Raw genomic sequence first — 116,660 nt, forward strand, 5'->3', positions numbered from 1 at the left:
TTAAATAAAATAAATATATGTTTGTATTTTCGAATACATTTTAAACTACTTACTTTAAATATTCGATCATTTTGAAGTGTTTTTTTTTCAGTTTTGCAAATGCGTACACGGTTTTTTGTCTGTCGCTTTTGTCCATTTATATCTTACTTTATTTTACTTTCTTATTTATTTATTTTATATATTTTTAAAAATTAAAAGAAAAAAAAAAATTTAATTTTTTATTCTTTCTTATCTACTTTTCTTTCGTATTTATTTTTCTTTCTTATTTATTTATTTTTTTCTTATTTATTTTCCTTTCCTATTTATTTTTTCCTAATTTTTTTCTTTCTTTTTTTATTTTTCTTCCTTATTTATTTTTCTTTTTTACTTATTTTTTTCTTATCTATTTTTCTTTCCTATTTATTTTTTTTCTTAATTTTTTTCTTTCTTACTTTATTTTTTCATTTATTTTTCTTTTCTCTACTTTTCTTTCATATTTATTTTTATTTTATTTTTTTCTTCCTTATTTATTTCATTTTCTTACTCTATTTTGCTTTCTTATTTATTTTTTTTCCTATTTATTTTTATTTCATATTTATTTTTCTTAATTTTTTTTCTTTCCTACTTTATTTTCTTAATTTATTTTTCTTTTCTATCTACTTTTCTTTCCTATTTATTTTTCTTACTTATCTACAATACTTTTCTTTCTTATTTATTTACTTCCTGTTTCACAAGTCTGCTTTTACTTCTATTCCTTCTTGTTTATTCGCTTGTACGCAGTTAAAATAGAGGCCTTGATTTTTTGTGCCACTAAATTAGTGTCCTGCCACTCACTTGTTTCCTTCCATTCAAGCACCCATCATCTCACACTAATTCACAAGTTCAATAGTCAGTCGATAACTACTTGAAGAAATGCTATTTGCACACCCACATACACATTTACAATAATCGCACACAAACACAGCCACTTACAACATTTACACGTAAGGAGTAAAAAATGTTTGCTTTGCAATTAAAAGAGAAAAGTATAAAAAATAGAGGTTTTGTGTTGAAACCAATAAACGACAAGTGAATAACAAAATTAAAAACAATAAATAAATAAATGAATAAATAAAATAAGTTGATCGGCAACAAGTATGTGAAGTTGTTGTTGCAGTGCATCAGAAACACAGACGAAAGTTATGTTAGTTATTCTTAATCATTAAAAATATGGATGAATGGATGAAAATATAGTTTTTATTACTTACTATAATTAAACTACTATTACAATTATAAAAATTATCATTATCGATATTACGATTAATTATGCAGTTAAATTTATTTAATTATGTGTGTTTTATATATATACAGATGTATGTATTTACAAGTGCATAGTCGCGCCTAAATCACTTCCCCACTCTCAGATCAGAACCAAAACTCTCTGTCTCTCTCTTACTTGGAGAAAAGTTGCTTTGTTAAAAAGTTGTAAAAATGCGATATTCTTGTTTTCCACCCTCTCTCTTATCATTAATGAATTATGTGTTTTATTTCTCAATTTCACAATTTCACAATTTCTTGTTTCTTAAAATTTCTTAATTAAACTGAATTTTGCTGAATGCAATTACTTCCACATATGTACGTATGATTATCCAACTTCCAAGAGAATCTTAAAAGCAAAAAGGAAACAAAAAAAAATAAATAAAAAAAAAACAAGAAACGCAGTTCCGCTTCCGTTTCGTTTGTACGCTCTTTGTTTGTTCTATTTCTCTAAATATTGTAATTTCTCGTATCGCAAATGTTTCACAGCCAGGAGTAATAACGAAATAAATGAAACGAAATCAGCAAAAGCAAACATAATAAAATCAACAGATCAAATGCAAGATGAAAACTTTGTATTTTAAAGTTTTATTTACGTCTCCATATATAAATATATATATATAAAACTAAATTTATAAAATGGAAAGAAGAAAAAGTAATAAATTAAATAATAGTTTTTAATAGTTTTTAAACAAAAGCAAGTGTTTTGTGTTTTAACAAATTATGTGGATATGGCTCGTTTTCTAAAAGAACGCCATAACTTAGGTTGGGTTAGCCAGGTTGTTTGTCCAAGTCAAGACACTCGGTGGCCCTAAGGCCCATTGCTTTGCCTGCATTTGTTTAACCCTTTGGGGACGGAGCCGCTCGACGGGCGAGCGTCGCCAAGGACGAGTGGTATTGGAGTGCGCAGTAAAAAAAATAAATACGTTGAACGCTATAAAAACGAAGGCTTTATTTAACACAAGAAAATTTTTTCATAAAATCAAAAACGAATTTCATTTCTACTTGACGAAGTAATGCCGTCATCTTCCGTCTTATCAGATTCAAAGCAATGTTCGTCAGAACTGTCACTATCTAACGTATCATCTCTAGATCGCTTAGCAGCCATCGTGCGTTGGATAAAATAGAAAATATATAAAAAACCTGCTGCTTCCTTTGGTAGTGAAATTCGTTCTGACTCTACCGTCGTCTCACATCGTAAGTTTACATTAGGGGTGTGCGAATATTCGAAATTTCGAACTATTCGAAGCGAATCGAAACGAATTATTCGATCCGAGATTCGACTCAAATATTCGAATGGTTCGAACTATTCGAATGGTTCGAACTATTCGAATGGTTTTAACTATTCGAATAGTTCGAACTATTCGAATTATTCGAATGGTTAAAATAGTTCGAACTATTCGAATTATTCGAATGGTTAAAATAGTTCGAACTATTCGAATAATTCGAATAGTTTAAATAATTCAGATAATTCGAATATTTAACTGAATGCATGCTTTTTTTATTTTTTTAAACGATTTTTCTGAAGATTTCAGGTCTAATAAAAGCAAAATTAACATGGCTTAAAGATCATTGTTTAATCTTCGGTTAGGATATCATTATTTTTATAGAATTAGTAGTTTTAAATAACTTGATATAGGTTTTTAAATGATATCGATTTTTCTAATCGTACGTATCGATCGACACATGAAATGATTTCTATCTTAGATGAATGGTTAATCACTAATCTCTTATGCATATTACAATTCTCCACTACAGTATAGTTCTTAAACCTGTTTTCTAATTTTAATGAGTGTACATTCAAGTTTATACTTGGAAGCTACATATATCTGCTTAGGAAAGGAAAAAATAATACTAAAGTTCATGAATAAAATACCATTAATTTCATATCAAAAAAATGCCGAATGCAATTAGCTTTTCCAAACATATAGTATTATTTTACATGACAAGTGTATCTACAGCCACTATCAACGAACTATTTGGTGGTTGATGGCAACTATACTTGGAGTCCTAACTTTGTCCCGGACTCCAAGGACTAGAATTAATTAACCGATGATAAGGTGAAAGATGACATAAAGAAAGATATCAAAGAAGAGATTATTGCCTATAAATATTCGAACAATGTTTTTGAAAACGAACATGTAACTGTTGCTGAACCTCCTGTAATCAAACCCAACAAGTTTTGGGACTTCATGAAACAGCGAGAAGAAACAGTAACCTTGCGCCTTGAGAAAGACATTGATCAAGAACTTATTCAATATTTGTATTCAGCAGATATTGATCCTTGGGATGATCCTATTCATTGGTGGAAAAAAAAATCAGTTAAATATCCTCTCTTATCAATGCCGGCTCGACGTTATTTGCCAATTCCATCTACGTCTGTTGAGAGTGAGAGGCTGTTTTCTACTGCTGGAGACATTGTGACTGAAAAGCGCAATTCATTATCACCTGATAATGTTGCTCGGTTGTTATTTTTAAATAAAAATATAACTCGTTATGTTTGATTGAATATTATATCGAAATTTTAAATAAAATAACGCTATTCTATTTAGACACGCGAGCAAAATGATAGAAAATTTATTTTATTTTTATTATGTAGAATTACTATAATAGAATAACCTGTTTAGGATTTTATTTCTTCGGATAATTCAAATCGCTCGAATTATTCTAATATTTCGAATTATTCGAATATTTCGAATTATTCGAATATTTCGAATTATTCGAATATTTCGAATTATTCGAATATTTCGAACTATTCGAATATTTCGAATTATTCGAATATTTCGAACTATTCGATATTCGACTCGAATCCTAGGATTCGATTCGATTCGAATCGAATGGGATTCGCACACCCCTAGTTTACATTATAAGGAAGATAAGACTTCATCGCTAATGGCCCCTAAGTCATGAAAACATGACTCTGCTATACTATGCGTATCTTATCGGTTAGAACGACAGACGTCGCGAGCCGTGCAGCTACGAACTAATTTGAGCGGCTATATGCCGACACTCGTCCCCAAAGCGTTGAACCAATTAAATCTCTCCAAGAAGGTAATTAGTAACTGTAGAACTCTAGTTGGTTTACTAACAGGGCATTGCCTAGTTACAGCCCATGATTACAAGCTAAATCTAACTTCTAACGATGCTTGCAGGAAATGTAATGAGCCGGGCACAAGAGAAACACTGGAGCATCTTCTATGCTAGTGTCCGGCTCTCTCGAAATCTGGACTATGCTACCTGGGTGCTCCTCAGTTTTGAAAGACTAGCATCTATGCCTAAACTGGGGCTGGAGCGATTCGTAAAATTCGCGCATCTTGAGTGATACATATTTCCGCTAAAGAAAAAAAGCACTCTGATTTGGTATCGCTATGGACCAAAAAGGTCTCTATGTGGCTTCGGCCAGTCAGCAAATAATCGCCAAGATATTTGGCACGGATTCTTTGAAGTGCAGGACATTCACAGTGGAGGTGTTATACGGACTCAAATTCTTCTTCATCTTCACTACTGCAGAAGTCATTGTGAGGTACACACACTCTACTGGCTAGAGTGCCAATAGCGCAGTGACCCGTAATAAGCCTGTGAGGACGCTGATAGTGGATCTGTTTAGTTCAAGTAGACATTTTGTCCTTTTGAGATAGAGTTTTGGCCAGAGCGCCAGAGGGTCAGTCAGGGACCACCTTCTATTGGTTTCCGCGATAAAGAACACCATAACTCAAAACCAAAAAAAAACATATTAAGTTGGAGAAAAGAGTATTTTTATTGAGCGATATGTGCATACATACGAGGGTCGTTTGAAAATTCCGTGCAAAGTCAGAGAGATGACAGTACTGAATTATGCTGCGCCCGTCTAGTCGCCTGGCACTAGTGATACGCAGGGGACAAAGCTCCAAACCTGTCAATTTACTACTATCAACTACACCGACGAGTCCAGGGTAAAACACAACTGCAACTGGACCGTACCGACGCTAAACGATATTCATCGGGAGGCTCTCACCAACTTTTTAAACTTCCGCCTCGCGAAAGCCCTCTCCCTCTGAAGCCAACCTGTCGAAACAGCACGTTTCCTGGGCCTACCGTTAGCTGATGGCGATCGGTGACTACACTGCACTGGCAGGGTGTGTCTATTACTGCCTTTACAAACTCTCGTCTCTGAATGCTGCAATACCACCTCTTACAGATGAAGAGTTTCAGATGATTCGTGGGATCCGTGTCACTGGGACACAATTACGTTTTGTATTATATAATATATTGAAGCTGATTATTTAGAGTTGACCCCAACAAAAACCTTGATAAAAAAAGCTCCCGGGACAATCACCAAGTGACGATCTAAATCAACTGATTGGGGTTTTGCTTTTTTGTTAGGTCGCCACATCTGTGATTAATATTCCTACCAGAATTTTATTTTTGAGTTAATCTACCTCCGCACTTGTTTTCGATTTTCAGGGTATTATAGTCATTGATTTGGGTTTGCGCCGTGTTTCTCCCAAGTTGGTGCCAAAGGACCTGAAAAATGAGCGCGTTAATGTAACCAAAGACATGATTTCCAAGGCTGATTCCTATAAAACATTCATGAATGAACCAAGACCAAAACAACCACGTCGTTTCCAATCAAAGAAGTAAGTATTGTACACCACGAGTTTTCGCCGGATGGTCAAAATTGTAATAAGGATTATTAACTGGGCGCTATGAGTCGTTTACGTAAAGCAATTCGCTAAAAAAGAAAGGATTTGTGGGAAAACAACTCGTGGATTTTGCACCATAATAACGCACCGCCGCACAGTGCCATCATTATCTGTGAATTTTTGACCAATAACGAAACAACTAGCATTCAACAGCCACCGAATTCACCTGCTATGGCTCCCTGTAATTTTTTCTGTTTTATCGAGTCAAAAAACCACTACGGGGAACGCGTTTCAACAGCCGAAAGGCAGTAATGGAAAAGTCGAAATGTTTCGAGAGTTGTGCGTTGCAATGGATGGGGAGTATTTAGAAGGCGATAATATCACTTTTGAGGAATAAACTCGTACTTTGGATTTTCTGAATATATTCCGGTAATTTTTTGGTATTCCGCATGCCCCTAATCACTTCATAAAATGCTCGCGCATACTCCCTCAATTTAGAATTTGAAGGATACTCGACTCCACTTGGGACTCACACCTTCGCTGTGATTTCACTGCCGCCGCCATTGAAGTGCAGTGTTCTGAACGTAGGTCGATCATTCATCGCTCTTATTCTTATATGAACTCATCGCCGTGTTATCGGACAGGTAATATTTCTTAGCTCTTTTTTGATTGTAACACAATTCGGAAGGTGTGGCCAGTATCAGATAGTTAATCGGCTCTCAGCGAATTTGAAAGAATTAGCTGATTGGCTTACTGCAGTAACTGCCCAAACTTCCCACACTGGCTTTGAAATCACTAATCTCGATTTTAATAGAAGTGCTAATAGAATCAACTTTTGGTCGCACCCTCCTTGTTTCCGAAGGCCAATTGAGGCTATTGGTTAGGATGTTGGATAATCTCGATTTGATGCGGATGGTGGTAATATGCAAACGCATTGGGTTATGCGACAATATTTGGCGAGAGGTAGAGGTTCATGGCCAAGCAGGAGGGTTGTGTGACAGAGAGGGAATCTTGCTACATCGGTGCGCTCCTAAGCATTAAGATTTGATTAGTGGCGGCAGTTTGAAGTTTGAGAAGTATTTGGAGCAGACATGCTGCGTAGGATTACTCCTGTGACGATAGATTGAGGGTGGGGTACGGTACACTAGACAGGGCTAGTTTACTGGGGCGGCAGCCCTTGGTCGGGAAAAACCCGAGTCATTCCGGTAACGTAAAACCGGCTGCCATGGGAATGAATGTCCCCGACATACTAAACATATGTCCGGCATGTGAAGGCACCCCGCACGACACTAACCACCTTTTCACATGCCCAATCAAACCTACTCACATAACACCACTCTCCTTTTGGACCCAACCTGTCGAAACAACAAGTTTCCTGGGCCTACTGTTAGATGAACTAGACGAAGACGGCCGGTGATTTACACTACAATGACAGGGTAAAGTTACTGCTACAGCAACAACAGCAACAGTAACAAGGAATTTCATTGGAATTTTTTTAATCGTGGTTCCCAAGCTCAGAACATAACCAGATTCTTGGCAAACAATTGCTTATTAACTTGAAAGGAAAAGAGAAAAGCATGCGTAGGCATAGTGAAAGCTGTAAAGTGTACAATTCAAGAAGAGCTGAAGGACGAATAAGTTTCTATATATAACTACCGATGTATGTACATTTCTAAAAATTTTTCCACTCCTAAATGCTTGTAAAAAATACCAAAAAAAGGTGTTAATTTTCCGCCTGAGAACATACACATATGCAACTTGTAACTTTTAGCAAGTAGCAGTAGCGTAGATAGGAGGGGAGGCACATGCCATTAGTCCACGAAATAATAAAAAAGAGAAAAAATAAATAAATAATAAATAAATTAGAAACAATTTTTTTTCATTTTGGTGTTTCACAGAGATTCGAACCTACGTACTCCGGATGGTACTCATACATCAACCCACTCGGTTATGACGGCCGTTTATTGTTACTACACTCATAAAATAAAATTTCACTACAAATGCGCCCATCCCTTATCTCAAAATCCTGTCGACGCCTTTGTTAGTAAGTATGGTTGTCCTGACAACACCTTTCGCAAAAGCATATGACCACAACAAACGTATCTGCCTTGAACACCACTTCCTATGGCGCTTCAGTGCGAAATCACAGTCATTCGATTTAAGTTGTCGTTCAAGTCAAGTGGAAGAAGACACTAACAAAAAAAAATTTGTATAAATTCCAACATGGCCTCTGAAGATTCATGGGTATTGGACTCGTTGGTGTGTTTTTTGCATGGACCTGTTTGGAATGCGCCACTGCAGACATTTATAGAAGAAAAGTCCTTAGGTATTTGTAGTGGAATATTTAAATTTTTGTAATTTTTTTTCTGTTTTTTTGAAAATTTTATTCATGTACAATTCCCATTTGCAGTTTTCGATCCCAATATGCAAATCGCTGAAGATAGTCCCGATATTGTTGTCATACATAATGAGTACAAAAATCTGGTTGACTACATGTTGGGCAGTTTTATGGAGGAAATGCAAATTACGCCCGAACAATTTGAGACGGCTTGCTTGGAGGGTCGAAATCCGGATAATCATTTACATTTTCATCAGGGGCTCTTTCAGCAGGTGAATACGTAATTGTTGGACTTAGTGTAGCAACTATTCATTTTCTTATTCTTGCATTTTTTTATTGCGTCTTTTTTCCATCGCTTTGTAGATCTGGGCGGCCAATGATATAAAAATGTTCATACGCATGATGACCCAACGGAATGTCGAGTTGCAATTGCAGGCATTGGATCTCATAGAGAAAAATCAATTGGCATTGCTGCAGGAAAGCGACCTGGTTGATAACGCCAGTCCTACGGAGAGTAGTTGCTCACATTGGTTGGTTGTGTTTGTTTTTGTTTTTGTGTTTTCCAAATGCTTTTACTCGTATTGATGTCACGTAATTTGCGTAAAATTGCAAATTTTCAGCGAAAAATATGACGAAGCCGTCGAGGATTTTATAGCGAAGTCCATTGAGAAAGAACTCGAGAGCCCCGAAGCAGCAGTAACTCCGGAGCCGGAAAGCATAGACGCAGCTGTGAATGATAAATTTGAGCGGCTTAATTTGTTCTTTGAGAATCAGAAGGTACTTTCTAAAACGCATTTGTATTTTTGAAGTGAAACTTCTTAGGCATCGAGAAGTGGCGGATCGAAGGCGCTTAACACGTTGAGCGCGACTCCGGTGCCTGGGGACTCCCGTCTTTTTGTGGGACCGACAGTATTAAAGTTAAAAGATAAATGTAACCTTCGGCCGGTGTAGGCGAATGGGCTGGTGCGTGACTACCATGCGGAATTTAGAGAGAACATAGGTTCGAATCTCGGTGAAACACCAAAATTAAGAAGAAGTTTTTTCTAATAGCGGTCGCCCCTAGGCAGGCAATGACAAACCTCCGAGTGTACTTCTGCCATGAAAAAGCTCCTCATAAAAAATATCTGCCATTCGGAATCGGCTTGAAACTGTAGGACCGTCCGTTTGTGGAACAACATGAAGACGCACGCCACAAATAGGAGGAGGAGCTCGGCCAAACACCCAAAACGGGTGTACGCGCCAATTATAACCTGAATGAATGTAGTCAAATATACTTTTAATGAACTTTATTGAAGCATTCTAAGCAAAAGTGTGGCTGGAATTTACACCTGTAAGAAAATGTAACTACTTTTTTTGTTGAATTTTTGCTTTCTTAGTCCCAAATAATCTTGAATTTGCATCATAACAACCAGAATAATATTTCCGAACTTAATGGATGTCTCCTTACTTTTTCTGTAATTTATGAACAATTTTTTCTTGCAGATAAGGAATTCATTCATCTACTCGCCGGGTGGGTCCATTTACCAATTGTTTCCCAAAATTCCTAAAGTTCCTGATATTTATTTTTCGGTTACTTTTTGAAAGAGGAGCAGGGAATTGATCGCTGATATTCTATTATTACATACTACAGAGCGACAGCTTTCTGCCGGCCGAGGGAAAAGGTCAGAAATATCGACGCCGCCCTCAACGTGTTAATATTAATTTGATGCAAAAGTGCAAATCCAAAGCAGGAACTAGTTTTATTAATAACCCGAGATTACAGTATTAACCTAAGTTTTAGTCTCGGAACATCGCCCAAAATGTTAAATTTTCCCAAAAAAATTTCCTCTTAAAGCTTTTAGCTAATTTTTGGTTAGTCAAAAATTCGAGAATTTTAAAATGTGGTGGAAGAGACGATCCCGCACTTTCTGTGTGACTGTCCTGCTCTATCCAGACGTAGACTCGCTATTTTGGGTAGATAATCCTTTAATGAATTGGAAGATCTCGGCTCTGTCGGAATTCAGGATCTTACAAAGTTTTTGAAAAGTACACACTGGTTTTAGGAGGGATAAGGACAAGTTCCCCAGGCGGCATAAAAAGAGGCCATGAGCCTGAGTGTGTCCCACAGTGGACAACCGCTTCCACCTAACCTAACCTAAAATGTGGTTGTAGAAAAAGGCAAAATACTGAACGTTGAGTCTTCTAAAATCTTTTACTCGTAAAACCAGTCAAAGAAAAAAACAATTTTGCAAGAATTTTTCGAAAATTTTTTATAACTGGAAATATTGTGCAGTCGTGTGACAAAAAGGGAAAACTTTGCAATACGATTGAATTTCAAAGAACAAGTGAATGTATTACCCCGATTTTATTTAAAAAACCCGTATTTTTTCGGTACCTAAAAATTCTTAGTCCTGAAATCTCGGGACTAACATCTCTAAAGCAATTGCTTAGCAAAATGTTTAAAATGCCAAGTGGAGCCGATTTAGCCATGACTTACTGTTTGTGTGTTCCATTTTTCGGGATGATTCAGACCAAAAATTTAGATATTTAAAGAAGCTTGGTGCCTATGCGGGTCTTGGCTCAATGTATGTTGATACGAGTATTGAAAATAAGAAAAATAGTGAGCCAAGTACGCCTAACATTCATATAACGCATGTAACGGTAATTTTCAAAGTAGTCAAGAAAGTAATATTTCTTACATGGAAATAAATACAATTAGAACCAATTTTTTTAAAATGGGCGAGTCACTAATTTCGCGAAAATAAAGAAATGCGTCTTGTTAGAAATAAAAACATGCGCTGGGTCTTTAAAGTTAGGCTCTTACGGAACCTATTCTCTTTTAAGTGGCCGCCGTAGCCGAATGGGTTGGTGCGTGACTACCATTCAGGAGTGCGTGGGTTCGAATCTCCGTTCATGATTTTTTTCCTAATAGCGGTAATGGCAAACCCATAAAAAACCATTTGCCGTTCAGAGTCTGCTTAAAACTGTAGGTTCCTCCATTCGTGGACCGTGAAGACGCACGCCATATGAGGAAGAGCTCGGCCAAACACCTAACAGAAGTTTATGCACCAATTATTTATTTTCTTTCTCTTCTTATTCCCTTTCTCTGCTTTTCACAGGTCGATCCCGAAGATGTTGTGTCGAGACAGGAGTATCTTCGTCAGCAACGTGATAAAATCATTGAAATCAAGAAAAAGACACGCGTCAAACAGCTGCTCGATACGGTGGCACGTAAAAGTGCTACTGATTTGGTATCCACTGGTCGTCCATCTTCGGCCCAAGCGGCCCAGAAATTACTGGAAAATGGTGGAAAAACAACTGAGCTGCTAGAGAAGGAGAAAGATGCTGAAGGCCAAGGTGGAGATGAGACGCAAAGTTCAGCATTGCAGTTGCGTAAGACTTTGGCTAAACGTTTGCGCGCCGAAGTGGTGGAACATCAGTAGACAAGTCACCCGAAAGTTGCAATGTAGCAGAGCTTTTACTATTACTTACACTTGAATGCAATAAATACATATATTATATAAATAAGCCTAATTTAAAAATAATAAATAAATTATATAAAACTAATATTTTTTTGGGAGACAAAATACTTATACAGGGTTTTTTAATAGGGGTGTCTTATCTTTGAAATGTCATTTTCGCATATTTAGTATTTCCGGTAATCCGATATCCGGTAATGAAGCAAGTGAACTTGCGAAATGTGAGGGTGGAGAGATCGAAAGAGAAAACAAATGTGAAATACTTCACATGATTAGAATGAATCGATTCGAAGCCATTATCTGGAATAAGATCTTTCTTATACGACAACAAAGATATGCGTGTAGACGTATAACTTACTTACAAGAGCCCATTGGTCATTGAAGCCTCGTTCTTGCGCTACACCCTTACAATATTACATTAACTCATGCCAAGAAGCCTCCTGACCGTTTGAAGAGCTGAATCTGTGTTAGAAGAGTTTAGGAATAATAGCAGAGGGATCGAAATGATCAGAAGGTTCGTTTCTGCGCATGCCAAATCTTTACCGTTTCAAAGTTAAGGAGACTTGTTTAGTAGTGAAAACTCAAACTTTAAATCATCTTTCGTCATTTAGAGTGAAATGTCTAATTAAGTACCAGGAGCGAATCAAATCCCCTATAGCATGCTTTATGAGTTTTAAAAGAGTAGTAATGCAACAGTTGCTACCAAAAACATTCGCGATGTTTATCCAAGTACTTTAGATGTTTGTAAATGCCAAATGTGGTTTTCTAAATTCAGAGCCGATAATTTCGATCTTTCCGACTCACACCGATCAGGAAGGCCAACAACTTTAGGCGATGACGTATTAAGGGCGGAAGTAGAAGCAAATACGTGTCAGATAATCGAGGAACTGTAAAATACTCTTTTAACTAACCTTGGTCGACCATCCAAAAATTGCAAACAAAATGCTGAAACAAAGAGAGCAGGTGTTTGTGTTTCGCGAGGCAGGTCACTCGCAAATACCTTTACGAGAAATTAAAATTGATGACGTGTAATAGGCATCAAAGTATGATTATTCCCAAATATGCCTACTTGTTTTCATCAAGGCTGTTCATTGATGCTGTGAGGCTCTGGAACTCAATTCCTGAATCTTTCAAAGTTGTGATCAGTAAGAGCAACGACAAAAAGGTAATACACGATTACTTTAATTATATTTAATGAGTGTAATTAAACTTTTATAAGCCTATGTAAATCATTCTCTGAATAAACTGGAAACAATGGGCTTGTTGCTGGCATAAGTCGAGCTGTTTCGTCGGCTCGCTCGTTGCCTCGTGGCCTGGTACCCATATAATGTTGATCTTTTTTAAGTTCCGAATACAAAGGTATCTTATTTTTTCAACCAATTTGCTACTACTATAAATGTTTTGTATGGCTTTAATAGACGACATGCTATCCGTACAAATGGGGAATTTTCCTTCATTACACTGCGCGAAATCCGTTGCTTTGTATATGACCATTGCTTCCGCTGTGAACACCGAGAAATGTTCAGGTAACTGGCCTCCAGAAATGAGCAATCCTTGTTGATTAACTACAGTTAACGTGGTGTTATTGCTTGTTTTTGATCCGTCCGTATATAAAAAATTCCAATTGTTGTTCCGGTAGTTTCTTTCCTGTTCTGCGAAGAGTTGTTGATAGGTCGAACTACTTGTCGTAGATTTATTAAGTGCGTGAAGAACGGTGTTGAAATTTCGTTTATATATAAACCACGATGGTTGGTAGTTTAATTTAGTGCAGCTCCTAGCTGGAGTCAAATCAATCTCTAAGCCATATGAAATACAGCGGCAAATTGTGGACTTGAGCCTATATCTACGTTTGTGTCGGAACGCCGATATGTAATGCTTGTGCAAAATATGATTCGGAATAAGTAGCCATGTCGCTTCGATTACACGTTCCTTTATAGTAGGGAGACCAGCTTCTGCCAAAACGCATTTTACGGGGGATGTTGGGAACGCGTTTATACTACGTCGAACAGCAGTATGGTATGGAGCATCAAGTAACTTAATAATATTAGTATTAGCGGTCCATTCGTACACAGGTAGGCCGTAGTCTTTCTTAGAAAGTATCATTGCTCTAGTGATATTGACTAAGGTGTTTCCTAAATTTATCTCTAAGTTTATTTATATATACATAGCTTTAAGTTTGCTTTGTAAAAAAGTGAGGCTGGATCTGTAGCCTCCTTTTTTAATAATAAATTGACAGCCTGCAGACGTGCTCATGGTGGACATTCAAATGATGTAATTTTCCACACGCAATTCTTAAGAATCATATTTCGAATAAAAATAGTGAAACCTGGAATCTAAAGAATACAAATTTTGACATGTTTTACTTTAAAACAACATCTAGGCGCGTCTTTAGAAATACTCTATACTTTGATTAATCCATTTTAACAAGTTGACGAACACTTACGTCTATAGCCATCAAATCGAAGTTCTCTAACATATGTGGCCTGACGGTAATAATCATCCAAACCGAAACGGTTGTTTGTAGACACTACGGCTATAGCGTCACAAATGTGCATATACCGGCTTACAAGTAGAAGAGTAAATAGGAAGGGTCCGCGGCAAGAAATAACACGTCGTAAGCTTAGAAGAGGAGAACATATATGGCGACGTCAAAATCGTGCCCAAATGACAATAGGAAAAGAAGAAACTAATTGAAATGGAGAATTATAATCAGTATATGTGAAGTGTTGAGAGAACAGCTCAGAGGATGCCCTATTACTCCTGTCCACAAAAAACAATTAGATGGTATTAAAGAGGCAATCTTTCATCTTTTATGGATGTAGCAGTGTGGAATTCTTACTACATCTTTAAAGAAAATTCAGGTTCTCAAATGAAGTTTATACAACAGAATACAGGGAAGCAATCATACGATCTCTAACTGGTATAGATTATAAGTAGAATGGAAGGTCTCTGATTCAATTTAAATGTGCACGAATCCAAACTAATGAAATCAACTACAATGGAACACAACATTTTCCTGAGAAAATTTCTCCTCCTGAAAATTTGCAGCGAAAAACTTATTTCAGCGTTGTAAAAAATGTTATAAACAGGGAATATGCAGGGAAGCATATTGAATGCCAAAACCTGCACTGTGTCCAGCACCATATTTTGAAACATGACAAACCGAAAATAATGTGTAATACTTATAAAACTATTGTATAACACATATTTTTGTCATTTATTTATTTTTATTTGATTTTCAAGGCGAATCTATTGAAGGTGGTGTTGGTAAATCAGCTGATTTGTTTTTTCTGTCGCTGTGTCCATATGGCTGCCAGCACAGAATAAAGCAAGGTGAATCGATTTTTTCCTTTCTACTTTTCCAATACTTTGCCGTGACAATAAAACGTACAAACCATTGCTGTTGGTCTAGTGTCAGCACCATTAATAAATGCGCCTTGATTATTTTGAGCAAAATTCACAAAAATACTTCGTGGCACACAAAAAATTGCTTATTCGAGTTGTAAGCCTTCAGCCTAAGGTGCTGAATTAATCAAAATTAAGTTTATTTAAGCTTCTTGTCTTCGTCTTCTTCTTCTTGATTGGCGCGATAACCGCTTACACGATTTTGGCCGAGTTTAACAAAGCCAAACCACCAGTCGTTTCTTTGTCGTGCTAACCGGCGCCATTTAGAAACACCAAATGAGACCAAGTCCTTCTCCACCTGATCTTGCCTTCCTCTTCCTCTGCTACCAACAGCTGGTACCTATCGAATACTTTCAAAGCCGGACTATATGCATCCATTCGGACGACATGACCACCCCAACGTAACCCCTGGATTTTTATTCACTACGTCTATGTCGTCGTAAAGCTCATACAGTTCATTGTTCCAAAGCCTGTGATACTCGCCATGTGCAGAGGTCCAAAAATCTTCCCCAGAATCTTTCTTTAAAACACTTCAAAGGTGTTATCGGTGTTAATGCTGGTTCCTAAATAAATTAAGTCCCTTACTATTTCAAAATCATAACTGTCAACAGTAACGTGGGTGCCAAAGAAGGTAGAGTACAACTATATTTCTAATATTCTAAATATTACAAGAACAAATAGTGTTAATTTTCGAAATTCACTTGTCCCTACTTTCCGTCAACGTGTTAAGATATTAGGGTATCTTTTAAGCACGAAAAAAAAAAACAATAATAATTTGAAGAAATTTAAGAAATTTGTACAACCGCCTATCCCCTTAAATACTCCTACTGGAAAACCATATTGTGTTTATTTTTTTTAAATTGTATTTATCCAAAACACTTTTTAGTCATAAATGTCCTCGTCTTTTACCAAAATAAACAAATATTTAGAAGCTTTATATGAACGCTTTGGTTTTTATTTGTGTGTTTGGCATTACAGCTTTTCGATTTTCTTTTAACAAGTAGAAGTACTACGGAATATTTATTTGTTGTTTTTGTTTCTTTTTTAATTTAAAGGCTAGGCCTTGAAAAATAATTTTATTTTTCTAATACATAAAGTGAGCGACAAATACTTATTTCTTATTTCTCTCTTAATTATCAAAGTTGTCCTGCGAGTTAAAAATTTATATTGAATTATTTATTATGGCTTCTTTAGTTTTAAGTTGTGTTTTTAATAAAAATTTTAGTAAGTTACATTTGTATGTATGTATGTACGTTACGCATGTTGCACATGATGACTAGTTTAATGGATTAGTATTTATTAAAAAATATATCTCTTAACATAGATCGCATTAACATGAATAGGGAGAGGGAAAGATGAAGCAAAATTTTATTGCGAAAAATATATATATTTTCTTTTTGGTTAAGCGTACATTATCTGGTAAGTATTTATGCATGTATATATTGCGTATCCTCTGGTCACAAATAAAATTCCAAAAGCTAAATCAACTCAGCCGCTTTGCGCCAAAGCTCGCATGTGCCATCAGCGGCTAAGTTAATTTTATATAAAATAAGCAAAAATTGAAAATTTCGCGCGACTATCAAAATTAACATTCTCCATTTCGTTTCTAAAAATTATCATGTTGCTCTATCAACTCTACACTGAAAGAGGAGGCGCAGCTCCGCATTTCAGCACTAAGCCGGTATGCGATCACGCAAATACGACATAATAGCGTCTGTGCCCTTAGCAAGCACTTGATGGCGCGGCTGCCGGAAGGGATTGCCAATCAATTCCAGTGTACTGAGCGTAATAAGCAAAGGAGGAAAGAGGAGACAAAAACAATTAATAAAGTTTCTACAAAAGTTGCGTAGCCAATTTTACTTACACAATGTGTTTGAGGTTTCCAAGTACGGGTGGCACTTGCTCAATGTTGTTGTTGCGCAAATCCAAAATTGCAAGCCGCTTCAAAGCACCCAATCCTGTTGGTGAGGCATCGATATGCTTGATACGATTGTCGCTGGCCAGGAGAATTTCTAGATTTTGCGTTTGATAAAGGCAGCTGGGTAAATGTTCGAAACTGTAATGGAGGAAAAATATGAAATTTTACGTTTAGCAACTTTATTATATTGGAAGCTGCATCTCTAGCTGACTTCCAGTGAAAACTTGGTGACGATCGGTTTAGTGGAAGTGAAATTATTGCGTCTAAAGTGTCAGTATGTTTGTGTCACCGGTACAAAAATGAGTTTCGTTTAAAGAGCTAATATTAAATTTTGTTTTAAAATCGGTAAACCGTTTACCGAAACATTTGAATTGATGAAAAAAGTTTATGGCGATGATTGTCTATCTGTGCCAGAGCTCAGCACCTTCCAGAGAGGACGTAAATGACAATGAATATACGGGCCGCCCAAAATCATTAATCACCGAAAACTCCATCGAAATTGTTCGTAAATTGATCAAAAATGAACCGAAAACATCGTTCATGGAATCGGAGTTGAATATCTACAAACATCGATTTATCCGATTTATCGCATTTTAACTGATCATTTGGGCCCTGTCCACGTTTCATTTCGCACAAGTTAACTGAGGACCAAAAATTGCTCAGAATTCAACATTCGAAAGACCTCATTAAAGAGGCCAGAAAAGACGAGAACTTCCTTTAAAACATTGTAACTGGTGATGAAACGTGGTGTTTCCAACATGAACCTGAAACAAAGCGTCAAAGTGCCGTATGGAAGAGCGTAGACGAGCCACCACCCAAAAAATCGCGTTTGGAGAAGTCAAAAATCCAGTCGATGCTCATTTGTTTTTACGATTCTAAGGGAATTGTGCAAGTTAAGACCACCCGCACAAATTCGCTAACTATGTACAATTAGCTGATGTTATATTTTTTGTTAAAGCTCAGCTTACGCTTTACAACACTACTTTTGCCTACGTGACCAAGATCGAGTGATTTTTTGATGGGGTACGCGCAGTAACAACCATTGCTCTCACACTTTACTCAAAACCAGTTTTGAGGAAAAACTAATGAATTATGAGTTGCATGGCCTAGCGGAAAACGTTGGTGAAATTCCATCGAGCTGGGGTTTGATTGAGCGAAGCATTTTAGTTAAAGAACAGAATAAAGATTGACATTGAAACCGAAGGTCCAACTCGAATTTTTATAAAGATATTAAGTGGCGCCCAACGTGGGGCCTGTCAAATAAATATTTCGGATGCAAGAATACTTCCTATAAGGAAGGCCGGACAAAACGACAGGTCTCAAAAGAACCAGGACCATTATCTACCGGAGCAGTGAATCATACATTGGACACACTTGGACAGTTGGGATACTGTGAAGCCCTTATCTTATCTTTATCTTTTCGTAATTACATACATATGTAAGTAATAATTAGATCTGATAATTATTTCATGTGAGAAATAAAATATAAAATTTGAGACTAAAGTGTTAATAGTCCCGTTTCGTGTCGTATTGAGGTGAAATTTTTTCCCAATTGCGTAACATACACGTGTTCAAAACTAAAAAAGGTTCAATATACTTGCGTAAGAAACAATAAAAAGTTATTTTTTCATCAATTGGGTTTTCCATCTTAAAAACGGCAAACTTGAAAAATTAAAAATCGCTATATCAGGCGATAACAAGATTTCACTGCATTTGTGCAAAGTTATTGAAACTTAGTTCCCAACTTACGTAACATACACGTGTTCTATAGTAACATTTGCTAAATATTTTCTTTCTGGAAAATTTCGCATAGAATTTTTCATTTCAATTAAAAACAAAAACTACAAAGTTTTCCATATTAAAAAATTGCTGTATCAGGCGAAAAGAAACATAGATTTCCGTGAATTATTTTGAAACATAGTAATATAATTTGTCAGATTACATAACATAATCTCGTTTAAAACAGTTAAAACAAATGTACACCCAGTCTTTTAACTTTTACGGCTGTAAAAATACACATTTTCCATAGTGCGGAAAACGAACCATAGATTGTTCAGTTTACACATAGTTGTTTACAGCCACCAGAAATCATCGTGATATCTGTAGTTTCTGCAGAATGGAAATCACAAGAGAGCTAGTTTTAGATATCGTAAGAGTCTCAACCGAGCGTGCTAGGGCAGAGTTCACGGCCCAAATTCAAGAACTTACTCTAGCCTTAAATCGCCTTAAACCACCATGTGTTGAGCCCTACCAACCCGTTGCAATTAACCCTTTAACAGAGTCAGGAAATGCTAGTTTGGACTTAGTAAAGTCTTTACCCGAATTTAGTGGCGATGCCTCGTGTTACCCAGCCTGGCGCTCCGCTGCCGCCTTTGCCATTAATTACTACCCTGAAGGTTCCGAAAAATATTACGTGGCAATGGGCATTTTCCGGAATAAAATTACTGGTGCGGCGAATTCAACACTGTCGTCTTTCAATACGGTGCTAAATTTTAAGGCAATAATCGCCAGGTTAGACCAAACCTATGCAGATAAAAGACCAGTTCATGTTCTGGAAACTGAACTAAGTATTCTTAGGCAAGGTAATTTGTCAATTGCAGACTACTATGACTCGGTGGACAAACATTTGACGCTTATCATAAATAAGCAAATAATGACGAATAGTGGCAACGACGAAGTTATAAAGGCTCTAAACGATCGTGCAAGAGCAAACGCTCTACGAGTACTCATTTCAGGTCTTCGCCGTCCACTATGTGACATATTATTTTCCTCGTCACCAAAGGATCTGCCCACTGCCTTGGTCGTTGCACAGGAGCTTGAGATGAATCACAAGCGCTATGATTTCGCCCAAACCTTTGCAATGGGTAGTTCAGTTAAACCAAACAAAGTAAGAGCGACAATGCCGCAATATAATTTTAATTCACAAAATGAACCAAATCGTTTACCAAATCACAACAATAGACCGAGTCCAATGGACGTTGACCATGGCACATCTATCTATCGAAAAATTAATGCCACTCAAAATAGTGCAATCATTTCTAAAACCCCCAATCAAGCAGTTGTATTTAAACGTTCTCGTGAGCCATCCGGTTCTTCCCAGAGACCTGGTGGAAAGACACAGCGAGTTAATTATATGCCAGACAATATTGGCATAGTTTCTGATGAATCTGAAAACGAAGAACACTACGACGACTATGATAGCTCGAATTTTAAAAGTTATTCCGAAGAGCCTTACCATACATGCGACTCTAAAAATGATTCAGAAATAAATTTTTTAAACTAAAGTCGCTCCTACCTTTCATCACTAAAACTACTGCGAATGGTCAGGAGCTAAAAATATTAATAGATACAGGCACTTCAAAAAATTTTATTAAACATTTTCAATTTCTCGACGGAATTAAGGAGATGAAAACCCCATTTACGCTAAAATCAATAAATGGGCAAAATTTTATAGACAAAAAATGTTTGGTTAATGTTCTCAACCACACCTCGACTTTTTATTTACTTGATAATCTAAAAACGTTCGATGGCATAATTGGTTATGACTTCCTAAAAGAAATTGACTCAAAAATTGATATTAATGCAGGGTATTTATATTATCGGGATGGTAAGGTAAAACTTCAGCACCTTTGTTGCAATCAAGTCAACTTGATTACAATTAACGATGATTCCGTGCCTGCAAGTGTTCAAAATGACTTTCGTCAATTAATTAATAAAAACACTAATGCATTTGCTCACCCAAATCGTTCCCTACCCTACAATACCAATGTCGAGGCTACAATTCGTACCACTACAGAAAACCCAATTTTTAGCAAAAGCTACCCGTACCCGATTTCAGCAGCAGAGTTCATAAACTCCGAAATAAAATCACTCTTAGGAGATGGCATAATTCGCAAGTCGTGTTCTCCCTATAATTCGCCCGTCCACGTAGTAACAAAAAAGGGCATTGACGAAAATGGCAAACAAAAACTGCGTATGGTGATAGACTTTCGGAAAATTAACGAAAACACCATCTCTGATCGATATCCCATACCGGACACTTCTGTCATCCTGTCCAATTTAGGAAAATCAAAGTTCTTCTCCACGCTAGATTTGAAGTCAGGATTCCACCAAATCAACTTGCGCGAGAAAGATAGGCCAAAAACAGCATTCAGTGTAAATAATGGCAAGTACGAATTTTGCCGCTTGCCATTTGGTTTGAAAAATGCTCTAAGCATTTTTCAACGAGCGATAGACGATATCCTGCGTGATGAAATTGGTAAGACCTGCCATGTTTATATCGATGATATAATTATCTTTTCACCAAACGAGCATTTGCATCTGAATGACATTAAAAGAATTTTAAACAAATTAGAAACTGCCGGTATGAGAGTTTCGCCCGAAAAGTCCAAGTTTTTCCAAAAAGAAGTGGAGTTTTTAGGATTTGTAGTGTCGCAGAACGGTTTAAGAACTTGTCCAAACAAAATAACCGATATTTTAAATTACAAAGTTCCAGAAACTTTACGCTCTCTACGATCCTTCCTTGGTCTTGCGGGATATTACCGCAGGTTCGTGAAAGATTATGCAGCCATCGTAAAACCGCTAACGAAATATTTGCGAGGAGAGAATGGACACGTAGAAGCTAACAAGTCAAAAAAAATCCAAATAAAATTGGACCCCGAAGCCATGTCCGCCTTTAACAGAGTTAAGAAAATTCTTGCTTCTGAAGATGTTTTGCTCCAATACCCGGATTTTAGCTGCCCTTTCGATCTGACCACAGATGCGTCTTCAAATGCTTTGGGCGCGGTTTTGTCCCAGAAAAATAGGCCTATAACAATGATTTCCCGAACGCTATCTCGAACAGAACAAAATTATGCCACCAATGAGCGTGAGCTATTAGCTATAGTTTGGGCATTGAAGGCCCTTCGGCACTATCTATATGGCGTCAAAAACATCCATATTTTCACTGACCACCAGCCGCTTATCTTTTCAATTTCGAATAAAAATCCTAACACTAAAATGAAAAGGTGGCGTGCTTTCGTCGAAGAGTTGGCTCCTACGTTTCATTATAAGCCAGGAAGTGAAAACAAGGTGGCAGACGCGCTCTCCAGACAGTTCATAAATAACATGAGTGAATCAATAGATACGGCTCATAGTGAGGAATCATTGAGTAATGTTGTAAAAACGGTCAAATGCCCCATAAATCAATTTAAAAACCAACTAATACTAACAAAAGCGTCATACCTAAATAAAGTGACAAAAATTATTTTTCAGAAACATGTCCGCCATACAATTTCCTTCGATTCGCTCGAAAACTTGTTTGAATGTCTTAAAACCGTAATAAATCCTAATAATACGAACGCGATTCATTGTGACCTACCAACACTTTCCGAAATACAAAACGATTTAGTTTCACTCTTCCCGGGAGTGAAATTTCTCCACACAGAAATTTTTGTGATAGATTTGATAAATAAAACGGATCAATTAGAAACAGTAATTGCAGAGCATAACCGCGCACACCGTTGTCTGCAAGAGAACTTTAAACAAATTTCTCGAGAATATTATTTCCCAAATATCAAAAAAATGTTAAAGGCTATCATTGCAAACTGTAAGATATGTCTAGAAAATAAATACCAGCGTAAACCAGTAAATCTCGAAATAGGCAAAACTCCTATTCCAAAGACACCTGGCGAGATCTTACACATGGACATTTTTTTTACAGACAAGCAACATTTCCTAACCTGTATGGATAAGTTTTCGAAATACGCTGTAGTAAAACCAATTCAATCGCGCTCTACATTAGATATCAAGGAAGCCTTGCTAGAAATACTCCTAATATTTAAAAACACCAAAACTATTGTTTCAGACAATGAGAAAGCCTTTCATTCGATGACAATTAAAACTTTTCTTAGGGACAACTTTTCAATCGAACAATTTTTCATTCCGACGTTACATAGCCAAAGTAATGGGCAGGTTGAAAGATTCCATTCAACCTTAATGGAAATTGCCCGATGCATAATAGACCGGAGTGAAATACGTAAATTTTTTCAAATCATATCGTAATAGCAGGGAAAAGTTGCTACATATCAATACAAATTCAGGAAAAAAAAGAAATTTCAAATCGGTTAATATCTTCCGTTCGCGCATTGCATTTAAAATTTACAAATTTTATAATAAATTGAACAAATATTCGAAAAATTGTAAGAGGTGGAAATGATGTTAGATAAAGTTCATTTTTTGTAGACTATTACAACATCAGGTATAGTTTGAAAAGAAAAACGTCTACCGCTCTATCAAAGCCCCTACAACCCCTGAAAAGAAGTGGAAAATGTCATTTTTTGTATAAATTTACGTAATTGCGGGTGGTTAGTTTCTCTATTTTAATTTTTGTATAAGTCTTCTTGAGTATATAAGTAGAATAAATTATTCCCCTCTTAGCGCGCCCACTATTAAAGAAGTTTTGTACAGCTCTTGGCCCGCCCTTTTTGGACGACTCAGAACTCACCGCGTGAAGGTGACTGTACTACGAGTTCCACCCACTCCCTTCCCAACCAACCAACCAAAGATGAAAAATTATTTATTCGGGAGTGGCAAAGTCTGCTTTAGTGTCAAATTGAGGCATAACTGTACGAGAAGTGAGTGCTGCTCTTATAAACCCATCACGTCTCTCGTTCCCATACACTTTTGAGGACGCTTGAGTTACTAGTTTTACGCAACGCTCCACAGCTTGCGTATGGCATGGAATATTTGTTAAATCTATGGTTAATTTAGGTTTTTCTTTATCAGAAATTAATTGCAAGATATCTTCAGAAGAAAGGCTGTCTAAAATTGGGGGGCAGGTAAGTTTCATTTCAGACCAATTAATTAACTCAAAATGTTCATTTGCTTCAAAGTTCAGTTTAGGAACCAAAAAGTTTCTAATATTTTTGTCTTTTGAAGGGATTTCTTTTATTTTCAGAACTCGCCTCAATCCAAGATCGCGGACATGCTCTCTGTCATCTACCACCATCGAGAGAAGAATGTTTTCTGGATGGGCAAAAAAGGAATTTGTTTGAATAACCTTATGAACTACTGCCTGGACTTCTGAAGATAAGATTCTACATTTTTTAATACATTCTAAAATATTGACGAATTTGTTTTGATTTCGAACCATAGAGGTGCGTATACAGTCAAAATGTATTTTACAATTTGAATGAGATTTTTAGATGGCTCCTGCAAAGAAATGTATAATCGTAGGAACCTGTTTGCAATTGTCAACCAACGAGAGTGTGATATTGGTCCCGGATCTCGATTTGCTAGATCTGGGGAGCAAAAACCAGCATCAATAGCAATGGCAATGTCATGTAAGTATTTCTGATCTTTACTTAAGCTTATTGCGTCAAGCGTTCGTGGAAGAGAGCATTCGATCCTCTGAAAAGCAACGATGGACATTTAGCCAGCTGTTTGCCAATAAGCCCACTGAAAGACTGAGGACCTGTTGTTTTACCATCAAGTATTTCAACTAGATGCCTCAGAGGTAATTCATTAAAATGGAGGAGACAGATAGCCCATTGTACTGGTCTTTTTAAACGCGTTTCAATGAATTTTATTGCACCATTCTTCCACCCAGTATTTGTTGACGTACCATCACATCCAATCACTACAACATTAGATTGATTTATACCATTTTCTTCAAAATAATTTACAATGCTGTATGCTGTGTCCTTTCCACTTTTTAAAGTAGGTACTAAATGACAAAGGTACTTTGAGCCTGGTTCTGCTATTACTGAAATGTGCTCTTCTTTTTTATAGATTGATAACGTTTGTTTCCTTTTTCAACTAAAACTAAAGTGTCATCCATCCTGCCATCAAAATACACACACATCGGATCGTTTAATTGCTCTATTGCATTCCCCGCTTCGATAAGTTTTAGTCTACATTTTTCTTTTTCTCTTCTCATTTTGCTTCGATCAACAACAAAAGAAGTATCTTTGTCCGTTATAAGACCAACGTCTTTAAATGCACTAGACACAATAGCTGCAGCTGCTCTATCAGATACTCCAAAACGATCACTTGTTAAGGCCGTTGCTGGAAGTGATAAGCGCATCTGTGCATTTTTTGAACTTGCGGACTGAGAGGAAATAGAGCGTGGGGTCTGAAAATCGGGATCATTCTTATCATTGTCAACTTCAGGAGTTATCTCTGTTTCAGAATCAATACTACTACAAGAAGGTCCAGGTAAGTTGGTCTGACTTAAGTGACGAGCTTTTCTCTGCAATTTTAATGTAAACTTTTGAGTTTCTTTGGTATCTACTGTCCCAATCTTTCCTTGTCCGAGATATCTTTGAGCATATAGAAATTTGATTTCTAATGGCGGTATCTTTCTATCTTTAGGGCATGTGCAGTTGATAGTTACCGGCCTGGGACAAATACACTTGTCAAAGCTTCTTTGACAAAAGCAATTGAGTGTCATCTCGCACTTGCAGGACGAAATGTCAAATAATGTACTTGAAGATTGTTCAATAAAATCATTGTACTTCTTTTGTTTCTCAGGTGTGTCTTTGTCCCTTGAATAAGATTTACGAAGAGTGTAGTATCGATCATGTAGATGTTTAATCTTTTGTACAACTCATGTGTGGGAAACTATTGGAATCGAAGCCTTGGAATAAAGGGACTCAGTCTGATGAGCTACAGTATCTGCTACAACTGTGAAGCTTAACTTCTGACCAGAACTGGCAGCAGAAGATTCTACTGACATTTTGTACCTCACTTCTTGCCAACATTGTATAATGTCGGTATTAGTGGGAAGGACCGATGACAGCAGTGGTTTAGGTGCACCAAAAAATGGGCAGTGTATGTCCTTACGAGTAAGAGACATGAATAAAATGTTTCAAGAGATTTAATGTTAAGTAATTGTGTAAACTATGTAATTCAAAAGAACATCGAATAGAATTTTTTTTGACCAAACAGCGCTGTTCGACAAGAGTGAAAGCAGAACTGGTAATGACCAGAGAGTACTAGCTCTTCCGTGCACTTCGTTTATCGGTATGCCAGAATCAAAAGCAAAATGAAAAGAAAGACGATGGAATACAAGTAACCATATGGAAGACGATCTAAAGCACAGACGTGTTGTAGTAGCCGTAAGCCGCTTTCACGCAAGCCTCATTTGGCATAGGCTTCCTTAGTAGATTTGGTGTAAAATTGGTAAAAGTTAATCGCTCAGAACCACAGAAATGGATAGATTAGTAAATTAAAAATCTACTACTCAATGCTGAAAGTGCTATGTATAAAAAGGGAGCTCGATCTTTAATCATTTACAACTTCTACAAGTTTTCGTAAATCAGCTAGATTTGGGATAAAATTTGTAAATTTTAAATGCAATGCGCGAACGGAAGATATTAACCGATTTGAAATTTCTTTTTTTTCCTAAATTTGTATTGATATGTAGCAACTTTTCCCTGCTATTACGATATGATTTGAAAAAATTTACGTATTTCACTCCGGTCTAGTGCATAAGAGAACAACAACAGCTGAGTGAGACTATTGAATTGGTGCTACTGGCTACTCATAAGTACAATAACACCATTCCTAAACACAATAACACCATGCTAAACCTATCGACATTCTTCATAACTCTTCGAATGAGGATTTGGAAATGATACGCGATAAATTGTGCCAAGAGCAGGGGAACGTTTTAGGTAGACGGAATAAAAATAATAAAAGTGAAAAAGTATTTTTGAAGAGAAATAGACGTCTAGGAAATAAATTTAACAAGATATTTGTTGAAAAAGTTGTGGAAAAGGATCTAGGCAGCACGGTCTTGATCGATGGAAAAATCATTCATAAAAGCAACTTACGATAAGTGTTGTTGAGCCTTTTTTGTTTCGTATGAGAGTTTAAGTGGTGGAAGTTATTTTGCTACAATGACGCGAAAAAGTTCGTAAGCGTAAAAAAATTTATCTGAAAATGAAATATATTATCAGTTCTGATTATTTACAACTTCCTGATAAAATTAGAATTGTAAACAGACTCTTTAAACTAAGTTTAATTTTCACCATCCTTTGATGAGTTACATTCATTTTAATTTTAAGAAACGTAATCATAGTATAAAATCATGTAATCATAGTATAAGAATCAAACAAATTTATTGTTCAAAAGTATGGAATTTAAGCTCAATCAAGCTTCAACATTAATAACGCTTTTAACTACCCATTTACAACTTTAACGTGCTGCGAATGACGATCCGGTCTACAAAGCCAACAAGTCGTATTTTGAACCTAACTATTCGAACCTCTGAGCCACAGCTTTTTAGTAGCTGAAACGGGGACGTTTCGAACTCGACAAGGAGAGTAGTTAAGACCACCCGCACAAATTCGCTAACTATGTACAATTAGCTGATGTTATATTTTTTGTTAAAGCTCAGCTTACGCTTTACAACACTACTTTTGCCTACGTGACCAAGATCGAGTGATTTTTTGATGGGGTACGCGCAGTAACAACCATTGCTCTCACACTTTACTCAAAACCAGTTTTGAGGAAAAACTAATGAATTATGAGTTGCATGGCCTAGCGGAAAACGTTGGTGAAATTCCATCGAGCTGGGGTTTGATTGAGCGAAGCATTTTAGTTAAAGAACAGAATAAAGATTGACATTGAAACCGAAGGTCCAACTCGAATTTTTATAAAGATATTAAGTTGCACAAGGAGTGCGCGCTAACAGGCCAAACCGTCAAAACAATTTTCTCTCTTGGCGTTTCGAAGCGTTTGTTGCATCGCATTCGTTGAATTCGCCTGAATACCGCGAAGAAGGAAGTTGGCGCTTATTCCATGATAATGCACCATCTCGTCGAGCCACTCTTGTGACTGATTTTTTTACTAGAAATCGCATTAAACCATCAGTCACTCACCGTATTCGCCTGATATGGCTCCCTGTGACTTCTACCTATTCAGAAAATTGCATTTGGCCATGAAAGGAAAACGTTTTGCGCCCATAGAGACAAGCCAAAAGGCTTGTACTGACATTCTGAAAGACATTCCGCTCAATGACTTGAAACACTCTTTCGAAAAGCTTTTAGATCGCGGAAGAGGGTGTATCGAGGCCAGAGTGGACTATTTTGAATAAATAAACTCGAAGTTATCAGAATAAAGCTCCTATCGTTTCCTTTTAGGCTTATACACTTCTAGTTTGCCGGTCCCTTCTTAATAATAGGATTTGTCCAAGTCTGAAAAACAGCCATTGGTTTCTGTAATCATCGATTGAATAAAGTATTTTTTCCGCCCGCCATTTCTTCGAATTGGGGAACAAATAGTAGTAAGAAGGATCCGACGGAGCAACGTCTGGAGAATAGGGACGATGGGAAACGAGTTGGAACCCTATTTCCATTAATTTTGTAACCACAACTGCCGAGGCGTGAGCTGTTGTGTTGCCGTTATGGAAAAGGACAATCACTCGACTTCCTCGATTCAAACGAGTGCCAAATGCAAATGCCTCACAGAGGGTTGAGGTGAGCGCCAATTATTATTACTATTATTATTAAATTACTCAAGCAGTGCTCACAGTGCTGGGAAGCTAAAGAAATGCCGACAAATAAAGTTGACAACTTTTGTTTAGCTACTTCAATCATTTGTGCAGTTTAGAAATTAACGAGTTTTGAGCGGGCGTGAAGCTACTCGCACTATTGAACAGTGGGTCTCTCTAACTCTAATAGCTATAAGGTGACGCAAAATTAGTCACCCTATCGGAAGATTTTTATTTTTTGCAAATGGTGTCGTACGTTAATCATATTTGACACTTGGGAACTAGACAGATAAGCAATGGGGCGTAGAAAAGTAAAAAAAACGGTCATCATTCAAAATAATTTTTCTGTATTTGGTAAAAAAGTTATTCAACAACAGAATGGATGATAATTTTGCGCCACCTTGTACATATATTGCATCAGATATTGTGATAAAAAAGTATTCAAATTGAAATAAGAGAATTTACCAGATTATTTTAAAATAATCAGTAAGTCCTTTCTATAAATTAAAGAAAATTTTTTCTTACGACACTGGACGACACATATGAGAACAGAAAGACTTGACTTCATTGGGTGTGTCCAATTGGCCCTGGTTAGCACAAGAAAGAAACGAAATAAACTGAACCAAAATTGCTTAAGTAGCTTTAACGCCAATAAAGAAGAGGAGAGAGATGTAATCCAATCCAAGCGTTTGAACTTCAACTGTAAACAGAACCATGTACGTGTGTATAATATTCTTGAAGTACTCAATTAAGTTTGAAATAATGGAAATCGGTATAATTTTCGATTACTCGACCTCCCAAACTCTTATAATAAAAAAAAATAAATAAGTACTAAATCAAATGGTTTTTATGGAGGTCTTTTTTATAGCGGAAATACACTCGGAGGACTGCCCTTACCTGCCGAGGGGCGGCCGCTATTAGGAAACAACTTTTTCATGTACGGAGATTCGAACCTACGCACTCGCGAATGGTAGTCACGCACAAACCCATTCGGCTACGGCGGCCGTTATAGACATGGCTAATGTCATTTATTCTATTTCCACTATGAAAAAGAATGGCGATCTAGTGGCCGACATCCTCTATTATGTCAAGAATGTGACTGACAGCTGAGTCATCATCATAAATTTCTAGAGATCCAGTGTGAAACGTAGTGCCACAACGAATTTCTTTCATTCTGGTCCATTTTGCGCCAATCTCTTAACTTCACTCCAGCTAAGCTGCATGGCGCGGGCTTCTGACTCCAGTAGTCGTCTCCAGGTATTCTGCGGCTTTCTTGGGGTTTCCAGTCAATGGAGGCCATTGTTAAGTCCCCATCTCCTTTGCGAACAACATGGCCCATACAGCTCCAATTTCTCTTTAGGATCTCTAAAAGTATTGGCTTCTGCTGGATTCTGGCCCATAAGTCAATATTCGAGATAATATTTTGGGAATCTGTATACAATTCTTCAGCAGAATAAGGGAAAATGTCGTACCCTGTTCACAAGAAGGAGATTACCATGCAATCTACGCCTAGTATAGGGTTTTTTAATAGGTGCGCTTCAACTTTTTTCCGATAAGGAGGGGGAACGACGCAATATTTTTTATTTTTCGCTTGTCATTTGTAAACTTCATTAGTATACATTTCATCATGGAACGCTACACACTTGAGCAACGATTGCAAATCGTGCAAATTTTTTATGAAAATAATCGTTCTGTTACTGCTACTTTAAGAGCATTACGGCCATTTTACGGTCCATTTAACAAGCCGTCCCGTTTTGGGGTTATGTGAAGTCATTGGTCTACAGTAGTGATGGGCAAACTCAGCACATTTGCACTGTGCGGCAGCGTGTGCTTCTGCGTGCTTAAAAGTGCTAGGTGAAGGGGGGTGACAAAGCACAGGGAAGAAACGGAAAAATTGAGCGAGTTGTGTCTGTGTTTGTATCCTGAATGAGAGAGCAATTATTCATGAATTCTTACCAGGGATGCCAACTTTTAACTTCATATCAACAAATTTCTAAAAAAATAGGTTTTTTTGGTAGATTTTTCTTCAATAACTAAATTTAATACATATTAAACTTTCTATTATAATAATGAATTAAGATAATGAAGAACAATAAACAAGCAATTAAACATTTCAAAAGTTCGCGTAATACTGTTTTTTAATTGCTATATGTAAAGAAGATTAAGACTTCTGAAAATATTCAATTTGAGATTAAATTAAAATCTTACATATTGGAAAGCAATGACAGTTAAATCTTCAATAATATTGATCACTGCATATACTGACGAATCTGTAAATTATTTACACTTATCTTATGATTACTTAAATGTTTTTTGAGATCGGATGTATTTTTTTAAAATGATGTTTTTTAAATTGAGCTAAGAAATCCAGAAAATCAAATTTTTTAGCAAATTACTTTATAAAATTGCAAACTCTCTTCAGCTACCGAAGTTTGTCAAATGATACCATTTTTTCTTTTATTAACACACTTTTATTAGGTCGGGTTGTATGTATGTATGTATGTATGTATGTATGTATGTATGTAACGGAATCTTTGAGCTTAATTTTCACTGGCTTCTAAACATCTGATCGACTTGAAATTTTGCACACCTATCAAGGACCGATGACAATGCAATAATTTGATAAAAGTTTTCCATTATCCTTATTGGGATTGCCAGGATTAATATTTTCTGTTTTTACCTGTGGGCAAAAAATAAGGTGAATTTGGTTGTAAAATGAAAAATCTTTATTTATTCTTGTAAATCAGTTTCTCAGGCTCCCTCCACGAAATAAGTTCTTCATCCCGATTACTTCTTTATCACGGCCGATAACTGAATAGCTTTAGACTCACAGTCGATAAGAAAGGAATTAAATGTAACACGAATATATCGAATCATTTATTCACTGACTGCAATGATAACAATAATTTTCATTCATAATAAAAAAAAATAGTTTAAAGAAACTAAAAAATACGCTTTTTTGCTAATCGAACTAAAAAGTAGAAAATAAAAAATAGTTTAAAAAAACTAAAAAACACCTTTTTATTGCTAATCGAACTAAAAAGTAGAAAATAAATTTTAATGACAAAGGGACCTATAATGAAGTAATAGCAAATCGAACGATCAGTCATAGTCAACTACCTCAGAACAGAATTATAACAAAAATTAAGATACAAATAGAGTCTTTCAAATTAGAGTTAAAAGCGTGGGATGCTTGATATAGTAAATATTACAATCATTCTATTGGCAACTACCTATGTACGGAAGGTTATGAAAGTGTAGCAAAATGCATCCCACGCTTTTAACTCTAATTTGAAAGACTCTATTTGTATCTTAATTTTTGTTATAATTCTGTTCTGAGGTAGTTGACTATGACTGATCGTTCGATTTGCTATTACTTCATTATAGGTCCCTTTGTCATTAAAATTTATTTTCTACTTTTTAGTTCGATTAGCAATAAAAGGGTGTTTTTTAGTTTTTTTAAACTATTTTTTATTTTTCATAAAAAGTGGACGTGATTGAAAACTAATTTCGCCTATCTAAATCCAATACACTCTGAAATGCACAACTGCAAATAAAAATAAACAACCAATAGTATATACTTACATATGTATATAAATCATGAATAATAAAATCAACAAATTCCAAAATTGATTCTCACATTTAACAACTGCGGCAACTCTTACTCATAAGTTTTGACATTTCATAAATAAAATCAGTTTTTTCGTGATTTCTTCATTTTTTGACGATATTTTTTGAGACCGGAAGTTACATATTATTGTCGCATAAAAAACCACTAATATTAAGTGTATTTGTATGGTGTGGATGCAGTGAAAGTGCTGAAAATTCTATTTAAAAATTTGAAACGGCGAACGTCAAAACAAAGTGCACAGTGTTCAACTGCCGACAAAAACATACATTTATTTCTAATGTGTAATATATTATTCTGTTTTAACTTTTAATTTAGATAAGCAAAGTTAAATAAAATATTAAATATAAAACATTTGGTTCAGCATGACCTAAAATAAAAGAACATTGTTTAATTTGAATCCGAAGTGGAGTGTAACTTTTTTATGCAAATATGTAGACGGAGAATCACAATGCCTTGTATGTGAAAAACGTGTGGTGTGTAAGGTTTTTAACATAAAGAGACATTATGAGCTGCACAGGAGTGAATATGATGAATATGTAGGAGAAGAAAGGAAAAGTATATACAAATCCTTAAGTCTAAACGAAGAGCCCGATTCGATGTGCCAAATTACAGAAGGTCGGAAAAATTCAAATTATTAAAATTTTTTTTTAATTTCTTAGGAAAGCGAAGATTACGTTGTAGATGCAAAGCGTGTAACTTATGAAATCGCGTTAAACCTTTCTTTTGAGAATCGTGCATTTTCGGATGGCGAATTGGTGAAGTCTTGTATATTATGTATTTGACAAAAGTACAGATATATCTGACATAGCCCCAATTAGCGATTTTTATCCGAGGAGGTGATGCCCACCTAAATATATGTAAAGAACCTTTGGACATTATTCCAATGAAAGGGACGACTAAAGGTGAAGATTTATTTCAATGTGTTAATGAATGTACTGAACGCATGGGTGTATGATGGCGAAAAGTGGTTTGCGTTTGGATGGATTTTTGTGTATTTTGTCATACTGTGCGCATTGCCATATACGTGTGATTTGAATTTGAGAGCAACTAAGTACTCACCAAGAATACCCACTCTGCTATGATAATTTCCTCAATGTTTTTTGAAAGAATCCTCTATTTTTTTAATAGAAACATGTATGAATTGTCCTTTTTAACAAAATAAAATGTATAACATGCATTGTTTAAATCAAATATGGCTGGTTGAGATTACTGTTCGCTGTTGTGACCAGCATTTTTTAAAAAAATGCACTAACATAAAAACATACGATATACATACATACTTATATGTAAACGAAGACAATTTTTTCATTCAGAAAAATATACACCGATTGTCAGTACAAATTTTTCTCCACATAGTTTAGCAACTATGAAACTTTGACATGCGAATGTTCAAACTTCTTGATTATAAAATCGCCTATGCTTCTTGATTACAAAAATTATAAAAGTAAATAAAATAGAAATTTGCAAAGATGATGTTAATATTCAAAGAAGCGTTTCCAATAAAAAAAACCAAAAGCATTTTATTATTTAATATGAACGATCAACACTTCGAAATCCCCTAACATGGAATGAAGTACCCTTATCTGGTAACTTTGCTATTGGCAAAGCTTCACTCTCTTTTTTACAAACACATATGCGTTGCTCAGAACTGATTAATATACGTACACGCCTATTGCTTACCCTTCTGATGTAAGTTTGTCGCCCCCCCATCTAGCACTTTGCTAGCACGCTCTGCTGCGAGCGTGCCACTCTGCTGCCCGTCCCTAGTCTACAGTAACAAGCCGGCGACGATTTGTGAGCTCAGAGCCAATATTGAACGCGAAATTGCTGGAATTTCGGCCGATTTATGCAAAAGAGTGGTCGAAAATTGGGTTCAACGATTGGACTTCGTAAAACGTGCACGCGGTGGTCATGCAAAAGAAATCGAATTTCATACTTAAATGTATATGTTCAAACTCGATAATAAAAAAAAAATTAGTTAAAAAAGTCAAACCGTTTGTGTTTTATTCAAAAAAGTTCAAAAGTTGAAGCGCTCTTACTGAAAAACCCTTTACTATCGACAATCAGTTTCGTGATACCTTCTTTCTTAGCACTAAACTTCATCTTACATGAACTGATTGAAGCTTACGGTGCTCACACTTACCAACGTAAACGTACGCCCGTATCAGCTGACACGATGAAACTAATGAGAGGTATTTCTACTTCTACAGGGTGAACGATATGAAGTGTTACCAACTTCACACTTCGCTTGTATCTTTAAAACAGCTCATGACATCAACGTCAAAATTGTTCTAATGACAGTTTAATATTATATATTGTTTATAAGTCATCAAAAGCATTTGCGTCTCAGTTTTGTTGAATTTTTTTTCTGTGATGGAATTCAAACGTAATAGTGTGTGTAATTGCGTTATATTTGCTGGAAAATCACAACCAGCCATTGTTCGTGAGCTCAGTCACCTCAAAGTGAATAAAATGTTTGTGTATCGCATTATAAAACGTTACAATTATACTGGTAGCATTGCAAATCGCTATGGAGGTGGACCAAAAAAAAACCGCAACAACGCCAGAAATGGTTCGGAAAGTGAAGGCTTGATTTGAACGAAATCCACGTCGAAGTGGAAGAAAAATGGCCAAAGAACTGAAAATATCGCAAGACAGCATTCGACGCATATTGAAAAATGAGCTCAAGGTCAAGGCTTACAAGTTCCAAAAAGCACACGATCTTTAACCCCAGCAAAAAAAAAGTTCGGTGCGAAAGAGCAAAGGAGTTATTGCGCTTGCACGAACGTGGCGAATTTCCTAGCATTGTGTTTTCTGATGAAAAAAATTTCCCAATTGAGCAGTTCATAAACACTCAAAACGATCGAAAATTTGAGCCTAAGTATGGCCACTCGAAGTAATTTCCCATCGCAAGTAATGGTTAGGGCTGCAGTGACCACTGATGGATGCTCCCCAATCGTTTTTATCGAGTCTGGTGTCAAAGTGAATGCGACTTATTATCGGGAAAATGTTTTAGAAGCTGCTTTAGAGCCGTGGACACGCAAACATTTCGGTAGTAGACCATGGACGTTCCAACAGGACTCGGCATCGTCTCATAAAGCTCGTGTGAACTAAGAATGGTTAAAAAATCATGTTCCACACTTCATGAGGACTAAAAAATATGCCAGTATGGGTGCGCTGAAAAAAGCGATTATACGAGAATGGGCTAAAATACCTCAAAATCACATTCGTGCAGCATGCAACTCATTTTTTGACCGTGTGAAGGCTATAGTCAAGGCAAAAGGTGGTCATATCGAGCTAAAGTGAATATATGTATGTAAAAATTGTAATCATTTTTGAAACATTTCGTCTTTGAAATCAATAAAAACTAATTTCACACAAAAAAGTTATGGTGTTTTGAATAGGTAACAATTCATATCGTTCACCCTGTACTTCTCATATCTATCACACGTCAAATCTTGAAAAAGTAACATCACTTCGTCGACTTTAAAGAGATTTCATACAGCACTAAAAGGAGTTACATACCTCTCTAATCAACATGATATTATGGCCCCTATTATGAGTTAGATTCGATCTTCGGTATTCGTTGGTTGTCGAAGATCGAAAATCGAATGTCAATTTGGTATTATGAGCGGTGCAGCCCTGTCGAAATTTTCGTTGAATACCGAATTTAGAGTCGAATGCAATTTTGCTTTCGATTGTGTTGCAGATTGTGGGTAAACTTGTTAAAATGTAAGTTGTTTCCGATTATTTATGGTTTTATAGTAACCAAATAATAAATATATACTAATTTTGTTAATTTTATGCAGGTCGAAAGTCGTGAGTACCAAACAGCAATTAGAAAGGCTGGTTGCATTAATGGAATAGAATCCACAATTCGCAAAAGGGATTTGCACCAAAGTTCAAGCAGCAAAAAAATGGGAGGAATTTACAACGGAGCTGAATTGCTTGGGACCACCAGTTAGAACGGCAGCAAAATGGATTAAGGTTAATAATGGTTTTTTTGTGATGTTTATAGAAATACATTTTTATTTTCCCTTGGCAGGTTTGGGCTGGAATACGTAGAGGAACTGTAATACATATATTTTTCGAATGACGAATAATTGAATAAAGAAAATTTATAACAAAAATAAAACAGAAACTGTGGCGTAAAGGTTTCTATTTAATACTTTTTAGATTTTTCTATAATATTCTAAGAATTTCATTTGTTATGTTTTCTGCTTCTCCGTTGTTTGTCTCCACTTCAATATCTTCAGCATCATCGTTGAGGGTCTCATCGGATAACTCTTCATCCGGAAGTTGAACATTATAAAACAAGCAAATGTTGTGCAAAGCTGCACACACATTAATAATTTGTGTTGCTTTTTTTGGAGAATAGTGAAGAGCTCTTGGCTCGGGTGTACTGCTGCAACTGGTTTTCTGTACTGGACAGTAGGTTCATAAACGCCTCTTTAGATGATCTAAAGTTCTTTAAAAATCTGTAAGGAAATTTCTGTAATATTAAGTACGTCAACACATTTTGAAAATTCTAAACATACTCAGTGGAAGCCATTTCTAGGGGGTTGGATGCGCCCCTCAACTGTTTTCTACTTCTAGCTAGTTCCGCTAATCTTTCATCGTCCGATAAATCGTCGAACCACAACTCCGTTGTACTCATTTTGACAAAAAATACTTTTTTTAACTTTTAAAATTGTTAGGAAAGAATTTCAATACAATCGGTTTTGCTTTTATTTTAATTTGCTGTATCAGCTGAGAAAAAATTATCTATTTAAAATGCGTCGAGCGACCGAAATTCACAATAGTCGTATTCTTCAACGAATGAGCACCATAATACCAAATGAAAATTCGTTCGATCAGCACTTTCGACTACAGTCGAAGATCGAATGTTGCTCATAATAAGGGCCATAATGTAGTCAGACAAATCCAGGAACTTTTTTAAAATATATCTGATTTTTTTAATATATTCAAAATGTCGGGACGGCGCGTACGCTCTTCCCGGCTACCAAAAATTACACGCACGAGTTATTCGCATTAGGAATAATCGCAGAGGTCAACCCAATCGAATGTGCAATGATCAGGTCTCGCTCCGGAGGAACCGCCTTCGTGATCACGGTTCACCTCTACGCCAGGTAAGTATGCTTTCATACACTCAAAGCAGAGTACTTAAGTCGGATGACTCACAAAGTGGTTGGGAATTACTAACAGAAGGATGCATAGGTAATCAACAATGAACGAAAAGGATATTCTTACAAATGCTCTCATAAGCATGTGCGTGTATACATACATACACACTCATAATTGGCTACGGCTGTGTATGAGATCATGCAACAGGGGTAGGCTAAATGAAACCAAATTTGCTGCAGTTTTACGTTTTCGTTTCTGGACTCTCTCAAGGCCATAGTCGAGGCAAAAGGTGGTCATATCGAGCAAAAGTAAATTGATTCTTACTTTTGTATTATTTTCACACAATTTTTACTTTGAATTGAATAAAAGTAATTTTCCAAACTAAATTTATGGCCTTTTTAATTGGTTACACTTCGAATGCCGGACCCTGTAAACACTAGATACAAATTTCAGTTGTAATACGTCTGCATTTTTAGTTTTTCACCAACATTTCTGAGCTACTATTTTTGAAAGGGCCTCCAAAGTTTCACTTCACATCCAGGACTCGGAAAATAAGTATTGGTGGAAATATCGTTTTTCCCCCCGTGCGATGCAAATAAATTAAATTTTCTCGACTGCATAATTAAAATCTTTATACGCTAAGCTGTAAGAAGCCCATGTCGTTCAACACCAGTTAACAGTTCAAAGCTAATAATTTTGAATCAGCTACTCAAAATATTTTTAGTGGTACTTACCGATTATTACAGATATTCAATTCTCGCAATGTGTTCAGGACACCCAGCTCTTTCGGCAAATCGACCAAGTGATTGCATGACAAATTGAGCAGGGAAAGGCGTGTGAATTGTGAGATAAATGTTGGCACTTTGGTTATTTGATTGTTGGCCATCACCAACTCGCTGGCACTGTTCTTGAGTAGTTGAAGTCTAAAATGGAACAAAGAGCGATGCAATAGATGGCAAGAACTAATATTTATCTCAATACAGTCGTTTTGATTTAGTGTCTATAAGTGTCATCAGTCCCTAATTAACAACAAAAAATATTTCCAGAATTCTCACTTAAAGTAATCGATGTCGTTTTTAAGATAATTTTAAATTTTATTCACCTGAAAGTTTCATTTAATTTGTATTCATACAGTCTGTTACATAAGAGCGTGGCCACTGTTACACGTACATAGATAAAAAATCAGAGCGTCCTGTTTCTTTTTCTATGACATAGAGGGTACCTCAGTCCTTCATGATTTTTGTAAAAAGTCAGCTGTCTGCCAAATTTAGTCTTCAATTGAGTGGTTTTTTGAAATGAGTGCTGTTTAAGCCTCTCGCTTGGAGGCAATTTTTCTATGTTTGTATGGGACCCAAAATTAGGACCCAAAGGACCCAAATTAACGCAAACTGCTGCTGCGAAATATATGGGAAAGTCGAAGCAGTTCGTTAGCAAGCAGATAAATCGCTATAAAAAGGTCGGTAACGTTGATGATTTTCCTGATTGCGGAAGTGCAAGCAAAGTCTCAAAAAAAGACGAAAAAAAAGATTCTCGCATTGTTCTCGAAAGATCCAACTTTGACTTTACGTGGAGCTGCTGTGCAATTGAAAGCAAAAGGTGTTGACATCTTACGGAACGATTCGCAGGCACTTGCTTGCCAATAAACTGACATATCGCATTGCTTTGGAAAAACCAATGTTGAGTGCAAAACACGTGTAGTGAGTGGAAGGCGCAAAACGGAGTTGTCACTTTAGATTGGTCATCTCAGTCACCGGATGCAAGTCCCATAGGAAATGTGTGGGCTCTGATGAAAACTCAGCTTCACAGACGCAAGCCATGTAATTTAGATCAATTTTCTTGACAAATTCGGAAAATTTGGAGGTCTTTTCCGGCAGAATATGCAGAAAAACTAGTGAAAAGTATGCCCCGACGGTGCCAGGCCATATTTTACAATGCAGGAGATTGGACTTGCTATTGAGGTATTTGCATTGAGTATTGACGATAAAATTATCAATAAATTTGCGAATTTTCGAAAAATCAATTGTTGTTATTATTTAACAGTGACCACGATTTTTGTAACAGACTATAAATAATAATTTTTTTTTTTTAAATTTTAAGGCTTAATTTACATTTTTTAAGCCGAAAAAAATTAGGCCTGTTATGAAATCCGATTCTGTTTGAAGAACATAACAATACAACTCCTCCCTGTCTTTGTGCAGGTTTTTATTTCAATTCCGTGTAAAATCGCACCGATTCCTCCAATATCGACTCGTTTTCGCCGATTTGGTTATTTTAGAATTAAACAGGCTACATTTGTGTAACCAAAAAACTTATTGGAAATCGGCATAACGAGCATTAATTACTCTTATCACTGCGTCCGCCGCATAAAAATTACGAATATAATTCTCCGTTAAAAAAATAAAGAAATAAATAATTAGCGCGTAAACTTTTGATAGGTGTTTTGCAGAGCTACTCCTCCTATTTGTGGCGTGCGTCTTAATGCTGTTCCACAAATGGAGGGACCTTCAGTTCTAAGTCGACTCCGAACGGCAAATGGTTTCTATGATGAGCTTTTTCATGGCAGAAATACAGTATGTGTCAAAAGAAAAGAGCCGGTTTTTTTCTTGTAACTTCAAAATATATATTTCGTTTTGCTTTTTGCTGCATAATAGTCCCACTGAAGGGCTGCGATGGGTTAGTGTCGTTTGAAACTTTCCCGTAAACGCAACCAAACAAAAATGAGTGAGAAGTACGCGAAGCGTTTTGAGGCGGTATTTTTATGCACGCATTCGAAAGGGCCGAAATTATCTTACGCCGGGGCTGCAAAAGTGATTAGAAAATCAAAAAAGTTTGTTGTGATGTGGAATCAACGGTATAAGGTGTACAAAAATGTTGCTGACATTTCTGAGCGCGGCTTGAAGCGCGTGACGACTAAAAAGCAGGACAAAGTGATCGTCCAACTTTTTAAGCGGAACCCTTCTTTGTGACTACGCCAGATCTACGATCAGATCTTGCTAAAAAGGGAATAGATGTGAGTATCAACACCAACGATCGTCGACTGAAGTAGGCGAACATATCCTGCGGTTCCACATCATCAAAACCACTGCTCTTAGAAAAACACATTGAGAAACAACAAAACAAGAAAATGGTGTCACAGTATTGGATTAGCCTTCCCAGTCCCCAGACGCCAACCTCATTGAAATTGTGTGAGGAACTATGAAAACGCATCTTGACGGAAGGCCAGTCCATGATTTAAAGCAACTCGTGCGTCAAGTTTGCATATCTAGTCCTGTTTGTCGACGAGCTACGCAGAAAAAAAAGAAAGTGTGTGGTAGTTCACGGAACCCGCACGATTGAAGTGAAACTTCTTTTATCAACAAATCAATAATTTAACTATTATTTCAATATAATGCATGCAGAAGTCATGGAAAGCATGGAATGGAATTTTATTAAACAGAATTATTTATTTATTTTAATATAAAAAGAAATGAATTTATTGTACTCAATTACATTTGGTTCTCGGCATTGTCATTATCATTATTGGATTCGTTTTCCAAAAATGAAACAAGGGCTTTATGGTAACTGAAATACGTAAAAAATGATCTACATTCTAATCTATCAAGGTATCGATGAAATACTGCATCAATGGTAGTTCCGCATCTTGTTGTTGGTACTACAAATTATCACTTATCGTACAACCGGAGGATTCACTGTCACGGTGTTCAGCAGTAGCTCTTAATTTTTTACGCTCCAAATACTCACGTTGCCGTTCAGCACCTGTTTTCGGTTTCCGTTTTTGTTGATTTGATGCCATATTTAACAGAAATCAATCAACAAAACAAAATATGTTTGTAAGATTTGCTCAAAACTACACACACACTCTATGACGCGTCTCGCGTTACTAATATAATATTGTGTTTGGGATAACTGTCAACTGTTTCCACCGAAATGCGTTCGCAAAGTGTATGGTCTTTGGTATGGTAAACAGATTTATGATACATTATTTTGCGGCGACAGCACAGCGCGATAGCCCAGCGGCTAGCAATGTGGGCTTCCGATCCGAAATCCTTGGTTCGAATCACAAGAAAATTTTTTTTTTTTTTTTTTTTATACATTTATTTCATTTTGTTTTATGATATGTTTATGAGCAGATTTTTTTCATGGCAGAAATACACTCGGAGGTTTGCCATTGCCTGCCGAGGGGCGACCGCTATTAGAAAAATGTTTTCATTAATTTTGCTTTCACCGAGATTCGAACCAACGACCTCTCTGTGAATTCCGAATGGTGATCACGCACCAACCCACTCGGCTACGGCGGCCGTCAATCAAATGTCATATTTACAAATTACATTCGATAAGAATGCAATAATAAACGACCGCATTACATTCACGACGACACGCCACGCCAGTCTTTTAACAGATGGCGCTGGCATAGCGTGAGTTTTACGTAGTTTAGCGTAGTTTTACTCCTCACAGCGTTTCATCCACGCCACGCTTTTAACAGATGGCGCTGGCGTAGCGTCACATGTAGATGAAACGCTATGGTTTTACTCCTCACAGCGTTTCATCCTTCGAGACAAAAGAAGTTTCACTTCAAAACTGGTTCAAAGCATGAAGAAGATGCCAGTTTATACTCCCCAACGATGAAGACTACACGACTTATTGAGTAATTGTGACTCGTTGTTTTATACATATTTTGAAATAAAAAAAATTTAAATATATATTTTTATACTTCATGAATAATTGCGGTTCTTTTTTTCTGATACAGACTGTACGTTCGGAGGTTTGCCATTATCTCCCGAGGGGCGAACGCGATAAGAAAAAAATTCTTATATAATTTTGGTGTTTCATGCACGAAGATCCGAACCTACGCACTCCCGAATGATAGTCACGCACTAACCACTCGGCTGCGGCGGCCGTGATAGGGCTGATTAATTTCGATATTAATTTGTTTGGAATTGAGTTATACAGTTCGGTATATCAAAATTTTTGGCGAGTCGAAAAGTATGTTCACTAGCCTTTTAAAGTTTTCACCCTATAGCTTAAATTAAAAAATAAATAGAAAAATATCACTTTTTAAACATAACCTCTTAAACTCTTCACCTATAGAATAACCTCAACTTTGCCTTTACTGTATTTATAAGTCTTATGCCACATATTAATCTCAATCAGTTGCAATACTTCCTTATGTTAGTTGCAATACTTACGAATCAGGCAATTTTTCGAAACGATTCTTGGAGAGATCCACACAGCTGACATGCTCTTCCGCTGCCGTTTGGAATACCTCGTCAGGCACTGTGGATAGGTACTGCATGGTCACGTTCAGTGTATGTGTGTTTCTCATCTTATATCTGAAATATCAAGCACGAGAGGTGGTTATAGAATATTCTGCGAATAAATACTGCAGCCACCACGGCCGTGCGGATTTTCGTATGGTATGGGCTGTTGGTATATTGGATAATGCGGATCATAGTTGGACGTTAGAGTGCCGTAGCAGTTATTATAAGCGAAATATGGATTTTCAAATTTGGATACATCAATTTTCATATATTGAATGCTATTGTAATTGAATGCGAATCGCTGCATTGAATGGAACGTTTGGGCTTGGTCTTGTGTTCCCGTCGATTGCTCCATATTCACATTAGCATAGTAGGCGGCATTAAGTCTATATGGGGGGAAGGAGGGGTTTGGGTACACTCAATCACACACGCACACAGAAACATATGCACAAACACAAACACATATAACACAAAACACATAGTCAAGACACTCACTTATCGGGAAATGTTGCATCTTCATCACAACCGCCAGCCGGACGTCGTGGACTATTCAAACCATCCGCACCCATTGTGCCGGAGTTGGCAGGTACAAAAGATGTGGCTGAGGATGTCGATGATGGGGAATTTTTATCACCTTGAAGAAGGCGTTGTTCCTTCTCGATAGCAGCACGCGCACGATCACGCAGCGTTCGAAGGATACGCGTTGTGCCGCACTGCAGCACGTCGCGGCGGATTGACTTGATCGGATTGCCGTCGAGTTGCAAACTAACCAAATGCGCCAATGAAGCCAACGACAATGGCAAATTGCTTATTGAATTGTTGGTAAAATCGAGCCGAATAAGATTTTTCAGAAGTGAAATTTCATCTGGTATCTTCGTAATTTTGTTATCGCGCAAATCGAGAATTTTCAAATGCGGCAAGTTTGAGCAAAAACTCTCTGGTAATTTCTATAAAAAAAAAGAAAAACGATACAGTATAAAAAATTTATTAAAAAAAAAAAATATTAAAGCCACAAACAGCGGCAGAATCGAGGTGCTCATGTTTGCATAAAACTCTAAGTTATTGTAAATTTCAATGTTAGATTGCGTCGATAATCAACTGTTGCGAGATAATGAAAAATGCATTAAATGCAACGGAATTACCGTAATTTTATTTTACTATTTTTGCACCGAACACGAGTGCCATGATTCCGCCGTTTGCGCAAAGAGGCCAATGAGCGAAGAGAGTGCGACCGGGTCGAATAATACAGCCCGATTCTGAATAGAAGCTCCCTGGACATATTTTTTTTTATTTCTAGACAATACTTGATTTTTACTCAATTTATCAGAAACGAAATCAAATAATGGGCGCTGCGCCGATTCCAATGAAGTTGATTGACTTCAAAAGTGTTTCCTTTGAAATCCTAAAGCCGGCCATACACATACAGTTTCAACTGATAGTTTAAACTGAACAGTTTAAACCGTCAGTTGAAACTGTACACTGTTGAAGCAAACACACATACAGTTCAATTCTTCAGTTTTGGCAATGGATTCGAAGAAGCAAGACGATAATAACAGATTTCTTCGTAGCACCAGGTTCAATTTCGTCCAATTTTTTTGCTAATTTGGTATATGCATCATCTCTTTTCATACGGTCATGATAATCATGACTCTTTACTTGCCAAAGACAAGGTTCCGATCGATACATTTCAATAAAATCGCTAATTATTTGATTAGGTTTATTACGCGCCATCTTAACTACGCGAAAATTATACTTTTAAAAAGGAATACCACAGAATACAACACACCTCCTCTTAATTGAACTGAGAAATGTACAGCGAACCCCCACACACGTAATAATCAGTTTAAACTTTCAGTTTAAAAAATTGAAAATTTCATTTGTCTCAGTTCAACTGTAGAGTTGAATTGAACTGAAACTGAAATATCCACACACGTGGATGTTAGACTGTACAGTTGAATTGTACAGTTTAAACTATCAGTTGAAACTGTATGTGTGTGGCCGGCCTAAGGCCTAAGGCCTAACTGATAGTTTAAACTGTACAATTCAACTGTACAGTCTAACATCCACGTGTGTGGATATTTCAGTTTCAGTTCAATTCAACTCTACAGTTGAACTGAGACAAATGAAATTTTCAATTTTTTAAACTGAAAGTTTAAACTGATTATTACGTGTGTGGGGGTTCGCTGTACATTTCTCAGTTCAATTAAGAGGAGGTGTGTTGTATTCTGTGGTATTCCTTTTTAAAAGTATAATTTTCGCGTAGTTAAGATGGCGCGTAACAAACGTAATCAAATAATTAGCGATTTTATTGAAATGTATCGATCGGAACCTTGTCTTTGGCAAGTAAAGAGTCATGATTATCATGACCGTATGAAAAGAGATGATGCATATACCAAATTAGCAAAAAAATTGAACGAAATTGAACCTGGTGCTACGAAGAAATCTGTTATTATCGTCTTGCTTCTTCGAATCCATTGCCAAAACTGAAGAATTGAACTGTATGTGTGTTTGCTTCAACAGTGTACAGTTTCAACTGACGGTTTAAACTGTTCAGTTTAAACTATCAGTTGAAACTGTATGTGTATGGCCGGCTTAAGAATAGAAATCCGAATCGAAATACAAGCAAGATTGCTTGTAAATGTGATATGCAAATCTACTAATTCGAAATTCGACTTTTCTTGCCCAAATTTTTGGAGGTCTTGTCTCTGAGAGTTAATTGGATTTATATAGGATTTTTGACTTGTGAAAAACAATTTTTGGTCGAGAGAACTCTTGGGAGTATTCAGCATTTTTTAGGGAAGTCTTCTCTCTGGGGGTTTATTATTACACAATTTTTTTCTTGAAAATAAATTAATTTCTGTGAGCGAGTATTTAGAAATGGGCTGTATTTCGACGAGTTTAACCCTTATCACCCTTGAATTTAATCAAATAAAAACGAAAGTTGCTTACCGAAACTAAATTATTAGCAACATACAACTCTTGCAGACACTGGCAGCCCTCAAAATTCGGCAGTTGCGTTATGTCATTATGCTGGAGGTACAAACACAATAACTTGCGTAGACTGCCAATATCCTCGGGCAGGGAAATCAAGTCATTATGATTCAGGTCCAATTTTTGTAGAGCTTTATTGATAATAAAAAGATATTTTTTTTAAATACTTATATATGTACATACGTACTCTTACATATCGATGAACTTTTGCCAAAACAACTTTTTTGACTTGGGCAGTTTTATTTTTTACAGAAACGCATTTAATATTTTAATAGAAATTTTGTAAGGGATTCTAAAACGATACTCCGTTGCAAAATTATAAAATCACACCATATTGACAAGGTTTGACTATTCATTGCATTTTTTTTAATTTCAAAAGTTTTTTTTATAAAAATGTAGTTCGTTCTATAATAAATACAATATTTAAACTGTGTAAAAGACTTCGACACATTTTTATCAAAATTTCAAACATTTTAAACAAAATTAAAAAAAAAAAGTAATTTTGTCCGCAGTTTTAGAGCTGACTAAAGTGCGAATTTAAAAGGGCTCAACATTCGCTTGTGCATTTTCTCCATGTACCTATGTGGGTTACCTTTTATATTTTGCGCCCAATAATAAAAAAACACAATAAAATAATAATGACAACACAAACAACTAACGATGAAAATGGCTGTATTGCTTTTTAAGACATTCTCCTTGGAAGTTAATACACTTTTCTATATGCGCTTGAACCAATTTTCAAAGCACTTTGGCCACTCAGAAATGAATACCTCCAAAACGAGCTGTTTAAAGTCTTCAATAGTTTTCTCAAGCGTTTAAAAACGTGATTTCACTTTTTTTATTGTTCGGGAACAATAGGGCATCATTAGGTGCCAAATCAAGGCTTTACGGCGGATGATCCATTAATTTGATCTTTTGAGTCCTCAAAAACTCTCTCACGTGAGTCGACACGTGAAAGCTTCCATTGGCGAACGATAATTCGTCGTCGGCGGTTATTGTTATTATTAATATTATTATTATTTGTTTACGCGCCAGCTGGAGGCGCAGATTGACGATACAAATAAATTCCATTGGGGTCAATTCCATAAAGGTACGTTGGGGTGAGCGAGCCGTCAGACGTCGTGGATTTGTCATACAGGCTTCGTCTCCATGTTCTTTTCGGGCGCCCTCTTCGGCGAGAGCCTTGCGGATTCCAGTCGAGGACATCCTGCTGATGTCAGTCGCAGGTTTACGGATTGTCTGACTTTCACTTTCGTTGGCGTTTTTCAATCTCAACCGGACTTTGTTCGCTTCGAGCAAGGAGCTCGTCATTAGAATTCCAGTTATCTGGACACCATATACGCAGTATAGCTCTTAAGCAGCGGTTTATAAAGATTTGGAAATTTTTTGTTGTTGAAACCGCTTCGGACCACGTTTCCCAGCCATACAACAGTACAGACTTCACATTCAAGTTGAAAATCCTTAGCTTTGTTGTGGTGGTTAGCTGCTTCGAATACTATATGTTTTTAAGCATACCTTATTAAATAGAACGGGTACATTGCTTAGCCATTATGTGGATATTTTTATGTATCTTATGGTATCGGGTTTTGATCTAAGCTTCTTGATCAAAGTACCACGAGTTTGGCATATAATTGTAAACATATTCTAATAAAATGATATCACTTTGATGTTTTATTATTATACTTATAACTTGGTATAACTCCAATACTCAGGTATGATCCAATTCAAGAACATTGCCAGGTGCGGAGTTTGGCTGGTCCCAAGGCCAGCTCAGTGCGGAGAGGAACCGCACATAGAGTAAAAGCGCAAATGCTGACTTGATCTGGGTGTTCAGTCGTCGGCGGTTGGTTTACCTTAATTCTCCGTAAACTTCTGACCAACAAATTATTATGTATCACTCAGAGTTTACTCTTTTAAGTTTCTCTACTGGTACAGTTGCGACATTACCAGATTTTCCGGACCCAGATTTTCGGGCGACAACTTTTGTTAGATTAAGCTCGTCATTGGAACACCCCTACTATCGGTTGCTGCTTCGTTTCCGGCTATATACATAGATTCAAGATTTGTCATCTGTTACGATGTCATAGACTTGATGAGTACCACCACGGTTGAATTTTTTCAACATTTCTTTACTTCAATCTACTCGAGTCTATTTTTCGACAATTGCATCCAACGCGAACAAATCTTCTTGACGATCAAATGTTCATGCGCTTTTGAACATATACAGGCCCCACTAACGCCCAAGGCTGCTGCTATCTCGGTATATGTCACATGACGATCTTGCGTTACCAATTGACGCACAGCATGGATTGTTTATGGCACGACAACTGTGGGTAGCCTTCACGCGATTCATCCTGCAAGGATGGACGGTAACGTTGGAACTCGTTGTACTAGCGAGAAGGAGAGCAGGGCTCGTTTTAGTGGCCACACCACACGACGCAGTAGACGAGGGTCGCTGTAAGTGCGAAGGCATTTCGAAGCCTACCTCACCCACCAAAAACAAAAAAAAAAGTGTGACGCTTTAACGCCGGAAGTGGACGTAAGTTGATCAATGTATAAGTAATCTTCTCTCGATGATCCACTTGGAAAATCGTAATAAATATTTACTTTGGCAAAAATAAATCTATTCGCGTAATTCATAAAGCACTTCGTCCATTTTGCAGTCAACATAATCGGCCTAGTCAGCAAGCACTACTTTTACTATTCTCGACAAGGCAAAAAAATGTTAGAAGAGAATATTGCCGTTGTAGCGCGAAGTGTTGAAGAAGATGCCAGAAATGTCGAATCATTGTCATTCTCAACTTGTTGGCCTTTGTCCTTCAACTATGCAAAAAAATGTATGTGAGGATCTTGGCTTACGTACCTATAAAATATCGCTCGTGCACGAATTGGAGCCAAATGACCATCGTTTGCGTGAACTTTTTTCAGATTGGTGTCATTTACATTTATTATTCAGATTTATTGGAAAAAGTAGTCAATAATTGGACTGGTCGAATGGACTATGTATGTAACTCGTAGCCGCGGCGGACATGTGCCAGATTTCATATGCAAAAAATAAATGCCATGTAATTATGTACCAGATTATAACAAAAAAAATTCTTTTCAAAAATATTTTTGCTTCGGATTATCATTTTAAGTTCTCAAGCCCTTAAATTATATAGTTAAAACTTATCAATATGTAGTGACATTGTCATTATGCCAGTGGTTTTATAAACAGCGCCAAGAAATTACTAATAATTCCAATTTTCCACTAAATCCAATCAACTTAATGGTTAATCGGCAAAAAGAACTGAGTCGATTTGAGTTGTTTTAACAAAAGGCGTATATTGCATATATATATGTATGTATACTTGTAAGTAAATAAATATGAAATGATAAAATATACTTTATTTTGTTAATTCATCAACTTACAACGCATATTCACCAGGTCGGAGGGTAGTTCTTTTATGTGGTTATATGAGAGTAAAAGCTCAGACACGCGCACCAGGAAGCCAATGCCATTGGGCAGCGCCGTAAGTGAATTATGTGAAGCATCCTTTTAGTGAAAAAAATTATAAACCATAAACCGTAAGCCGAAGCGTTTTGCATTATTTATTAATACGAGTAATGATGGGACATTATTTTGAACTTGTGACCAAGAAATCAAATGATTATATTTGAATTTTGTTGAAAAAACTTGTATTGTGTAAAGTTTTGATGTATAAATTAAACAAATTAATTAATGTTTTGTTTCTAAATTTAATAAAAAAATTATTGAAATGAATGTCTTTACCCATTCTCCAAGCTCTATTATATTGAGTAGTTCACATCTTTTTTCCCATATATGAAATATATAAATGAAAGTGTGAAGTAAAAAAAAAAGAAAAAAAAAACAAAATTCGATAAAAGATCCTTCAAAAGACGCGTCTAGATATTGTTTTAAAATAATTTATGCAAAAAATGTAGATTCTTTTAGGTCCCACTATTTTTATTCAAATTCGGCTCTTAATAATTATGTGTGAAAAATTATATTTTTTAACCCCTTGCAGCGCTTTATCGAGTCTAACTCGTGATGCAAATTTTGGCCCAAATATGAATATGGTGAGCCAGGCTCATGAATAGATCGTCGGATCAAACATAAACATCACGAGCCTGGGTCGTGATTCAATGTTAGTTTCTATCTGTACGCCACCAGAGTTAGTCACGAGTCTCATAATTGCTGTTACATCATCTCGCGCATCAGTCTCATCTGTTTACCACGGCTTAACGCGTAACACTTTGGCCTGAGTTTCGTCGAGCTAAATGGCACTGCAAGGGGTTAGATGTCCACTATGAGCATTTCTACAGGTAAAATCCGCCAAACAGTCGATTTATGAATGCCTAATTGTTGAGAACGTCGATGTTGAAGGTTGTTTTGCAGCACTTTGCGCTACAGCTGCGATATTCTCAACAGTTCGCCCAGTTTTTGGTGTGCCCGTCCTTTTTTATCCTCAACAAAACTAGTTTCTTGAAACTTTTTCACCAATCTTTCATTTCATTTCACCAATCGAATCATTCGGACGATTATTGCGACCAAAAAAATAACGAGTTTTGCGATATGCTGTTCTTAAAGGTCGACCATTTTTATAAGGAATTTCAATCATTTAAACGCGTTTTCTGTCATGTAAAATTGTACATCTGTCTACTTAACAAACGTCAGAGATGAGAATTATGTGGCTAGCAATTAGTCTCTACTAACATCTAGGCGTCACTTTTGAAAGACCCTTTATTTCAATTTAGGGTTGGTTATTCCTTATTTTCTATCAAAATGTTATGAAATTACATACTTTATTAAATAATTTTTGGTCACATTATAAATGTATGTAAGTGTGTATGTATGCACTTGTATAAGAGTTGATCATTAGACTGTAAAAAGTGTTGGTTAGTAGGTGCTTAGTATTATAAAATAATGGTTTTGAGTACAGAACTTAACTACAAAAATTCTACTAAATTTATCATACTGCGGATATATCACCAGGGTAAGCTTAACAAGCAAGTTCTTTTTTATTAGTTAAAATAAATTTTGTGTTTTCTAAATCCTGACAGTATTGGTGACCTTGCAGTACACAAACACTCGTGCATATGTATATAAAAGGTACTATTTAAAAATCGTGGTATAAAAGAACAAGGTGATGTCAGAATATTGGCATTTGTTGTAAATTTCACAGGTTTCTCGTGCTTATTTCAGAGTGACACAACGATAGACGTAGAAGCTGCAATCAAGAAAAATCTTAGGAGACAGTCTCTCATTATCTGTGTGAGTTCTCAAGTCTGGGTGTTCTACGACATAAATGCTGGGGGAATTTTCGATCGTTAGCTTGAAAGAAATTGCAGAAAAGAAGATATATGGCATAGGCAGATTCATAGTCAAATCAAGATGGTTCGACTAATAAGAAGCAGTGGTTCTACAGGTGGTGTTTAAAAATGGTATCTTTTGTGCCAATACCCAACTATTGGCTGTGTCACTCGGGCAATACCTCCCCCACCACCACTATTTTTGTATCAAGTACTTCTTTTAAGCAGCCCATATTTGGCATCACTGTTACATTTTTTTCTTTTTTTTTTTGCATTGGAAATTAAAATTAAAATTACTCTAATCAATTTCGCCAAATAAATACTTTTTATGGTCAATATGAATGATTTTCGAAAATTGAATTACCTTTCGAGCAAAATGTGAGCAAGTTTTTTAAAACCTATTTGAATTGCATTGAATGGTATTGCGAATTGGATTCCCCCATAAAGACACTATACAACACAAAAATATATGTATATGTTTCCATAATTATGAAAGTAGTCTAAGTCATATGTATACTATTTATTGTTTCGAGATATTTAATGAGTTACGTTTGGACGAGTTAAAAAATATTTGTATATTATGCGACCTTTTAATTTATAATTTTCTTAGACTTGATTAATGGAATTTTATTATCAATATGAAATTTTATATGAATGTCATACGAAAATGTTGCTTTAAAAGCTCTAATTGAGGTCAACCATTTTCAAAATTAATTGAATGTCCTATAAATCACTTAATGCAATAAAGAACGATGAGTTTTATTTGCAACAAAAACTTTAATGAAATAAGTCATGAACTTTTATTTACTATTTTTTAAAAATAATGCATTTTTATCATTTTTTCTAGTTTTTAAGATTCTTAAAATGTTCATGACAAACTGGACGAATGCGTGGTAGTAAACACATAACATCTTTATGTTTTTCTTCCGTTACTGATTTAGGAAATAATTTAATATTTTCTTATAATTTTGGTTTTCCTGTTTTAGGTGTAAGATCCAAAACGTGGAATTTCGAATCATCTAAAGAAAGTTTTCTAGAACATTTTATAAGATTCATTTTTCAAGAAACGCATCCATTGAATTTTCATTTGACGATATCGTGAAAATTACATTACATATAATTTAAGATAATGTGAATGTCACTTATTTCACATCAAACTAATTTTTTTGAAATTTTGACTTAGGCAACTTTCGTAGTTATGAGCACATATGTATATACAATATATATACTTATATATACATAAAATATCCGACATCGAATTTATCTATACCATAAGAACGAGTAAAGGTGGGAACTCTGATGCCTTAAAACAAAATTCGGACTTAAACTTCAAATCGCTGATACACGTAAATTTTGTTGTTCCTTCTACCAGAATCTTTTGCCGGAAGCTTATTATTTTGGATATAGTTTCATTCTGCTGAACAGTGTAAGAAGTAAAATATCAACACATTCCAGGGAAATGGGGTATTTTATATGCATTCATTTAACAAAAATATATTGAATTGAAAATATTACTTAAGAAAAGGGTACGAAAAAGTAATCTATTTATCATCAAAAATTGAGGTTAAGTAGTTAGCATGTTGCACAATGTTAAAAAATCAAAAAAATAGTATTTGAAAAAAGTTTAGTTAGCGTTACCAGTTATATATGTAGTTAATAGTTATAAAGTTATATGTACGATGTACAGAAACCAAGATGTGGCCAACTTCAAATCGTTACTCCGCTCTCGGCGATTTTGAAGAAATCAGCTGATTTAATGACGTAACAGGGGTTATGGCAGTTCTTTTTTTTTTAAGGAATAACTGAGATTGTGTTGGTGTGTTTGTAAAAATCAACATAACCTTCCCCCATCCTTGCCGTCTGAACAACAACTGATTGGAAGCGAGGAAGAAAATATGTGAAATGAGCGGGCAGAAAAACACCTGATGTGAAACAACCAAAGTTAATTTCACAATTTTGCTTCGGATGGCCAATCCTTGCATTATATCACCCTTGCGAGAAGTCTCCAGCAGCAAACAACAAGAATTCAGAGAGTTATGTAAAAAAAATCGCGGCATGTCTGCTAAAGGAACTGAAAGAAGCAGACTTCCTGCACTGTTTCAAGCAACAGAAGATTCACAAGCTGATAATAATTAAATGGGTAAAATCGAAATTGAATGTTTTACAGCCTTAGTTTCTTTATTTCATAGATACACCTGGCAAATTTTATTTAGATATTGAACTGATATCGGATATCCTTGTAGTAAGGACGTGAAAGATTAAAGAAATATGGGGTCTCATTTTTTATATGGCTGTCATATAAATATATTATGGATATATGATATTATTCTATTTTTAACTCATTCATCTACATAGTCAAACATTACCTACATATGTATATATGTAACTAAATATGTACGATGTGTATAGCATAAAGATATAGCAACTAATATTTCATTAATTTCTTTATTTCGTTACATACCAAATATTCCAGCATGTGCAAATCGCTGAGACTAGGGTGCAGTTCCTCGAATTCATTGTACGATATGTTCAAGTAACGCAACTCAGGTAACGTATAAAAATCAACAGGTAACTCTCTCAACTTATTCCGACTCAAATTGACACGCACCAACTTTTCCAACCTGCATATTTCTCTAGGAAGGCTGGTTAGTAAATTGTCGTGGAGCTGCAAAAAAGCATAAATAATAATAATAAAACTTAGGCAGTGTTATTTCTCACTAGAAATTAGCAACCACAAGGAAAAACTCAGGAAAAATAGCCTAAAGTGTATCTACGATATATATGTATAAGGTATAGCTCTCTCCCTATTTTCCTCTACGTTATATCTTTTTTCTCTCTCGCGGAACGAAAATGTCCAAAACTTTGCATGGCCTTGAAATTTTATTCTCCATTCTTGCTCGTCCATCGACGCCTAAGATGCTTCACTTCAAAAATTATAGAGCATTAAATGTAATGTGAATCGAAGAATATGCATTAAGTTCTTAAGATACACATGCCCATTTTCTAGTTCTAAAAAATCTTATAATTTTTACATATTAAACTATTGTACATACTGCAATATACAATTTCTTAAGATAAGAAACAGGCTGATAGTTGAGCTAAGGTGCCAAACAAAGAGCCATTATACATTTTCGAATACACCCTTCCAAAAAATAAAAAAATTGAAATTTGAAACTTCCCCGAACAAATGGAATCAGTAACAACATCTAGACGCTGCAAGTTTGCACGACAATCCGCGTCAGTCCGTGCGCAAGAGAGCGGCTGCCCTGTGGCTTCGAAAAACTAGGGCCCATTCGATACCTGAAAGATGGAATTCGAGAGGCTATCGAGGACATAGGGCAGCCACTTTGCAATCCGGTTATGGAAAATTTCATGAAAAGGATATTGTCCTGTAAGCGTGGTCGTGGTGGTCATTTGCCTGATGTTGTTTTCCACTATTAACGACATTACAATGAAATAAATATCCGATCATTTATATTAAAAAGTAGCATTTTTCTTTGAATATCAAAATAACACCTCTTTTTGGTAAACCCTATGCTAAATAAATACAAATAACACACAGAAATATTCTTTCTCCGTAAAATCGATACTCACTGTCAATGTGGTCAAAGTGTCGAGGTTTTCTATTTTAGGCGACAAATGTGTCAAAGCATTTGAGCTCAGGTCTAAATTCGTTAAAGGCATTTGATTCCACCAAGCATCCTCCTCCTTAACTGTCAGCTGCTCCAGTGAGGTTGGCAAATCTTTGTCAATTTCATTTATTTGGTAAATTTTATCAGGCACTAAAATGTAAAATTATTTTTTAGATTATTGAAGAATTGAGTATTTATACAAAATAAAATACATCTGTACGTATGTGTATATAAACACATCCCTAATTCGCGCGAAACATGCAATATTTTTTTCGTTAATTTTGGCTTTTTCTAAAATAATGGCAGCCTATCTATTCTATTAATTCGTGTTTTGAAAATTTACACTTTGTCGGCAGTGGTTCTGTGGGTTGCGGGTCGATCTCATCTTCGGTCTCTTGTTCGCTGGTCGAGGAGGCCATTCGATATTCGCGTATATGATAGTATAAACGCCTATGCGCCGGACCACACATACAGAACGATGTGAGCTTTTTGCGCGAACGCTTTAAGGACGCAATTTTGAAGGATTATATAGCAAGAGCGAACGTAGAAAGAAAGGTTTGTGTATGAGTTTGTATGTATAGAATGCACTTAGAATTTGCTTAGCCAAATTGGCAACCACGAACTTTGAGATACAATATTTAACTGTGCCGATGCATCGCAAATTCTGCGTTAATGTTAACTTTTTGTATAGAAATTTGCATTGAATTGAGCGCGACAATTGTGACGGTTAACTGAGCATGAAATTTATTTTTGCTATAATTGGGTTACTGCAATTGCGACGCAACTTGAGGTGATGTAATTTGATACTTGGCAGCATTAGAATAAAAATAATCAAGATGATATGTGCATATATAGCAGCTCCAGCTACACTAACTTATTTGCTATGAATTAGAAATAAAATACAAAATAAAATATCAAATGTAACAAAACGTATTGAACTGGGAAATTCATTGTCAAGTTCATTCAAAAAACAAAAATGCATTTATAAACAAACTCATGCGGATGTATGCATGTGCACATATGTGCGTATGTATGCCACTTGATTACCCGATTTGGTGAGTTGCTGTTGTAAGCGGATGAGCCAGACAGTATAACCGTTGACACAATTACCTTCAAAGCGCTCAATCGTATTGCGGGCAACTATTCCATCGAAGACAGGTATAGCAGTAAAAAATGGTGGAATGCCATTCGTGAATTTTAGGTGGCAAGTTTGCATTAATTTGTGCAGAAGAACCCATTGCATACTGCAGCGTATAAAGTAATATAATGTCGACGTGAAGTATGGAAAAGCTGGTAGAAACTGGTTTCACATATGAATGTATGCGGCAAAGTATAAATGAGAGCGTAGAAGAGTAGTTGTGCTTGTGGAGAGGATGGCTACTGACCAGCAAAGATCTGAGTAGACTTTGTGCGTAAAGTGCAAGTGCTAAAGTTTTTGTTATCAATTTTAACTTTTAAAAGTGTTTTGGGATTAACGGTTTTTTAGGTTTGGAAACAGATGGAAGTAGCTAGGAACCAAATCTGAATCGTATCGAACTTTAATTCATGGATTTAAGCCATTGTCAAAATGTTCTTGAGACACGGTGCATTGTCCTGATGGAAAACAGTTTTTTTCTTTTGTAAACTGGGCTAAGCTGTTTTACCAGTTTGCAACTAATCCACAAACAAAATTGCTTTCACATCCCAAAAAACTTATGTCAACACCTTCTTGGCCGATTACTGGACACGAACTCGTGTCGGAGCCGAAGAACAAGATTTACACCACTCCTTAGGCTGTTATTTTGGATTTAGGACTATAATGATAGATTCAGACCTCATCTTTCGAGATGACGCACAAAATCCACTTTACCCTTTCGTAAACACTCTAAATATTGCTGAGAAAGTCGCATTCGAATGTGTTTTTGTTCTATTGTTAGCGAATTCGGCGCTCACTGTGCACACAGCTTTTTGAAACCCAATACTTCACTCAAAATGATATTTACACTGCTCACTGAAATGCCTCTGGCTTCCTCCAAATCTCTTTCAGTCACTCGACGATTTTCCAATGCGATATCTTGCATTTTTTCTACGATTTCTGGTGTGTTGCTGTTTTTGGACGTACTTGACGTGGATCGTCTTCAAGGCTTGTACGACTACGTTTAAATTTTTTGTGCCGGCTTTGTGCCATAAATTGTTTATGAAAATTTATTTGTGGCAAAAACATTCAGAGGTTTTTGCTACTTGCAACTGCGAGCGGCTGGTTTTTATTCACTGAAATTCCTCACATGTTTTTGTCCATTTTTTGAAAAATAATTTTTCGTTATTGTTGTCATCTACCAATGCTCTACTCCATCTCTTTAAGCTTTCATTGTGAAATGCAACCTTTTCCTTCATACCAGAAAGGCACAATGAAATGAGCAACATCTATTTGAAAGGTTCGAACTAGTCTAAATATATCTGTTGAGAGCTCAGACGATTTTGCTGATGAAATAATTACTTGGATATATGTCCGGATAGTTCCGGCAAACTGGAACCGATTGTCGTGAGTTGAAATGTGATCTTTGGTTTAGATGTGTGGACTGAAGATGAGGAATTCGAGTCAAAAAAAGGGGGTTTATGTCGAGACAACGCACTTTTTAAATATTTACCAAATGATGGACCTCATAAAAGTTTAAAAATTAATTGAAGACGACAGATTACTTGTTAATTAGGTAGGTAGGTATGTGAAATGATTCAGGTACCAGACTGACGCTCCCCAAGTAGCACTAAAGCGGCCATTTTGACACCTTCAACGGGCAGAACAGCTAACCAAAGCTGTTGATGTAACGGAGGCGGGTTGCCAAATCCTGACTTTTACAGAGAAAGTGCCCAATAGCCTCTTTCTCTGTGAAGGTCCCTACAGCTTCTGCAATGCCCATTAAGGGGTAACACCACTGTAGAAATTTCAAAAAATTGATTTTTTTGTTTATAAGCTTAAAAAATTCTTTGAACCTTTTAAAATACAGAACAAAAAGTTTTATACGTTACCGAAGTTTATTTCATAAATATTTTAAGCTTTTAACCAAGCGTTAGTGACTGCTACCTAACGACTTCTCCAAATTTCCAAACTTTAAACGCGTTTTTCTCAAAACACGTTTTCTGAAATTGGCACGCAGCATAACTCAAACAATTTTAAATATTTTTAATCAGGTTTTTCACTACGTCTGTATAATAACCTTCTTAAGAGAAGAGCGTAGGGGATTTTCGATAGATTAATTTAAACGATTCTTATAATTATTTAAGTGTCGTTTTTTTTAGTCCAAAATGGAGTGTTTTCCTTCAAATGCTTGTTAATTCCACAAAAATAAATATTTTTTAAATCCCCTACGTGTTTCTCTAGCTATTCTTATCTAGATTAAGAAAAAAAAATGTTTCTTTGTTCCAGATTAAAATTTGCACCCTCTGTGCTGCGTGCCGCGGAGCTCCTTCAAGAGAAACCACATTACAAAAATGTCTCCAATGCCACCATTGTGTAAAATTTTTCGATCAAACTTTGTAGTTTTGTATTTTAGTATATAAGTAATAACTTCCCAAATCAGAGTGATTGTTTTACCTTACCTTCTATACAAAAAAAATTCTTTAAAAATCGTGTTTATTTTACGCGTGTACAGTGGTGTTACCCCTTAAATGGTATACCCAGCTTTTCTGTGTGAGTACCGATCGTCTAATGACGACAAGTTTGGAAATTGAATGGTGTGAAGTCTCCAGAACTTTCTGCGTGCTGAGTCTATTGTACAGTGGCCAAAGGGGTTTTAGAAATAGCACATGGAGCCACATTGATCAGCGTTTTGTTCAATTTCCCTTCAACTGACTGTTGACTGGATGCCGATGACCGGGTGGGTGACCTCTGAGACAAATTCAGTCGACCACTTCTTGGCAAGCCCATCAGCAACTCATCACTTGTTAATTAACTTAAATACAAATATTTTCAAATTAAAAAAAAAAAAAATTAATTAAAAATGCGTTAATAAAAAAAATTTTTTTTATGCACTTATAAACTTATTACTTATTGTTTTATTCTAATTTGAATACAATTTTCATTTAATGCTTAATTTTAATTTCAATGCTTAGTTAGCGTCCCTTAAAAATATGATAATTTAGATATGTATATCTGAGGGTGCCATAAAACCTAATTTACGTTTATATTTTAAACTAATTCACTTAAAATTAATATTTTGAACAAAATCACTTAAAAGAAATATTTTTAGCATTTACTTTTAGCAGTTTTTTTGTTACTCGCTGTTACACAAATTTTTACACTTCTCAGCGTACACCGCAAATTCTATACTGGTACAATTTATTTTATATATGGCTGTGTGTGTTTGCTTATTAGGTGCAATATTTTCGTTATATTGCTTCGCGAAATGTTGACCAATACTTAAGTATTAATTTTTAACATATTTTCCTCAATTTGCTTCTACACAACTACAAGTACACTACGCTTATTCGTTTTATTGTCGCTCGAAATTAACACACTAAAAGAAAAGCAACCGACAAGTGACCTTTGTAGGAAAATATGTATAATTCACAACTGGCGACGAAAAACTCACTTATGTTTAGTGCCGCCTTGCAAACAACGTGACGCATACAGAGACTAACCTAAGCAGGACATATTGATTTTCAAATATGGTCAAAGTGTTGCTCGACAAATTAAAGAGGGTTGCTTATTTTTGACTTGTTTGTGTACTAACCTGTGGTTAAGCCTTTGCCGCTCAGCTGCATTGCGCCTGTTTTGCGTGCCTGCTTGACTAGAAATGATGGCAATGCATTTTCATCTTCTGCTTTATCCCTTTTATGGAAAAGTGGGTTCAATTGACCCAACCTTGAACGTGCGCGACGTGTGCGAGACGAAGAATTATTAATTGAGTCTGTCGAATTGGTAGCGTGAACGCCACCACCGCCACCACCGCCACCATTGCGTCTATCGTTATTCATTGAGTTGAAATACTGTGAGGAACTGTAACTCCTAGTTGAAGGTTCTATATCTAAATTTTGATCCAAAGAACGCCAAGGTGTTAGGGGTAATTGTAAGAAATCGTCGAAATGATTTTCGCTGCCGGATAGATCGTTGGTGTCGTTCTCTACGTTGGTCCCGAAATTGAAAAGTGCATTATTGGCATTGCTATTGCTGCTGTTGCCTCCAGAGAAGCTGCTCAGATAATACGGATAGTTATCGGCACTCAGATGTTCAACATTTAAATAGTTCCCCTGACTAAGGCAGCGATAGTACGATGGATAATTACGACAGCCGCTGAATGTAAGTGAATATTGCGTTGTGTAAAAAAAAAAAACAAAATTCAAATTAATCCACACAAACAATAACCACAATAAAGAAGTAATCAATTTAGTATGAATTCTCTTGCAATGTGTCGGAATTAAGCTGCTTAGGCGCGTTGAATGCCCCCCAGAGCGACGCTTTAGTTTACAGAGCTTATTTATGACTGGCTCGATTTGTTATTATTTACTTGTGCCGCACACACTTCGTTATTGATTCTTTAAGTTGTTTTGTTTTTCATCTATTTTATTTTTACATTTGTTTTATTTGCCGACTTATCTTACGTGCCTAATAAGGTTTATTTCTTTATTTACTTTGCCACATGCAGGTGAAATGGAATGTCAAAAGTGTACAGCTGACTTTGCAGCTGATGTTTACGAAGTGCGGTTAGGCAAATACTAAAGCGAATTCATAGAAGGTGACTTTGGTAAGGCAACAACAACATTTACCCGCATTTTAGTTTTGAAATTTGGTTGTTTGAACTGATTTGTAGGTCAAAATTTCAAAGAGCATGTTAACAAACAAACAAAGCAACAACAGACAAACCAGTTCAAATTACCCAATGATATGAAAGAATCAGCTGCTATACCGAAGTCGCCGTGTGTGGATTCGCCATGGAAAAGGCAAAAAACGATTGCATTTAGCGAGACATCTGGTGGGAAAATAAGATGTATGCGTATTTAACAGAGAGCTGTTAAATAATGCGAAAGCAGAGAATGTTAGCTAACCTTTTCAAGAACTAAATTGATGCATTCCTCGATATGGAACTAACCACAGGAACCAAGGCATTAAGGGGGAACGACACCATGAAAATTCAAAAAAATCGATTTATTTTTGCATAAATTGTTAGTATAACTACTCAAGAAAATGTGGTAAAAATTTGAAAGCGAAATTCGCTTTATTCCCGATTCATGTGCACTTAAGTGAGCGCCCGTCGGTTCGGCCCCTTAGTGCTTACGATACGATGCTTTATTTCAAACGCGTTTTTCTCGAAACGACTTTTTTTGATACGGTGGCAACGATTTCTCGAAGACTAATGAACTGATTTTAATTTTCTTATTTCCAAAATTTTTGGTATCGCATTGGCTATCGTTGTACGTAGGGATTTTCAAAATTTTGAAAATAACTATTTTTTTGGGCCTGTTGAAAATCAAAAAAATGGCGAAAAACACACATCGAAATTCAAATCACCATCATTTTGTCAAAAAAAAAAAAAAAAAAAAACGGCTACGTACAATTAGATTAATAAAATTTTTGGTTTTTTGATTTCAAATGATTATTCATTGCTGTATCGCTGCCACCAGATGACGTAATTTTTTTTAACTCGTTACGTAATTTACATAAATTTGTCAATTTTAAACATTTTTTAATAAAAAATTACATCAACATAGTTTAATACATATATCATAAATTACCTTTTGTCCAATCCTCGAATAATCATTCCTACTTACAAAAAAAAAATTCCCAAAAATCGACTATTTTTTGACCCCCCACAGTGGCGTACCCCCTTAAGGAGAACTAAATTTTCTTTTTTTCGATGGTGTAAAATTTTTATGTGAATATTTGTTGGGGGACTAGAATCATAAAAGACGAAAGATTGCGGTAGCTTTTAAACCCTTCCAGATGATTTCTAAATAGAAATTTATATGTGTTGTTAATACCTTTTACATTAATAATTTAGTAAGGTGTTGTGGTTGTCTTACTAGTTCGTGCTTAGGTCGGTGTTCGATTAAGGACCAGTTTTGTTTTCAGTGATAGTTTAGCTGTGGTGAATTTTTAAACTGAGTTTAAGCCTTCAAAATTGGGCGTATAAACCTTGTTTAATTGGAAATATAGTTAAACTGGCCCTAAGTGTTACCATGGAGGATATCTTATGATAGGCCCATGAAAGTACAGGACTTGAACCTGCTAAAATATCCAGAATGGATATCACGGGGTAATTTCATCTCTTGTCTGCGATGTGTAGTGACTGGTTTCCCCAATAATGAGTCTTACGTACCAGAGAGATTCTGGGTTTACCCTACAAATGCTGTAGTCGTGAGCCGTCAGCCGTCGGCCATCAGCCATCTAATTCTACATTATTTTCTTGGGTGTGGTGAATATCTTAGTAGAAAGACTTAAAAAAAAAATTTGTATTAACAAACATTTGAAATGTTAGGCATGGCAGTTCACTATAATTGGAAATTTTTTTAATGAAAAAGCCACTCGATACTACTAGATGATATCCAACAGTCGACCCTTCCACCGGGTCTGAAGAGTTGGTCCGGGAACTACTTGTGTGGTCGACAAGAATCTGTAATTTTTCGAGACCACAGCTCAAAACAGAGTAGAGTAAAGCAAGGGTGGTGTTCGTTCACCCTTACTTTTCAACTGCTATATTTCGAAGCTTCGCCAACCTCCAGAGGGAGTTTTATTAGTCACCTATGCTGATGATAGCTCGATAACGGCATCCGGCAATGACTTAGATGGCTTGTGTTCCAAAGTTTATCTCGCCAGTCTTTCTCACTTTTTCATTGCGATAAATCTCAAGCTTTCCACCACTAAATCCTCGGCAGTTCTCCAATATCGACCGACCAATATACTCCGACATTTTTGGGGATAATCTTCAAATGTTTGCTCTCCTCCTTGGCGCATACAACCGCAATTGCTAGCAAGGTCCAAAACCACAACAAGGTCCTCAAATCGCTAGCCTCAAACACTTGGGGCAAGAAGAAGGAAATGTTGTTGCCGGTATTTAAAGAAAATGGCCGGTCGGTCCTGAATAACCAGCGTCCGTCTGGGCACCTGGTACTAGTCAGGACCTGCCAGAATACTGCTACACCAATAACAACAACAATCATCGGATTTTATGACCTCATTGGTATTCTGCTCACATCCGAAGGGGAACAAAACTGTAGTTGATTCTTCTGTAAAGTCCAGTGGTAGAATATTTTAAAAAGCTTAAAGGCCTATATTTGGTATGCTGCTAGGGCTCCACTTACAATCATATTCGATCTTTATACTGAAGTCCAGTTTGAATATGCTGAATTTTTTAACTGAATTAAATCCTGGAAAATCGAGCGTTCCAACTTACAGGGTCCGGCACTCGAAGTGTAAGCAATTAAAAAGGCCATAAATTTGGTTTGGAAAATTACTTTTATTCAATTCAAAATAAAAAATGTGTGAAAATAATACAAAATTAAGAATCAATTTACTTTTGCTCGAATTGAAAGCTGCCCGAATGTGAACCACTCGCACAATGGCTTTTTTCAGCGCCTCGAGACTGGTGAATCTTTTAGTTTGGACGTTGAACTCCAAAATGGCTCAAAGAGAATAATCCATCGAGTTCGCGTTTGGTGAGGCAACTACTTCGCTCTCTCAAGTCTGACTTGTTGCTGCTTTGTTGTGAGATCATGCGCCTTTTTTGTCTTATAAGGCTTAACTTTGAGATTATTTTTCAGTATGCGGCGGATGCTACGGTCAGATATTTTCAGTTCTTTCACCATTTGATTGGCACTTCGTCGGGGATTTCGCTCAAGTCGCCTCTTCACTTTTTGAACCATTTCACGTGACGTTGCAGTCTTTTGATGACCACATCCATGACGTTTTGCGATGCTACCAGTATCATTGTAACGAGGGATGGTGCGATAAACAAAAACTTTATTTACTTTAAGATGCTCGAACTCACGAATAATCGCTGGTTGTAATTTTCCAGCCTAATCTAATGCAATCACATTATTATGTTTGAAATCCATTACTGATTTTCTTTCTTCGGCTTTACTCTCGGCAAAATGCTTCCGCGCGCATTGTAAACAATACTCTGGACTGTCATTTAGCTAACTAGTAGAAAGTTGATGTCCGTGCATCCCTGTAATTTATCTGAAAAGCAGAGTTAAGCTTATATATTACTGAGAAACCGGTCCTTGGTAAGTAAATTAAGGTTCATAGAATTACACAAGCGGACCACCCTTTTAACTATTTCTAAAAGCGCAAAGGTATTTCTCTGTTTGTATTTTAGAATGAGTCGATGGTTTTTCGTAAGCAAATCAGCTGATCCGCTCAAAATCGCTAAGAGCCAGTTAATTCGGCCGATGCTGGCCAAACCTTCTGTATTTTCTCCATCGTGTGATATCAACTTGAGAACTATGTATAAATAAATTTCTCAAAGGTTAGATTCGAAATGTTTAATTGTTTTCACTTTTGCCATTTATTCGCCAGTCAATTTATCATAAATAGTATCTGCTAAATAATACGCAAGAAACAAATCTGTTAATTGTTTAAAAAAAGCTTGATCCTCATATCTAATTTTAGAAAAATATGCAGTAACGAACAATTAATGTTACTCGGTTGATTAAGTTCCACGAGCACGTGTTGCAGTTATTCTTGTTATTGCCTTCATACCCACTTATGCACATACATACAAACACACATAAACATATTATTATTATTAAGTGCACCGCGCACGTGGCTCGTGCTGCACGTGTGACATTGCAGTCGGCAAGCCTTTGATCGGCTAGATAAATGTTAGCGCATCAAGTTTGTTGTCAATATCAATAATTGGAATGTTTCAGAGTTACATCCTACCCACTTCCTTGCATACGTACGCATAAATCCATTAGTGCTCTAAATTCCGTGGGAAGGTTTCTTAATTGTGAACGCTTAACTGCTGAACTTAACAAACAATATGACATTTCTAGCAATAATCATCTAAAACTTCGGAAGGATTGAGTTTGGCGTATTTGACTAATAAAACTGATTGTGTATTGAACAGCGAAGAGGGGCCTAATTTTTGAAAATAAGATTTCGAGAAAATGACTGATAAGTCAACAAACTGATACCGACGATTTGGGAATTTTCATGTCTTGGAACTAGCTACAGGAGGATTTTTCTTGTCGCTGTTTACGAATCTTTATGGCTTACAATAAAAAAAAATTATTAGACTCACTCAAAACTCGGTATTTAGGCGTTTTTTGGTTCGCTTTAAAGGAATATAACACTAGCGAACCTAATATGGATGAGAAATTTTGAAACAAAAATATAAAATTGCACTAAAATTGGTAACTTTTATTGCATATTAGTTGGAAGGTTTAATTTTTTTAAATTATTTTTTTACCGGTGACTACCCGAAACGTTTTTGAATTTTGAAAATTGGATACTAGATTCGAAAATAGTCATGTCGAAAACCTCTAAGAAATAAGTTTCAAGAGAACGCGATAATCGAGAAAATGATGATAGACGATGAAAAATGGAATGCCGTCGCGAATTTCGTGGAGGATATTATCCGAAAAAAGAAGCCCTCTACCTCGAAGCAATGCGGAAGCAGTCCCGTGGTGGAGGGGAAAATGCAAAAGAAGAGAAGGGATATTTTAAGTGGAATCACCACATACGTAGTAGCGATGGTTACTATATGGTGCGAAGGCATTTTCAACCCAACCTCACCGCCAAAAAAAAACAAAAAAGAGAACGCGATACATTTTTATATTTTTCTTTTCTACTGTTCTTATTTACGATTTTCAGTTTGCTTCATTTAAAAGATTTTGATATTGTTTGGAATACGGATCGCTGGTTGTTATTTGTTCGTATTAAGGGCGCCAAACAAAATAAACTTAAAGGTTCTTGTGCCTTGCCTTTGTGCTTGTGAGTGTTGTCTTTAATATTTTGCGCCCAATAAAGAAAATAAAATCAAAATAGTTTTATTAGTTCTCAAGACATTCTCCTTGGACGTCAATACACTTCTGCATTCGCTTGAACCAAGCACTTTTGCTACTCAGAAATGGATACCTCCAAACAAGCTGTTTAAAGACTTCAATAGCTTTTACAGGCGTTGAAAAAAGTTGGCCTCGATTTTTATTTTTGATGTTCGGGAACAAAAGGAAGTCATTAGCTCCCAACACAGGGTTGTAAGGCGGATGACCCATTAGTTCGATCTTTTGGGTGCTCAAAAACTCTCGTGAGGAGTCGCATTGTTTGGTGAAGTATGATACCCCTTAGGCGGTTGGTTTTCCTTAATTCTCCGAAAATTTCTGGCAAACAAATGATTGTGTAGCACTCAGAATTGATTGTTTTAAATTTCCGATTTTCAGAATTTAAAAAAAAAATAGGCGACCATTTTCTTCAAGGTGCTTCTTGCGCAAACAACTTTTGTAGGATTCAGCTCATTTTGAAACACCCCTACTGTCGATTGCAGTTTTCTTGCCGGCTCATGTGCATAGATCCAAGATTCGTCACCTATTGCGTTGCCATAGACGTGCTTTGAACCACCGCGGCTGAATTTCTTTAACATTTCTTCTCACTAATCGATACGAGTTCTTTTTTGAAATATTGAGTATATGCTGCTCCCACTAACGCCCAAGGATGCTTCTACTTCGCGATATATCACATGACATTCTTGCGTTATCAATTGCGGCATAGAAGGCATTTTCAGCATTTGTTAATGGCTAAGTGTAATGCTTCAACGGCGAAATAAGTTGATCAATGTACTCCTGTATCGAAAATTCTCGCCGAAAATCGTAATAAATCATCGCACAAAAGTTTTCATGAGTTAATTTCATCTTTTGGCCGAAATGAGTTTCTAAGTTCATAGAAAAAAAGAGGTTGTCTGTAAAGTCGGTTTACTGACGATAGTTTAACGTGACAACGTCATAAGAAAATATTGATGGAATGGTTGCAATTTTCAAAACAAAATATTATTTTATTTAATTTTATTTGTTTGATAGATATTTTGTATGGATATAGAGGAGGAGGTAAATGGAATTGCAATGGAATAGGTCAAGTTACATTTACACAAACGTGAAAAATTACGAAACATTTATCAAATTCATGAAAGATATCTTCAATTTCGATTGTGCATCAGACGTTAATAAGTCAACAACACTAAGAGGCACCATCATCGATTTGCCTTTTTCAAGACGCTTTACATTCGAAACACTCCCTTTCATTTCCTACTTTTTCTATCATCGTCCTATTCTCAACAGAGAAATGGTTTATTACCATGCACACAGGAAGAAGGCATATGCAAATACAAGTATGTGAATTTATATACCTACATATGCGCATATACATACATATGTATATATGCTCACTCAAGTAGGACAGAGCCAGATGTCGAACGTTGCCGAACGCGGGGGCCGATTGTGCTCTTTGTCGTTCGTTCGGCGCTCTCGCTTGCAGTTCAAGCACATTAGCTTGCATTTGCTTGCGTACGGAATAGATTCGTATATTTGATATGTCCATATGACTTGTATGCATCTTTACATATAGATTTGTTCTTTTTGAAAATTGCGCGAAATTGTATATGTATATGCATGTTTATATACATATATTAGTGTACAACTTATCTTATAAGGTATATGGTAAATATTACCATACATTTTTTCCTTCATATATAATAAAAAAATTAATAATAATAACATTAAAACAACAGGTATTATTAACAAACTTGGTTTTATTTTAAATTCTTTAAGTAAATCAAATTAATAATAATCAATAAGAAGGCATATGCAAATACTAATACGTGAACTTATATATTATATGTACATATGCGCATATACATACATATATACGCTCACTTAAGTAGGAGAGAGCAAGATGTCGAACGTTGCCGTTCGTTTGCTTTGTTTGCTTTGTCGTTCGTTCCGCGTTTTCGCTTGCAGTTCATGCAATGCAATGAGCAAGGTAACTACATATGAGCAAGGTAACACTAATGAGCAAGGTAACACTAAAGAGCAAGGTAACGACACATTTTTTCGTGCGTGCAGCCGGCTAAATCGAATTATAAGACGTTATCACGTCAAAAGAACAACTAAAGGTCGTAAGTGAAAATATTCTATGTAAGCTTATACTAAAAAATACCAAACTTTTCGATAACAATATCAAATTGAAGCTCATCACATATGAAAGGCAGTAGCTAAACGGGAAAGGGCAACACAAAATAATGATTCTGCTGCATATCCACCAGGAAACGAATGTACTGCCAGGAGAGAAGCAGTGGCGACGTAACATGCAATCATGTAATGTGCAAACTTTAATTAACTTAGTTTTTCGAGTGGTGAATATTTTTCAGCGCATCTTTTTTTTAAAGGCATATAACAATGTTTTAAAATATCTAAATTAATATTTTGCAATTTGCTATTTCCGTAAAACTTCCCGCACATAGCATATTGCGAATTATATAAATATATATATAATTGGCGCGTACATCTTTTCTTTCAGCCATTGTATCTCTTTTAAGATACCTTAATAAATTTTACTTCTTTTGTGTGGTCCGTGCAACTTACTCACTTTTATTATTCACTTTCTAACTTTTAAATAACCCTAATGCACTTTTACAATTATCAATTCATTACCAGTAAACAAAATATTGATAGTTGAGCGGGATTAGCTGCAATAATCTATCGTAAATTGTCATCAATTCAAATCAATTGCATCGCTTTGCTCCATATATCAGATGCTGCTTGTCGTTCGAGTCACTGACCTAGTCTTTTTTGTGTGAGTGTGAGTATGTACATAAATTCATACGTATGTACGTGTGTATTTTCAATTCAATTCGGTTACTTCGATAATGAACTTAAATGAAGCAATAGCGATTGCGCGAGTGCTATGGTTATGTCGTATTTACTTTTGTCAGCGCACTAGGGCGTATGAGTGATTTTTCGTACCTGCTATTTGGCAGTAGGAAGTTTCACTTACAATTTTTTGGCGGATATGGGAATTTTCGAAGCTTTTTAATTTGTTAATATTATTGATAGTTAAAAATAAATTAAGGTACTTCAAAATTTAAAAGCTGTATATGTAATTAGTATCTTGCTTGTATGTAAATGCACAACTTAATTTTTTTTTCTATTATTTTTTTCTTATTACTACTTTATAAAATTGAATTTTAATTGAATTGAAGGTAGTTGAAAAAAAATTAAATACAATTTTCATTCTAGTAGTTATATTTCAATGAACCCGTAAAAAAGTCAAACGGCTCATATAGCTGTTAAGGTCATTAAGTGGAACCACCTTTCTTCATTGCATAGAATCATCGAAAGAATATGAAACAGCTAAGATTCTTATTTGCAGGACTCAAGGAAAATCACTATGACAGGATGTTCAGTATATAATAATTTGGAGACGTTATCACAAAATTTCTACAATATTTGTTCAGTATTCATGGAATTTTGTGCCATTGACTTTTAATTTATGAATTGAAAATAAATAAAGTTGTATACTAGCATATTGTATAATTGCAGTCAAAGGTGGTTAGGAAGTGAGCTCTGTGATTAATTCGTCATTGGTAATATTTTTCTAATTTTGTTAAAATTATGCATATTACCCTTATAAATGGCAGCCATTCACCATAATTTCTTGGGGAAGTTGTCTTCTTCAGTTGGCTTCGGTTCACTTGATCTATCAGATGATGATGTAATTGAGGGATTGTTAAAGATTAAAAACTATTCTCATTCTGATTTAGACGGTCTTTCTGTAACTTTGTTTAAAAATTGAAGCTCTTTGGTGCAACCTCTTAAACTAATTTTTAACAAATCCTTGGCTGAAGTAATATTTATCGATGATTGGAAGCTGACTTCAGTCCCTCCATTTTTTAAAAGCGGTAATAAAAGCGATATTCCAAATTACAGGCCAATTTCCAAACTTTCTGCTGGATCTAAACTTTTTGAATGCGTTGTCAAAGACAAGTTATATTTTCGCGTTAAACGTCTAATTAGTCCTAGAGAGAATGGTTTTGTAGTTGCAAAATCTACGTTATCTAACTTATTCGTTTTTTCGGAAGATTGCCACGCAGGCTTCCAGAATGGTTTTCAAACTGACGCGATATACACGGATTTCTCTAAAGCCTTTGATAAAATCTCCCATACGATTTTCGTAACTAAATTGGCATATCTTGGTTTTCATTCAACTTTCATTGAAAGAATACAGTTTAGAAGGAATACAGTTTAATTTTCCTTGCAGAAATGTTCGCTGTTGCAAGATTTTTCGCGTTGGCTTTAGTAGGATATTATATAGTGACAATGCACCTCTCGCTAGATCGTTGTCTGACCTTAACTATCTCCCTTTTTCTTATGCTGATAATCTAATTTTACTATACTTTTTAACATTAAATATTGCAAATTTGTATTATAGTTCTGAATTTAAAACTTAAATGTCCGTTCTGAATTTTGTTAGATATTAATGAATAAAAAAAAATAAATAAATAAAGAATGGTGATCAGATTAGAGGTATTTTTTCCAATAGCGGGTTTTCACAGATTACGCGTAAATAGTGTCAAACTAAATACATAATTTTTTTTCAGTATTCACATTTCCTTCCTCATGGAAATATTGGGTAGTCGAAAAAGTCTTTTCGTATTTTGTATGCAATGAAATTTGTGAAGTTTACGTACACGATGCTGTATCAGTTCGTGTAGCACAACAATGGTTCGCTGGCTTCCGTTCTGGAAATTTCGATGTGAAAGATGCACCTCGCTCCGGTCGACCTATCCTTGAAAAAGTAGATGAAATTATGGAAAAGATTGACCAGGACCGTCACATAAGCTGCCATGACTTCGCCAAGGCACTAAACATTCATCATCAAACGGCTTTGAACCATTTAAAAAAGGCTGGTTACATTTAATTAATTTAATGGACCGAATTAACATCTGCGATTCTTTGCTGAAACGAAATGAAATCGAACCATTTCTGAAGCGAATGGTAACAGGAGACGAAAAGTGGATCAAATACGACAATAATGTGCGAAAAAGATCATGGTGCAAGGGTGGTGAAGCTCAACAAATTGTCGCAAAGCCAGGATTGACGCCTCGAAAGGTTATGCTGTGTGTTTGGTGGAAAGGAATCATCCACTATGAGCTGCTCCAGCCTGCTCGAACGATTGATTCCACACTTTACTGTCAACAACTGATGAGATTTAAGCAAGCAATCGAAAAAAAACGGCCAGAACTGATCAGCAGAAAGGGCGTCTTCCCTCAGGACAACGCTAGGCCACACACATCTTTGATGACTCGGCAAAAACTGGGAGAGCTTGGCTAGCCCTGACCTTGCACCATCGGACTACCATTTGTTTCGGTCTCTGCAGAACTCCTTTAATGGAGTAAAGTTGCCTTCAAGAGAAGCCTGTGAAAATCGCTTGTCGCAGTTTTTCGCCGAGAAACCACAAAAGTTTTACACTGATAGAATATTGTCTCTAGAAGAAAAATGGCAAAAGGTGGTCGACCAAAATGGTACATATTTGGTTTAATAAAGTTCATTAAAAAAAAAAAAAAAAAAAAAAATGAGTTGAAGTTTGATTAGAAATACGAAAAGACTTTTTCGACTACCCAATATTTACATTTTAACACTGTTTACAAATCGTGCAATTATATTATGGAAATCGACGCTCTGAGAAAAGGGTTCATCGCGCGCTCAGGCCAACTTATCGTGTATGGTGATCAGGCCCATTTTTGGCCTAATGGCTATATCAATAAGCAAAATTGCCGTATTTGGGCTGAAGAACAACCCGAAGCCATTCAAGCACAACTATTTCGTTCATTGAAAACAACCCGTTTGGTGCGACCTATGGGCTGGAGGAATCAACGCCAACAATGTGGCGCAAAATTAATCATCTATTTTTATTTTTGAATAACTTTTTTAATAAGTAAAATTTTTTTTACTTAGGTTTGAGTTATGGACATCTTTATTTTGCTCTCAATTGCTTGTCTGTTTGTGTACTGAGGCTGTTTAACTGAGGCACAAGAGTCAAATATGATTGACATATGACGCCGCAAAAATTATAAATCTTTCGATAGGGTGATTCATTTTGCGCCACCTATAATAGTATAATAAGTATATTGAATATATATTATATATATATAATAATATATAGTACATATAAGTATAGTACATAGTAATAACGTTACAATAGCTTTTGTTGTAATCGTTTGCCACTTCGCACTCACCTCATTTCCTTCTTGTTGCCTACTTTTGCGCAGTGATTGGTGAATCTTCCAGGTAAAATTTTCTTTAACGCACGGAAATTGGCGTTGTTGTGCCCCTTAGCGGTTGTTGACTTGATAAGTGGTTTGTTCACAGAGTCACAAATGAGCACACATACATATGTAAGTACATCGAAGTGCAAAGGCGAAAGAGAATGTGAAAAAATAACTGAATTATTAGTTAGAATACTTTGAGACCTTTGTATTACAAATATTTATGTACGTAGTGTCGAATTACAGCTACAACAACGTGTGTTTCTACAAAAAAAACAACACCACACATTAAGCCCAACTAAGAACTTTAGAACGACACCAAGGTCATGTCGGTAAGAATGCGTAGTAGACGTCAGGCTGTTGGTTGAACGCGAAGTGAAGGTATAGAATTTCTTTGCTTTGCAATTTCTACGTTTTGTGATTATTGTATTGTTGCTACACACTTTCAAAAATGTTGGAATACATTTGGAAAAACTATCTTAATACTTCTCTTATGTGAAATATAATTTTATAGTAAAACTGTAGGATTGTGCCTGTATATTGAAAACAATATAAAAATAAAATAAAATTGTGGATGATGTTGGGAGTGTCACAGAATAGTATAATAAGACCATTTTTAAAAACTTTGTCACTATGGAATGGATTAGCCGAATTTGATGGAATTTTCACTTATCACTATTTTTTGAGCAGGTTATAGGCTCCTTTTTGCCCTGAAAATATTGCTCCTCCAAATTCTAGTACGGTTGAGTGTTGGTCGAAACAAGATATTTTGAAAACTTTATTTATTTCTGGCCCAACAGTCGTCATCTGCTTCAAAAGAGCTGCTATTGGTCAGTGTTCTGCTTTGGACGAATAGGACGACATACCATTAATTTTCGGTAATGCGTTTGATGAGGATACGGAAATGATGAACGCTGATTGCGAGGTATGGATAAGGGTTAATAAAATAACTGCCAATGCAACTCTTCAGGACTACTTTGAGGTGGATAATGAAGTTTGTGTAGCAGGTTTCCTACGGATAACGACATTATTGCGCACATTAACTGAGTAGTTTCGAATTTGAGCAGAATGGAAAATGATGACGAGAGTTCAGTGTATAAGATTATTCTCCATGCTATCAGAGATTGCTTCAGAGCTTTGAATTTATATTTGCAAATGAATAGAACTATCACTGATGGTCTCTATAGGACTTTAAACAAAGTAGAAATTCTTTTTACTGGATTTCGGATTATTTCCATTGAGGTAACTGAAATATATGTATTTAGATTTAATAAATATGTTTATTACTTAAGAAGTCTCTTACATCATTGCAGTTTCTTTGAAAAAAAAAAGAATATTCTTATTAGCGTGGTAAATAATCTTATACACTGAACTCTCGTCATCACTTTCCATTCCGCTTAAATTCGAATCTACTGAGTTAATGTGCGTAATAATGCCGTTATCCGTAGGAAACCTGCTACACAAACTTCATTATCCACCTCAAAGTAGTCCTGAAGAGTTGCATTGGCAGTTATTTTATTAACCCTTATCCATACCTCGCAATCAGCGTTCGTCATTTCCGTATCCTCATGAAACGCATTACCGAAAATTAAAGGTACATATGTCGTCCTCTTCGTCCGAAGCAGACCACTAACCTCAAGCAGCTTTTTTGAAGCAGTTGATGATTGTTGGGCCAGAAACAATTAACTTTTTCAAAATACGAGGTGTGTCCAAAAAGTATCGCGAATTTTGTGTTTTTTCAAAAATTATTTATTTATTCATTAATATCTATTTCGTCCCCTTCAAAGTAATGAGATATAATGCACTTGGGCCAACGTTTTTTCCAATCTTCGATGCACTTTAAAAAATAATTTTTTTTTATTTTGTTCAGCTCCTCCTTCGATGCCGTATTTATCTCGTCAATCGTAACGTAGCATCGTCCTTTCATGGGTCTCTTCAGTTTCGGGAACAAGAAAAGGACACAAGGGGCCAGATCTGGGAAATACGGTGGCTGTGGCATCATTAGTGTGCTGGTTTTGGACAAAAAGTCGCGCACAAGCAACGATGTGTGAGCAGGGGCGTTATCGTGATGCAAGAGCCAATTTTTATTCTTCCACAAATCCGGGCCTTTCTGGCGGATTGCTTATTATTCCTAATTGACCATTTTACCCTGTGGCAAGAACTCATGATGCACAACGCCCCTGCAATTGAAGAAAACGGTAAGCAAAACTTTTACATTCGACCGAACTTGGCGCACTTTTTTCGGTCTTGGTTAATGCGGCAGCTTTCATTGAGATGATTGAGCTTTGGTTTCCACTTCATAACCATAAACCCAGGATTCGTCACTAGTTATGACCCTCTGGAGCAAATTTGGGTTGTCGCGGACAGAGTCCAATGTCTCATTAGCAATGTTCATGCGATGTTGCTTCGGTCGAGATTGAGCAGTTTTGCGGCGACACGTCTCATGCCCAAATTATTTAAAAAAATCCAATGGCTGGAGCCAATCGATATGCCTAGGTCTTCAGCAACTTCTCTAACGGTGATTCGACGATTGGCCAATACCATTTTCTTCACTTCATCTGTTGTTGAAGTGCTCGGGCGTCCGGCACGCTTTTCGTCGTTCACATCCCCTCGGCCTTCTGAGATCATTTTGTACCACTGATAAACGTTGCTTTGGTCCAAAGTAGCTTCTCCGTATGGCACAGTCAACCTTCGGAATGCATCCGCGCACTTAATTTCGTTTTTCACACAAAATTTGATACAGGTTCTTTGATCCATCTTTTTGAAAAGGTAAAAATCGAAGACGAGCCGAAACACGTGCAAGCAAAGCCGCTGTCAACAATTAACTGAACATTTAAAATGGCCGAACTCGTCGGCATGAGTGAAAGATATGAGTACATATCGCCACAATGAATCGAAATTCGAATATACGTAACCTGCGAATTCAAAATTCGCGATACTTTTTGAACACACCTCGTATGCACATACATAACTTCATAATTTTCGTAATTATTTTCTATAAGAAACGGACTTAAGTTTTGTTGTTGTTCAGGCATTGCGTTTCCGCTTTTGAAAGAACAGCTCCCAGATGGAGTTACTTTTGATGTGTAACTGGCTTATTTTCATAACACATTGCCTACTGATTGCTCGAAAAGGAGCACTGGAAGTACTCGGTGTAGCGCCCACTTTTGCGTAAATGCGTACATCTCGATAACGACATCATTTATCGTTGTCAAGATATTTTTTTTCCTTCTTTAAAACGTCGTTTCTAAAATTGTCTTTTAAATGTAAATTTAATATGCAATAAAACTGTTTCATATGATCTCTCAACTGATAAAGTTATCGCTGAGTATTTTCAATAGTATTTTCAAGCAAAAAATGTTTTGAGCGGCACCACAGAAAATCTCATTCATATGCAAATGTGTTTTTACATTCTACATTCTCCATTCTCCATTCCACTATTGGCAATTTTTTGAAATACCCAAGTTAGTCTTGACATAAAAATATGCACTCGGAGACCCCAAATTTTATTTCAATATTTAATTTACCGAATGTGATATAAATATTATAGTATATCGATTACAATATACTAAAAATTCATAAATTGTACCCGGGTATTTTTCACCAAAAAATTTACTAAGAAAGTACAAAATACGCATTTTTTTACATGCCCAATATGTACTATCCTTTTTCTGTTGGTGTCATCTTGAATAATATTTAAGCTGGGCAAGTACCTATGTACTTATGTATTCTCCATTATATATAAATATACGTAAGTAAGATATGCAATGAAACCCCTTAAGGTTCTTGCTTAAGGTAATTTCTTCTTAAAATTATAATACTTGATACATACAGGTTTGCATGCACATTAGGGTGGGTAATTTTTTTTCTCTACTCTAATCGGCAACAATAGTATTCTACTGGACATTCCGAACAAAAAAGTTCAGGGAAACTTGACTTTTAAATAAATTTCGAACCGCCGTATTTTTAATTTTTCCGATTTCGATTTTTCCAATGCACAAAATGATAGCTCATTAAAATGTAGAAGACGCAATGTAATGATATATTTAACTGTATACATCTAATTGCACTATACAATACAAAAACAGACAAGGTGCTGGCAATAGATTCTGGTAGAAGGGATAAAAAATATTTATATGCATTGACGGTTTGATTTTTATTTTAGGTAGAATCAAAGTTTTCACGCTTTTGCCCATTTTTGAGGGAATCGGCATAGGAAACTATTTGAATTTTTTGATACATAATGTGTCCAGCAGCTCTATGTAAAAAACAAGTAGGCTTAGTTTAGTAGGCATTTTCACTCTCTAGTCCCTCAGTAGACAGGCATTTTTTTCTAACGAAATCTATCCTTAAGAGGTTAGGGGTAGTCACAATTTTCAAAAAAATTGATTTTTTTACATTTTTTTAAAGTATAATATCTTACAAATATTGTGTGCAAATTTGAAGCAAATCCGTTAAACACTTTTCGAGTTATTCAACAATTCACAAAGGGCCTCGGGCGCTTCGGAGCGTTCGAGAGCAAGTAGCTGGATGCTGGCAGATAAGCGCGCTAACGATAACACTAGAAAAGGTAAAATGATACGTAGGCAGCTGCAAATCGATATTTTGGAAACTGTTTTAACGGCGGAAGAACTATTATATGGCACAGGAATAGATCACACAATGTAAGTAATTAAATAATTCGTATAACTCCACATTATTGAACTGGTGATCCCTGTAACTTAAAATCGCTCGGTAGATTTTATTAAAATTTATACTGCTTTTGAAAAACATAAAATATTGTTGGTTTTTTCTCGAAAATGTGAAAATATTGCCAGAAAATATTGTTAATTTTGAAAACAAAAAAAAATTCTTCGATTAGGTACAAGATTATCTATTAATAAAACTAATTTCTCCTGTTCGATTGATTTTAGATGAAGGATTTTTGATGATCAGCGCAAGGGACTTCTGGAGAAATGGGCTCTACACAAACAGCGATAACTTTTACAATTATTAATATATCTTTTTGAAATTTTGCTAAAGTCAAGTCAATATGTATTAATGCTTTGTTTTTATTTTTATTTTTGACTAGCAAACAAAAGTTATGGAAAATCATAATTTTTTCGGGCCTCTGACTAACCTAACCCCTTAAACATATTTTCCATTTTAACTTATTTCCAGAATTTACGTTGAATTCAAACTTTGGCGTATTAAGAGACTTAAATCTTAGTTTTATGACACATATTTTTGTTGTACATTTTAGGCAAATGTAAATAAAAAATTGTTGCGTTATCTCTTTTCCTATTTTTTCAGAATATGTTGGGTGAATTCTGTACGATGAAATGAAAGTGTAAAATATCTTCGCCGAGTCCCAGTGGATTTTAAAAACTTATAACTCGTTGAAAACAGATCTATTAACTTACGGAAGAGCTTTAGGGCAAACCTGCCGACTAAAGATTCCTTTGAAAATAAAAGAGATTTTTTTTTGAGTTAGGGCAAACAACTGCCTTCCAACTATCAGGACTGAGCTGATTGAGCTGCTTGAGCTGACTGAGCTGACTTCTGATAGAATGGCTTTATTTTTATACTTTCTTTTCGCCTTGTCATCAATAAAATATACATAATTACAATCAAGCGTTGTTACAAGTAACAAATCAATAACAAAGTTGTAAATACTTAAAATACTATACAAATGAAATTCTGCTTAGGTTGACTTAAATTATGTTCAGGGTTAGCTTACTTCACAGTGAGCTATGGCTTTGCTTTGGAGTGGGGTATCATGTGACAAAAAGTGTATTTGGTGTGTGCCATGTGTTTACTTATGTTTCGGGTTTCAAAGAAAAGGGCAAAGAGTTTATGTTATTGAAATTGAAAAGAATTATGTCATTAAAGTGGAGTAAATTGAAATGAAAAGAATTATGTCATTGAAATTGAAAGTAGAGTGAATTGAAGTGGTTTACATAATTTGAGTTTGAGTATTAGGAATATTTGGAAGTGAAGTGGAGGTACTCTACAAGAGCATCGTACGAGCCGCAGAACTTAATCGCTCAGGCACAATTTTTTATAAGAGCGTACAACTGCTGGCGTATGCCGCTGACATTGACATCATCGGCCTTAACAACCGCGCTGTTAGTTCTGCCTTCACCAAACTGGATAAAGAGGCAACGCGAATGGGTTCGGTGGTGAACGAGGACAAAACGAAGTACCTCCTGTCTTCAAACAAACAGTCGGCGCACTCGTGTATCGGCACCCACGTCACTGTAGACAGTTATAATTTCGAGGTTGTAAAAGACTTCGTCTATTTAGGAACCAGCATTAACACCGATAACAATGTCAGCCTTGAAATCCAACGTAGAATCTCTCTTGCCAACAAGTGCTACTTTGGACTAAGTAGGCAATTGAGCAGTAAAGTCCTCTCTCGACGAACAAAAGTAACACTCTACAAGACTCTCATCATGCCCGTCCTAACGTATGGCGCAGAAGCTTGGACGATGACAACATCCGATGAAGCGACGCTTGGAGTGTTCGAGAGAAAGATTCTGCGTAAGATTTTTGGACCTTTGCACGTTGGCAACGGCGAATATCGTAGACGATGGAACGATGAGCTGTATGAGCTTTACGACGACATAGACATAGCGCAGCGAATAAAGATCCAGCGGCTTCGTTGGCTGGGTCATGTCGTCCGAATGGATACAAACGCTCCGGCTTTGAAAGTAGATTCCTAATATATATATTTACAGTTCGCAAAACTTGTCATTTCGAATTCAACTAATTGCTTCAAATAAAAAAAAAGTTCGAAATTCATAATTCTTTTAGTCAATTGATTAGCTAAACACACAAATACATACACACATATATTTATACTATAAAAGATATGTATCAAAATCTTTAGGCGCAGCAGCTGGCATAAACGACCTTGATTTGGTGAAAGAACATCGCTTGCCGCCAAATGAGATGCATATTTCGTCATAATTAAGTGAGCGAAATGACGGCCAATGCTCTTCCTGCTCTGATTGCCTCAAATTGTAGTTTATATTATAGCAAATTAACATTTCGGAATCAATGCGGACATTCGCCATTCATCCGCACCATTCATAAATTGTTAAATAACCAGCGGCGCGTCAACAAAGCGAGGTTTACCGGGTGGCTGCCACCAGGAGGGAGTGCTGCGGTTGTGGCAGCGACTTTGGTTTTGCGCCTTTCTATGACTTGCTGCTGCTCACTTTGTACATTGCTACATATATGTGGACATATGTACACCCATCTATATATATATCTGTATGTGTGTTCACTACTTAAGGTATTCTATTCGAATAGATGTACATTTGTATGTACACATGTCGCTGTGTGTATATGATTTCACAAATTATACTTGCCGCTGACCGGCTTCTCTGCTATATACTTAGTTTGTTGTTTATGACCATTTGGGGCGGAAAGTATTCACATTTCTATTAGTTGTCATTTTTATTTCGAGCGCAACGCTTCGTCTAGGAACTGACTTGTGGCAGACGCTTCTTCTCATACAAACAAACATAACTTATAATTACCTGTAGGCACCCTTGTGAATTTTTTCGTTTGTGACAGCAGTTCTATTAATTATCCTTGAATTTGTTGTTGGAAAAATATCTTCAACGTCGCGCTACGTTAATCGATATTGAATAACGATTATGGCTGAAGGCGTTATAAGGACTTTTATAAGGGACTTCTTTGCGGTTTGTTCAAATGTTTGCTTAATTTTGAATTTTTATTTAAGTTTACACAATTTTTTAGTTATTTTGAAAATTTTGATAATGAAATTTTGCATCAAATTTTGAAACAAAAAGTAATAGGAAATTTCTATTTCTAGGGAATTTGATTAAAAAACAAATTTTGCGTTCAAAATCTTGTATTCGAAAATTTAGAAATAAGCATTGAAGTTGCTGTGGAGCATATTTTCTTGAAGAAAAGTGAAATGAAAAGTGAATAAAAATTGTCCAGTAGAGTGAGAGTGATATGAGATTGGGTGGGGAGGAAATGAAAAAAGGGGGGAAATAAAGTTTTCATTGAAGCTCAATGCGATTTCTAATGGAATTTTTTGAAATATTTACATATTCAGTACAATATTCATAGTTCCGCAAAACAAAGCGACAGTTTTGCGCATTTTTTCGATGTAACAAAAGCACGACTTCATTTATAAGGAGAAAATTCGAAAAATTATTTTGATTAAAAATTTAAAAACTATTATTAAAATCCTCGAATTATGTGTGCAAAGATTGTTATGGCCTTTGTTATATGATGAGCTGTATATATGTAAAAATATAATGTATATAAAAAAATAAGTACTGCTCTATATAAAATAGATAATTTAAATAATATAATATAATAACTTATATAATTTAAATAAATTAATAAATAATTTTTATAAGTCCACCATATTTTTAAATAAAATAAAATAATTAATAATACAGTATACCTTTAAAACAATTTAATTTCAATAACAAAGTAAATAATGCATATTTTTTTAAATAAAATAATAAATAATGCACTATATTTAAAAAAATAATAATTTAAATAAAATAAAAAAAAAATAAATTATGAATGAATTTTTTAAAAATATAGTTTAAATAAAAAAAATGCAGTATATTTTTATAAAAATACATATAATTAAAAAAAAATAAGTAGTATATAAATAAATTTAAAAAAATTTGTAATTAAAATAAAAAATATATAATGCACTATATATTTACCAAAATATAATAATAATAAAATAAAAATAATAAGCAAATAAATAGTCAAAACTTGTTAATAAGTGGTATAATTTCGGGAGATATATTTTCCAGTCAGTGCATAAAAGAAAATACATAAAATCAAATCATTTTGAACATTTCAGTATTGAACCGAGAAAGCGAAAAAGTACTACGCTTAGTTCAAATTATTTTAGTTCAACTGCCCTTTTTGGTACCTTGAAGTGCTCTATGTACGCAGTTTTGTTTTTGTTTGGCGGCGTAAATGCCTGAATCCTTTGAAAATAAAAAAAATTGGATTCTCCTAAGCGCAAGCACTCAAACTTGTTGTTCCAACAATATGTTTTCAGATTTTTGTTTTTAATTCTCAAGGCGTAACACCACTGTAACGGTGGTTTTGTTTTTGAGAATTGCTTTTGTGGGAAGGAGTAAGAGTGATAGAGAAATAACACAGGGTGGCTATTGAGTTTTATTATAATTATTATTTATTATTATTAATTATTATTATATAATATTTTTTTATTATTATAAGAGCTGTTTCGTAGAATAATTTGACCAAATGGCGACATTATCGCAATTCTGGTGTCATTTTCAAGCTAGAAAAATAACAAAAAAAACTAAATGTAGAATGTAGGGAATTTGGAAATATTTATTTTTGTCTAACTCGCGGGTGGAATAAAGTTGTACAGTTTTCATAAAACAAGCACCGCTATTTACTTATAAAAGACATTTTTTATTAAATTTTTTTTTATTAAAGTGTTCTTAATCTGTGTGTGATATCGACATTCTAAAACATAGTCCAAGTATGCAATTCGTCATCATTTTGGCTTCAAAATTGTTTCAATATATTTTTTTAACACCTTTCGTTCAACTTCCGTATTGTAATATTTAAATTTTGTAACTAACTTGTATTTTTCATTAAAAATTAAGTGCCAACGCTACTCACAATTATTTGTGTTTAAAATTATCTCTTAACAACAGAACACTATTTCAATACCTTTTTATTTAAAAATCTGAGGGCAACGTGTTTAACTTTTATTTAATTTAAAAGAGGTCTTGAAGACCTTTATGAATTTATAGAGTTAGAATAAATCGTCACTTCCAATACGGCGACTTGCGCTTACAAAATGTACCGATACGCCTCGATCGTTAGTGACGTGACACAGTTATTTATAATTTGAAATTAGCACTTTTTAAGTGCTTCAAGTCTTATAAATTTTTCAAGCTCACATAAGCTGGCTCAAAGGATCCTTCATGCCAGCAGACCCTATTAATTTTTAATATGGCATTGCCGGCCTTACTGTTGATTTTATAAAGAACTAGCTGTACCCGGCGCGCGTTTCTACGCCAACAACTAAAATAAATTTAAGAAAAATAACTTTGAAGAAAAATGAGTACACAAATATTCAATTCATTCTAAACCATTTTATCGATTTTGTTTATTTCGAAAAAATTGGTTGAACGGGGCAGAAGTTGCTACTCTGCAGCGCCACCTGGTGGTGAGAGGCCGCAATGAGCATATTCTACAAACCTTCTCCGTGGAAAAATACATTTATGTACCAATTTTTATAATAATCTGTCCAGTAGTTTCTGAGTTCATCGAGGACATACAGACAAACATTCATTTTTATATATAAAGATATAGCTAAGAAAGATACCTAAGAAAGAATTACCTGAATTATTCGTATATTTGTGATTTTTATGTTAGTTGTCCGAAAATTAAAAAGAAATATTGTAATGCACAGTTAAACACCGCCTTTACAAAATTTTTCACCAAAAAATACTCCGTAGTTATAAGGAAGAGATTTTGCAGGATTTAAAATTTCCTTAAAAACATTTTTTGCCTTTGTTCAGATTCCAGGAATACCTCAGTTTCTTATCAAGCATATGAAAATCGGCAAGAAAGCTCATAAAAATTCAGTGGAGGGAGAAAATGTATGCCACTCATACGCCTGGTGGCACTTCACTTTTACCGTGCCCAGTTTGCTATTGAAATTTTATTCTTCTTACCCTTACGCAAAGTGAAATCATAATAGAAAAAGTCAGCTGAAAGCCTTCGTTATCTTTTTGCTTACTTAACAATCCTATTGTTATTTAAGCTTTAAAAAATAAAAAATAAATAAATAGAAAAAGTAACGAAATTCGTACTACAAAAAAAAAATCTCATAAAAGCTGCTTTTTCTGCAATTTGTAGATGGTTGAAATCCTTAAAAATACGAATTTACACTCTGTAAGCAGCAAGAATCTGCATAAGCTCTATGTAGTTTTAAGCTTAACATAAATACCATAATTAATTTTCGCGTCGGTTTATCTTTATAGAAAATACCTAAAACTGCATTTTGTTATTCCTACAGGTATTCTTCACAAAATAACAGTAAGAACATTCGATTACTGTAACCGCACAAAAAATAGGCATTGCATGTATAAGTACACTTGTAATATTTTAATCATAATTCTCTTTCTCTCCTGCTGCATATAATATTTTTTATTGTAAATATTATTTGAGCTAAAGGTTTCTGCTTTGCAGATTCAATGCTCAAACTGTAATTAAAAGTCAGTTATACTTGGCACTTAAATAAAGCAACATATTTCGGCTCAAATAGCAGACTTTTATAGGATTAACTTAATTCCTCTAACAAAGTTTTTGAACGGCACAGCTGAAACTTGACCTTCGTTGTTAAAACATATGTTCTTTGAAATACGCCAAAATTCGAATTTTTCGCATGCTCCTTTAGTTCTTTTGATTGGTAAGAAGGTGCAAGCTTTAAATGCAACTACTTTACGCAGTTGCATATTCGCAGTACACAGCGACAAGTCCTAGTAGATGAATAACACCTGAAAGCATACTGAAAGTTGCCGCACAATTCGGTGTTTAACTTCTTTTAAAGAGTAAAGACCACCCTTCAATTCCTAATAATATAGCTGGCCCACCGCAGGAACATCATCATCACATACAAAATTGCGTCTGAAAAAATCTACGAACACCACTGGAAGTGCTTTCAAATTTGTTATTGGAAAAGACAGTTGAGGGAATCGATGGGAACAATTTTTTCGACTTTAAAATTGTACCGCCATTGCCATTTTTTTAACTTAGTAACCCCGAAAATTTCAAATTTCGTTAGTAAACTTAGACCACATTTCTTAATATTTTAATATAATAATAATACCTTTTCATAATTTTCTCATTCAAAGCGGCAAAGTGCCGCCTGCGAGAGCACTTTGTGGCGGATCAAATTAAGTCAATAACCATACGTGTCTAATTGTCCTACTTTCTTGAGTGTCATGTGCTGCAGGTGGTAGTTGGCAAAAATAATAAATGTGCACTCACATGAGGTCTGTTCATGCCAATTGTTCGAATTATCTAGTTTTGGTGTGCATATAGGAGGCTTGTTACCAAGTTATAGCTCAATATTTTCATTCGAAGCTACCGCTATCCTTAAAGCAGTGGACTTTGCGACGAAATCGAAAGGTAAATTTGCCATATATACGGATAGCTTTTCGGTAATACAAGGGCTATCCAACATTTACGGTAGTAGCCGAATTCTCTCCCAAATACGGGACTACTTAATAAAAAATGGAAACAAAATACGTATCGTCTGGATACCAAGCCACAAAGGTATTCTGGGAAATGAATCGGCATATCTAGCGGCCAAATACATGCACCAATCCCCAGTCTTTCTATTTACTCCACTTGTCTCTAAGAACCTTCAAGCGTACATAAATAGCTCTCTCCTTCGACAAAAATATGTATCGCGGGCGCAATTCAGGCCCCCCTATAAAGCTTTAAACTCAGAGTGTGAAAAAGCAATATATGCATCCTCGTTATCAAGGAATCAAATTTCTGTATTCGTGCGTTTAAATATCGGTCACTCCAGGCTAACCCATGAACACCTTCTTCTATCCGCGTCTCCTCCCACATGCCTTTTCTGTAACGATCAACTTAACCTTATACACATAACAGACATCTGTGCAAATTCAAATACTAAACGTGTACCCAACACCACGATACTCAAAGAAAATGAATAGCATGACTTTGAGTTTTGACCGACTTTGACGTGTTTTTTTGGGTTTCGGCTCATATGGATAGCGCCATTCGGCCGCCTGTTGACTGGTTTGGAATGTCAAACTCATATACCCACGTCTCTTCACCTGTTCTGACTGTTCTGATGCGCTGGATAAACGTTGGATCCGAATTCACTTGCTCAAGCATGTCTTCAGCCACCTTCTTCCGATGAATTTTTTGAAAGAAATTCAACTTTCTGGAAACGAGTCGCGCAGCCACCCGTCTCATGCCCAATTGATGGTGTAAACTGTTACGAATTGATTCATGAGACTCGCTAAGATCACGAGCTATCTCCCTCAAACTTAAATGATGGTTTCCCAGTATCATTTCCTTGACTTTGTCGACGTTTTCAACCGTTGAAGACGTTGATGGGCGACCAGATCGGGGCAAATCTTTCACGACTTCTCGGCCCTCTGCAAAAGCCTTATACCACTCGTAGACCCGTGTTTTTGATAAAACACACTCGCCATAGGCTTACTGCAACATTTTCTATGATTCGGCACACGAAATCCCGTTTAAAACACAAAATTTAAGACAAATTCTTTGTTCGATATTTTTATCTATACTGAAAATCGCAGAGCATACCTCTGACTGAATAATTCCCGATATTTTTTTGATAGAATATAAGTTACTTGAAAGTTACTGGATAATTTTTACATGAAAAAACCTATCGTCACTGTGGATAATATTCCTTAGGAATTTTGATTTTGCTTTGGTATTGGCATTTTGAAGGTTAAGATTTTTCTGGATTATTATGAAAAAAATTTTCATTTTGAACATAAAATTTCACTTCGTGATAAGTTGTATTAATAGGTAAATTTTAAGGGGGTATTCTGGTCTAGACGCCTGAATTTTAGGTATTTGTAAAACTAGGATAAAAAAAAAATTAAAAACTTTTTTACCATCCATTTTTTTATGGTTTTTATTAATTAATATTGGAAAAGTATATAAAAATTAATAAAAAGAAGCGTTGAATTACAGGCCGGCGGAGTGGGGGCTACATAAAAAACGGTGCCCCCTGGTTGATATGATTCCAACCCTTGTAGTGATCTAAAACAAACAAATTAAAAAAATTCTTCATTAGTTTGGATGTCGCTATCGGATTATGTCAAATCAAAGAAAAAAATCCCAAAATGGCGTCAACATGAAAAAAAACCTACCATCTTTTTTTACCTTTTCAAATTTTTTAAAAATACTTCAAACTTAAATTTTTCAAAATCCGAGGCAGGCGCGATAGACAGATGTATAATAAAAAATTATTATCAAGCTTCAAAGCGATCGGCCAAGTAGAACTTGAGATATCATGACGACCATTTCAAAAAAAATAGTTTTGAGAAAATCGCGTTTGAAGTTTGAGCAACAATTCCAATAGAATAACTTAGATCATAATATTCACTACTCACTCTGCATTAATCGGCGATATATTTCCAGGTATATATTATAGATATAGACGATATAGACGCCTCGTCACAAAATCCGCTGTACCTCCGAAAACAATTCGAATTTTGAAAAATTTCGTTCAAGATCATATTTTTGAAGGTTTAAACTTTGAAAATATGCAAAAAAAAGATCGATTTTTCTCATTTCTAGACCCCCTTAATTTGTTCTAAACGTATATTCGTCAACCAAGAGTTTTTGAAAACAAAATGTGCAAACAAAACCAAAATGAATATGGTTGCCTCATTTTTTTTAAATGTACTTACGCCATTAATATAATAACCGGTTCAAATGTACACCAGCCAAAAGCCTTGTATTTCTCTTTTGAATGCCAAGTTCGTGCACTGTCAAGAGCAAGGACGATCAACACACTCACAGCAGTGACAGATGCCTGTCACACATAAATACACGCACGCAAATGTATGCAAGTAAATATGCACAAGTGTACCACGACAGCGAAAGTGAACCATCTGAAAGTGTGTGTGCATGTGTGTGTATGTTTGCCATGCGGAAAAGTGTATCCTTGCCGGTCGAGCAAGTATGAATTGACCTTGAATGTAAACTTTTCGTTGTACGCTTGACTACAGCGACGCGAGCAGAAAGCTTTTTCCACCACTAAGCCACGTGAACTTGAAAATCCATCTACACATACTTGCGCACGTTCATCCGTGAATAAAGAGAGAGAATTAACATTTTTGTTTTGGCTCGGCTAACGCAAGTTGGTTGCCGTGAAAGCTTAGGGATTTCAAAAGCAATGCTTACTGGCCGTGGCTAAAGGCGTTCTAATACTCAAATATTCAATTGCACATAATCCGGCTTAACTTTGATTCCACTGGCGCGCCGCAGTCAGCGTTCATTTGCGTTGCGTAGTTAGCAGTGCCTCATTTGCCAGTGCCAAGAATAGTTGTGCTTTGTTTTTCTTTTTGTGTTTATCGTTTATTGCTGCCAAAAGTGTGCCGCATTGTGTTTGAAATAATAATAAATGTATTTGTTTGGTATTTTCTGCGTAGTGAAATATATTTTTCTGCGTGTACAGGCGTGGTTTCTGCCAAAGGTGCTGAAATGCAGTTATACCAGAAAATAATAACAAACAATAAGGAGTGTAATTTCTTGTTGATGTATTCCGTGTTGAAACTTTCATATTCCATGTGAACATATTTGAGGTTTTACGATGGTAAATGATGATTGGCCTGGTGAGAAGTTGTTTCATGGCTGATTTTCGTGGAAGTCAGCCAATCAATTCATATTTTGAACGAAGCCAATTATTCTACAAAAAATGTCTCATTCGCAAAGACTTCTTCGAAAAGGGATACATACATACATACGTTCATTTAATGGGCGTGTCAATAATGGTCTACAAAAGTAGAGCCGCATAGTTTTATGGTCCCCCTGATTGGCAGATGCGTTTTTGTGGAGCTGTTTCATGGCAAAAAACCACTCGGAGGTTCGCTCATCGCTACTGGAAAAAAAATTCTTTTAATTTTATTCATTTCATTTTTTTATGACCACATTATTGCTGACCTACTTTCCAGGGTTGAAACTAACTCTTGCCCTAGTCTTCTAAAGAGTGCACGTTTGCATTAGTAATACCAAAGTTTGTTTTCTACTCCGCAGATAAAATTCAACCCTAAAACTCACGACCCTGAGTCGGTGCGCATTGATGGCTCCGGACGTTGCTACCCCGATTGTGCCTCAGATGTTTGGTTGCGCTCCTGCGAGCAAGAAATCATCGAACCCATTGAAGGACATATCAGCGGACATATTCCCGCTTGGTTGAATGGCAGTTTATTGCGCAATGGTCCTGGAAATTGGAAGGTGGGCGAAATGATGTTCCAACATTTATTCGATTGCTCGGCGCTGGTACATCGATTTGCTATAAAGAATGGACGAGTCACATATCAGAATCGATTTGTGGAGACTGAAACATTGAAGAAGAATCGTGCAGCACAACGTATAGTGGTAACGGAATTTGGCACAGCATCGGTGCCGGATCCTTGTCACACGATATTCGACAGGTGAGTTAAGGTGTAAATAACTGGGAAAAATGTAAAAGCGAGAATTCGAAACTCACGCAAAAGAAAAAAGGAAAACGAAAAAAAATATTATTTATTTAGAAAATATTCTCAAATTTGACCTACAAAAGATTATGGATCGGACGGTTATAGACAATGAGAATGAAATTACATTACACAGCGCGAATATGAAACAAAGAGTATATTTGAGTTGATGTGTGACTACTATTCGGAAGTGGACAAGTTCGAAATCTCGGGCACGAAACACCAATTGAGAGAAAAATTTTTTTGTAAAGAGGTCACCGAATGGGTTGGTGAGTGACTATCATCATTTGGAAGTGGACAGATTCCAGAACTCGGGCCCGAAACACGAATTTATAGAAAAGTTTTTTTCTAATGACAAATGGCAAACGTCCGAGTGTTTTTGTGTCGTGAAAAAGCTCCGCATAAAAAAAAAATCTGTCGTTTAGAGGCGGCGCAAAACCGTAGGTCCTTTCATTTGAGCATCAAGAAGCACACCACAGATACGAGGAGGTGCTTGGCCAAACACCCGAAAAGGGTGTAAGCGCCTAATCTTATATATAAAATAAAGTCAACTTTTTGTGTGTGTTCGCTAACCGGCCGTGTCTTTGCACCGAATTAAACCAAACTTACACACATTGTTAAGTAGGTATTGAAGATGGTTTACGTATAGTTTGGATGCCTATTGGTGGATAGGGCTCGAGATATAGGTCAAAACGTGGACCCAGGTAACCTTCGGATGTGTATGGACAATATGGGTATCAAATGGAAGCTGTTGGTGAATGCTTTAGTTCAGAGTATTTTTCATGCCGCTCCGTGACTAGGGTCTTGAGATAGAGACCACGTGGAGCCTAGAATGTGTTTGTACAATATGAATATCAAATTGAAGCTGTTGGTGAATGCTTTAGTACAGAGTATTTTTCATGCCGCTCCGTGACTGGGGTCTCGAGATATAGGTCAAAACGTGGACCCGGGTAACTTTTGGTTGTGTATGTACAATATGGGTATCAAATGAAAGCTGTTGATAAGTGCTTTAATACGGGGTAATTTTCATACCTATTGATGACTAGGGTCTCGAAATATATGCCAAAACGTGGACCCGCCGTGTCTTTGCATCGAATTAAACCAAACTTACACACATTGTTAAGTAGGATGGTTTCCGTATAGTTTGAATACCTATTGGTAGATAGGGTCTCGAGATATAGGTCAAAACGTGGACCCGGGTAACCTTCGGATGGGTATGTACAATATGAGTATCAAATGGAAGCTGTTGGTGAATGCTTTAGTTCAGAGTATTTTTCATGCCGCTCCGTGACTAGGGTCTCGAGATAGAGACCAACACGTGGACCCTAGAATGTGTTTGTACAATATGGATATCAATTGGAAGCTGTTGGTGAATGCTTTAGTACAGAGTATTTTTCATGCCGCTCCGTGACTGGGGTCTCGAGATATAGGTCAAAACGTGGACTCGGGTAACCTTTGGTTGTGGATGTGCAATATGGGCATCAAATGAAAGCTGTCGAGTGCTTTAATGCGGGGTAATTTTCATACCTATTGATGACTAGGGTCTCGAAATATATGCCAAAACGTGGACCCGCCGTGTCTTTGTCCAGCGAAGCGGGCCGGATTTGCTAGTATATTTACATAAATACATAGGTAATTGGGTCCTGGTAAATGTGATAATCTTCAGTTCAATTACCGGTGTATAAAAACCATGAAAAGGCCATCAACTTATCTTCCAGATGCCCTCGGTCGAGCATTGCTAAAGCACGATGCTTTTTCATGACTTTGTTAAGGCACTGGTAGTTTGGAAAAAGTTTGTTGGATCAGTAATATTTGAGATCCAGGTCCTCGGTTGCATGAAATCGCGATATGATTTGTCGGTTGTTACCTTTCAGAGATCAGAACCATTGCTTGGTTTGAGGATCTTTGATGCCTTTTCTTCGGCTTTACCTCTTGGCGCAGCTTTAAGTTCAGGCTGCGTTCGCACGGAAAGATGAATCTTGCTTTTTTCTCGAATAACTATGATGGAGATTTCTTGTATCTCTGATGGACCGGTCTTTGACGAATGGCTAAAGGCGTTCCAGTACAGCCAGTTATATCCATAATAGAAATCGACTTAGGACTTCCCTCTAGAGATTTGTTCGCAGTTCCTCTACATGGAGACAGGATAGATCAAATGGTCGTTGATATGAGCCCCTCTCGTTATTATTGTTCTGCGCACTGGGGCTTTGTGAGCACTGGCGTTGGTGCGTATGCTTTGTTGAGTTTATTTTAATTTGTATTCTTTGTTTGCATACTAAATTACAGTTCTTCGTTAACCGAATAAATGTGTCAAGAAAATAGCGGTCGGCTGCAGTAAGGTTCCATACTATGGAAGGTCTGTGCTTATTTTTCGAGGTAAGAATGCAAACGAGGTGAACTGGTCTAGAGATGTACTACAGTGGCTGAAAGTATTGAAGTTAGTAAACGGGGTTTATTTTGTCAGTTTGTTATATTTTGATACAGCTGAGAACCGCCAACTATCTTTTAGTCTCCATAAAGGTCGTATGAACACTAACGGAAAACTGTTTCTACTACTACGAATACCCCGGAGTACTTTCTGGGTCGTATACCAGCATTCTGCATGCTCTTCTCGTTATCGATGTCTATTCCGGGTACGGGTATCAGGATATGTTAAAACTCGCGAAGGTGGAAGCCACTACATCCATCCATCGATTTCATTCATATCTCTCTCGATAATATTAGCGACCAGTTCTGTAGTTGACCATTATGGAATATCCAAGTGAGCAGTGTGGTGCCAAGGAGCCAAGATGGTCGCTTTTTAACACATCAGTGCCAAAGACCTCAAACCTGATTCGATCGAAGGCGGGCCAGACACACAGGAAGTGGTCCGCCGTCTCATCCTCCTCTTCACAAGCTGGGCAGAGTACACTGTCTGAGATGCCCAACCTTTCCATATGCTTCGCCCACAAAAAGTGGCCCGTCATCAGTCCAACCAGCCGTCTGCACTCCCCTCTGCTTAATGACAGAAGGGTTTAGTCCATCTGTAGCCTCTCTCAGCCTGCCAAGCTCGCTTGTGGGTGGTAGTTACCAATTTGCTATCCGTGACTATGATGGCCGCAGAAGGGAGTGGCAAAACGGGCTATGGGCCAAAGAAGTTGGCCTTAGAGCCCATCTTAGCTAAGGAGTCAGAGGTCTCGTTACCCTCGATACCTACGTGTCCCGGGACCCATGTTAGCATCAGGCTCTTATGTCTACCGACATAGTTCAGCCTGGATTTACAGGACTTGACTAGCCCTGGGCTTACTAATTGCTCATTTATAACCGTTATAATTTCATTAAAATTTTTTAAAACTTCTTGCATATTTTTTCTTTGATAGAGTCTCAGCGATATTTCGACCTGACAGTGGTTCTGACAACTCAATGATATCAATTTATCCATTCGGAGATGAGTACTACACATTTGCGGAGACACCAATGATGCACAGGTAAACAAAAAAGATTGTTTGTCTCCTCGCCTTTTGGTTGTGTTAAAGAAAAATTTCGGTTAACTCAGCAAAGCACGCCATACACCAATGGGCTAAGGCAATATAAACCCATTTGCTTGTTAATTTCCAACTCACCTTAATTGCTTTGACGTTACTCTAATTTTGCAGAATTAATCCACGCACACTAGCCACTGAGGGCCGCATCTGCGTTACCGATTTTGCAGGTGTGGTGAATCACACCTCACATCCTCATGTGCTGCCCAATGGCACTGTCTATAATCTCGGTATGGCCGCCACCAAATCAGGCCCGGCTTATAATATAATTTGTTTTCCACACGGCGAGCAAATGTTTGAGGATGCCCATATTGTGGGTGCGATTTCGTGTCGCTGGAAGCTGCATCCGGGCTATATGCACACATTCGGTAGGTGGCACACGAGCACTACGTAACTCAAACCATTACTTACACACACGAAGCAACTAAGTACTTCTCTTCACTTTACAGGCATCACAGAGCATTATTTTGTCATTGTTGAACAGCCCCTCTCCGTTTCCTTGACAGAATTTGTCAAAGCCAGTATATCCAATCAACAACTGGCGTCGTGTCTCAAATGGTTCGAGGATAAGCCCACACTGTTCCATCTGATGGATCGTGAAACTGGCAAAGTGCGCTATACCTTTCAATCGGAGGCCTTCTTCTATCTACACATCATTAATCAGTATGAGGAGGACAATCATGTGGTGATCGACATCTGCTGCTATAAAGATCCGGAAATGATTAATTGCATGTATCTGGAGTCGATTATGAACATGCAATCGAATCCGAATTATGCGTCACATTTTCGTGGACGTCCATTGCGTTTTGTGCTGCCCTTAGGTGCTGAAAATGCGGATGTAGTGACGATTAAAGATCGGCCGACTAATCAACGGCCGGTAGTGAAATCCTTCTCGCTATCAGGTATTAGCACGCGTCTGCAGCCACCGAAGATGAAGCATTCAGAGTCAAATTATGAGGACATAGCAAATATGGCCATACAAAAATTGGAAGAGGAGGAGATGCTGGGGTATAGCAGCAACGCTGGTGATGGGAGAGAGCAAACGAAAGAGGGAGTTGAGGGTGAAACAATGGTGAATTTGGTCACTTTGGAGTACAGCAAAGCGGAGGCGTATCAATTAAGAAATCGCAGCATCATGGTGCGTCCAGAGTTGCTGTGCGACTGGGGCTGTGAGACGCCGCGTTTCAATTACGACAAGCATTTGGGTGAGTTCGATGCTGCTGTGTGAACTTAGTGAATTTTTAAGTTAAGCCATATTTTATTTATAATAATTTAAGGCAAGAAATATAGGTATTTCTATGCGATTAGTTCGGATGTGGACGCGGATAACCCAGGCACGGTGAGTGCTTCTTCTCTCAGCTGGAAGTTTAAAGTTTATAACTTAAACTAATTTCTTGCAGCTCGTCAAAGTCGATGTAACAACGAAGACTGTACAGAAGTGGTGTGAACCGAATTGCTATCCCAGCGAACCCGTCTTCGTGCCTGCGCCCGATGCCAACACAGAAGATGATGGTGTGGTGTTGGCTTCTATGGTTTGGGCTGGCTTAAATGATAACTCTGTCGGCCTGCTGGTGCTATGCGCTAAAACGTGGACTGAGCTGGGACGTTGTGAGTTCCACACAAATGGACCGGTGCCAAAGTGCCTGCATGGCTGGTTCGCTGCCGGTGTGGTGTAACCAGTGCTGCCAATGAACGCAATTCTCAATACTTAAATACTTAGGTATATTATTTATGCTAGGCACGCTGTTTTAGTAAAATTTGCCGGAGTTTTTATTAAATTACTACCTTTTAAATATACAGATGTAGAAATAATACTGCTTTGATAAATATTATATTACTTAACGAATAAAAACGTTGATTTAGAATTTCAAATTAATCACATTGTAAATAAACTCCTCCCATTTCTTCTGGAAAACGCGATTCATTTTGCGGCGCTCCTCTGACGTTAAGATGGAGTACCTGTGAGGAAATGTGGATAAAGAGTTCAGTTTTTTTTCTTTGTTTCATTTAATTTGTGATTCATACTTTATTGAATTCAAAGCGAGCTGTTTGAGAAACCGCAGGTCAGCTTCAGCAGGCGCCAGCGCCATAAAGGTGTAGTAGAAATCATAACTCAGCCCTTTCGAGTTCCACATGCCTGGATAATCGGCCGTTATGACAACTGGAAAGTTTTCGGCTATTAAAAATGTGGCCGGGTGGTTCCGCAAATCCCAAACAAGACCCATTACTTGATTTGAAATCGGACTAACTTCGATGGCAATGTTGCGTTTTTTGACGGTTGACCAAATGTTTGGATGTTTTGGCAGTGCGTAGCCATGACCGATGCGTTTCGTGTTCAGCAGTAGCGCGTCCATGAGATTCCAATCGGTTTTTCCAAACCAATCTGAAGCGAAAAGAAGAGTAAAAATGAACAGTTAAATTGCAGCTAGCTGGGCATATATGTGAGTAACAAACACAAAAAATAATTCAGTAGAAACTCGATTCTTGCACGTAATGGAAACCGGGCTCATTGCATGTTTCGTGGTTGTTGCAAGTACTGAGGTTTTCTTTCATACAAATTAAAATAAGTACTCTTTACCCATAACAATCCAAGTTTATGTATATTATTTGTTTTTATTATATATTAATTAAATGCAATTTACAGTGATAAATTTCATTTGAATTTAAAGAATTCGATTGGTTTTGTACACTCTCGCTTGTTCAGTATAAGAAATAAATACGAAGAGAGAATGAATATACGCTATTTCACGTGAGGGGGTGGCCAATAGGGGTGGAAGGGGGTGGATTTTCAAAATTTTAAGATCAAATTCGTAATCAGCGACCCCGACAACCCCCGAGTAAGAAATTTTGAATCAATGACTTAATTTTTTGAGTTTTGGCCAGCTTTTCGGCAATCGGCCGCACTGTGCGCCGTAGCCGAATGAGTTGGTGCGGAATTCGGAATTTAGAGAGAACGTAGGTTCGAGTCTTCGCGAAAGACCAAAATGAAGAAAATGTTTTTTCTAAAGGGGTCACCCCTCGGTAGACAATGGCAAACCTATGAGTTTATTTCTGCCATGAAAAAGCTCCTCATAAAAAAGATCTGCCATTGGGAGACGGCTTGAAACTGTAGGTCCCACCATTTGTGAAACAACATCAAGACGCACACCACAAATAGGAGGAGGAGCTCGGCCAAACACCCAGAAAGGGTGTACGCGCCAATAGCCGGTCATTAGCTACTTGGCAGGCATTCTTCGAGACTAGGAGTTTTCTCCCATGAATGTTGCAGAAGTTGTAGACATTAGGAGAGGAAGAAACAGTTGAGCACTCCTTTGTAATTGTCCAGCCCTAGCTAAAATCAGAGCAGGTTGTCTATGTAAATACTTTTTCAATTATCTTGTTAATCTGCTCTTTTCAAACTTAAATCCATAATTGTTTTGTTAAATTTATATAATAATGACTTGATGCAGCCACTCTTATTTGACAATTTTTCTCAGCAAATTATTAGCCATCGTATTGCATGCCCCTTTTTAAAGTTTGCAACCAAACGATTGCTAGCGTGGAAGCCTTCAAGCTTTTCCTGCATTTTGGCATGCAATAACTTGGCTTTCTTTAGCATATCACTTGAAATTGGCCCTTGACCCTTTACTCCGCAAACCAATTGAACAACGGAAACTCTAAAATCTAAAGAGTTTTCTTTTTACCTGGACTGGATTCAGATCGCGTAACAAACTTCTTTTTGAACTGTTAATTTTTTTCATACGAGTTATTGCTGCTCTATGCACGTGAAAGTTTTTAGTTAAGGCATTAATGGAAATTCTCGAATTTAATTTGTTCAGAATGCCGTTTTTTTCTTTATTGTAAACAGCTAAATTTTCTCTTTGTCATTATGAGACTACACCAAGCAAAAGTTAACGCAAAACTGTCATTTCGTCCGCAAATCAATGAGACGGTACTTCCCCTAAACTCATTCATCTGATCCAATTCAAAAAATGTCTTTGCGAGAATGACGTGGACGGTACTTTCTGGAGCTTTATGCTCAAAAATAGAACGAAAAAAGAGCAAAAGAGAAAGGCAAAACAAGAAATGTTGAAGGGTAGAGGTAAAAATGTTCTAATGCCGCAGGTACTGAGTACGCAATGAAAAAAAAAAATTGCGTCGCACGCATCGAGGTGTACAAGTATCGAGTTTCTACTGCATATAAAAAAAGAAGAAGAAAACACCAAAGTTCCAAACAAAAATATGCAAGTGACAATTGCATTAAATTAAGGTGTTAAAGCTCCATTTGTATAGACCTAATTTACGTAACTTAAATTAAACTTAAAATTTTGTCTAACCTGTTTATAGAAAATTGCGATAAGTCGAAACTTAACTTAACTGAAGAAACTAAAGAACCTATAGATTTTAGATTCTAATTGACAGCCGTGAGTTACGACCGCAGAGCTATGAGGGAAGGATAGTAAGATAAAAATGCATACACTCAGCTTATTATACAATAATGCTTCAATATTTTTGGTAGACTCAATATTTCCTTACCAAATTGTATGAAAAAAAATGAATTTATTGGATATGGGAATAAGTTTCCGCCCTCGTAAATGAGGTGCCACTATTGATACTATTTTTGTGTTCGCTCTAGTAATATACTGGTGATTTGAAGGTGTATATGTGAGGTCTCGATCGCAGTAGTTGACATTGGTTTGAAGCGTAGAGATCCTTTTTATCTGACGTCAAAAATGTCTACGTTCGCCCAGAAAAACAGCATTTGCGGGAATTCATGCTTCATCATTACCTTTTAAAGAAAAGTGCAGCTGAAACGTGTCGTATATTAATGAATATTTACGGTAATCACACTCCATCAAATACAACTTGTAAAGAGTGCTTTCGACGTTTCTAAAGTGGCAATTTCGACGTGAGTGATAAAGATCGCGAAGGACACCGAAAAAACTCAAAGTATGATACTCAACTACAACAATTATTGGATGAAGACGCATGTCGAGCCCTTGATGATATGTCTGAAGAGTTGGATGTTGACAGATCAGCCGTCGGTAAACGTTTGCACGCGATGGAAATGATCCAGAAAGCAAGTAACTGGGCGCCACATCAATTGAAGGAGATGGATATCGAGAAATGTTTGGTGTCATGTGAGATGCTTCTTGAACGGCAGAAAAGAAAAGGTCTTCTGCATCGCATCACACTGGCGATGAAAAATGTATCCATTATGATAATCCTAAGCGTCGAAAATGATGGAGAATCCCAGGAAAACCAGGTGAATCGACAGCGAAAAAAAATATGCATGTTTAAAAGGTTATGTTGTGCATCTGGTGCGATCAGAAGGGTGTTATCTATTATGAGCTCCTTAAGCCATCGGAAACCATCACTCGCGAACGTTACCGATCGCAAAGAAAAACGCCGGAATGGGACGGTAGACATGACAAACTGATTTTGCTGCATTACACGCCAGTCTACACGTTGCTAAATCAGTCCAGAAATATTTAGAGGGACTGAAATGGGAAATCTGGATCCACCAGCCGTATTTCCCAGACATTGCACTTTTGGATTGCCATCTGTTCCTATCAATGCAGTCAGCAGAGAGTATCGCAAACTGGCTCAAGTCAAAAGAAGTCGAATTTTTCATCAGATGAATCCGTACGCTGGTTGAAAGATGGAGTACAGTTGTAGCTTCCAATGGCACATATTTCATAGTTTAAATAATTCGTAACTTTGGCTGAGAAAGGACGGACACTTATTCCCATACCCAATAAATGTTTGTGCTTTCACTTCCTTCTACAATCTTCTGCACTACACTGGGTCTTCTGGTTTAATTTTACGACGCTTATCCTTTAGGTTAACATTTGCGAAAAATCGCAGCCCACAGTATGAATACCCACATTGAAATATATATATGTGTATGTACTCACTTGTTTCGCCAGCGTGAAAGAAAAAATTGGCAGTTGCTGGCATATCTGTTAATTCATTGACGAATTTGTGCAGCGGATCACCGGCATCTTCTTGGCCAATCAAATCAAAACCAATAATGAAGTTTGGCTTGGCATCACTACGAAAATTGCAATTATTTATAAAAGCTGTGTGCGTGTGTATGTAGATACAAATATTAGTAAAATTGACTCACTGCAGTTGCTTAAAAGTTGTTAAGTGTTGTGCCATTTCATCCACGGACGCTTGATTTGGCTTTGTATAGATGACCTTAAGGCCCACAAAGTCAGGGTGCCGCGCCTTAAAGCCCTCCACGATAGCTTCCATTTCGTTGGCTACTTCGAGCGCATTGAATGTTCGATTGTTGTCGCCATATAGCTGATATTTTGTTGTTGCAAAAATACATACACATATCACAGTGACAATTAGGGATACTTTTAGAAAGTCTCTAGAAATGGCTCACTACAACATACCGGCGTTAGAGGTGATCTCAATTCCGCATAGAATATATTATCCTCACATAGTTCTTCCAGCAATCGCTTGTGGTAGTTGCAGAATGCCGGTTGATAACTGTAAAAGTTCTCTACACTCTTAAAAATGTTGTGGAAACGTTGCCAAATCTTGCGTTTATCCGTAATCATAGCTGAAAAAGTGGTTTCGAAAAAGATTTTTAAGTGATATAAATTAAGAGCTAAGCACTTGTTGTTGGAATTGAGGTAGTCAGAGTAGAGTAGTATAATGTTTTCAAAATATTCACCAAAAATTTTAAATATATTTAAATAATAGCTTTTGAGATGTCGAACAATTAAAGAAGGGCACTTGGACTCTCGATGGACAAGATGAAAACTGTAAAAGCGTTTTTCTCGAATTTATGTTCGCGAGATCAGTGACCATTGTAATTCTAGAATCAGTCAATGGGAATGAATTTTATACGCAAGAATTTCTATTTTTGCTGAAAATCTCGATTGTACTATATATATCATGTATATATGTATAAATATATATATAATTGGCGAGTACACCCCTTGTGGGTGTTTGACGGAGCTCCTCCGCATATTTGTGGTGTGCGTATTGATGTTGTTACACAAATGGATTTTATTTCAATTTTATTAAAACCATACATTATGGCATTTTTCCCTCAAAGTTCGCTTCTTGAAAAAAGAAGAAAAAAATATATTAATAACATTAATATTTAACAAAACTTAGTATTGAACTAAAACATTTCCCTTGTTTGTTTGATTTTGAATCAATCCAGTACGAAGTTATAAAGCAGTACAAAGCGCTACTTGAGGGGTCCAAGAGAGACTTTATCCAAATTATTATTTTTTTGAAAATTTAAGAAAGTCAAGCTTATTATTTTTTATTCATTACTTGGAGAGATTCAAATAACATTGGTTGGTTGGTTGGTTAAAGTGGTGATTCTTCTAGAATCCAACTAACGTAACGTAAACAACGTATTAGGTGCGCAACTAAGTTCCCGCTGTTTGTCAATAGATGCCGCCAACAGTGTGTGCTAGTCGATTCTAACATAACCTAAACATCATAAACCAAGATTAGACATATGGTAAACAAATTGCTTCGACACATTAGAGATTTTGTTTTGGTACCATATACTTTTGGTTTTGTGAAAATGTCTGATTTTGTGCCGAATAATCGTCATTTGCGGGAAGTGTTGATTTTCCTCTTTCATTCGAAAAAACGGTGGCTGAAGCGCATCGAGAGCGACAAAAAGTTCATGCTGCTTTAAGTGAAACAACGTACCGAGATTGGTTCCGTCGCTTCAAAGACAGTGGTGGAAGTGTGAAGGAGTGAAGGAAGGCCAAAAACCATCGAAGACGCTGAATTGGAGGCATTGCTCACTGAGGATCCGTGTCAAACGCAAGAAGAGCTTGCTTCAGTATTAGAAGTTACCCGGCAATCCATTTCCAAGCGATTGTATGCTTTGGGAATGATTCAGAAACAGGGGACTTGGGTTCCTTATGAATTAAAACCAAGGGATGTTGAACGTCCTTTTTTCGCCTGCGAACAACTAAATGGGTTTCTTCATCGCATCGTGACGGGTGATGAAAAATGGATTCATTACACCAATCCAAAGAAAGAAAGTTATGGAGACTGCCCGGTCATGCTTCTACGTCGTCGCTTTGCCCGAATATTCACGCTGCGAAGGTTATGCTATGTATTTGGTGGGACCGAGTTGGTGTTATTTATTATGAACTGTTAAAACCAAGTGAAACCATCACTGGGGATCGGTATCGACTTCAATTGATGCGATTGAGTCGAGCACTGCGCGAGGAGCGGACGCAATACGCGGAGAGGCATGAACAAGTGATTCTACAGCATGACAACGCTCGGCCTCACGTTGAGAAACCCGTTAAAACCTACCTAGAAACACTGAAATGGGAAATTCTACCCCACCCGCCATATTCTCCAGATATTGCGTCGTCCGATTATCGCCTGTTCCGATCGATGGCACATGGTCTAGCTGACCAGCAGTTCCATTCATATGAAGACATCAAAAAATGGCTTGATCCGTGGATAGCCTCAAAAGATGAACAGTTTTACCGCGACGGTATACCAGATCTACCAGAAAGATGGGAAAAAGTAGTAGCCAGCGAGGGCAATACTTTTAATGTTTCACTTGTAACCATTTTTTTTAGAATAAAGTTGTATTTTCAAAAAAACAGTGAGAACTTTGTTGCGCACCCAACAAATAATTAAATACAATGCGTAGTTCAAAATTGGTGTTCAAATTAAAAAAAAATTCGCTTTTAGTCAGAGCATAGAAAGGAGACTAGTCCCTTCCAACGCCTTCTGCCATGCGCACAACTTCTTATTTGACTTTTGGAGCTAAAACTCTCGCTTTGAGTAAGCACTGCTCGCATGCCATTTTTGGTCGACCACATGTTCTTTTCCCTTGTGGATCCCACTGGAAAGCCATTTGATCTGTATTGTCTTTTCGAAGACCATTTTTCTCCTTTTGATTTCTGAGTTGATGGGCATTCTGTTTGTGAGCGCGTAGAGGTCTTCATTTGAAATGGTATTTGACCAGAAAACTCCGCAAGTTATGCGTAGTCATTTATTATTAAAAAGGGACAATTAATTACATATCGCGTCGGTGACTTTCTGTCTCTAAGCCGTACAGAAGGATTGATTTGATGCTTGCGTTGAAGATTCTTAGTTTGGCGTTTCCGAATACAACATTGGAGTCCCAGATTTTTTTCAGCTTGCAGAATGCAGCGCGAACATTACTAATGCGTGAGTCTACGGCAGCATCTGCACCGTAATCCTGCACGAACACCCTGCCCTCGTTCCCCCAACAATCGGTTCTACGTTACCGGAACGACCCGGATTTACTATATATTCGGCCAAAGACTGTCACTCCAGCAGCACTCCCCACACTGCCCAGATAAGTGAACCATTCAATGTCATCAATTACTGTAGTGTCGGCGCCCAAACGGAAGGTTACAGCTGCTGCCATCATTGTCTCCATGCGCATAAGTTTTGTCTTGCGCTTTCAATGAGCATTTCTATTTTTTTCTTTGTTCCGTACAGTGAATGTGAGAGAAAATACAGTATATATGATCCGCGTAGTCCAGGTCACTCAGCTTTTGAAACGAATTCCACTGAATTCCATCCGGAGCTTCGCGGTCAGTTATTCTTAAGGCCCCACGCAGCACTAGAATAACCAGCAGAGGAGATAAAATGCAGCCTTGGCGCGCTTAATTTGCTATTTCAAACTTCTCGCTGTTCTTCCCTTTGAAACCAGTTGCTTCAAAATACAGCTCTTGATAATATAAGTTATTTTATCTGATGCGTCATGATTTTCAGTAGCGTTTCTATCGATGGTGTCGAAAGCACGCTCAACGTCAACAAAATAGGAATAAAATGGAATGCCATTCTGCAGACTGCTCGACAATGATCCTAAGGGTATTAACGATATCAACACAAGAGCTTTGAGGTCTGAAGCCATTTTGCTCAGTTTTAAGCATGGCGTTAAGCTGAGGTCACCTTTCTTAGGTATCGTAACTAGTAAAGTTAATCTCGCATTATTAGTTTTATAAAATAAACAAAGTGACTATCGGAAAAAAATTAAAAAAAATACTAATTTTTTCACGCCTCTGACTACCCCGCACCCCTTATTATAATGAATAGTACAACGACCCACATTCCGGATGTACAGTGTACATGTTAATATGTTTCTCCAGTTGTCGTTCGTACAGTCGGCGATCCTCGGCGTTAATGCGTTCCAAGCAAACATTTTGCACTTCACTGTGACATTTGTTCTGCTCATAGGTGAACATCAGCAGTCCGTTCACATCGCGGCAGGTATACAGGTTATACAGGGTGGTTAAATTGCTAATAATCCAACGTGAACTGACCATGCCCGTATTGTGTCCATGCAGCAGCGCACCCTTGGGTAACTTTTGCATAATACGAAATACTTCGCTTTGGCGCAGGTACTGTTTGCCCTGGAAGAAATGCATTGCGGGTGGAAATTTTTCGGGCGTCTTTAAGCCTTCGGCTATCTGTAATTGTGTTATGGTGAAGGTGATTTAATTTTTAATTTTTAGTTTTCTGTTTATATGTATGCACATTACTGTATTTTGCAACTCACCTCTGCCCGTTTGGCATTCATTAGTATGCTGTTGGCTTTGTCTTCCGCCGATGTTAACCAAATATTGCCACCAACTGCGACTGAGCGTTCAGCATCGATGATTTTGTTACGAAGCGTGTCATAGGCTAGAAGTAAAATGAAATGAAAGGGTACAGGAACTACACATTGGGCTAACTAAAGGAGAGACTATAGATATTTGAAAGTGCACTGCTTCATTTCTAGATACGCTTTTCTGCTTTCTTGTGTGACCAAAATAAATTAAAATGTATTATTTTAAGGTCATAAACAATAAAAAACCCATAGCGCTCAATATATGCATATAAATATGAAATATTTCCCATAAATTCTAGGTGCTTTATTTTGCTTCTTTTCCTTTATTTAAATTAATTTTCTCAATTTAAATTTAATAAGCGTTGCTACTATTTTCATATCGTTGTTTAAAAGCGCAAGTAGATGGCGTAACATATTATAAGCTAACCCTAAAAGTATGCAACAAAAATTAGTGAACATGACCATCAGCTTAATTTTTATCAAGAAATTAAAACAAGCTTATATTATTCGCAAGCAACAACTTTGGAAGAGTTATCCTAGAAAAGGAGATGGTTTTTCTTTTTTTTGTTTTTGAGTGCACCCGGAAGCTTCCCCATAGATAATAAGATGCGACACTCTTTCTTTTGTGTGAGAGCACGGGATTGAAACAATCCTGATATGATGAACAGATGAACAGTTCAAAAGGCTGGCTGCCAAAGCAAGGCACCAAAATTAACAGACGAAAACCGTTCGTTTTTGTGTTCATGTGTTTATGGACCATGTTGCGATTTAAATATTTATAATTATTTGTTTTAAAATAAACTGAATTGAAAAGTAATAATTTAAATTACAGCGTGTTATTAGAATTTTCCAAAGCTTCTTATATCATTTTCGGTGGTTTCTACTTGTAATTCGTCTTTTGTACATACCTATATGAATACATTTGACTTACATTTAGTTTTATTGAAAACTGGGAGTTGGTTTATACTACTGTGGGCAAAAAGTAAGGTGAATTTGGTTGTAAAATGAAAAATCTTTATTTATTCTTGTAAATCAATTTCATCCCCTTCAAAATAATCCCCTCTCGATGAAATACACTTATGCCAACGATTTTTCCAATCCCCGAAACATGCCAAATAGTCCATTTCCGGTATAGCCATCAGCACCTTCTTCGATTCAGCTTTTATCCCCTCAATCGACTCGAAACGCGTTCCCCCGAGTGGTCTCTTGAGTTTTGGGAATAGCCAGAAGTCACACGGAGCCAAATTAGGCGAATACGGTGGTTACGGAACGATATGCGTGGAATGTTTGGCGAAATGGACACGAAGAACGAGTGCAGTGTGAGACGGTGCATTATCGTGATGCAAAAACAAAGAGTTGTTGGCCTGTTATTCTGGTCTTTTTAGACGAATTGCTTCACGTAAACGACGCATAATGCTCAAATAATATTCCTTATTAACAGTTTGGCCAGGTGGAAGGAATTTATAGTGCACCACACCACGAAAATCGAAAAAAACTGTCATCATGACCTTTATTTTTGAACGACTTTGACGTGCTCTTTTCGGTCTGGCCTCGCCTTTAGCACGATATTCGCTTGATTGGTCAGTTGTTTCAGGGTCGTAAGCATAAATCCAAGTCTCATTTCCCGTAATTATGCATTTGAGCTTGTCCTGATAGTCTGAAACATTGTTTCACACACATCAACGCGACGACTTTTTTCCAAGAAATTGAGAGTTTTCGGTACAAAACGAGATTTGACCTTTCGTAGGCCCAAATGGTCTTTCAAAATGGTTTTCACAGATCCTTCTGATATTCCGACCATATCAGTAAGGTCTTTAACAGTCAACCGACGATTTTTGAGCACTAACTCCTTCACTTTATTGACGTGTTGGTCATCTGTTGACGTCGATGGTCGTCCGGAGCGCTCCAAGTCATCAACACGTTCTCGACCCTCTTTGAAGTCTTTGTACCACTTATAAACATTTTTCTGCGTCATGGTCGAATCACCAAATGCCTTTTGCAACATGCTAAACGTTTCCGCAGCCGAAATTTCATTCCGCAAACAAAATTTGATGGCACTTCTCTGCTCAATCAAATCAGACATTGTAAAAATCGAAAATGCACTCTTGGTCGTTTGGTAAACACATGCGTAAATATATTACTGAGAATGACATTCACATGAAAGTTGGCCCATATATTATTAACAGTGCTGCCAACTCATGAAAAATATAACTTGAGCGAAATTTTAATCCCGCGAAGTTTGACAAATAAATGCACCTTACTTTTTGCCCACACATATATATATCATATATAAATTGGCGCGTACACCTTTTTTGGGTGTTTCACCGAGCTCCTTCTCCTATTTGTGGAGTGCGCCTTGATGTTGTTCCACAAATGGAGGGACCTACAGTTTCAAGCCGACTCCGAACGGCAGATATTTTTATGAGGAGCTTTTTCATGGCAGAAATACACTCGAAGGTTTGCCATTGCCTGCCGAGGGGCGACCGCTATTAGAAAAAACGTTTTCTTAATTTTGATCTTTCACCGAGATTCGAACCGAATTTCTCTCTCTGAATTCCGAATGGTAGTCACGCACCAACCCATTCGGCTACGGCGGCCGCCACAAAGCAATAATAGTCCTTGCAAATAAGCACTACACCGCACTAAACCTACAAAACACTGAAATAACAATCACCCAAACAACAGTTGAAGAAAAGAAGACGGCTTCGGTATAGAAACAGCTGCATGGCAAGCACATTATAGGAAACCCAAATATTGACAAAATGAACAGTTATACCTAGCTCCATAGACGGGAGCTTCATCCTGAAACGGAAGGATGTATAACCGCCGGTCAAGATCAAGTAGTCCTCACTAAAAACCATCAGAAACACGTAATAAAATACCCGATTATAACTAACAACAAATGCCGAAGAAGCCAAATACACCTAGAAACAATATACCACATAACTGCAAGATGCCATATTCTAGCAGGCAGAGAGTATACACATAGACATAACATAGTTGCAAAAATAATATATTACATCAAGAAAAAGCCAATAAAAAGCCTTTAAAAGAAAGCAATGATCCATATTACAAATACGCTTCTTCAAAGATCTTAGATAGGGAAGAATATACCCTATATTGGGACACTAGAATACACACCGATAAAACTGTAATACCGTCGTATTCGGTAAAAATTGACCCCTCCTAGAGGAAGAGTAGTGTGGGATAATCAGAATAATAATAATACTACTAAAGAATAGCTAATGAGAACTTTTGACCCAGGAGTTACAGTCTTTAATATTTCACTTCAATGCTCATTTGAATGTATAAGTATGTTACTAGTTCAAACAAGCCAACAAAAAAAGATTGTAAATATGATACTTTACAGTACAACGGGAGCAGATAAAAAATTGCATATTTCTGTCAACAACTAACTAACAAAGTCAAACTCAATTGGCCTAGCATACAACGCATTACTGTTGAAAATGCAGCAACAGCAAAGTTCTCGTGCACTACTCGTATATGTACATACGTGCTTGCATATGTAGTCGTATACTATTTCACTTTCGTTTTTGCTTTCATTTACACCACATCAACTGCATTCATATTTAACTATTTCACGATAGTTTCTGATGATCATAGCCTCCACTACTCACGGCCACATCACTTCCACTCTGAACAAAATTGGGCAGGCTTTGCGTCGTCTGACGCTCCCAAAATTGGTATTTCATGGAAATACCTATATTTCCATTTAATCCAGGAGTGCTACACAAATATGGGATATGTGCAAGGTGGTTCATTTAGTGTATGGAAGTTAATTAAGTTGTTTTTTTGTAAATAGTAAGCCTTGGCATTAAATGTAGAACACAATTTCGTTCAAATTATATCTATGGCAGGCTTTGCAGTAGCGCATTCTGTCCACCCAATTTTTCAGTACATTTTTGCGAGTTTCGGCACTTATCACACAATGGACAGCTTCGATTTCATTGTCTCTGGATGGTGGCCGTAACATTTAACGACACCTCATAATTTCAGACTAATCGCAGCTTTTAGGTGGACAATTGGCAACACCGTTTCGGCTTACTATACGAATTTTGAAGAAAATGCATAAAATATCGAATATTTTTAATATTCTCCAATTCTGTTCGAACAAGGAGTAACCCATTTTTAGCTGTTAGAGTGAAAAAAATCGATAGTTCATATTCCAAATTATGGATGGACTACCCTGAGAAAAATAAATCCACTATTTTTGCGTACAATTTTTCGCAAATGGTTTAAAAATGTTTTATGGTCGATCTTTAGCTCCTGGGCGATGCTACGACTACTAACATCCCGGTCAACTTCGATTATTTCTGTGATTTTATCGACGTTTTCGGCATTTTCTTTAACATCAAAAATGTCAGCATAGCCTCAGCTATTAATGAAAAAAATCTGAGGCAGGCAGTTTTTCAAAAATCACAACAAAAAAATGTATGTTTAAGAGTGGCATGAACATTTCAGAAGAGATCGTAAGTCCATCGAGGATGACGAAGGTGCTGACAGGCCGTCGACATCGAAAACTGATGAAAACATCAATAAAGAGAAAGAAAAGTTGATCAATTATCGCAAATTAACCATCAGAGAGCTGGCAGAGGACTTAAACATTGGATTCGTTCATTAAGGATCCTTTCAGGACATTGTTGTTAATGCTTTGGGTTTGCGCCTTGTTGCTGCAAAGTTAGTTCGAAAGAACTTTAATTTGATGCAAAAAAAGGGCCGCGTTGATATCGCCAAAGGAATGAAGGCTGAATCCACCCAAAATTTATCAAATGCATGATTACTCGAGACAAGGGTTTATGGGTACGCCACGCAATCGAGACATCAGGCGAGTGAGTGAAGAACTCCGAATGGACCAATACCAAAAAAAGCCACGTCGTTTTCAGTAAAAAAAGTGATGCTCATTGTTTTTATGGATTATAATGGTATTGCACACCAGAATACCGAAAGCTGGATCAAACGCTAGCTTAAGTGCGTTGCAGTTGATGAGGAGTACTTAGAAGGCGATAATATCACTTAAAAAAAATTTAAAACTAAATTTATAATTTATAATATTTAAAAGAACCGAGGATATTTCACTTTAAAAAACTCTACACTAAAAATTCAACATTGAATAAATCTCAAAATGATTGATTTATTTAAAAAAAATAGTATTATTATACTCAAAACTGCAAATAAACAAATTTCCAGAAAAATTTACGACATTTTTATATTTTATGAGGGATATTTAATTTACTTTTCTTCTTACATATTTCTGCACACTCGATGGCAAACAGTACGGATAAGCCAATTAACAACCACAGCAAAGATATTTTGCACATTTTGTAATATATTTTGATTATTATTAAAATTACATTTATTTATTTATTATTTTTATATATTTATATTTTTTTATTAATTATTTTTTTTATTTCTGAGTTTTTTTCTATGTTTCTGTGCTTTTTTTTTGTTTGTTTTAACCAACCAACTGCTCTAGCAGAGCTCACACTTAATGCGACCGTTGCTAGTTTCCAAACCGTTCCGAACCGTTTCACAAATGCAACTGAAGCAGATAATTTAAATCACCTGCAAAATTTCCCCAACAGTGCGAATATTTATGCTAATCCGTCTAATCCGAATTCACCCTCTCCAGCAGTGGCACTGCAGTTCCGAGATTGGCAATTCAAGAGTAAAAGTAGGTATCATCTACCTCGGCACCTATCCACACTTATGTTGCTGTTGTTGATGTCGCGTAAATTGTTGCCTATAAAAGTATGCAAATGCCAGCATAGCGAATTTAGTTTCAGTTCAGTGTCAGCAACAACAACAACAATAACAACAACAACATTACATATAATATCATATTATCATCAGCTGAGTTGTCTCCAAACTTATGCGGATCAGTTAGCTTCAATGCTTTGCTCGCATATCCAACATTTGCATTGCCCATTGACCGTCACCCAGTAAAGGAGGCAATGAATGAGTGAATGAAATTTCACTGAATGAGTCTGACTGTGCCAATGATGAATGAACACTGAAAGGGTGGTATGGGTGTGTATGTTTGTACGTGTGTTGTGTTGTGTTTTTATGTGCGCTATGTGAGACTGCGTGGGAGTACAAGCCGCGCTGTATGCTGTCTGTGGGGAGGCCCGTTCATCCGTTATCAATTTCATAATTGCGAAGTCAAGTTCAGCTGGACAATTTGTGGCTGGTTTAACTATTTTTATTGCTTATCACTTGTTGTTTTTTTCGCTTTTACATATGTAGGTATGTGTGGATGTGTGAATGTAGTTTGTTTAGGGATCTGTTATTTTTAGTTATTCGGTTATTGTTTGTAAACAAAAACTATGCGTGACGTCGGAAAATAAAATACAGTCTCCATTAACACTAACTACACTATAAAAAATATGTACGAGGTGTGGCTATTGTGTTATAAGACTGATGCTTTAAAACATTCATTTCATACAAATATTCATATTATGATCTTCAATATCTGTACAACGCACTATGCGAATCTTCCATTATTCAAAATAGCGCTGTATTTTGTTAATAATTAAGTTTTTTCTTTAAAATTAGATGGTAACGCTATTTAAAAATATTATTTCATTAAATATAACTTAACCTTTACTTTGATATATAAGAATATAGGTATGTATGTATGCATATTTTTAACAATTAATATATTTTTGTGATCAATTACTTAATTTACAAAAAAAGGTGGCAACAGCAGCTATAAATATTGCTTTATTAGAGCTTACATAAACACCTTTCATCTGTTAGCCACATTTAGCTAGGGTCATAGGTTGGTATTTTTGCAATAAAAATCGTGTATAGACACTTTTCATTTAATAACCATGTCCTAATATTCGTAATAAGTTCCTATTTTTACAACAAAAAAAATCAGTTGGCAACGCTACCAAAAAAATTAACAGATTTTTCTTCAATACGGGTTATCTAATAAGAAGTGTTATTTTGATATTCAAAGAAAAATGCTATTTTTTAATATAAATGATCGGATGTTTATTTCATTATAAAGGGAAAGGCAAGCCGTTAATAGTGGAAAATAACATCAGGCAAATGACCACCACGACCACGCTTACAGGATAATATCCTGTTCATGAAATTTTCCATAACCGAATTGCAAAGTGGCTGCCCTATGTCCTCGATAGAGTCACGAATTCCATCTTTGAAGTCTTGAATCGACTCTGGGCTGTTGGCGTAGACCTTCTCTTTCACGTGGACCCAAAGAAAAAGTCACAATTTGTTAAATCACCAGATCTGGACGGCCAATTGTGATCACCTCCTCGAGAGATAACACGCTTCGGAAACTTTTCCCGTACAAGATCAATGGTTTCGTTGCTTGTGTGGTACGTAGCGCCGCCTTCTTGAAAATAAACGTTGTCCAGATCAATACCATCCAATTTCGGCCATAAAAAATCGTTAATCATCTCTCGACAGCGATAGATAACACCTGTTATTGGAAAACCCTTATATTCGAGTTGATACCCACCTTTTTTTATATATTTTGTTTTTATTATTTAAATAAAAACAGGTGGCAGCACCCTGATAAAATTAGTGTTGCACGCAATTCTTCTTACCACTCACAGATTTTCCGTGTAAAAAATTTTGGAATAAAAGCAACACATTTTTGAGCGACGCTCTTTCGAAGAAATTCTCAATTTCAATAAACTCACTTACTTGTCTTAAAATTTGTATACTCAGTTTTGAGTTCGACGAAGTATGAATAAGATTTTTCTTGTCTGCCAATACTTACTGATTAACGAATTTTTCCCGAAATTTTTTTATAAAAAATTATATTCAAATTTTATAGCCAATGTATTCCACACGGTCCGGCACTCGAAGTGTATCCAACTTCAGATCGCTCACGCAGCTTATGCGCGGGCATCAGCTCTCTGTTAGTTGGCTAAATGACAGTCCAGAATATTGTTTACAATGCGCGCGGAAGCATTTTGCCGAGAGTAAACGCGAAAAAAGAAAATCAGTAATGGATTTCAAACGTAATAGTGTGATTGCATTATAACAGGTGACGCTAAAGTAATCCTCCTTCAAGAAGAATCAAAGTTTTTCTTTTTTTTTAAATTACAGCCAAAAGACATCGCAAGGTTACTTTTGCGCCACCTATTATTTGGCTGCAAAATTATAACCAGCGATTGTTCCTGAGCTCGAGCACCTTAAAGTAAATAAAGTTTATATTTATCACACCATTACTCGTTACAATAACACTGGTGGCATCGAGAAACGTCATGGAGGTGGTCATCAGAAGACTGCAACGTCACATGAAATGGTTCAAAAAGTGAAGAAGTGACTTGAGTGAAATCTTCGACGAAGTGCCAATCAAATGGGAAAGAACTGAAAATATCTGACCGTAGCATCCGCCGCATACTGAAAAATGATCTCAAAGTCAAGCCTTACAAAATCCAAAACGATAGGGTTTCTTTACATTTCAAAACGATAGGGTTTATTTGACCGACCGTTTTTACGAGAATTTAAGTAATCGATTGGCCACCAGAGAGCAGCACCCGCCCCAGATAATGATTTGGGCCGCTCCAATCGTTTTTATTGAGCCTGGCGTCAAGATAAATGCGAAATATTATCGGGAAAGTATTCTGGAGGTTACTTTGAGTTCGTGGGCAGACACACATTTTGGTGACAGACCATGGACGTTTCAACAGGGTTGGCAAGAATGGCTAGGAAACAACTCCGAACTTCAAAACGTCCACACAATGGCTCTCAAATTCACCAGACGCGAATCCGATGGATTATTCTTATTGGGCTATTTTGGAGAGCAAGGTCCGAACTAAAAGTTACACCAGTCTCGAGGCACTGGAAAAAGTCATTGTCCGCGAGTGGGCCAAAGGCAAGCCGGCTGCCGATAGGTTATATCGGAACACCAAGACCAGTGGTTGCACTTATTGCGAGGCCGCACAAATGGAGTCCACCATCCTATTCGAGCCAACGTGTGGAGTTGATGAATCCGAAAAATTGTCGTACCCTAACTTAGCTGCATTAGTATTTGTCCTTATTGTTCTAGCTGCTGGTCCGGATGTCGTTTAGGAGGACTTGCGCACTTTTTTCATAACTACCGATGTGATGAGGTCTGTTAGCAACCAGATGGCTGTGGATATTTCTCTGCTGTTCAAGCTATAGAGCTCTTGCGAACCTCTCATCAACCATTTTAACGGCATAAGTATTTTTGCGAGGCGAATGGTAGAACTTATCTCTTCCAAGCCAACGAAAATGGAACAGAAACTCTTACGGTAGTGTACTTGGTTGTTGCTTCATTGCCTGGTGTAGTGCGGTACTCATATCAGGTGAAGAGGAATTAATCCAGGCAATTTGTTGAGAAACCTGCAACACTTTTGGAGTTATTTGAGACAGAGACAGCTGATGTTTGTTTGACGAACTGACAGGCAACAGAAGTTTGATGAACTAAACTTTAATCGACGCAATAAATTTTAAAGATTTCTATAACAGATCGAGTATAGGACCGCCTTCGAAAAACGTTGGCTGTTTACTGGAAAACCAAATAGCAACAACCTTGTTAAGTGCCACTGATTATCCAAGGACAAAATCCACATTAAACTGGCAGAGTAAAAGAAAAACATCTTTTTTTCTTACGAAAGTCATTAAAGTAATCTAAATCAATTTTCCTCAAAACGTTTAGGCACAATTTGGTGTTGGTTAAAAAATACTACTGCAACTAAAATATAATAGCTTAATTAAAATACAACCAAAAGTAAAAACAAATTTACACTTAGCGAATAACGACGAAAGAAAATCCAATTAAAAGATTCACACATTAAGCTGAATTTGCTACCAATTTCGAATTCGAAATCATCATCAGAGGAGTCAACAAACCGTGTCACGAGCATTGAATACGAATGATGTGGTCGTGCGCGAATGCGTGGGTGTGGGTGAGTGTGTGCGGGTAATAATTTTGATTTATACGAATGTGTAATTTGTTTGGCATGCAAAAAAGGGCAACGGTAATGCGAAAAGTAGCAAAAAACAAATTACTTATAAAAAAAACCTATAAAATTGAAAAGTGTGACAAAACGGTGAGGAGAGAGGTAAGTATGCGCATGGGTGTTGTATAGCTCGGATTGTGAGGCGAGAATTGTGTGAGCTTGATGATGAAAAGTATAATAATAACTTCCTAACAGTATTTACAAAAAAATTACGAAAAAACATACATACACACAAATTTTTGTGTATACAGGGCCCGCCATCTATCGTTACGGATTTGAACTAGGTATTATTTGAAGAATGGTAACACTTAGCTGTCATCTGATTTGACAGAAAATTAGTTTTATTCTTCCGCTGAACGAAAATGGTTGTGTATATGCTCAAAGAATGCTGGGAAATATTGCGACATTACTTTGAAAATCATGGTAATGTTGCAGAATGTGTACGAAAATTACGTACGGCAATGGGAAGAAGAAAAGCACTGAATGAAGCGTATGTGAGTTACTTTGCGAAAAAAGTAAGAGAAACTGGGTTGCTTATTGACAAACCAACGCGTGACGGACCAAAAACCGTGCGTACACCCAAAAATATTGCTGCCAGTGTTATGCCAACAAACCAGCAACAATTGATGCACTGAAGACCAACATACGCGATGTCATAGCTGAAATATGGGATGGTGCATGGCTAGCCGAGGCAGCCATATGAATGAAGTTGTGTTCCATCATTAACCGGAAGGATTTTACTTCAAAATAAAAAAAAACAGTTTGGAAAAATATTGAGTAGTTTCTTTTTTATAGCATTTTTAATTCCGTAAAGTTATATGGCGGACCCTATACATACATATACCTTCTACTCAAATATGAACGAGACGTTATCAAAAAAACGGTCCGCGGATGACATATGGCAAAAATAAATTTTTTGTTTTTTGGTAGGACTGTTATAAGCTTATTCGGATTCTACATAAAATAAAAAAAAAATCCTATAGAACAAAGTTCTAAAGCCAAAAAATTTTAAAAATAGCTTCTTATGATTAATACGAAGTTAATATGTTTCTAATTTTATTTTTATTTTTATTTTTATTTTTTTTTTGTTCACTGTTTTTTTGTTTGTGAACGATTATTACTAATTTTTTAGAAGCATTGCACAAGTGCACCTATTATATTGTGTATGGGAATAAGCATCCGTCCTTTCTTAGCCAAAGTTACGAATTATTTAAGCAATTAAGTAATATATGATACTATGTGAAATATGTGCCATTGGAAAGCTATAGCTTTACTCAAACTTTTAGGCAGCATACGGATTCCTCTGACGAAAAATTCGAGTTCTTTTGGCTTGATCCATTCATTGAGCCAGTTTGCTAAGCTCTCGTAAGAAGTGAACCCCTCTCTAATAAGTGCATTGATCGGAACACATGGTGATCCACAGGTGCAATGTCTGGAGATTGCGTCGGGTGGGGTAAGATTTCCCAATTCAGTCCCACTAAATATTTCTGAACCGATTTAGAAAGTTTGACCTGACGTTGACATGCAGCAAAATCATTTTGTCATGTCTACCGTCCCATTCCGGCCGCTTTTCTTTGCGAGCTCGATTCAAACGCATTAGCTGCAGTTGGTAACGATCGCCAGCGATGGTTTCAGATGGTTTAAGGAGTTCATAATAAATGACACCCTTCTGATCTCACCAGATGTACAACATAACCTAGGAAGCACATTTTTTTTCGATGTCGATGGACCTGGTTCACCTGACAAGCTCCAACATTTTCGATGCTTAGGGTTATCATAATAGATCAATTTTTCATCACCTGTTACGATGCGATGCCGTTCAAGAAGCATCTCACACGACATCAAACATTTCTCGATATCCCTCTCCTTTAGTTGATGAAGCACCCAGTTACCTGCTTTTTGGACCATTCCCATCGCGTGCAAACGTTTACCGATTGCTGTTCTGTCAACAACCAACTCTTCAGACATATCATCAAGGGTTCGACATGCGTCTTTATCCAATTATTGTTGTAGTTGAGTACCTTTGAATTTTTTTTGTGTCCCTTATCATTCACATCGAAATTGTCACTTTGGAAGCGTCGAAACCAACCTCTTTACAAGTTGTATTTGATGAAGCATAATTATAAATATTTATTAATATACGACACATTTCAGCTGCACTTTTTCTTAAAAGGTAATAATGAAGCCTGGTAAATTTCGAAGTTCCCCAAGTAGTCTGATGGAATGCAAATAGGCTAAACTTTATAGCCAGACCGTAGCGGTTTGCCTTTACTGAGTTGCTTAGACCCATGCCTGCTAAAATAAGATATGATACTTTCATCGATTTGTTTTCAAGTGATCAGTAACAGGACGCAATTTACACATTTTGTCCGCATTAGCGCCGTTTTTTGAGGAACTCAAAAAATTGTCTTGAGCTTCTTTTTCATAGCGCTTTGAGTGCCTGAGTGAGATTTTTCGACGCATGTCGAAATTGATCACCATTTTTTGTAACTCCATTAGCTGCGAAAATTTGTAATAATAAAAACAGTGAACATTTCAACAGATTTTTTTGGAGAAAGTTTATAAATGAAGTTCAGTAAACTTTATTAATTTTTATCACTGACTATTTTTCGGTGAAAATTTACTTACACCACCATCAAAGAAAACGGCTCATATAATAAATAAAAAAATAATTAATGAAAATTAAAAAAATGTACCCGCCCTAATGTACAAAAATGTCTGGTACCAGAGAATGTTAATGCAATATATTTGCAATGCAATATAATGCAGAATGATATTTTCTCATCAATATAATTTGGATTTGATGAAATAGATTATAGACATATGTACATATTTTCTGTTTTGATTGATTTATATAAAATTCAGGTCATATCCAGTATGAACTATTTTATACCGAAAAGAAATTTCCATTTATAAAATACAAAAAACAGTATTTTAAAGAAATTTTAATTAAAATAAACTCAAAAATTTTACCAAACTTTCCTGGTTAGAATTGTAAAAAAAAAATGTGCAAGAAAAAAAATATGACTTCAGGACTTGAACCTGAATTAAATACGTGCAAAAACACAAAACGAATAACTCCACCGACTTTAGCTTCTGCACCACAAACTAACTACCGCGCGGCCTTCTTAATCGCAAATTTATTCGCCTCGATTTCCTTAGTAGTGTGCCGAAAAATCTTATGAACGTCCTCAGTAGTATGGTAAACGCAGAAAATATCTGAATTCTTGGCCTAGCGTGGTAAGTAAATATAGAAACCCTCCACTCGCGTCACTCGCGTGGTAAATATCTGCAATTCCGACCTCTTCAGGAAAGTTGAATTTGAAATGACCTTATTATGAATCTATAAATTAGAACTCGAAAAAAGCTCTTTTAACATTTGCTCCTTCTCATTGCATTAACATTCTCTGCTGGTACTGTAGGCTATAGAAATAACTTACATTTACAGCATGAGAGTTGAGAAGAGTTGCAAAAGAAAATTGTGAAAAATATATTATAAGTTCATATATTAGCACTTCTCCAAATCGGCAGACCTTGGTATGTGAACGTGCGCTCCGCTTATACTTATAACGATCACTGGTATCTATGCTTATGTTATTTGCTTTTTACAGCTGACAATTTCTTGAGTGAAAAATTTGTATGGATATGTAATTTCATTGTGAGAGTCGCGCACTCGTTTCGCATCACCATGAGGTCTTAGACATTCTTGGTAGCATTAGTTATTTAATTATAATCGGTGTATCTGTGTGCGCACATACGAGCGTAGGTGTGCGAAGTGCTTACATTGCCGATCTCTATAAGATGACTCTATTCTTGTCATTAAAAAAAATTCTTTATTCGACCAAAGCAAAAATTACGAGCAATTCAGGATAATTTTGTAAGGAATAAATAACTGTGCCGCGCAATGCCTCTCGCCCCTTTAGTCTCCTCTTCCATACTTTCTTTTCTATGATATAATAAACGACGAATTTGACTTCTTCGCCCAAGTATGCCCCCTATCTGAGCAACCATTGTCCATTCTCCTAATGCCGTACTTTGGCCGCTTTTTGGTCTATGAAAACAGGTATTTTAAAAGTATCTGTTCTATAAAAATTGTTTCCATGATGCTATAATTTTGCTACAAAAAAGTGTTCGTTATATGGGATCAAGAACTGAGGTAAGAGTATATGTATGTATAAGTATATACCTTGCAAGAATACTTTTCTCAGTAGTAACGGGTCCACTATCAGCACTATTTGCCCATTGCAAGACATACCTTCAAGCATTTAAAGTTGTTTGCTTCATTTACATATGGGGTGGGCCAGGTAAAATTTGCTTTTTGAATCGGCTATAAAAAAAAACTAATCAATATTTTTTGAAACTTTTTTTTTTATTTTGAAGATTGAACATTGTCATTTATGAATAAAAAATAATATCGTTCAAATGACTGCCACGACTGGCTTTACAGTAGGCCATTCGATCAACCCAATTTTTAAGCACATTTTCGATTGTTTGGGCTCCAATTTCATGAATGGCAACTTCGATTTCGTGTTTTAAGGCATCAATCGGCTCCCCACAAAAAATAGTCCAACGGGCTCGAATCACAGCTCAGAGGCGGCCAATTGATATCGGAATTTCGGCTGATTATTCGGTTTTCAAAAACG

General features: G+C 36.5%; 4 protein-coding genes and 1 non-coding gene across 9 annotated transcripts; 2 read left to right on the forward strand and 3 right to left on the reverse strand.

Annotated features, from left to right (window-relative positions):
* Positions 1-8,055: 8,055 nt before the first annotated feature.
* LOC129235515 (cilia- and flagella-associated protein 36) lies at positions 8,056-11,721 on the forward strand. Its single transcript, XM_054869402.1, has 5 exons — positions 8,056-8,223; positions 8,308-8,507; positions 8,599-8,765; positions 8,856-9,012; positions 11,334-11,721. The coding sequence occupies exons 1-5, from the start codon at positions 8,121-8,123 to the stop codon at positions 11,655-11,657; spliced, it is 951 nt and encodes a 316-aa protein (XP_054725377.1). The 5' UTR covers positions 8,056-8,120; the 3' UTR covers positions 11,658-11,721.
* A 4,474-nt stretch (positions 11,722-16,195) lies between these two features.
* Positions 16,196-79,290, reverse strand: LOC129242295 (leucine-rich repeat-containing protein 40). 4 transcript variants are annotated; one of them, XM_054878866.1, is made up of 12 exons: positions 79,199-79,290; positions 71,643-71,752; positions 59,151-59,710; positions 54,404-54,591; positions 53,271-53,474; positions 48,908-49,031; positions 45,455-45,627; positions 43,001-43,452; positions 42,434-42,577; positions 37,982-38,170; positions 16,963-17,154; positions 16,196-16,877 (listed from the first exon to the last, which is right to left on the reverse strand). In XM_054878866.1, the coding sequence occupies exons 2-12, from the start codon at positions 71,645-71,647 to the stop codon at positions 16,772-16,774; spliced, it is 2,337 nt and encodes a 778-aa protein (XP_054734841.1). In that variant the 5' UTR covers positions 71,648-71,752; positions 79,199-79,290; the 3' UTR covers positions 16,196-16,771. The 4 variants fall into 4 exon arrangements, with proteins under 4 accessions (XP_054734841.1, XP_054734867.1, XP_054734858.1 ...); XM_054878892.1 differs by lacking the exons at positions 59,151-59,710; positions 71,643-71,752; positions 79,199-79,290 and adding an exon at positions 58,675-58,692; XM_054878883.1 differs by lacking the exons at positions 59,151-59,710; positions 71,643-71,752; positions 79,199-79,290 and adding an exon at positions 54,785-55,063.
* On the reverse strand, positions 37,095-37,260 carry LOC129236634 (U1 spliceosomal RNA). Its single transcript, XR_008581691.1, has one exon. It is a non-coding gene; the product is annotated as a U1 spliceosomal RNA (small nuclear RNA).
* Positions 79,275-93,252, forward strand: LOC129242321 (carotenoid isomerooxygenase). 2 transcript variants are annotated; one of them, XM_054878910.1, is made up of 7 exons: positions 79,275-79,363; positions 87,489-87,889; positions 91,291-91,398; positions 91,567-91,820; positions 91,902-92,657; positions 92,730-92,791; positions 92,853-93,251. In XM_054878910.1, the coding sequence occupies exons 1-7, from the start codon at positions 79,319-79,321 to the stop codon at positions 93,126-93,128; spliced, it is 1,902 nt and encodes a 633-aa protein (XP_054734885.1). In that variant the 5' UTR covers positions 79,275-79,318; the 3' UTR covers positions 93,129-93,251. The 2 variants fall into 2 exon arrangements, with proteins under 2 accessions (XP_054734885.1, XP_054734877.1); XM_054878902.1 differs by lacking the exon at positions 79,275-79,363 and adding an exon at positions 86,791-86,928 and having other exon boundaries at positions 92,853-93,252.
* Positions 93,253-93,277: 25 nt separating this feature from the next.
* On the reverse strand, positions 93,278-107,399 carry LOC129242336 (adenosine deaminase 2). Its single transcript, XM_054878923.1, has 8 exons — positions 107,298-107,399; positions 101,981-102,105; positions 101,531-101,891; positions 97,839-98,008; positions 97,562-97,743; positions 97,350-97,486; positions 93,478-93,835; positions 93,278-93,411 (listed from the first exon to the last, which is right to left on the reverse strand). Exons 1-8 carry the CDS (start codon positions 107,368-107,370, stop codon positions 93,312-93,314), a joined length of 1,506 nt encoding a protein of 501 aa, XP_054734898.1. The 5' UTR covers positions 107,371-107,399; the 3' UTR covers positions 93,278-93,311.
* Positions 107,400-116,660: the final 9,261 nt, after the last annotated feature.

This window comes from Anastrepha obliqua, chromosome 1, assembly GCF_027943255.1.
Source record: "Anastrepha obliqua isolate idAnaObli1 chromosome 1, idAnaObli1_1.0, whole genome shotgun sequence".
NCBI lineage: Eukaryota > Metazoa > Arthropoda > Insecta > Diptera > Tephritidae > Anastrepha > Anastrepha obliqua.

Coding starts and splice junctions, on each gene's coding strand:
- LOC129242321 (XM_054878902.1), top strand. CDS start 86,857: ATGTATTTGTTTGGTATTTTCTGCGTAGTGAAATATATTTTTCTGCGT. Junction 87,890..91,290: donor TGTCACACGATATTCGACAG/GTGAGTTAAGGT, acceptor TTTCTTTGATAG/AGTCTCAGCGATATTTCGAC. Junction 91,821..91,901: donor GGGCTATATGCACACATTCG/GTAGGTGGCACA, acceptor TTCACTTTACAG/GCATCACAGAGCATTATTTT.
- LOC129242336 (XM_054878923.1), bottom strand. CDS start 107,370: ATGTGCAAAATATCTTTGCTGTGGTTGTTAATTGGCTTATCCGTACTG. Junction 102,106..107,297: donor CATCGAGTGTGCAGAAATAT/GTAAGAAGAAAA, acceptor TTTTACTTCTAG/CCTATGACACGCTTCGTAAC. Junction 101,892..101,980: donor TGAATGCCAAACGGGCAGAG/GTGAGTTGCAAA, acceptor ACACAATTACAG/ATAGCCGAAGGCTTAAAGAC.
- LOC129242295 (XM_054878866.1), bottom strand. Junction 42,578..43,000: donor GATGCAACATTTCCCGATAA/GTGAGTGTCTTG, acceptor TTGATATTTCAG/ATATAAGATGAGAAACACAC. Junction 16,878..16,962: donor GGAAACCTCAAACACATTGT/GTAAGTAAAATT, acceptor TATTACGCTCAG/TACACTGGAATTGATTGGCA.
- LOC129235515 (XM_054869402.1), top strand. CDS start 8,121: ATGGCCTCTGAAGATTCATGGGTATTGGACTCGTTGGTGTGTTTTTTG. Junction 8,224..8,307: donor TATAGAAGAAAAGTCCTTAG/GTATTTGTAGTG, acceptor TCCCATTTGCAG/TTTTCGATCCCAATATGCAA. Junction 8,766..8,855: donor GAGAGTAGTTGCTCACATTG/GTTGGTTGTGTT, acceptor GCAAATTTTCAG/CGAAAAATATGACGAAGCCG.